The sequence below is a fragment of the Phragmites australis genome, chromosome 11, assembly GCF_958298935.1.
Source record: "Phragmites australis chromosome 11, lpPhrAust1.1, whole genome shotgun sequence".
NCBI classification, from domain to species: Eukaryota; Viridiplantae; Streptophyta; class Magnoliopsida; order Poales; family Poaceae; genus Phragmites; species Phragmites australis.
The window spans coordinates 32,934,524-33,059,788 of record NC_084931.1 but is presented as its reverse complement, the minus strand read 5'-3'; the positions used below and the strand labels follow the sequence as shown (position 1 = coordinate 33,059,788).

General features: G+C 43.9%; 14 protein-coding genes and 1 pseudogene across 24 annotated transcripts; 9 read left to right on the top strand and 6 right to left on the bottom strand.

Moving 5' to 3' along the window:
* Nucleotides 1-25,352: 25,352 nt before the first annotated feature.
* On the top strand, nt 25,353-31,776 carry LOC133884890 (uncharacterized). 2 transcript variants are annotated; one of them, XM_062324480.1, is made up of 20 exons: nt 25,353-25,750; nt 27,134-27,213; nt 27,507-27,593; nt 28,129-28,179; nt 28,287-28,404; nt 28,501-28,608; nt 28,743-28,807; nt 28,905-28,988; nt 29,098-29,148; nt 29,238-29,300; nt 29,384-29,430; nt 29,521-29,599; nt 29,708-29,770; nt 29,948-30,037; nt 30,123-30,161; nt 30,236-30,463; nt 30,559-30,647; nt 30,757-30,886; nt 30,961-31,054; nt 31,167-31,776. In XM_062324480.1, the coding sequence occupies exons 1-20, from the start codon at nt 25,633-25,635 to the stop codon at nt 31,367-31,369; spliced, it is 1,887 nt and encodes a 628-aa protein (XP_062180464.1). In that variant the 5' UTR covers nt 25,353-25,632; the 3' UTR covers nt 31,370-31,776. The 2 variants fall into 2 exon arrangements, with proteins under 2 accessions (XP_062180464.1, XP_062180465.1); XM_062324481.1 differs by having other exon boundaries at nt 25,354-25,750; nt 28,552-28,608.
* Nucleotides 31,777-32,711: 935 nt separating this feature from the next.
* Nucleotides 32,712-36,514, bottom strand: LOC133884889 (isocitrate dehydrogenase [NADP]). Its single transcript, XM_062324479.1, has 15 exons — nt 36,353-36,514; nt 36,034-36,077; nt 35,804-35,913; nt 35,240-35,277; nt 35,073-35,150; nt 34,942-34,995; nt 34,761-34,862; nt 34,509-34,594; nt 34,306-34,409; nt 34,132-34,200; nt 33,927-34,042; nt 33,772-33,806; nt 33,428-33,570; nt 33,115-33,240; nt 32,712-33,024 (listed from the first exon to the last, which is right to left on the bottom strand). Exons 1-15 carry the CDS (start codon nt 36,399-36,401, stop codon nt 32,931-32,933), a joined length of 1,248 nt encoding a protein of 415 aa, XP_062180463.1. The 5' UTR covers nt 36,402-36,514; the 3' UTR covers nt 32,712-32,930.
* Nucleotides 36,515-39,691: 3,177 nt separating this feature from the next.
* LOC133884888 (uncharacterized) lies at nt 39,692-43,154 on the top strand. The gene is made up of 4 exons (XM_062324478.1): nt 39,692-39,970; nt 41,262-41,619; nt 42,178-42,305; nt 42,526-43,154. The coding sequence occupies exons 1-4, from the start codon at nt 39,905-39,907 to the stop codon at nt 42,958-42,960; spliced, it is 987 nt and encodes a 328-aa protein (XP_062180462.1). The 5' UTR covers nt 39,692-39,904; the 3' UTR covers nt 42,961-43,154.
* A 267-nt stretch (nt 43,155-43,421) lies between these two features.
* Nucleotides 43,422-52,175, top strand: LOC133884182 (pentatricopeptide repeat-containing protein At5g39680-like; annotated as a pseudogene).
* LOC133885244 (protein phosphatase 2C 51-like) lies at nt 52,059-55,686 on the top strand. 2 transcript variants are annotated; one of them, XM_062324925.1, is made up of 3 exons: nt 52,059-52,979; nt 54,961-55,090; nt 55,240-55,686. In XM_062324925.1, exons 1-3 carry the CDS (start codon nt 52,239-52,241, stop codon nt 55,545-55,547), a joined length of 1,179 nt encoding a protein of 392 aa, XP_062180909.1. In that variant the 5' UTR covers nt 52,059-52,238; the 3' UTR covers nt 55,548-55,686. The 2 variants fall into 2 exon arrangements, with proteins under 2 accessions (XP_062180909.1, XP_062180910.1); XM_062324926.1 differs by having other exon boundaries at nt 52,068-52,979; nt 54,985-55,090.
* A 7,501-nt stretch (nt 55,687-63,187) lies between these two features.
* LOC133885894 (ethylene-responsive transcription factor ERF061-like) lies at nt 63,188-64,602 on the top strand. The gene has a single exon (XM_062325661.1). It carries the CDS (start codon nt 63,267-63,269, stop codon nt 64,086-64,088), a length of 822 nt encoding a protein of 273 aa, XP_062181645.1. The 5' UTR covers nt 63,188-63,266; the 3' UTR covers nt 64,089-64,602.
* Nucleotides 64,603-73,307: 8,705 nt separating this feature from the next.
* On the top strand, nt 73,308-75,785 carry LOC133885094 (uncharacterized). 2 transcript variants are annotated; one of them, XM_062324731.1, is made up of 3 exons: nt 73,308-73,693; nt 75,241-75,258; nt 75,348-75,785. In XM_062324731.1, exons 1-3 carry the CDS (start codon nt 73,366-73,368, stop codon nt 75,536-75,538), a joined length of 537 nt encoding a protein of 178 aa, XP_062180715.1. In that variant the 5' UTR covers nt 73,308-73,365; the 3' UTR covers nt 75,539-75,785. The 2 variants fall into 2 exon arrangements, with proteins under 2 accessions (XP_062180715.1, XP_062180716.1); XM_062324732.1 differs by lacking the exon at nt 75,241-75,258.
* A 184-nt stretch (nt 75,786-75,969) lies between these two features.
* LOC133885093 (transcription factor WRKY19-like) lies at nt 75,970-78,241 on the bottom strand. Of its 2 annotated transcripts, none has more exons than XM_062324729.1 (4): nt 77,284-78,241; nt 76,803-77,198; nt 76,563-76,688; nt 75,970-76,443 (listed from the first exon to the last, which is right to left on the bottom strand). In XM_062324729.1, the coding sequence occupies exons 1-4, from the start codon at nt 77,331-77,333 to the stop codon at nt 76,029-76,031; spliced, it is 987 nt and encodes a 328-aa protein (XP_062180713.1). In that variant the 5' UTR covers nt 77,334-78,241; the 3' UTR covers nt 75,970-76,028. The 2 variants fall into 2 exon arrangements, with proteins under 2 accessions (XP_062180713.1, XP_062180714.1); XM_062324730.1 differs by having other exon boundaries at nt 76,803-77,195.
* A 2,563-nt stretch (nt 78,242-80,804) lies between these two features.
* LOC133885172 (protein WHAT'S THIS FACTOR 1, chloroplastic) lies at nt 80,805-82,488 on the bottom strand. The gene has a single exon (XM_062324837.1). The coding sequence runs from the start codon at nt 82,397-82,399 to the stop codon at nt 80,882-80,884; it is 1,518 nt and encodes a 505-aa protein (XP_062180821.1). The 5' UTR covers nt 82,400-82,488; the 3' UTR covers nt 80,805-80,881.
* A 3,696-nt stretch (nt 82,489-86,184) lies between these two features.
* On the top strand, nt 86,185-94,333 carry LOC133884884 (protein SUPPRESSOR OF PHYA-105 1-like). 3 transcript variants are annotated; one of them, XM_062324464.1, is made up of 8 exons: nt 86,185-86,639; nt 86,720-88,593; nt 89,241-89,398; nt 89,969-90,818; nt 91,799-91,945; nt 92,320-92,637; nt 92,735-92,794; nt 93,359-94,333. In XM_062324464.1, the coding sequence occupies exons 2-8, from the start codon at nt 86,935-86,937 to the stop codon at nt 93,548-93,550; spliced, it is 3,384 nt and encodes a 1,127-aa protein (XP_062180448.1). In that variant the 5' UTR covers nt 86,185-86,639; nt 86,720-86,934; the 3' UTR covers nt 93,551-94,333. The 3 variants fall into 3 exon arrangements, with proteins under 3 accessions (XP_062180448.1, XP_062180450.1, XP_062180449.1); XM_062324466.1 differs by having other exon boundaries at nt 92,722-92,794; nt 93,359-93,576; XM_062324465.1 differs by lacking the exon at nt 91,799-91,945.
* Nucleotides 94,334-96,280: 1,947 nt separating this feature from the next.
* Nucleotides 96,281-99,069, top strand: LOC133885327 (vacuolar protein sorting-associated protein 25-like). Of its 2 annotated transcripts, none has more exons than XM_062325027.1 (7): nt 96,281-96,713; nt 97,012-97,123; nt 97,266-97,405; nt 97,668-97,721; nt 97,855-97,943; nt 98,060-98,132; nt 98,775-99,069. In XM_062325027.1, exons 2-7 carry the CDS (start codon nt 97,041-97,043, stop codon nt 98,801-98,803), a joined length of 468 nt encoding a protein of 155 aa, XP_062181011.1. In that variant the 5' UTR covers nt 96,281-96,713; nt 97,012-97,040; the 3' UTR covers nt 98,804-99,069. The 2 variants fall into 2 exon arrangements, with proteins under 2 accessions (XP_062181011.1, XP_062181010.1); XM_062325026.1 differs by having other exon boundaries at nt 96,282-96,713; nt 98,716-99,067.
* A 1,252-nt stretch (nt 99,070-100,321) lies between these two features.
* Nucleotides 100,322-101,530, bottom strand: LOC133884181 (uncharacterized). Its single transcript, XM_062323529.1, has one exon. It carries the CDS (start codon nt 101,528-101,530, stop codon nt 100,322-100,324), a length of 1,209 nt encoding a protein of 402 aa, XP_062179513.1.
* Nucleotides 101,531-103,736: 2,206 nt separating this feature from the next.
* Nucleotides 103,737-104,900, top strand: LOC133884180 (uncharacterized). The gene has a single exon (XM_062323528.1). The coding sequence runs from the start codon at nt 103,737-103,739 to the stop codon at nt 104,898-104,900; it is 1,164 nt and encodes a 387-aa protein (XP_062179512.1).
* Nucleotides 104,901-108,048: 3,148 nt separating this feature from the next.
* On the bottom strand, nt 108,049-111,600 carry LOC133885846 (putative glucose-6-phosphate 1-epimerase). 2 transcript variants are annotated; one of them, XM_062325609.1, is made up of 8 exons: nt 111,017-111,599; nt 110,822-110,896; nt 110,262-110,318; nt 109,930-110,093; nt 109,136-109,270; nt 108,921-109,023; nt 108,549-108,648; nt 108,049-108,459 (listed from the first exon to the last, which is right to left on the bottom strand). In XM_062325609.1, exons 1-8 carry the CDS (start codon nt 111,131-111,133, stop codon nt 108,254-108,256), a joined length of 957 nt encoding a protein of 318 aa, XP_062181593.1. In that variant the 5' UTR covers nt 111,134-111,599; the 3' UTR covers nt 108,049-108,253. The 2 variants fall into 2 exon arrangements, with proteins under 2 accessions (XP_062181593.1, XP_062181594.1); XM_062325610.1 differs by lacking the exon at nt 109,136-109,270 and having other exon boundaries at nt 111,017-111,600.
* A 2,447-nt stretch (nt 111,601-114,047) lies between these two features.
* On the bottom strand, nt 114,048-118,836 carry LOC133885111 (common plant regulatory factor 1-like). 3 transcript variants are annotated; one of them, XM_062324761.1, is made up of 12 exons: nt 118,622-118,836; nt 117,668-117,755; nt 117,244-117,288; nt 117,074-117,163; nt 116,911-116,994; nt 116,137-116,273; nt 115,993-116,038; nt 115,823-115,865; nt 115,307-115,521; nt 115,036-115,113; nt 114,726-114,851; nt 114,048-114,612 (listed from the first exon to the last, which is right to left on the bottom strand). In XM_062324761.1, exons 2-12 carry the CDS (start codon nt 117,740-117,742, stop codon nt 114,397-114,399), a joined length of 1,155 nt encoding a protein of 384 aa, XP_062180745.1. In that variant the 5' UTR covers nt 117,743-117,755; nt 118,622-118,836; the 3' UTR covers nt 114,048-114,396. The 3 variants fall into 3 exon arrangements, with proteins under 3 accessions (XP_062180745.1, XP_062180743.1, XP_062180744.1); XM_062324759.1 differs by having other exon boundaries at nt 115,307-115,527; nt 118,622-118,835; XM_062324760.1 differs by having other exon boundaries at nt 115,307-115,527; nt 117,668-117,750; nt 118,622-118,835.
* Between the last annotated feature and the right edge of the window lie 6,429 nt (nt 118,837-125,265).

The window sequence follows — 125,265 nt, the reverse complement described above, 5'->3', positions numbered from 1 at the left end:
CAATAATAATACTTTCCACCATCTAGTATCATCGTGTACTGTAAATGTTCTCTTTTTTTATCAAAGACGTTAGAGCTGTATGTCACCTCCATCGTGTTTTTTGTTTTTTTCAATCTGAAACTTGACACAAAGGGCCTGTTTTGCCCTGTAACGATGTAAAACGGCAGAGGATGTTGCTCCATCAGAGGGCATATAAGTTGTATGCCAGCCAGTGTTTAACTACGTGGTACTCAACTAAATGCTCTCCCATAAAGTCACGGATTAAGCAAAAAAGGAGCAGTAAACAGGAGATTGCAAGTTGTCTCCGTTTTCACCCATGCCATATGCAGGACAGTATCAAACGGCCAATGTGGTTACACTGATCCATACAGCACACCAGGATTGAACTAGGACCTAATATGCTTCTATTTGTACATCCCGACAAACAAAAGCCTAATAATTTTAAGAGAGGATACAACGTCCGTAAATAACAGGTGTTTTGGAAGCGCCATCCTTGCAGAGGACAGGATGAAGGGGTCCTTTCACAATATCAGAAGTTCTCCATCGGTCCATCCTAGATGCCATCTAACAGCTATTGCATAATATCTTCAACCAAATGTAACTTCCGTGCCAATCACTATCACCCTCCTCCATCCTAAATACCGTCAAACTGTCAATAAATAAAAATTGTTAGTCGAAGCAAATTTTGCACTATTTTCAGTAAGGCCAACAAGAAAGGCATAAAAACGGCAGTGAAGAAACAGACTAAAATAAAGCTATCAGACAAAGGATATTAGACCACAGGTGAAAGATGAACAAAAGATAAATGATCAAGTAATGCATTGCTCAGAATCAGCCATCCTTAATCTACCAACTGATATGCCTCCGGAAATGACAAAATGTGCTACAAACTAACCCAGGTTTCAGAAATTTTTAAAGAAAAAGCAGGGCTTGTGTCTGGTTTTATCAGTGTTTTGGATGCAGATAAAGTCAAAAGATAATCTATCTACAGATTTCCAAATATGGCAACACCCATAAGAATCAGTTAAGAAATTCAAGCTCTTATTGGATTGCTTTGCTAAAGTAAATATTGGTTATCCGTCATCGTACAATTTGTAAGTCCTAATTAGTAGTATTACTTTAGGGTCAGTGCAGTAGCTCACCAGATTATTCTAGTAAGTAAGTTGTTAGAGATTGGAAGTCGGAACTGCATTCAGATTCCAAACAATGAACATTTTCACACTGCTGCTAATGTGACTCAAGAAAGTTTTTCCATGCAAATTACATGGATGCCTCATGCCAAGTAAATATTACCAATGATCCAGGTTCACCATTAGTAAAATCTCTTTCTTTCCTGTCTGATCAGAAGATTTCGAACCTTTTGTGTCACCCTAAAAGATGTTGGAAAAAGAATAGATAATTGAGTAGGCCGTCATAAAAGACAATGATTTACCAACACTAAAAAAGATAAGCAAGTGCAAAGATTACCTCCGGCTTTAATGCCATAAGGATAACAGCGAATGTTTGGTGTCCATGGCGAAAAGCAAAAAACAACTCATCAGCGTGGGAAAAAAATGATTCAATAAGGAAACAAATTAATTCTAAAGGAAATAAAAAAGTTCGGAGGGCAATACAAGAAAACAAACAAATGGACTAACATGCACACATGCACGCACATGCACACAATAACAACTCCACTGACATTGAGAAGATTGATAGCTTGCCAAGGTGAAACTGAGAAGTCCATTTGTTCAGGAGTCCAATTGCTAACCTGGCGATTTCACAGCCAACAGGCATCCTGATGCTTTCAGTTGGAAAACAAGGACTGTTTTAGTTGAGTAAGTTCATATTTTGTCGCATCATTGTCAATAGAGACGGTAAACTCAAAAGCAGTACGCTTTGGACCCGGAAAACCAGGGATGTTTATTCCAGTAGCGTACCATCCTACAGTTGACAACTCTGTCTAGCCATCCATCAACACAAAGTATTTAAATCATCCTATGTGTGAAATACCTCGCCTCATTAGTATTTCTATTTTCAAACCGTGTGACTTAAGTGTTTCGGTATGATAAGTTTAGCACCATCTTATTAATTTACATAGGTTAGAGCTAGCTTATAAGTCTTCGCACTCTAGATATAGCACCTCCAGATTAAAACTTTTATATAAAACGAGGACGGAAGTGTAAGAGATATGCTATATGTATATAGATCCACCCTATATGTGAGCTAGACTATAAGCAAATTATGGATACGGGGTGTTATGTATCATAGTCAACTCTTGCTGCATGAGTTTATGTGTATCGGCCCATGAAGGGGATATGACATGGCCGTGGCACTGAGCGGAGATCCTGTATTAGTCTGTCATGTACACGGTAAGCTATCAAGGGAGTCACCCCTAAAGGGAGGAGAGTGTAATACCTCGATCCATTAGTGTTTCTAGTTTCGACCTGTATGATCGAAATGTTCTGATGCAATAGATTTAGTACCACATTGGTAGTTTAGATAGGGTTTGGGAGAACTTATAAACCTTTGCACTGTAAATATAGCACATCCAAATTAACCTTTTTACATAAAGTGAGGATAAAAATATAAAAAGATGATATACATATGCAGGTCTGGCTCACAAATATGTTAGACTAGGCTATAAACAAATTTTAGAAACGGAGTGTGATACGCATATACCAAACACTAGAGTCCAAGACCTTGATGAGTACACACATCAACAGGCTTTTTTTTTTGCATGAATCAAACGCAGCACAACCAATCCACATGTCCCATCAACATCAGTACGCCAAGTTACATCGGTCTTGCTTGCCTACCAGAAGCACAAGTATGCGTATGTGCTGATGAATGGAAACAAACAAAGGAAAAATAGGCAGTGGCGGAGGATCATGGTGGTCAAGGTGGGCTATGGCCTCCTTGCTTAAGAAAAATTGTTAAAAAATTACTTAATTTTGCTATTTAATTTCTGGCTAATACTAGTTTGGTCCTTCTTAAACAAGTTATCTAAGCATGTGGTATTTAAGTTCCTCCAAGCTCCATCACTGAACACAGGGCTCCTAGTCCTAATTAGACCTGCTAAAGACCCACATTGTGTGTGCCGTACCAGATGCATATGCCTGAGCACTGACAAATACGATATTAAACAAGCCAGTGAAAAAATAGGGAGATTTGGGAGAGAGATACCTCCCGGTAGAGCTTGAGGTAGAGCTTAAGGGGCTTGACGTAGTCCTCGACATCGAAGACGAAGCACACGCCACTTGGAACTGGATCAGATCAAAACGTCAAAGGCGAGGTGACACTCCACTCACTCGCTGGTGATGAAGCTGATGAACTCGAATGGACTCCTTGGCGTCCTTGGCGATCTTGACGTTCTCCGGCACCGCGCGGCGCATGATTCACACGATGTTGACGATCGGCAGGAACCTGTCCTGCTCCTTCCCTCCGCCGCTGCCGCCGCCGATCGCCGGCGTGAACTCTCCTTCCGACGTGGCAAACCTTGGCAGACATGGGTTGGCGGTGAGACAAAATCACCACGCGAGAGGGAAGGCGAGAGTTTCGAGGGAGAAGAGAAGCAGCAGTGCGTTAACCTTTTTGAGAAGGTGACGGACGACGGAGATGGCGGAGAGGATCAGCGCCGTTGGTTGCGGTGGGTGGGCGCCACCGGCCACCGGATCTGAAGCGATGTTTCGGGAGGGGGGGGGGGGTGGTGTGGGAGTGGAGAGTATGGTGGCGCCTGTCCTCTCCTCACGTTTCCCTTCTAGTTTTTCTTTTCTTTTTGGGCTCAAAAAGAGTTCGTGGGCCGGGTTGATTTTTATGAGGTTCCAGGCCCGTTCACTGTCGCAGACGCTCCGTTACGTTTATATTGACTGTATAAATTTGTATACTTTCTCTGGTGGTAAATATAGATCGTTTTAGCTTTCTTAACTATTCTCTAAATATAAGTTATTCTCGAACTTCTATGCATTTTTTTTTTCTCGTCTTGTTTTTATTTAATAAATACTACTACTCTCATAAATGAATGAGTTATATATTCCAATGTAGAATAAATAAAGGATAATAAGATCATTTGATCTAATTTTTTTAATCTTTATGCACAACTCTAAAATGATCTATATTTGTAATAGGAGAGAGTATATTATTATATCAATTGTATAAATTTGTATATATTGTTATATGAGCCATATAAATTTGTATCGAGTTTCGCCCCTGACTCAAACGATCGCCATCGTCCGGGATTATGTTGTCGAGGCGGTGCACTTGCCAGTACGGCACCGCCCCCATCCCTGCTTCCTTGTTTCGGACAGCTCGTCATCGTGGTTGTGCATGGAAGAAGATTTTGCCGCTGCTTCAGACTTTCAGAGCAAGGCAAGATATATGTTAAAAAAGATGCCCTGTGCAATGGAGATGGGCTGAAAACAACGTTGTGCACGATGAACTGAAAACAACGTCGTACGCGACCGTCTCATGCTAGTACTATCAAGTGTGGATGGAGGGTTCGCCCAGCTACTTCTACGGGTGAGACAGGACGCCGGCCATGCATGTCCTGCAGTTCAGGCAGACAAAAATACACCCATGTTATGCATGTCAGCATGGGGCCAAGGAGCCAAGCCGTGTAGCGATCGAGTCGAGCAGAAGAGGGACCTTGTGCGGCGCAGGCTGGTAGCTAGCATCACATGCATGCCCCATGAATCGATGCCTGCCTGCCTGCCAGAAGCGGCCGGCCTGCAGGCCGGGGCACCGTCGCATTCACCTCTCACATCAACGACGGCGAGACAAGGCAAAGGCAGGAAGGGCCAGGGCGTGGGGGCAAGGGGACACTGGTGAGGCGGATCCATGTGGGAGGATAGGGGGCACTTGAACGGCGTGTCGTCCTCGCCGAGCGCCGGCGCGCGTCAGCGGGTCCGGGGCCGCAGCGCCGCGGTCTGGGCCAGAAACAGCATCGTAACTGCCGCCTCAGACGACTTGTACGATGAGCAGCGGTGGGAGGAGGACAGATTGGCCGGGCCACGTCGATCGGGTGGTTGCTTGGGGCCCTGCTACATCATCCGTCGTCCATCCCCAGGCCGAGGTCGGTATCCGGCAGTTGTAGTTACCCCCGTCGTCCTGGATAATTGGGTAGCAGCTCCTCCACCGTCCACAAAGTTGCTGGTTGCATTAATCTCACTGCTCTAAAAAAAAACTTCCGTCAATCTCACAGTCTGTTAGCACTTGATCCAACGTACGGGGACGACTTATTTCTGAATCGATCTATTGCAAAAGCAACGCCACACGTTTGGACCTGGACGTGCATGGGATGCAGATCAGAGTCCTCGAAAGTTTATTACCCTGTACCTTATGACATCTCTACAGTTCTATCCAGGTTTTTTTCTTAACAATATATCTGAAAATCTATTATTTTCATGTATCAAAGATCAAATACGAAGCAAGGCACATACGATGTATACAGGTTCGAATTTTCAGTTGGAGTAATACCCTACGTTATGTGTGGATGATTATGTGTATGTATTCATTCGAGTATAGATAATATGGCTAACTCATTACAAAGAGTAGATCAAGTCTAGTCTAAGCTAGAGCTAAAGTCGTCGAGTTTCTACTACGCTAAAGTCTTGATTCCTGCCTCCAATATCTAAGAGAAAAGAAGTACCCCTATGGGTCTAGGTCCTCTCCTTATATAAAGATGATGTAACGGCTCCTATCTAACCATAATCTATAGAGAGTCATTTTTCTTATCGTACAAGTAGATATATATATCCTGGATACTAGTTTTTTCAAGTTGGGTAAGCAATCGAGACCTTCCTAATATATATCTTCTGGATTTTGGGCGTATCAGGTGCTGCGAATTCGGTTCCATAATATTCAGAGTTGTTAAGTATGCTCACGGCATACCCCGTCATTATATGGTATACTTCTTATGTGTATATACCTTATAGTTAGATATTCGACAGTAGCCCCTAGCTTTACTTAATAGGGAGGATTTTTGCAAGCATCCACTTGAGTACAGTCAAGTACAAGCCTAGTACTCTCTACTTCGTACTTGTGCGTGATACATATCCAACGTCGAACTCATTGAGCTCGACTACCCATTGTGCGATTCGTTCAGTAGTCTCTCTAATGCATATGACATCCTTCGGCAGATACGTTGTCCCGAAGGTGATCTTGTGTACTTGAAAATAATGTCGTCACTTCCAAGAAGACACCAAGACTGCATATATCAACTTCTGCACTTGTAGGTATCGTAGCTTAGCGTCATGTAGGATTTCCCTTACATAGTAAACAGATTTCTACACCTTGGTCTTTCTCTCGAGGATTTCCTGTTCGATCATCAGGATCGTGCTTACAACTTGTGAGGTAGCTGTAATGTACAAAAAGAGCTTTGATTTTTGAACTTCTTTTAGTTTTTGAGGCGACCACATCTGGTCAAGAGTGTCGATTTTTCCTGAATTGACGTCAATGCCTTGACTTGACACAAAAAAAACTCGAGAAGCTTGCTGGACGAGATGCAGAATATGCATTTTTCAGGATTAAGCATCATACAATACTTCTTGAAGCTATCGAATGTTTCCTTGAGATCAACGATCAATGCATATTTGGTTCTGGACTTGACTACAATATCATCGACATATGCTTCTACATTACGCCTAATTTAGGGTTGTAAACAGTTTTGGATACATCGTTGATAAGTATCATCAGCGTTTTTTTAAACCAAAAGGCATATTTACATAGCAAAATACACCGAAAGAAGTGGCAAATGCAGTTTTCTTCTCATCCTCTATTCTCATGCTAATTTGGTGATACCCCCAAATAGGCATCTATAAAACACAGTAATGCACAACCTATCGTGGAGTCGATGATCTGGTCGATGCGAGGAAGAGGAAAAGGATCCTTATAACAGGCTTTGTTGAGGTTGGTGAAGTCAACACACATTCTCTATCTGCCATTGGCTTTCTTAACGAGGACAAGATTCGCCAGCCATGTAGGATAATAAACCTCTCGAATAAAGCCGCACTTAGGAATTTGTCGACCTCCTCCTGAATGGTTTACTTTCTATCATCAGCAAATCTTTGTTGCTTCTGCACCACGGGTTCAGAGTCATGCTTAAGAGCTAGTCGATGCTCAATCACCTCCCTAGGGACTCCAAGCATATCGGATGGTTGCCATGTAAACATATCTTAGTTTACCTGAAGAAAAGTGATGAGCTCGAGTTCCTATTTAGGGTCGAGGTTAGCCCCAATCTTAAACTTCTTGGTTGGTTCAAACAGATCGAGGGGTATTGACTTGATGCCACCATCAATCTTCTTCTCCTTGACACCATCGTGGGAATCTCCCTTGACTTACGAGCTTGGAGTACTTAACCTCAACGACAGCTTGATGCTTCTGACGCTTGGAATCCACGTCCTTAGAAGTGGTTGCCACTTAACTGAGGTGTTTGATCATGTCCAGGTTCTGCTTGTTGCATTTGACTGTTGCATGATGATCTCCCCTGTCAGTTATGATCCATTTAGGACCTAGAATCCTGAGCGTCTTGTATGCATAGTACACCACGACCATGAACTTTCTGAGCATTAGGTGGCCTACGATCACATTGTACGTCGTCTCGAAGTCTGTGACATGGAAGGTAAGCTTCTCTATACAGAAGTTGTCAGGCATGCTAAATGTAACCAGCAACTCGATCTAGCTCAGGGACATGGTCAATGAGTTGGGGGTTATGTCATGTGTTAGACTCGACCAAATTACACCCAACTTAATTGACAATTAAGTCGATTAAAACGGAAATAATTTCGGTAGTCTTGATATATGCTCAACAAAGCCTAAGATCATAGTATAAACCGTTTACAACACACAAGATATGAACAGAGTACAAAAAATTTAACTTTTATTACAAACCTTGTTCCAAGTTTCAATTTTTACTTAGATCAGAGTTTTAAAACGCAGCAAAAATATATTAATAAAATAAAAGACCAGTGGTACTATTGCCCATAAGGCATTACAGGACTAGTTAAGACATTCGATCTCTACTCCTAACCATCTCCTATATTAGTGGGATAAAAGTACCCATAAACCAGTTCGTCGTTACCTGCATCAACTTAAGGGTAACATCCTGAGTACGAAGGTAAAATCGAACAGATCACGGATAATCAGTGAGTTAGGTCTGTTTGGCGGAGCTTCTAGAGTAGAATCAGTAGGAGTCCTGCCAAATGATAGTTTACAACTGGAGTGATTTCGTGGGAGTGATTATCTGAAATGAACTGGAAGCTGAAAAAACTAGTTTCCCTTTATTCACATCTCCTACCGAATCACTTCCTCTACAGAGCTTATCCTTGAGAATCACTCTTAGCCATAATATCATTTCACCCCAGAGAATCGCTTCACGTAAATAATTTATATCAAGAGGAGCTCTACCAAATAGGCCATTAACACCGCATAATACGTACCATATGGTTAGCATCCGGCTCCACCCAGCACCACCACTTAAATTTGGTATCTATAGGATTGAGATAGGCGATTAGAGGGGGGGTGAACATGCGCCTTATAAATTTCTTGCGAAATAGATAGCTTACTCCTTGTTCACCTAGCGCTCCTAAAAAATGCGCAACAAAAGCATTAACTTTAGAAAGACAAATCGAGAAAGAAAGTTTTAAATGAACATGACTTCACGGATAGAATATGAACTATAGGCTTTATTTAAGATTATTTTATGTGTCTTTATGCACAAAAGTTTGAAACTTGAATGAATAACAAAGTAAAAGACAGTCACCGAAAGAAGCAACTCTCCAAGTTGATGGTCTAGAGGTAAGGAGATTCAAGATCCTCTCAAATACATGAGTATATGAACGTTTATGCATCTAACAACAAGATGAACAACTTCCTAAAATTAAAAAATCGCAGCTCAAAGGTAAAAATAAAAATCAACAAGAAAATAAAAAAAAACTTACAAACTTGCAACGAAACTAATAGAGAAACTAGAAGGATGAGAATTTAAGCATATGCAAAAATATAAACTTTATTACTTAAAGAAATCAACCCTATTTTAAACGGATTATAAGAATTTTTCTCTCAAAAACTCTCACTTGTTACATAGGCTAAGCACTCATATTTCTCTCTTTTAAAATCCTAGCACTAGACTCTTAAATGACTGGCACAAGTGATTAGTTCAAACTTTCTCATACCCTACCTCTCTATTTATAGACTAGAAAACTTGATCCTAAATTTCTTAGCTTGTTAAAAAAATATACATTTCTTGTAGTACACTCCTATATACCACAGAGGATATTTCAGTCAATTTCTTACTACGTCTATCGAACAGTTGCAATGACTTCACAACTTAGCTTCGTCTCAACGCAAGTTTCGTGATAATATCACATACTCTAATCCTCCCACGGTTTTGAGGCATAACCGTGAAACCCTCTGCATGCTTCTCAAAGTGTGACTTGCTTCTTGCTTATACCTTAAGCAAGCGCTCTGATATCGACACGTATACCCTGTTTTGCGATCCTGATCGTCAGCAAATCTCTCTCACTCTCGATTCCTCGGGTCACCTTATCACTTGCACCGGCATCCCTTTCACTTAATTTATCAACACGTCATCTTCCTACTCCGTTTCATGCTTTGCTTGATCTCCACATGTACAACTATGACCTCTTTAACTTCGCTCGACCTCCTTAATCGTCCGGTACTAAGCATCCGTCATCGACTGTCAAGTTGTACTCATCAACTGCACATCATAAAATAAACACATATATTTTTTTAACTTCAATTAATCTATAATCAAAATACTCGAACCAAGCTTTAGCAATTCAAAACTAAATAACCGTATCAGTCACTCGTTATATATAATCAAACTTAATTTGATCACGTATACATCGACCCGTTTTAATTCGTGGATGACTCCCAACACCTTGGTGACGTATACATCGTTCCCCAGGCCGTCCAAAACGTGTGCTACGGACATTGGAATCACCTAAACAGCTCTCGCTTAAGAAAGACAGGAATATCATCTAGTCGTACGTCGTCGTTGTCGCCACGGATCCTTGTAAGAACCTCGCTCGTGGTTGCAGGTGGCACGACCGGATCCACGGTGACAGATGGACCAAGCAGAGGAGCCCACGCGTGCACGGGGAGGGGACGCGTTATCCAACAGCAGATTGGCATGGGCGTGGCGTGGCGCGGTGCTGCAACTGGTTGCTAGCCTAGCCACATCAGCCAACCGGCCGGCCGGTCGGGTCATGGCAAGACCTTGGAACCCAGCCTCGTCGTCCCAGTGCGCGCGGCCGGATCGACCGACTACCGAATTCATTATGCGGCTGGGCCGTTCCATGTTGTGTGCATGTTTGTCGTTAGATATTGGAAGCGAATTTTTATACGGTTATATTTTTTATTATGATAATAAAAATTAATAATTTTTTTCTAAAAAACAATTCATGAGCAAGCAGTAAGCGCCGACCAGCCAGGACCTTTGAGTACGCTTTCTGTTTGGTCCATCATTAGGCAGAGGTGTGGTGCACCCTGACACCGAGTCATGATGATGGTAAAAATATAAAAATAGATAATATATTGAGGTATTTACAAATTAGTATGTATATTTGACATCTCGTTTATGAAAACCCGATTTGAGTACACGAGATATTTAAAAGGGTGGGCACAACAGTTTTCAACATCTGAGATGTTGAATATAACATTGTGCACCATATTCAGCACTCAGGTACTGAATATGCACAGGCAACAGCGGGACTTACAGAAGAAGCCATAAGCAAACTAGTACGTGTGTTTATGTTTTTTATTTAATTCTTGATTTTATTTGAGAGTAAAAAATAGTAGAAATTCTAAACGTTTGTATAAGTAAATTAGAGTTCACTAGCAACCAGTTTTAATTGATTTAATGCAAAAAGTCTGAGCTAAAATTTAATTAAAATTCTCTAAATAAGCCTACTTTTATAAATGCTAGTACTTTTTAATGCCTCAAATAAATCCCAAAAATCTAAAAAATTCACTAATATTCTTCTCATATGATATCCTAATTTATAAAAATATTTACAACCCTAGATTATTTGGTAAAAAAGTAAATTCATTTGTAATGTTCTATTTATATGTATTTTTATCATCTCATGTGATATTCTCTTTTTAATTCAATTTAACTAAAAATAAATTCAAACATGCACAAAACCTGCAATCAAGAGGTAAGTTTACTAAAAAATCATCATAAGCAACACAACACTTTTATCCAACTAAACAAAAAACTAATCCGTCACATCTCAAAAAATAGGGATGCATCTATCTCATCCAACCTATCCTCCAAATAAACGCACCCTTATGTATTTTTGTTTGAAGAGTTAAGAATTATGCTGGCCTAAAATTTGTAAATATAATGTACGTTTTTCTCCTTGATCACTATAGATTATTGATGTTTTGTAGGAAAATTCTTAAATATTATGCTCAAACTAAACCATGTATGTATGACAGGTTCACAACTACTAATAAGATGATAAAGTCAAACACATAAGAAGCATAGAACCCAAGAATTGGGAATATATATTTACATTTATTTTTTCAAAGCATATAGTGATATGATCAGTTTTAATAATTATCAATTAAATATGACAAATAATATATCTGAAATTTAAACAATCATATAAAGAGTATGCAGATGGGGATGCCATCTCTCAAAGCAGGAAGAGAGAATCAAAGAAGAAATAAAATACAAAGAACAACAAGAAGAGGATTAATATTAATCTAAGAGGCTTAAGAACTATGTTATCATTAGCAGGCAACGACAAAGAAACACAACTAATTAATTAAACAGCACAATAACTCAGCTTCCTGCCATGCATCTATTAAACCTCACATTATGTATTATGCACTTATTTTGTGTATGTAATAATGATGTTAAGTTGGTTATGATAATTTTTTTGGTGAACTTACCACTTGATTGTAGGTTTTGTGCATGTTTGAATTTATTTTTATTCAAATTGAATTAAAAAGAGAATATCACATGAAATGATAAAAATATATATAAACAGAGCATTACCAAGAAACTTACTTTTTCACCAAATAACCTAGGATCGGAAATATTTTATAAATTAGTAAATCACATGATAAGAATATTAGCGAATTTTTGTAGATTTTTGGAATTTATTTGAGGTACTAAAAAGTGCTAGAATTTATAAAAGTATGCTTATTTAGAGAATTTTAATTAAATATTGGCTCAGTCTTTTTTAATGAAACCAATTCAAACGGGTTGCTAGTGAACTCTAGTCTGCTTATAAAAACATTTTGAATTTTTAGACTATTTTTGTACTCCAAATAAAATTGAGAATTAAATAAAAAATATAAACACATGCGTACTAGCTTTCTTCCAGCTTTCTTCCATATGTCTCACTGCTTCCAGTGCGTATTCAGTATATGAGGTATCGAATATAGTACTGTGCAGCGTATTCGGCACCTGAGGTGTCTAATACAATCCATTTTCGATATCTGAGGTGCCGAATACGGTGCACAGTGTCATATTTGGCACTTAGGTACCGAAAACAACTCGATCCATCATTTTTCAGTGTCTCACATATCAAGACCGGGTTTTTGATAAACGAGGTACCGAATATATATACTAAATTTGCAAATACCCCAACATATTATCTATTTTAGCAAATATGATGTCGTATATTGTTTATTTTGGATTTTGGTTGTGCGACAACACATATGCGAGCTCCATGTGGCGTCTAGCGGAGATCTTCCACCGGCGGCCATGGCTCACGGTTGATCGGGATGTCGAATCGGACGTCGATGGACGGTTTACGTGGTAAGGGTTGGTGAGGATGGACGCACTCTAGCGAACTTTTTCATGCTTAGCTAGAAGCAATGACAGAGGGGAGCTAGAGAAGGCCGGTGATGGCAACGAGAGGAACATGGACGAACCCACCCTATAGGCGTGGTGGGGCGACCGCCCCAGCTACTGGCAGCCACCAGCAGCCCTTCCCCCTCCTCTGGAAAGACCGCGAGAGCTTATGTGAATCCTGCCGTCGGAAGCAATGCAACGACGAACATCTGTTCTATTCGTGTGAACGACGAGGAAGACAGGTCACAAGAGGATATCGATTCATTGTGGGCTTGTCAGCTTGGAGATAGTCCAATCAACAACAAAATTGTCGATCCCCTCTGGCCTTCCTGTCTCCGAATGTTGTGCGGTGTGGGCAAAATAAAACCTAGCACTAGCGAGCAGCGGCGATCACCAGACGACGAGCGGGCATAGGCACGCAACGAGCCTCAAATCGGCGCGGTGGTAGGCCATGGTCCCCTAGCAAGGAGCAGCATGAGCTTGATGGAGGGAGAGGAAGAGGAGCCTAGGGGTGAGGACTGTGTGGTAGGTGCTTTGTCCGTTGTAGCTGGTCCGATGAGTGATTTGGTGGGCAAATAGAGTGCTTGATTATCACTAACTAATAGATCATTGTTAAATTGACATATTGATCTTTTATCTTTTGGCGCATTTTATGTTATTCTTCATTTTGGAGGTATCATTGTCATCTTAAATCATCTTTTATGTCATCTATTTATCTTTTACACTCTAATTTGTGTGGTTGCAATACGCGGATACGATGTATGTACTATGTATTTGTACTTTTGTTTTAGTTTGTCATTTGAGTTTATCTCGATTAAAAAATTTAACTGAGTCCATCGTTAAAGAGAGAGCTCCCGTAAAATTTTTGCCCCTTGCTATACAGTCAAGAGTGCTTCCTTCGATGCCTTGGAACCAATCTAACCTGTGATTGTGTTATTTTGGCTCACCTGCAACGTCTCTGCTACAGTGGTACTGCTTATAGTGTAGACACACGGGAGTGATAGGACCCTTGTAACTACCAACGGTCGTGGGCGGGACCCGCGGCGCCAGGGTAGGGACACGTGGTCCTTGGTCCACCCGGGGGCTGTCAAAAACGTGGTGGGCCCGGCGCACACCCACCTGCCATGCCGGGTGGCCCACTCCCACCATTCACCGCCACTCCTCATACGTGGCACCTGGTAGGGCCCCACCGAGGATCCGCAGCAGGGCCCGCGCACGTCCGGAGACATGCCAGATTTGGCTCCGTTCCTTCACTGTTCCACCCACGTCGCTGCACATGTTGGATGGAGGCCATAATCTCATGATAATCAAACGCAGCACAGTTTCCAAACTACAAATTCGATCAACTGTACCAGGGTACATGAAAGATTTCTAGTGCTATGTAGACGGTAAAAATTCAAAATTAGATAATATATATGAGTATATTTGTTGAAATAAACATGTTATCGTATATACAATTTTAGTATTCGTATTCGACGCACTATATGTCGAATATCAACCGTATTTGACACACCGTGTGTTGAATACGGGCTACAATATCATATTCGGCACATGGTATATCGAATATGGCTTTTACCTGCCGTGCGGTCACTAACTCTGTACACGGTTATTTTTGACACACCGTATAGTGAATACGCCATTGTAGTCCATATTCGGCATATCGTGTGCCAAATACGCGGGCTATAGTGACGTATTCGCCATACGATGTGTCGAATATGAATTTTTTGATATACAGTGTACTGAAAATTTATTTTCGGTAAATGATGCGTCGGATACGGATGCTGAATTTATAAATACGATAATATATTGTCTATTTCGATAAATACGTTTATATATATTATCTAATCTTAAATTTTTACGCTATATAGACGCATAATTTCCTGTAATTCTATTGCTTTCCCCCCCTTAAAACAACTTGGCTACTACTTGCCGCTTGGAGTTTCGGACGCAGCAATATTACTTTTCAAGAGTGGAGTAGGATTGTACCGTGCCTTTTCGCTCAGTCGTAGAGCTGGTTTTCTTCTCCGGAGCCAAATAATCCACAACTCGATCACGTTCATCCGGTTTTAAGTTCTAGACTTATGTAAGAATATGCTTGTCTTTTCTTTTAAGATTAAATTATAGGTAGCATTAGTAAATTAATGCGCATATGATATGTTCAACGAGAGATTAAACTTCCAATGTAGTTAGAGGCTGTGTTCTTCGACTTAAATTTTTTTTAGAACAACGCCAAGACACTGCTGCCCATGTCACACGGGCATAAAAAAGTGCACCTATCGGATAAGCCGATAGCACAAATGCTTTTTTGACTGTAGTGGCCTTTAATCACCATTAATCGGAGTACTACTAGCTTTGCGTGAATGTTAGAACGCATGCAGAAGTCAACAAGGTAGACTCAGAACAGAACTTGGCAGAGCTTTCTATGATTCTTTTGCCACTCAGAGCTAGACTCAACAAGCTAGACTCAGCGTCATCGGGGCTACCCTTTTGCCCGTGCCAATGGAGTAGGACTTGTTTGTTTGTTTTTTCTAACAGTGGGTTCTCAGTTTTTAAAATCAGAATCTAAAATAAATAGCACAATTCTATCATACATAATTCATAATCTAGAAACAATTTATGTCATAATCTATAATCTAAGAAAGGCTGCTTCTAATAAATTATAACATATATTTTTCTATCATGTCATTACAAAATAACTGTTCGCTTGTTTCTATCTTCGTTTCTTTCTTCATCGAAGGTATCACCACTCTAGTTGTCCTTCCAAACCTGAAGCACCACCGCTCCCGCGCCTTTCTTCCCCAACTCCGACGTGATGCCACGCACAATCTCCGCCCATAGTGAACCCCGTGTCGTGATTTCGTGGCTGAAGCACCGCACCACCACTAGGAACATGCCCACGACCTTGCCTTCAGCCCCCACCCACCACAGCAGTACCACGATGAGCATCTTCATCGACGGTCGCATCTCGTCGTCGTCTTGCCTCTCCGCGTCATCTTTGCCGAAGTCGAGTTTGGCTATGGCTTCCTCAAGTTCGTGTGGTGTTGCATCACCCCTTCATCATCACGCCTGCCAACGGAATGGCCACCACTGCCGACAACTGAGCCCACCACCGTAGCACCCAATCTTTGCCTCCGAGCGCCACCGCATTTACCTCCCTCCTCGATGAGCTCCTTCTACTTCCTGCTTGTCTACAACACCATCGCGACGCCCAAAATCCGTTTTGGGGCTGGCTTAGCCTCTCCCTCACCGGAGCGCTACCGCAACGAGGGAGACGAGCTCCCTCGTTGTCCGCCATCTCCCTCTCTCACCCCACCTCCTCGCTCCTCCTCCTTCAGCTGAACCAGCGACGCCACGGAAGATGGTGTGCCGCTTGATGTCGTGCGTGCAGATACATGACATTGAGGCCGTGCAGATGCTTGAGGACAAACACCATCTTTCGTGAGAGAGAGTGAGTCTGTAGAGGAGAAGAGAGATACGCGAGATTTAATAAGGTGATATTGTTTATACATTCTAGATTGTGAGAATTAAATATGAATTATTAGACAATTTGAACAATTCGTGGCCCGTACTGGCTGTCCGTGGTCTGCTGGTCGTCCATGCGAAAGCGCGGCGAGAGGAAAGCGGCTTTACGAACGTCCGGTCCACATTCTTACGTGCTTGAACGCGTACTGGCTGCACTAATTTGATGCTTCCCTCCACCTTACAAGAAATCGATTTCTTATAGAATCTTTGAAGTTGTGAAAGATGTCGATGTCCAAATTTCCCCAGACAGATTAAGTTTTGGGTGAGTTAGTCGATACATCCTTGCACCAAAACTTCGATGGTTATGCTCCTCGTTGGGATTTGGATCATCCGATGAGAAGTTCCAAAGATCACCGCTCCATTGCTCCATCTCGGAAAAGAAATCAAAGAAGAACTGCCGTTCTATATCGCCGAGCTAAACATCTGGCCGGTTGATGAATTTTGTGGAGAGAGACGTGTGGTCACTCTTGTCAGACAAGGAGAAATGAAGAGTATCGTTTGGTCGGTGGAGTCCAGGAACTCAACATGTGCTGCGTTCAGTACTCCTAAATTATTGGACCAGCACAGCACTCATAAACTACCAAAAAACAATAGATCGTTACTATTCCTATCCCAGTAGTCCCTCTCTCTCTCCCTTGCACTTTCCCTTCTCACGCAGTGCAGGCGATAAGGAGCAGAGAACATGGAGCTCTGCGACGTGCAACTCTGTCTGGGCAAACGCAGCTCCACATACCATCAGAGCCAACGTGATGAGATGAGAGTAACCAACTGGTGATGATCAACTGCCATGAACAGAAGGTAGGCAACCTACTGCCGATCGATTAGGTGGTGAAGCTAAGGATAACGTGAATACGTGATGAAAACGACAAGGATTGCTTCCCGGTCCGATGATTTCGACGTGCGAAGGGATAATGTTGTTTAGGTAACAATGCGAGCTGCAATTGCATGCGCGGTGACTTCGTCAATCTTCAAACTTCAAATATTCAGTTTTTAGCGGACGTTGTATGAGATATGTGAATACGATAGTACGAGTATGAACATGCCTCTTCGAGTTGTACTGTTATTAAAAAAAGGATAACATTGCAGCTTGGTTAGGGCTCCATGTCTGCAGGATAACGATGACCTAAGCGTCATTAGTTTAGCTGTCCATGCTTATGTTAATTAATGCGCAATTGGAAAGGTGCACTTTGGTTTTGAATGCTTAATTAAACTGTGACCGACGGAAGATATTTCAGCGGCATTCTTAATCATGCCGCTGATGCCTTCGATCTTACGGCATGGCTTCCCTGCTTCCCAGTGCAGCTGTTGTCGGACGAGAAGCACTGAGCCACTGACAACACTAGTAGGAGTATTTTTTTTTTTTTTGGTTGAGGATCTAAAATATCTTTCATTTTATTTAACATAAGGTAGGATCTGAATTTGCGAAAAGAAATTAAGTAAACACCAATTTGGACATCAAATACTTCACAGAAAATGGTATAATACTCATGGTTTCCTGTGGAACTCTCGATTTTCAAGCAGACCCATCAACACAATTCAGATCCCATGATCAACAAATTCCATCATCATGGCCATGTACTTTTCATGCTGATCATACATTCTCAACAAACTAAATCCATTTGGTAGGTCGTTGGTTGCGAAGCTAAAGCTGTAATCCGGGTTAGATCGATTGATGTAGTTAGCTAAGGTTGGTAAGAACCTTTGGCGCCAAGTTTCTGCTTTCAAACGCTGAACCTTCCTGCATTTTTTTTTAAAAGAGGAAGTTCTATTTCATCAAGCAAATGAAAGTATTCCGGTCTCTACACCTTACGATGTATGCGACCTACAATTAAAACCAAAACACACCCTCTTACAAAAGAAGTTTAAAAAAAACGACAAGCATTCATCATCAATGACATATTCTATTATTAAATCTCCATCCATGTGTGGCGAAGATCTCCATTATAGATGTCTCCAACACACGACAAGCCATACGCATTGTTGTCCTGTCTTCCTCATGCTGCAACAGAGTCCAGAATCTTGTCCAATATGTTGCCCTGAAGATAACCTGCATAGAGGAGTGAATTTGTTTTTTTTTATCAAAAATCACATCATTCCGGCTCAGCCAAATAGCCCAACAAATGGCACTAGCCCCCACCAGAATTTGTCTTTTCAATTTTGCTCCTATTCCCCTAAGCCACGTTCCAAACATATTTGGAATGCTACGAGGAGGATGTAAACCAAAAGCGACCACTAAAGTTCTCCATAAAAACTTGGCTAGATTGCAATCAAAGAATAAATGTTGAATCGTTTCATTCTTGTTGCAAAAGCTGCATTTTTCATTACCATGCTAGTTTCTTTTAATTAGGTTATCTTTGGTAAGGACAACTCCTTTCTGTAGAAACCACAAAAAAATCTTTACTTTTAGAGGAATTTTCAATTTCCACATATATCGGTTGTCATCTAAGATATTTTCATTTATAACAGCTATATACATCGAATGAACTGAGAATTACCCATTCTCCTTTAATGACCACTTGAAAATGTCAGAGTTTTCAACCTTCCTGCATGCTGATCGTGAACAGAACCATAGCCACTTATCCCAAAATCCACCTACTTCGATGTCACTTCCAGATTGACCTGGCAGTATCTCACAGCTAGCATCGAAAAAGATGTGAGAACACGTAGTGATTCGCTGGATCTCATATCATGGGTTTCAGAACGAAGATTGAAGAGTAGCATCGAAGCAAATTCGAGGTGTTGAACAGAGCACGTACTACTGCACAGATTTGATCAAAACATTTAAGGAAAGAGATGGCCCCAACCCCACCGGATTACGAGGTTCTCTCGATCGACAGCGAAGCCTAATGACACTATTAGTCGGCAATCCGTAGGATCGTTCGCAGCCGGGGCAGCGCTGCGCGACAGCTGAGCGTATGAACAGCACACGGTTCTCTGAATTCAGAAAAGATTATTAGTACACGGTTCACGGAGGTCAGAAATGGCTATGCCTTCTCTTTTAGAATCAGATTCCGGACTTAGCGCAAGCCTAAAGAGTGCGCCCTGATGATCTGATTCGAAGGCAATTACTACTAGGTCAGCAGGGGAATAACCACCAGCTTTTGCGCTTAATTGTTAACATTCGATCGATCAAAGTGAGATCATCGTGTGACGGTAACTAGAGGGGAATCTAGTATTTCTTGTTAATGCTCGTCAACCAGAATAAGACTCTTGACATTGGGCTTTAAGTAGGGCTGACGGAACAGATTCTGCGCAAAAATTAGGTCTCCCAAAGTCAGAAACGGAAGCTTCATATGCTAAATCTGAACGGTTGCCAAGTGATGCTAAACCAACAAGTATGCACCGTACTTTGCTTTTTAAGACCACGGTTCAAGTTTCACTAATGATACAATAGATGACTTTTTCTATTTCCAAGCATTTCCTCGGCCATCCAATCCCAAATAGCACTAGAGAATATCCGGAAATATTCCTGGTGTATTACAGTTATTGTACACCTAAGGTGTTTCATCCTCTCTAATCTTGACGTGTGTCCTAAAGGGCCCCGCATCAAGCCTTCCTTCGGAGCTATCGGCGAACTCCCTCCGATCATCTTCAGGTCGAGTTCTTGTTAATCTGTAGGCTCCTCAGGCTAACTTTCGCTCTCTTGTCAAAGGCTCTTGCGATGCCTTCCTTCTTTCTTAGGTCTTTGTTGTAGTCTTTGTTCTTCGGCTTATGAGGAACGATGATGTCCTAAGAGGTGAGAGTGAATTAGGACACTTAAAGATCTAAACCAAAATGACTCTAAAAACTTCACAAGATAAATCTATCTTAATTTTTATCTAAATATGCTCTAAGTTTATCTATTGTATCTACTCTACCGCTCAAGAGGATTACAACCTACTCTAGCAAGATAAATTGCAAGAATGTAAGTACGGAAACATAAATAAGGTAGAGAGACAAACTCAGCACAATAGATTTTTATCTCGTGGTATCGATTGCATGAATGTCACCTCAGTCTACGTTAGAGCTCCACTAAAGATATGCTCCCGGTCAGCACCCAATCATGACTCTTGAACCACCAAGGCAAAGTCTCAAATTGGATGAGTCAACAAGCCACTAAGACAAGGTCTCACCACTAACTCTCTTTTGGTCATTTGCCATCGTGATCAATTCGGAGCTTGAGCCACCAAGACAAGAGTCTCTGCGTCCCTGTACATGTGTCTTGCCACCGCTCTACATCAAATCGGAGGGTCAACAAGCTTGAGCCACCAAGGCACCGATGTACATCTCGGTATAAGCTTAGATCACTCATTGAACCACTCTCTAGGTAACAATCACATATCAACACTCTTGCTAGGCCTATAAACACTAATCACCCACTAATCTTATGCTTAATTATCTTGAATGATCACTTTAAGAACTTTGGTGGCTTGGGTATCTTCTCAAGTGTATATGAGTTTCTCTAGACTCCAACATCATACCACGTCTTCAAATGATTGAGTGGAGTGGTATTTATAGCCTCAAACCCATTAACTAGTCATTTTTCCAACAGCTCAGAAAAATTGTTAACACCAGATGATCCGGTGAGAACAGTACTACTAACACTGGATCATCCGATAAATACAACCTCAAAAATGAGCCGTTGGAACTCAACTCAATGCCTCTGTGAACACCGGACACTCCGATGTACCTTCAAATCTATCACCTATCACCGGACCTTCCAGTGAGTTATCTTGAACCATCCGAGTCTTTGCAACCTCTCTATGTAAAATGCTCTGATGCATTCATTCTCAGAGCACCGGACCTTCTAGTGGGTTGTTATTCATTCTTCAATACTTGCAGTCGCCTCTGCAAGAAATGCTCCTGTGCTATAATTTGGTGTGCACAAACCAAGCACTAGACCATCAGGTGGGTTGATCTTCAATCTTCTGTACTTGCATTATTCTCTGCATAAAATAATCTGGTGTTACCTAGTGTAGATCACCGGACTATCCGGTGAGGTCCTCAGCCTTCACCCTATTTGTCAAAAATACTCCGGTGAGTTCAACACACAGAGCATTGGACCATCCGGTGAGAACAATTCTCCTATGACTTCTCCAATTCAGTCAATCTTTTTTTCACTTGTGGTGACATCTTTATGTATTGCATCCACGAGACCTACTAACATATATTCTTGACAAAAATATTAGTCTCAATGATTATGTTGTTATTAATCACTAAAATCACAATCATGACCTAATATGGCCATTTTTGCTACGCGGTCCTTGCCTCTAGGCTTCGTCCTTTAGACTCCGCTGCCACTTGCGCCCTTCGATCCCCGTGCCTGGGCTTCCACCTTTTGACTTCACTTCCGTTGTTCGTCCTTAGGTCTAACCCCTTGTAGAACTTAAAGGGAAAATATTTTTCTTAACATTAACCTTGCTACTTTGCATTAAAATTGGCTGTTATGGTCAAAGTCAACGAACAAGGACCAACGTAATACTATTCCCCCAACACCCTTAAAAAGAGAGAAATATCCATATTAAAGTGAGTTCAAAACAATACACAAAAGGAGTGACACATCATATTCTTTCCGAGTCGCCGGATTCCAATTTAATGAAAATAAGTCATGGTGAAAAGTGCAAGTAATAACTAAGCTTCCTCGATGTTTGTTATCTACCTCAAAATTTGAGTACGCTGTTAGCATCTCTCAAAATTTTATGTTTTTTTATGAACTAGTAGCTACCTAAAACTTGGATGCTAAAACACAGGCGTTCGATTTTGAATTTTTTTAGGCGATGATGATAAACCATTGGATGAGCATCTAACGGCTCACAATCATCAAACCTCTCGATGCCCCTACCCCCGCCTCCCGCCCGCCTCCAACCGTCTTTGACGGTGTCCGCCTTCTCCGCCAGGTCAGCCTGCTCCTGTTGATCTTTCTCTAAACCTGTCGCCCGCCGAGAAGTGTCACGTCCCATTTCCTTAATCATGTCATGAAGCATAATCATGTCATTTATGCATCATTAGAATTATGTTTAATTATTAAGCTTTGTTGATTGTTTGTTATTTTAATCAGTGTCTGATATTTGCTATGCATTTTTGAAAATACCTGATGTTAGAATTTCTCTTTTAGGATATTAGAAAGGAGAGAGAAAAAATATAATTTCTGTAGAATTAAATACTTCTCTCTCTTGCGAGTGGGACCCACCTTGGCTGGCCCCACACCTCACCCTCTCTCTCACTCGGCTGCAAGGCAGCAGCCCCACCCCTCTCTCCCCACTCACTCTCTCTCACTCCCTCACTCCAACTGGACAACAAGGGGTAGCAAGAGCTGTTGCTCTCCCTCTCTCTCAAACTCTCATTCTCCCTCATATCTCCCATTCAAACACAAGGAATTAAGGTATGCATGTTATACCACCATAGTCCTGACCTCCTTAGCTCTCTATCTGCCCAACAATCTCTTGCATGCATGAGATTTTGGGTGATTCCCAAATCATTTTCGTCACTGTTATCGTTGTTCTGACATTTTCAGCAGTGTGGTCTTCTCTTCTACGAGCTTTCCTTTCGATTTCTTCCACACTCGAAGGTCTCTGGCTACAACAAAAATCTTGGGTGAGTTCTCCTAGGTTTCTTTGGTGGGAATGCATGATTTTAGGATGGATAGATTCGAGTTAGGAGTTGTGATATCGAAATAGTGAAGCGCATGTTCGTTTTTGGAGGTTTTTGAGCTTTTAGGAGTGGTTTGAGGTGGAGTTAGTGAATCGGGCTGCTAGAGTGAGTGTAGTAGGTCTAGAACTAAGGTATTAGTACCAGTGCATGCTTAGGTGTGTTAGTTTTTAACATGCGAATCAAATCAACCCAAAACTTTGCTTCGCGAAGTGTTCTTTGGAACAACCCAGATGTTCTGAGAAGTTCCAGTTGAACATTTTCAGATCTACTCGAGTTTTAGTGTTGATTAGTGAATATGTTGGGTTTAGAATCCTTACTTTGGTCCTAATACATGTTTAGGTGGGATGGGTTGTCACATGCACGCGAAATCGACCAAGGAAAATCGTCGTGTAGCTCTAGTCTGTCAGAACTCGGACTGTCTGGATACATCTGGAGGTTCCAGGTAATTCATTTTAAAATTAATAGAGCACCTCGCTCGGAGTAAAACTCAGACAATCCGACCAAACCCAAAGGGTCTGGCCTAGCCCGGATGTTTTGAATTATTTTGAGTTAAGAATTAACCGAGAACCCAAACCGAAGGTCGGCCCGGAGGTTTCGTCCCAACCCGGAGGGTCCGAACTCGGAGATTCTGGATGGAACCCGGATACTCCGGATGACTATCAGTTTTCCAGTGAAGTTTAGTTTGCAAATTGCCTTGTTCCTTTGTATGTCTTGTACTCTTGGCTTGATGTTATGATACATCCACTGTTGTTATGCATCATGTAGCACATCTCATTGCATCTCTTTCATGTTCATCATTGCACGTATTTTTCTTTAGTGAACGAAGGATCGGAGGGTAATGCGGGTGTGATCGAGGGTGATCCGAATTTCATTGCTGTGAATTGTGATCAAGCTGAGCAAGGTAAGCATGTTGCACCTATTACTTTGGATTATATGTTCTAAGCTAGTAAGGATGAGACGAGGTTTGAGCGAGCAATAGAGATGGCTCGAGAAGGGAGTCTCGAATGCTTTAGGCTCGCTTGAATGGTTTAAGGAACAGCCATTATGGTAGTTGGTTTGGGCACTTTCCGTACTTACGATATGTCGATGTAATGGTAAGATAAGTCAAATATCTTTCGTGGTTGTGACATTTTAGCTTGGTTTCCTATGATGTCGTGAGCATACTAGGCTTGTAGAGGTAACATCGTAAATGTGTTGTGGACGTAACAGGTTTATAGGGGTATCTAGTTTGCTCGAGGAGTAATTCTAGCTACCTCCACACCTTTAGGCGTAACTAGGGTACTCCAAGAGTAGCCCTAGTGGATCTCTGCACATATAGGTGTATGTTCAAACGGTCGAGGTTTAATTAGAAAAGGTTGACACGGTACCCCTTGTGTACACTTTAGAGGGTGACATAAGCCGAATGGTCTTCATGTCGTGTAGGTAAAGACCTATATACATTTATTTTGAAGTCGGACTATTTACAAGTGTCCATTATGGATTAAGTCTTGCGAGTATCTTCGTACTCACGTGCTTTATTTGCTTTTCAAGTAAGAAAGATTTAGTTTTTGGTTATTTTATGCCTACTGATGTTGGCGACGGGCAGGAGTAGTGTCATTCTACTCGTGTGTTGTTATTTTGGAGTGGCACATTAGAGCAAACGGCGCTACTTATCTTTTGTCGTCATGTAACTTATCCCGCTGCGTAACTACTTTAATAAATATTCGGGTTATGTATTTTGTTATAAAATTTAATTTAGTTAAAGACGTGTAACTTAATTTAATTACTCGCTCTTTATATGTCTTATTATGATGTGTTTGTTGTAAAGTCGTGTGATCCGATTTTAGAAGTAAACATATGCCGAGACAACCATAATAGTATTCTAGTTAATCATTATTAGTGTGATTATGAAAAATAATCGTTATAATGATTAACTCAAGTACTATTTAAACAATTCATCTTAAGAAATCTTCACTGTCAATCCTAAAACACTAACCCACTGGATCACGCCTCTAAATTTTATACATTGAAATTTAGAAGACCTGAACTTATAATAGTCAAAATTTCATTCACCGACTTAATTTGATATTCCACCTCACCTAGCCCACCAAGATTCGAGAATCACATTGTATTTAGCGAAACACCGGGGGCGTCTTCCCCTCCATGCTCCCATTTTTTTATTTGATATCCACGGCCATTTGTTGTACTACTTTTGAAAAGTTTTCAGCTGGTGCGTACCAACAAAATTAGGATCACCATATGCACAAAGGAAGACTACCTAACTTCAACATCAACCTGAGGGTTTTTGTAAGATAAAAAAACCTGCAAAATGAAATGTGGTCCTTCTTCTTCCTCCATAGTCCTTACATTTGACTGAATAAACTATGCCATTTGTACGTGCAACATCTAAATTCATGCCATTTGTAAATTGTAAGATGAGAGAGAGAGAGGGACAAGGTGGGTTTTGCCTTCCTTTGCAAGGGCCAACGCCTATTTAACCGCTCCCCCTTCTCACTCCCAAATCCCAACCTCCCTTCGACCAACCAAAAAAAACTCCCACCTCTTCTCCCACCTTCGTTTCGGCACCAGCAATCTGCTCGATCTCCCTCCCTCTCCACCCAAGGCAAGAGGCGCAACCGAGAAAGCAGCAACCGCACGAGCCACTCCGGTGACTCCAGTTGGCCAGCTTCACCATGAAGTACGTGCTGGTGACCGGCGGCGTGGTGAGCGGGCTGGGCAAGGGCGTGACGGCCAGCAGCATCGGCGTCGTGCTCAAGGCGTGCGGCCTCCGCGTCACCTCCATCAAGATCGGTAAGCCCGCCGCCGCCGCCCGTTTCTCCCCGCGCTCCGTTCTGTTCGTTTCTCCTGGTCAAATTGAAAGCAAAAAAAAAAGTAACGTCTGTTTCTCCTCGTAATGGCGGCCACGTGATCGCACAGGACACGAACACCAGGCTTTAACCGTACAAAAGCCATTCCATCTTTTTTTCAGTCTCAATGCGTACGTGTGTCATTTTCCGTTTGGTTGAATTTAAACAATAGCTACCTCTCATTTTTCTTCTCTCGACAAATTGGTGTCACGTTTCAAAGAGGAAAATTTGATGATACCTTAGTTGAACAGTCAGAAACTAGTATGTAACAAAATTTAATATTAGGTAAAAGAGATAAAGGATAAACTTTGTTATAAATTAGTAATGGGGCCTGATTTGGATTTGTGATGGTCTCTTGGGTTGATAAGGCTCTAATCTTTCTGCTTGACGGCCCCAAAATTAAAATCTGTATCCTATTTCAACTGTGTCATGTCGCTTGTTTCTGTGTTCGTATTCCATGGTGTACTACAAAGCTATCCTTTTTTTCTCTCTCGATGGCCGGCAATTAGCTAGCAAAGTCGCCGTTCCCTCTAGCAAGCTTTAGTTTAAAAATTAACATATTCTTTTGAATCGCAATTACTCGTCGCTGCTTTGGTGAAGTGGGCATCCGATACTGTGTCAGTGTCACTGTCTTGGTTCCTTTGGTTCCTTGAAGCACATGAACTTCTCAGGTGTACGTGCTATTTTATATTGGGGCAGTAATACTGGTCAAATTTGTCTTCTCGTGCTCTGAATTTTTTTGTCTTGACTGGGAGGCCAAGTTCTGTGCACCTTTCTTGCCTCTAGATTTTTAGCGGACTATTTTTTACCTAGTCTTGTCACGTACTTATTTAACAATTTTCTCTGTTACACGTATCCTGCATTAGGCCGACTCTAGCAGATAATTTAAAATTTTATCTTTTATAATATTAATATATCACTTTTAATACTATTATAGTATATCTTATTTTTTCATCTATAATAGATACTTTATTTTATATCTTTTATTATTTCATTTCTTTCTTCGAATTCATAATCATCGTCTAAGAACAATGATAGATATAAGAGAGAATAGACAAATATGGGGTAGCTGCATCACCGTATCAGTGCTGCTGTATCATTATAGCAGTGGATATGGTGGCTGCTGAAGACGTTTGAGGACGACACAATGGTAGAGATTGGTATTTGCGGTAGCCGCCGGAGTCGACCTCAGGGAAGGAGTAACTTGTTTTTTTTTTTTTGGTTTTTTGCTACATGTATGTTGAGTTAGTGAAAACTTCTGATTTCTTTTTTCTGTTGGGTGATGATAGCAGAACTCTTCTGATCTTCTTTTTTTGTCACTGCTCAGATCCATACCTCAACACCGATGCAGGAACCATGTCTCCATTCGAGCACGGCGAAGTGTTTGTCTTGGACGATGGTGGCGAGGTACCACACTGCATACAGTAGATTTCTACATACTTTCTCGTACACTGTACACCAGGTCACCACCCAATCGTACATGCTATCAATTTTTAGTACAAAATGCACGCCAGCACCTTCTCGACACTGTATCGTGTTCTCCTCTTTGTTTTACCTGGACTATCACGGAATGATACTATGCTACTAGCACTTCATACACTTGTCCATCCATCTCGTCTTATACATTTTCTTTAGCAGATAAAACTGCAAGTTTTCCTTCCTCTGCTAATTGGACTTTATCCTTTTTCTTTTTGTCAAAGGTGGACTTGGACCTTGGAAACTATGAACGGTTTCTCGACATCAAGTTGACTCGTGACAACAACATTACCACGGGAAAGATCTACCAGGTGATGGGAATAAACAGTCTCTGTCAAAGTGCACACAAGACTTTCAACAAACTTGCTGCTAGTATCTAGTTAAAAGTTGTGGTCTAAACTTTATACTGACATTTACAAATTGGGAATATTCTGTGATTTTTCTTTTACAACACGGTTGGTTTGGGTGCTTCTTTACCAGAATTTTCCATGGAACCCACAAATCTTTTGCCGTGTCGCTCTATTCATCCTAAGATATGCTACAGTTCAATTACACACTTGAACTATCATCTGGGCCTTAGTAGGGCACTCCTGTCTGAAGCAATTGGTTGAGAGAGCATATATCTCGTTGAGACTGATAATGAAAACCTGAGACTAGAAATGCCAAGTGTAGCTGTTTGTTATTACTTTATGGTCGACAGGATTTAGGACCCCTGGAGAATATGCTTCTATACCTTGTATGAGATATCCTGCGTTCATGCTAATTGGAAAAGGTTTTTTATAGAATACTGATTAGTTTTACTAGTAGTATAGCCATTAATAACTTCTCTACTAATGCTCACTGCAGGCTGTTATTAACAAGGAACGTAGAGGAGATTACCTGGGGAAAACTGTTCAGGTGAGGATTGGTAATCAGAATAGAGGTTTCCACGTTTTCATGTTGTCATGGGAAAGTTACCGTTGTTTATGATGAGTTTACAAATCAGAATTAATTCTCTTTATCAGGTTGTGCCACACATAACAGATGAAATACAAGAATGGATTGAACGTGTGGCGATGAATCCAGTTGATGGCACTGAAGAGCCAGCTGATGTTTGTGTGATAGAACTTGGTGGCACTATAGGTAAAATCAACATAATGAAATATTGCAGTAAATTGCATAGTAAAATATATTATTTTGTTCAATTGTTCCTATAGTTGCGTACGTATGCCGGTGCAGGAGACAAAATCTTTTCGCCGCATAACACAATAGTGGCATTAATTGATGCAGGGGACATTGAATCAATGCCTTTCATTGAAGCATTAGGTCAATTTTCATACCGCGTAGGTGAGAAAACTGTGAATCCCCTAAAAAAATTACAGTTTTTACTTATGTTTTCAATTAAGGATGCAGCTTCTATCTTTATTTTGCTAGTAACTTCGACCTCCTACTGATGCAATCTTGTGAAATTCGTATGTCAGGGCCAGGAAACTTTTGCTTGGTTCATGTTAGCCTTGTACCAGTTTTAAATGTAGTTGGTGAACAGGTAAATCCTACTGATTTGGAGGCATTGTGATATTTCTAGTTTTAAAGATATTATTACTGTCAAGAAATATACTGACATTATTTTCTGTCGTATCTAGAAAACAAAGCCTACCCAACATAGTGTCCGTGGACTAAGAGGACTCGGACTAATACCTGACATTTTGGCATGTCGCAGTACTCAGGTATCATGCAGCACTTGTCTCTGCATTTTCGTTCCTTCGGAGTTCCCTGGTCTGAATTCTTAAATGCTGATGGTGGAGGTTTACATAGTTTGCTCTGTACTTTTTACAGCCACTTGAACAACATGTGAAAGAGAAACTCGCACAATTTTGCCATGTCCCGGTAACAGTATTGCTTGCTAGTGGAAGACTACTCAAAATTTGACTTTTGCATCGTGCAACAACAATACTGATGTTGATTTTATTTGGCAGATTCCGAACATTATTAATCTCCATGATGTTACAAACATTTGGCACATCCCATTGTTGCTCAGGGTATGTCGCACAAAGTTTGTCGTATGCATGATTGCCAAATTGTCATTGTGCTTACTTAACCATAACGCCGGTACTTTTTATAGGATCAGAGGGCCCATGAAGCTATTCTGAAAGTTTTAAACCTTCAGTGGTATGTCTTTTTTTGAGAAAGTATGATAAGCTCATCCAGTTTGTTTAATTTATAGGAATACTTACATGTATTCTTGCTTCTTAAATGTAGTGTGGGAAAAGTTCCTCAAGAACCCAAGTTGGCTGAATGGACTGAAAGAGCCAGCAAGTTTGAGAAATTGAAAACTCCGGTTGGGTTCTTGATCATTTGGCCTGTTACTTTTAATAATGCATGTTCTCCCTTAGCCATAGTAGTTAACAGATCAGCGCTTAATGTTATTGTGCCAAAATGTTTTCAGGTTAGGATTGCCATGGTTGGAAAATACACCGGTTTATCAGATTCCTACCTCTCTGTTTTAAAGGTGATCTTTATGATCTACTTGACTTGTAGTTGTGCATCACTTGACTTCTTTTCATGTGCGACTTGATATTCTTCCCAGCTTGTTGATTTTAGTGAAATAATGGAGCCTATCTTAGAGAAGGCAGCTATGCTTCTGAACAATATCTGTGGGGCTTATCTAGTTGAGTACTTCTTTCAGGCTCTTTTGCATGCGTCGGTTTTTTTAGACAGAAAACTTGTGGTCGACTGGGTTCCTTCATGCGATCTTGAGGATTCTGCAGCCGAAGAGGTCAGTATTATTGATGGCTGCCTTTTCAGTTCCGCTTTCCATGTTAGAGAATTTACTGGTAATTTGGGTATTGTTGCATTTGCAGACTCCTGACGCCTATGAAAAAGCGTGGGATTCACTTAAGGTAAGCACAGAGTACATTCTCAATTCATGCTGCATTACCACCGTACAGTAATCTGAAAGAGTTTTCGACCTCAGAGTGCAGATGGTGTGCTAGTTCCTGGAGGTTTCGGAGATAGAGGGGTCCAAGGGAAAATTCTGGCTGCAAAATATGCGCGGGAGAACAATGTTCCATATCTCGGCATTTGTCTGGGCATGCAAATTGCAGTGATTGAGTATGCCCGTTCTGTCATGAAATTGCATGGTGCTAATAGCACTGAGTTTGATCCAGACACAAAAACACCATGCGTTATCTTCATGCCAGAGGTTATTATTTTATTATAGCTGCTAGTGTATTTATGTATTTCTCTATGAAAATTAGCTTGTACTATAGTTTCAACCATGCTACTGCTGTTCTGCAGGGATCCAAAACCCATATGGGTGCAACAATGCGCCTTGGATCAAGGAGGACCTTTTTCCAGGTCAATAATAGCTGCAAATCTGCTAAGTTGTAAGAAGCACTTCCGACATCTTCCACCATTGTTTCTACAACAATTTTAAATCTGATCCCTCTTTTGCACCATTTTATGGAATACTTAATCCTTCTGAAATCTGGACAGGTATGGCAATGCTAGCTATGTTGACGAAAGGCACCGCCACCGATACGAGGTGAATCCTAATATGATCCCAGAGTTTGAGAAGGCAGGGCTCTCTTTCGTTGGCAGGGACGAAAGCGGGAGACGCATGGAGGTGCGGTCACAAATATTTTCATGAAGAACTCACTGCTCAATGTTATCCATGGTCCAACGTATTACTATTTGCAGATTATTGAGCTACCAACTCATAGGTTTTTCGTCGGCGCACAATTTCACCCTGAATTTAACTCAAGGCCTGGCAAGCCATCTCCACTTTTCTTAGGCAAGACATCCTAAAAACTCCACTTGATTTTGCTTGACATGCTGTTTCTTTCCTCTTGTAAAGATATACAAGCACTTGAATAATTAAAAAATAAATCATGTATGTTCGACAGGATTAATAGCAGCGTCATCAGGCCAGCTAGATCACCTGCTCCAATGCCCTTGCGGCATTGTCAATCAAACAGACAGATGGGCCTCCAGCAACGGAGCCACGAAGCTAAAACCGTACCCGAACGGGCACGTCAAGAAGCCTCTGAACGGCCTGGTAAACGGGCGCTATGCGAACGGCAACGGGTATTCGCACCTCGCAGCATAATGCTGCAAGATGCAGTGTGCTGTTTGAGATTTGCAAATCTATCCTTTTTCTCTTTCTTTTTTCTTTTTCTTTTTCTTTTTGCGTGCATTCGTCAACCTGCCCGACTAAGAGGAAGAAGAGAAGGGCTGTTTGCCGCCGTTTCCGATGTTTTAACGAGGAAGCATTTGGCATAAGCTGTCGCATTAAGAAGCAAATCAGTAGCTTAGCTAGGGTTTGATTAGTAATTCGATGAGCTGTTTCTTTTTGTTTGCCTGTATGAATTAATCATGAGAGTAAAGGGACTGGGGGTGTGCAGCTAGCTGTAGTGGAGCCTGCCATCTCGCCTGATTGTACATTGTAAACGAACTCATGCTCTCCATGGACTCAATGAATGAATGGATGAGCATACAAGTTCATATTTGGACCAACGAGCTGATTGTTCAGACCTGAATTTGCTGCTGGGAATGCCCAGTTCATATTGCTTGTCTTCGCGGCGCGAGTCGTTGCTCTTCCCGAGAGTTTTAACCAGCTCAGGCCTCAGAGTCGACCAACTGACCCCACTGATCAGGATCAGCCCGGCCGCCGCCGTGCGTTGTGATGGCGGCCTCCCCTAGACGGCGCCCGGGCTCAACGCTCGGAGGGGTACACTCTCAGGGCGTTTTTGGATTGCTGCATCAGCTGGTGCATGCATCCGCCGATCCTTGCATCCACGTATACTATGAAGCAGATGGACGTTTGGATCGCTGCGTGCCCGGGTAACGTTTGCATCTGCCGGTGCAGTTGCACGAGCGGAAGCAGGATCGAAGCAACGCGGGAATCGGCCGTATGTCTCATCCTGGCTCGCCTGATGCAGTACTGTGGAGCTAGACCCACTCGTCAGCGACAACGAGTTTCCTTATGCGACCTCAGATTCAGTCTATCAAACACAAACTCAAATTCAACTTGCATCCACTTATCCAACCAAACAATCACTCTTCTTTTCTTAATTACAGCTCCCTTCCTGCTTCCCCTATCCAGAATATACGATGCAGCTATACAAGACGCCACGCAAGCAACCAAACACACCCTCAGACCGCCGCCGCCGGCCGACAGACCGGTGTTGTGCCTTACCAGCGACCGCCGCCGCCGCCGCCGAGGCGTGGGATCTGCCCGAGCGCAGGCATAGTTGGCTGTCGCGCGAGCATCAGCGCACGGAGCGTTGTTCCATCACGGCTGACGGGCTCTCTGCCGTGATGGAACGGCATTCTGCCGGACAGCTGCTGGTACGGTCGTGTTTTTGGCGTGTCTGGCCGCGTGATTAGTGATGCAATACTCAGCACGAAATTGGGTACTGATGAAGCAACAATAAGAAACCATTCCCAACTGGCACAAGTTCTTTATCCTTTATTGAGATATCAGGTATTCAGGTATACCAGTTGCAGAAAAGCGGAATCTAGTACAACCTCTCAGTGGCAATGATCTGCCACGGTGCTGCAGATACAGCGTTCTGTTCGGCATGGTGGCAGCAGGAAAGAAAATGGTGGCATAATCAAAATGACACAATCATCGGGCAGGGAAGCATATCAGAACTTCAGCAAGGATTTCATAAGTTTGAGCTGGCTGCCAGTCTTGATCTGAGCTCATCAGCAACAGCATCGATGAACTCTTCGGTGTTCAGGTAATGACTTCTCGTGATGCTGCAAGAGACGTCAGTCAGTACAAAAATTCTAAATTGTAGACAAGATGCATTTGAGTGAGGCGGCAAGACAGCCAATGCAATAACGTACTTTGAAGATCCGTGGACAAGAAGGGCAAGGTCCTTGGTCATCTTCCCAGATTCAACAGCTCCAATGCAGGCAGCCTCAAGCTTCTGAGTGAAATCAAGTAGTCTAGCATTGTCATCTAGCTTTGCCCTACATCACACACCAAAGGGGAAGGCTACAGCGACAGTTGAAAGGTGGGAAATATGAAGACCTGAATAATGAATATTTAACAGCAGAAGTATTTCGCAGCATCACTAGAAGGAAATGCTGCCACTTGCCAACCAAGCAAACAAAACATCCACATAACGTAGAGAACTGAAGAAATTAACAGTTGTACCTGTGTGCAAGTCCTCTTGTCCACGCAAAGATTGAGGCAATGCTGTTGGTGCTGGTTTCACCTCCTTTCTGGTGAACACGGTAATGACGGGTAACGGTACCATGGGCAGCTTCAGCTTCGATAGTCTTTCCATCAGGGCATACCTGGGACATGGTTACATGAACCAATTAGCATCACTGTGATTTACAAAAGTTGCAATGTTCTTCTCAAACCACAAATGCGTGCTTAATCAAGCAGCATCCAGGTAAAATGGACTCATTTTGTTCATATTTGACCAAATCAGAAACAGCATTGCTGATGAGACATTTATCATGATTAAGTAGTGAAACAAATTTAGCAAGTACCAGTACTGAAGTCATCAAACCCAATGATCCAAAACCTGCAATTCAAAAAAATCCTAGAGTTAATACAGCACCTGTTAACCAAGAGCAAGCAAGTAGCAAACATTACTCATAACTTGAGTACAGATTGTAAAAGCTGGCATCAGGCAGATTATAACCTTGAGCCAAGAAATCACTTTGCACATCTCCATCGTAATTCTTGCAAGCCCATACATACCCTCCTTCACTCTTAAGCGCGTACGCTACCATGTCATCAATGAGGCGGTGCTCATACCTAACAGGGACCAAGACCAAAATATACACTGATGAGAAAAAAGGCCACTCAAGACCATGTTAATCGAAGAAAGGAAGTTGGAAATGTACCATATCCCAGCAGCCTCATACTTGGATCTCCACTCAGCTTCATAGACCTCCTGGAAAATATCCTTGAACCTGTAAATAAAACAGAGTACACCAAATAAAACATGTTGCACCAAGGAAAAGGTACCATCAGAAAGAACTGAAAATAATCTGAAAACAGGTTAGCAACACCCATACCTTCCATCATATTTCTTCAGAATTGTGTTCTTGGTGCTAAGGTACAATGGCCATTTCTTCTCATAAGCAGTGGCCATAGAAGCCTCAGCAAAGGCATGGATCGACTACATATTTGAATGAATACTAAGATGATAAATCATAAAAGGTAGACATTATATATGCCAGGTAATGAAAATATGGAATCGTAAGTAAAAAAGATATACCTCATCAGTGTTGTACATGGATATGGCAACACCTCCGGCACCAGTGAAGTTGAACACCTCCAGCTCAACTTGCTCTTCTTTTCCCTCTATCAGTACCCAAAGACAATGAACAAAGGAGAAGAGGTCAACTTCTTCACATGAAATGCTCAACAGAATACAAAAAAAAGTGACATAGGAGTTGCAATTGCAATTAGAAACTTTAACTGGGAAAGCATTTCACTGGTTTTTTAACATTAGGTAATGTAGACATACCAAAAACTAATTTAAGCTTGCCAGGTCCCTTGATAACTGCATCAGTTGCCCGGTACTGATCACCGAATGCGTGCCTTCCAATGCAAATGGGCTTCGTCCAACCTGAATTTGGCAACAGTTTGGTTAAGCAGGACAAAATTACATAAAAGATCTGCAATTTTTTTCCGTCTTCCTTCAATACCTGGAACAAGCCGTGGGATATTTTTGCAGATTATTGGCTCTCTAAACACAGTGCCTAAAGGTAGTCAGCCAGGAACAGAAGTGTCAGTGTCGAGAAGTCTGGAGCAGATTACACCTACAGTAGCAGCTTACCATTAAGAATGTTCCTTATTGTGCCATTTGGGCTCTTCCACATGGCCTTCAAGTTGAACTCCTTAACCCTTGCTTCATCTGCCATGGTTGTGGTGGAATGGTAAGTAAATCAGAAAGGTCCGAAAACCATTTTCAGCAAATGTTAGCTGCACAAAAAGCAAATGTACCAGGTGTGATTGTTGCACACTTGATAGCCACATTGTACCTACACAGAATTGGAGGAGCATAATCAATAGTAGAGCAAGGTGTGCAATGCAGTGAACTGTCGAACACCCGCAACAGCACGCCTAAGCAAACAACTGGAGTAACAACCAACAAATAACTGACTGAGTAACAGTAAAACACAACATTTTCTCAATTAAATTCCTACTGCTTAAATGAATAATGGAAAAGGTTTAACCGAAATACATATTCCACCATACACAACTGACTACTTAGACAATACAACCGAACTTAAGCATCTGGGGCGGATATTACTTTCCACTGCTAAATAAGTAATGGAAAAGCTTTAATCAAATATATATATTCCACCATACTCCATACACAACTAACTATTTAGATCCATGCGACAAAAAAAAGAGCATTGGGAGTGAATATTGTGAATTTGTATCAAACAGTAACACCAAGTTCCCATTCTTCACCCAAGTAATAGTTTTTTTTAGATAAAGGGATTTTTTCATAAAGCAAATGAAAATACCCAAGTAATAGTAATAGTAACATGGAGTTCTTACTTGAGTGTGGCCTCCGCAGCCTCCACCGTGACTTTGTCGTCAGTGGTATCACGGTGTGGGAGTCCAAGGTCAAAGTACTTGATGTCCAAGTCGACGAACGGAAGCACAAGCTGCAAGCAAGTAGCATCCATAACAACCAGTGTAAGCAAAATGTATTGTCTAAGGACAACAGGACGGAGAGGTCAGATCAAATGACAAAACAAAGACAGAGTCAAACATGTAGCGATTACCTTGTCCTTGATCGATTTCCAGAACACCCGGGTCATCTCATCACCTGCGCACGGAAAAATTCGGCACCAGACGTGAGTGCCATGTCGCGAAAGCACACAACTTCAACGATTGCGCGAATCAAATCCTGAGCACTAAGTAAGCGCAGCATATCTGATCAAAGGTGGATAGGATCCACATCCACTGGATCTAAGAGATCTCTGTGACGCTTCGACTGAAGACAGCTCAAAACAAGACGCGGACCGATCTGAAGAGAGGACGCGACAGAACGCAACGGAGAACAGCAGATCTGTGGTGGGAGAGGAGAGGGGTCCGACTGACCGTCCATCTCGACGACGGGGTTGGCGACCTTGATCTTGTTGAACGCCATGGCCGGCCTGGCTCACCTCGGAGATCGGAAGAGAGCGGGCGGCTGGATTGGATTGGTGTCCTGGAGAGGAAGATGACGGAGGGGGATCAATGGGGCAGTGGAGGGTTTTAAATGGAACCTTACGGTCGGGCCCACATTTCATACGCGTAGATATTTTTTCCAGTAGGTGGAGGCGCCGCTGCGTCACCAACTTTGGCATCTGATCATTGACCCTGTCGGTTTCTGCTTGTCAGCAGTTTATATTTTTCAGAAAAACTGATAAACTGAAATAAATATCAAACTTATGTCACCAACTATGAGAATATGATAATTGTTGAATTAAGGATTAAATTCGGATACCGTGGGCACATAGGATGCGCCAATTTTGACAAGACATGTTGGGACGCTGAACCAAATGTGCCCATATATTAAAATACACAGCACACTCACACAATAATAAGTGTGCAACTATCACACATCTATAAATAAAATTGCTAAAAACACTTATGAGTGCGTAAATTATGGTCACTGGGATTTGAATCTAGTATGCCGAACGGTATACTCACACCTCTATCACGCACTCAGAGGTGGTTCCAGGCGATCATGAACTTGCAGAAGGAGAATATACATTCATGAATACTAGGACTCTGCTTATGTTTGTCACGCTTTACTTTGTAACCCGGTAACCCCAGCTTAGAGGATGTGCACAGTTATGATAAAAAGGCAGCGTCACGGTTGAACTCGGGTTTAAAAAAGTTGTATGATCCGATATCTAGTCGCCAACCACAGCCACAGGTTAGTTGCAACCACTTATAGCTAGCAAGTAGCATGATCTTAACTCATCTACTGCTTGCAATATCAAGCTGCGTGTATGATATAGATCTTCGCCTAATACTATATTTTAGACATTTGCTTTTTAGAAAAGTGAATAAAAGAGGGCAGCAGCCGGCAGGCACCATGTCACCTCACCTACCGTTGGCTCAACTACTCCGGTGCGCGATAGCCGGCAGACGGCCGGCCGGCGGGCGGCGGCCTCGCATGGAAAAGAATGCCGTCACGGTGTGAAGCCCATACTGAAACGAGCCTGATGGCCTCGCACCGGGCCTAGAAAATCCCTCCGGTTTCGTGTCGCGCAGTGGTCCCGGGCCGCTGCAACGCAACGCAGCGCCTCCCGGGTTGCTTCCGGCGGCTCAATGCAAGCCCGTACAACGCTCTGCCGTCTCGGCTCTTTTGGGCCCTGGTGATGGACCAGAATCCCGATCGCTTCATTGGATCATGGATTAACACAGCGGAAACCGATTTTCGTGACAGTTAGGGTCTATTTGTTTTTATATGATTCTAATTATCTAGATTTTAATTTTTATAATTTAGAATATAGGTCGCTAGAGTCTGAATTATATAATCTAAAATAAATAATACTAGATTATTAGAATCTCAACCACCGTACTCGGAGCCGATCTAGATCTTCAGCGAGCTAGTTGAACGAGGTGATGGAGCCACAACGGTTGAGCCGCACACTTAGCTCCGGCTGCAACAGCGTCACTGAAGATGCGTTGCACCTCATGTTCGGCTACGTCGACGACCCACGTGACCGAGAGGCAACTTCGCTGGTGTGTCATCATGGGCATCGCATGACCATCAAGGCAGTCCGCCTGCGCCACATGACCATCGTCCGCGTGCGCGGTTGCATGCTGCAAGAGCTCAAGCTCGACAATTGCTGTGACTTCTCCACCGATGCAGGAGGCGACCGTCGCGTGGTCGATCTCGCCTAGAGCGCGTCATGGAGGGACTAGAGGCACCAGAAGTAAACCTACACGTGCGGGGAGGAGGTGAGACTGGAGAGGTAGAGGCGAAAGAGCGACAACGATAGGGACTTGTCGCGGGCGCAAGCGCAGAAGGAGAGCGCCTCCGTGCAAACTGACGGGGAGGTGGCAGCGGTCGTCAAGGAGTCGAATGCGAGCAAGATGACCTACTCGAGACTGTCCATGGCAGTGCAAGAATCTTGGGAGGCGGATGGGCGGAGATGGGAAAGAGAGAGGAAACAAGCTCGGGGGAGAGGAGAAACAAGTGAAATGTTATGTTTTAATGGTAATGGTGAATAAATGTGTATCATAATCTATAAAACAGAAACAACATTTCTCTGAATTATAGATTATGGCATAATCATGCCTTAGATTATAGATTCTGGGTCGTAGAATCAGATCGTTTATTTTCGATTCTAATTTTAAAAGTTAGAATCCATAATTATAATAAAAACAAACAAACCCTTAAATAACCATTAGAATTAATTTTCGGGATAGTTGAGTCAGAGAGTTAAATGGATATCGGTGGTAATATTTAGGGGCAGAATCTTGCACGTCCTGAGCGCGTTGTCGCCACCACTTGCCCAACCACCAGTGCGTGATTTAGAAATTGTTATAACATACATGCACTTTACTAGTGAGTAATGAAGTCTCAGTATTCCTATAAAGAAAAACTAGCTGTGGCATAGTCATCTCCAAAACCTCATCTAAAAAAGCATCTACAAATAAAGAAAAATCAGTTGTCGCATCATAGAGCAGAGTTAAGCAAAGTTTCGCAGAGTTAATATTAGCTGCCTCTTTAAGTTCCTTAAAATTAAAAAAAAATAGTTCTGTATCGTTAAGTTTAGTAGTTTACCAATCAATTCAAGAGCAGGGTTTTTTTTTAACAAAAGATCAAGAGCAGAAAATGCAATGAATCTTCCTTTGGTATGTGAAGCGTAGGCTCAGTACTCGACGTGACACGTCGATGGCCAAAAAGTCAATGAACATCTGCTGCAATGGTTCTCTGCCCACACGGTGATCCACATCTTGATCCGAGCGCCAGCAGCGACAAATGAGCATGTTTGGACCTCTTGCTCAGCGTGCTTGGTTTTACTGGGCAAAGATACATGTTTGATATAAGTAGCATTAAAAGCTTGTTTTGTTATGTAACTTTATTTCATCACTATTCATATAGTAACACCTTAAGAATCACTATAAAACGTGTTTGGTTTAGTGCTAAGCTCAATCAAACTAAAATTTAGCTCAATGTCAAGTTAGTGCAGTGCCAAATTTTAAACAATAAAATAGCGTTTGGTTTAAAATCAAATGAAAATTTGGCTGACTAAATTTTTTTGATCATCTATTTTCCTAATCTGAGTTGTGCTTAGAAACATAATAAAAATATTTGGCCGGCCCAATTTTAGCCTCCGCCGCCGGCCAAATTTTACTTGACTTAAAATTTTTTGGCCGGCCCAATTTTAGCCTCCGGCCGCCCCCGTTTCCCCGTTTCCTTTTACCCGCATGCGCCGGTTTTTTTTCCCTTTCCCCTGGCTCGAGCCTTCCCTCCCACGACCACGAGGCGCCGTCCTCAGGTCTCCCTCCGTTCCTCCCTTCTTGCTCGTCAAACCCACCACCAAACAGGGGCACGCTCCCCTCCAGATCTCCGGCCGCCGGCGCGCGCGACCCGGTTCGGTTGGACTTGGCCGGCGCCGCGCGCGCCCGTAGCTGTCTTTCGCGGTGATGCGGTGGTGGGGCGGTGCGCTGCTCCTCCTGGTTGTCTCCTTCTTCGTGGTTGCAACAGCTAAGGTGAGCCGAAATTTACTGCTGTTCGAGGGATGGTATACGAGTACGTAAGCTAGCTTCGTTGTGTGTTAGTCGTTGGAGCTTCCTTTCTGTTAATTCCATTGCTCTCTGCATGGTTTGGGTGGGAGGTTCTTCCTTGGAAGAGGGGGAGTGTTCGCCAGATCATGAGCTGTGCTACTGCTGCTGCGATCTGGCAACGACCTTCGCTGGAGTTGGCTTAATTGTTAGTGCTAATTTTTTGGCAGACCCGCTGCTTGTTCGGGTTTGGATGGCTTTGATGCCGTATATTCAGGGCGAGTATGATTTGGTATTAAGGCGCCCGATTAGCTGATAAAAATATAACACCTTTGACTTTGCGTTTGCTTCAGCGCGCGGTAGATAAGATTGGCGTGCAAAATTTTGGTGTCCAGATCAATTGGTTGCTGCTTGTGCTTTGAATCATCTGGAATGAAGTTGATTATTCTGGTCGTAATTTTGCAAGTTCGAACATCTAGTGTGGTTATGCTCAAACAGACATTGCTAGTCGTGGGAGTTCTGATATATCTGGAAAAGCATACGTATGCCACAAGTATGTAAAATGCACAAGCTGCCACCTATTTTTATATTTCGGGCGATCTATTTTGTGGGTGATTACGCTCTGGTGGAGAACCACTATTCTTTTTTTCTGTTGTGGTGAGGGGAGAACCGTTGCTGTTAATTACTCCCTTCGATTGCAAATGTATGTCGTTTTAGACTTGTGCACAAGGATTAAGAAAATAGATCAAATGATCTTGTTGCTCTTTATTTATTCTGCATTGAAAAAGATAACTCATTCATTTGTGAGGCTGTGAGAGTGGTAGCATTTATTAAACAAGGGAAAGACGGGAAAAAAAAAGAAAAAAGTGCATAGAAGTTCGAGAATGACTTATATTCAAAGAATAGTTGAGGAGGCTAAAACGACCTACATTTGCAACCAGAGTAAGTATGACACTTCGAGATAGCTTAGCTAAGGACCCGTAACACTTAAGCTCTTCCTGTGTACGCACTCATGCACACGTCATCTTAACATCTCAACTAAGAGATGCATTTTATTTTTAAAAATCAAGTTGATCTAGGTTCTTACCCCTTATGCTTGGGCCAGAGTGGTAATTTTTCCATTGTTAACTTTGGGGATTGTCAGTCCAATGCTGAAACACCTGTTATGCAAATTCAGTTTCAGAAAAGTAAAGTACAACGCATCAAAAGTCCATGCGACTAGCTGATTCTGCAATGTTTTTTGGTTTTCTTTGTGATAAATCTTTCCTTTTAAATTCAGGATAGTGCTGATACCCTACCAGCTGAAAAAAATGGTGATAGCTCTAACGCACATTTAGGTGCCGGGGAATTAGGACATCCTGACGTGACAAATCCTAATAAAAATCATGTGGTACGTGTGGAAGGAGCATTCGGGAATGATACAAATGAGAACAACAAGAAGGATAACTCAACTGAAGGAAGCAGCATCAGAAGAGATGAGCCAATAAACCAGTCAACGGACGAAGATGATAACGCAAAAAAATCTTCACAAGTAAGAGACTTCTTGCAAGATCCACTTATCATGGAGTGCGATCCATCTCATAGATGTATCATTGAAAAGAAGAAATTCATCGCCTGCTTAAAAGTTCCTGGAGAAGGTGATTTTTTCAGCTGTTCAGTCTTTTGGTACTGTATACTTGTCTCTATCAGCCTTCTAATCGTATAGTCAAAGCTTCTTATTCTTTTAAGGTCTGTTTGCTATTGTGCTATCGCAGCTAAACTAATGGCATTTTCTTCCGGCATTAAAATGGCGTTCATGGAATATATTTGAATGTCAACACCATTTTTGGCATCCCCTAATTTTTGTACTTGCATCTATCCAAGAACTCATATGGAAGATCCTGGGATAAATGTTTCAAAGGGACATCAAATTTAAAGGCCAAATACATATATTTCAACAGATTTGGCTTTGTTCAGTTTGTAGCTAAAATTAGCATCGAAGCGATGATTTAGCCAACTATAGTTTGCTGACAACATGTAGCCAAAGTTATGTCTGCCTAAAGAATTTAAGCAATTGATCCTCAGTGACACCTGTTACCTTTATTCACTATATGTGTTCCGAAGCTTCTCAGTTTTGCATTTTGGTATAGTTGTGTTGTTTCTTTCGAATTCGGTGCATACTTTGCACACAAGTAACTTGTTAGTGTTGGAACCAGATTCGTTAGCTCTATCACTTCTGATGGACAACAAAGGCACGAATCCAATTGATGTTAGCATCGCTGCTCCAGATTATGTCACTTTAGCTGAAGATGCTGTCCATGTTGAAGCAAACGATCACAATGAGGTATGAATGAGTAATTTATCTTTAAAGATAATTATTGATGGGATATGCACTAGTTTATGCATTTTTTCAAAAGCTTGTTATCATTGTTTCTCTGGGTTGGGAGAATGTTTAGTAAACTATTGTTGCGGTTATCAACTCTTACGTGAAACTGAATCTTTGACATTTGGTTGCAGTGTACTGAGTGTTTACCTTTATTCATTTGTTATCATTATTATTTTAGACACAGGTGAGCTTTTCTATCAGTGAGGCAGCAAACAACACGGAGATAGTTCTCAAGGTTGCAGGAGAAACCTGTACTATTAACATTCACAGTGCAATCACAAGGGAGACAGGTCAAGTTATGCGAATGCGGCTTACCTCAACGTACACGCTGGTGCCTGTCTTTGTTCTCTTTGCAGTGGTGGGAGTGTGCATCAAACTTTGGAGGACGCGTAAGCAAGATGGCAACCCTACATATCAGAAGCTCGACACGGCAGAGCTACCGGTTTCGATCGGAGGCAAGAAAGAACCCGATCAATCTGATAAATGGGACGACAACTGGGGAGATGACTGGGACGATGTGGAGGCACCGTTGACACCATCCAAACCTATGCCCAACCCATCGTCCAAAGGTCTGGCTCCAAGGAGATCGACCAAAGATGGCTGGAAAGATTAGTTGGCAAAATGAACCCCACTAAAGTAGCATTGAGCAAATATTTCCAATGCCTATACCTAGAGGAAATTTTTGTGAGTTGTATTCTGGTTAGATTACTTGAGAAGACTATCAGAGGGTGTAATACACTGATACCTCGCAGAGAATTTTTGAAGCCCTTTGTGCTATTTAAAGTTACAGGTGATGCAATTTTTTCAGGTGTACTTGTCTTCCTGTCTGAGGCCCTTTTGTATTTGCAGAAATTTCATGGGATTTATTCTGTTATCTGTGAACGCTTTGTAAATCCTTGTGAAATTTCTGTGTTTACATTATCTAAAAAACAGAGGGTGGATTCGGCAATCTGGGCCATACCGTATGGGCTGGGCCTCCAAGCATAGATGGGCTCTGGGCGGCCTTGTCGACTTCGAGAATATCTCAAAAGTCCAGACCCTTCGTTGTAACTTGTCGTTTGCTTTCCTCGAAACCCCTTTAGAGCCCTGCGCCTCAATCCATGGCCAGCCCCCGCGGCGCTGCTCTCCAGCGGCACGCAGCCGTGGCCGTCCTTCCCGCGGCCACCTCCGCCGGCGACCTATCCAAAGGGAAGGCGCTCCACGCTCAGCTCGTTAGAGCCACTCACTTCGACGTCGTCTTGCGCAACCGCCTCATCATCTTCTACGTCAAGTGCGGCCGCCTGGGGCTCGCCCGCTAGGTGTTCGACGCAATACCCTGCCGGAACTCTGTGTTCGGGAATCTCCTCATGTCCAGGTACGCTTCCTCCGGGCGCCCCGGGGACGCGCTCGCGCTTCTCAGGGTGTTCGACTTTGGCCTGAACGAGTACGTTCTGTCGGCGGCGGTGGCCGCGACTGCACATGTCCGGTGCTATGACATGGATAGGCAATGCCATGGGTAGGCGGGGCTGGCGGAGCAACCGTACGTTTGCAACGCGGTGCTGCATATGTTGGAGGACGTGGCAAAGGCATTTGCGAATGTGTCCGATTTCGATGCATTCGCGTTCAACTTGATGATAAACGGGTTTCTTGATGGGGGACAATTGGATGGTTTGGTCAGAATTGTGAGAAGCATGGTCCGAGAAATTGGGCAATGGGATCATGTGTCATATGTCGCATTTCTTGGGCATTGTGCTAGCGTGAAGGACTTATTGCTTGGGGACCAGGTGCATGCCCAAGCTTTGAAGAGGAGGTTTGAATTGAATGTGTATGTCGGGAGTGCACTTGTTGATATGTACGGGAAATGTGACCGTGCCCCATGATGCTCATTGTGCGTTCGAGGTTTTGCCAGAAAAAAAAATGTTGTCTTGGACAGCTGTTATGACTGCTTACACTCAAAATGAGTTGTTTGAAGATGCATTGCAATTGTTCTTGGACATGGAAATTGAAGGAGTTCAGCCAAATGAGTTCACTTATGATGTGGCTCTCAACAGCTGTGCTGGTCTTGCAGCCTTGAGAAATGGTAACGCCCTTGGTGCTTGTGCTATGAAAACTGGCGGGCATTGGGCCTATTTGCCAGTTGGTACCCTCATGAACATGTACTCAAAGAGTGGCAACATCGAGGATGCATGGAGAATCTTCATTTCAATGCTATTTTGTGATATTGTCTCTTGGAATCTGATCATCACAGGCTATGCTCATCATGGTCTTGCAACGGAGGCAATGGAAGCATTTCATGATATGCTATCTACGGCAGAAATCCCATATTATGTTTTTCGTTGGAGTGTTGTCAGCACGTGCTCAGTTGGGTCTTGTTGATGAAGGATTCTACTACTTGAATACTATGATGAAGGAAGTGAGAGTAACACCTGGAAGGGAACATTACACTTGTGTTGTTGGTTTGTTATGCAGAGCTGGACGACTAGATGAGGCTGCACGCTTGAGCCACGAGGAGTTGACAACCGGCAAGGTGAGCACCCGTCACCCGGGAAGAAAATTCTGTGAGACCGGGTCTTTTGGAGAGATCCTGCTGCGCTGCGACACGTGCCCACGCGCACGCAGGTCTGCACGCGCGTGCCGTGCGATCGAGCGTGCACGGCGCGGATGGGGGTCTCTCCGGGTCCTTCGCGCGCGGGTCTCACAGAAGTTTCTTCCCGTCACCCGAGCCCCGTGGCCTGCCAGGCGGCGTTGTGGCGTAGTGCACGGTGCGGATGGGGGTCTCTCCGGGTCCTTCGCGCGCGGGTCTCACAGAAGTTTCTTCCCGTCACCCGAGCCCCGTGGCCTGCCAGGCGGCGTTGTGGCGTACCGAGCCGCGAGGCAGGCGGTGGTCAGGGGCTGCGCTCTGCACGCGCGCGCATTTGGCAGCACGTTGGCTCCGAGATTGATTTGAAATTTATAATATAAAATAAAATAGTTTTTTATATATATTCAGTTTAAAATAAAATAAGATATTTAAATTGAACATCCTTAATTTACTCCTAGCTTATTTTTAAAAAAATTAAATTTGATCCACTTAAAACAAATAAAGCTAGATCCCTATCAAATAGATTATTAATTATTACTACTCTATGGTCCGGAGCACGGAACCTGCCCTGTATCCTGGCTGTACGAGACGGCGTCTGTGCGAATTGCGAGTCTGGTGAACGGTACCGTAAATAGCAATTTGTGAGAGTGAACAGTAATTTGACTATAGCATGAGTCATGTTCTCGAGGATGAACCGGTTCCGCGTGCACCAATGTTTTCGATGACTTTCCAGCGAAGAAAGTGGATTAGTACTACAAGCTACAGGAGCAAAATGGCGCCCTTTCAAGTCTACAAGTAGGGCTCGTCGGATCGAGAGGAGACGGGAGGGGCAGCGTGACACGACGTACGGGCCGACCGGAGCCGGAAGAGTCCCTTGGCTCGCCCGGGAAAGCCGGGCGCCTCTCGGGTCTCGAGCTCGCTTCTCTGTTCCTACGTGCCACGTCTCGTGTTGCCCTCGAGCTTTTCCGCGCCCGATCGTTTATATCTCCGCGCCGCGGCGTCGACACGCCTGCACAGCTCTGGCTCGCTCCGTCGCTGTCGGTATGGAAAAGATCAGGAAAGGCATGTGAGATTCACAAGCAATTTTTTTAGATTCAGAAGCAATGAATTAAAAGCGACCAATATCTCCCGACGTTGATCTGCTTAGGTTGTTATTGACAGTGATTTCGTAATATGTTACTGTAGATAATAGGTGTGTGAATAGTATTTTAAGAATTGATGTACGTGTATAACAGACTTATGGATATAAGCCTGTTTGTTTCGGCTCATTTTCTGAGTTAAAATAAACCGCTAGCTTATTTATTAGATTATTATAAGCTGAAGTTCAGATTATAATAATCATAAACTGTGAAAAAAAGATTATTTCAATTTATTTTGATATTTTATTGTATTACCCGTAAAATTTAGAGAAAATTATCCATCAATACCACTCCTTCCATTCTACATCTGAATCCTCCGCCCCTACTGAGAGCATTATAGATTTTTGCCAATAATCTAGGTTATCAAACAGCTCACAGCTTATTTCCCTCTAACTTATCATAATCCAACTTATTATAATCCACCATTGTCGGTGTATCAGGAACCAGGGGTCCCCGAATCCTGAGACCAGGCAACCCATCCGCCACATGGCGCCATCTCGCGAGGTCTCTCCTGTAGGATGAGAAAAGGCCAAGTCCCGGGAGAAGGTGCTTGGGGCCACGGTCAGTGACCCCCGAGTACCCCAGTTCCCCGATGATCCACGGAATCCAAGTACCGAGAAGAAAGTGCTCGGGGAGGTGTACGGTCACCCCCGAGCACCCTAGTCCCCCGACGATCAGAAGAGCTAAGTTCCGAGAGAGAGTGATCGGGGCTGCGTGCGGCGGCCCCCGAGCACTCAGTTCCCCGAGGATCCGTACAAGAATGCTCGGGAGAGAGTGCTCGGGGCTGCATGCGGCAGCCTCCGAGCACTCGGTTCCCCGAGGGTCCGTGCAAGAGTGCTCGGGGAGGTGAACAGTACCCCCGAGCACTCGGCACCCCGAGGATGAGGAGAGGCATTCTCGGGAGAGAGTGCTCGTGGATGTGAACAGTACCCTCGAGCATTCGGTACCCCGACGACCCAGAAAGACCTCCGAGGGGCCTACCGATGAGGTGTCAACCGGTCGAAGGCCCGAGGCCGCTTTTAATGAGCGTGCGTGGCCTGACGCCTCCAACTGCTCCCGCCGCGCTCAGCGTCAGTCCCTGACATATTTGGGCAGAGAGGCGTGGGGTTATTAATTGCACGGGTCCCGTCCCGTGCCATCTGGCTTGTCTCGGGATAACGACGTAAGGATCAAGGCGTTCCGTCTGCCGCGCTGCTGTGGCAGGGGAACAAGACAGGGCGAGCACGCCAGGTTGCTCTGCGGCTGCCCGGTGGGCCCTCTCCACGGCGCCCGTTGCCAGGGCATTTATGGTGACGGGTGACCGGGCGTGCGATGCATTTTCCACCCCCAGTCACTTCGCCCAGAGGAAATGATGACGCCCTTTCCATTTATGGCGTCTCTAAACTCGAGCCCCCTCCTTCCGTTCGGGGCATGTCGCGGCCGGCGATTACTTAAAGCAGCCGGCGGCATAGAAGCAAGGGAGGCGGAGAGAAAAAGAGAGAGGCAGAAAAAAAGACAATAGACGAAGAATAGCAAAACAGAGACCAAGAGCCGACACGAAGAACATAGCGCAAGAGAAACACTGTGAGGAAGGTTGAGCCCAGTCCCAGCCGAAGAACAAGGAGCCTCAAGCTCTTAGATAGACCAATATTCTTGTAACTAGCAACATCCTTGAGGGACTTCCTCAGGACAGTTATAGCATCCATACAGGAGTAGGGTATTACGCCCCCGTGCGGCCCGAACCTGTCTAAATTCCGGTGCATTTACTTCTTCTTGCACTAGGTCAACACCCCCACCACCGGCCGTTGCGTTCATTCTCATTTATTTCTCCGACGAACTTATTCAGGATCATCCCCCCGGTCGAATCTCTAAAAAGGGGTCTATCGGGATCCCTGCGACTGAAGTTAATCCTCCGACAACCATCTATAAGCCGCTTATTATAATTCTGAGCTGAAATAAATAGGACCATAGTAAGTTATACAGTTTCAGGTTTTTAAAGTATAATAGCACTACATCATGTGTGTTGTGTTATGAAAAATCTCAATTGGTTATAGAGGTAGTTCTAGCTGGTTACCATATTTAATCTTCCTTTGTTTATAAACCAGGCCCTCATCCATTTATACAGTAGAGAGGAGAAGAACTTACATGTATATTTAAACAAAAGATATTACTCATCCTAATATCTAACCTAAGCCATCATTATGGACGACCGTCTCCAACCACTTACTTGATCGGCCTGTTGACAATGTTTCATCCGTCGTGCGATGCCACATCAACCTGCAAAAGTCTCACTCCGTAGCATTTAATGCTACAAGACATGACAAAGACCCCTCTACGCCGTCCATTACTTCCCCCCACTGGAGTTAACGTTTGGAAAGAAAAATACTTGAATGGATATCAATAACTACGATTAAATATGTTATGTCAAATCTGGTCCTACAGCCAGTGAGACAGGTCACGGGTTTATGTGGTAGTGCAAGAGACTGGTCGGTTATGCCTCATATTGGTCGTGGAAACCATATCTTGGTTATGCGACCGACCAGTTTTAAGAAATATACGTCTCTGGCGCACGACCAGTTTTAGAAAATATACGTCTCTGACCGTTATATACCTCGCATGACTTGTTTGTTAGGACACCTCTTTACTCAATACACATGTACTCGTCATGAAATTGATGTCACAAATGTTCTAGTTTCTGCTTCATTACTTTTTCAAGTGTGCTTTTTTTCTTCATTTTATTTCACCTTCTGCTAGGTTCAGGCTCCGTTTGGATAGGTTATAGTTTTAGAGTTTCTGGTTGGATGGGAAAGCGGATGTAGTTGTTGAAATTTGGTTATTAGTTTTTACAATAAATTTTTAATTTCTCATAAAAAAGATTATTCCAATCTATTTCTCATATTCTAGTTTATTTCAACAATAACTACTATCTCAATCAGTCGAAATCCACTAGAAGCCCAGAGAAAAAAACTATTTGTTTTTTAGAAAAAAAAAAAGCCTATCAAAAGAGCCTCAGTGAACAATGGGACGGCCTCCCCGATGCGGCGACATTCGGCAGCACAATGCGCAGCGGCTGAACTTGCCTCTTTGTCACAAGTCGGCTGGCTATCCATTCGGCCGCCATATGCCCGTATATGCATGGACCCTAAACAGGGGGTGATCCTTGTGGAAGCTGTAAGAACCGCGTGCATCGAAAGTGATCGACCAGCTGAGAGATATAAAGCACAGCAAGAGAATTGCTACTAGTTCATGATGAATCACGCACGCACGCCACTAGTATCATCATGTAGTAACAAGTACTACGTATATATCATGCATCGCTATACAACGAACGATAACCACTTTCTTCTGTCTGGTTAACGTCAAATGTTACCATCACCAGCTAGATATAGCAAATGGCAATTTTGTAACCATGTCGTCGGAGAGCTTGCCATAGCTGTCTAGCCCATTACCATGCGTGCGGTACACAGCAAACCTTACATATACCACTGGCACGCAGTATATGACTATATATTCCGAGCATTATTTTTCTACTTTATGGTGATGATCACTTTAATTAAAACAAGATAAGCACCGGCACTGTAGCATACAATTAGCACCTTGTATATAAGTACTAGTAGTACTTCTGAAGCATACACGTAAGTGAGTTCAGGGGTAAAGATAAAGTAGATGCTGGTTATTTCTTTAATTTTATTTAGACATATGCTAAATATGTACCTATATGGATGTGTCGGTGTGTATATATATATTTGACTTATACTTTAAAAAACTTAAGTATGTTGCCAACTTGCACAGCTCGCGTTCGATCGTGTAGTCGAGGTACTTGCTGAATATATATATATATATATATATATATATATATATATATATATATATATATATAGCTGAAATTTATGAGTTTTTGTTAAAAGCTGCTTATGATTTTTACGAGAAATTTTTAAGTTCTTAGCACATAAAAATCAGAAAAACCATTTTTAACCGATTTATCAGATTTTAGGTTATTTTATTAGAAATCAGCTCTTCAGTTTTGTACAAGATAATAGGAAATAAGTATATTTATTTCAACTTTTAACTCACAAAGTTATAATACGACGAGTCTAACTTGTTTTTTTTTTAAAAAACAAGTATGAATTTAAACGAGCGCAGCGAGTAGCCTTCACTCCGTAGTCTTATAGGAGGGGATAATTACTCAGTTGTCACTCTAAAAAAGTGTCAATTGTTATTGAGAATGACATACAAAACACACTGAATCTATGCATGTGGAATAATATAATAAATAAGTAATTATTACTTTTTTTAAGTGGAAAAAAAAGAATAACTCTTATAGGAGTGAAGGACCCTGCAGTGACAAGAAAGCTTTCCTTGTGGCCCCATGCATGATGCATGTGCAGGGATGCTGTGGCCATAGCGACATTTCAAAAACCTGCAACGACATGCGCGCGCCTCGGCACAGCACAGCACAGCACAGCTCGCGAAAGTAGTACATGTACCGGTCGTGGGCTCGTGGCAGCGGCGGGTAGCCTCGAAACGCGCGCGAGCACTGAGTGTCTGCGAACGACCGGACGCGTGCGGAGGAACGGACGACACATTTTCCACTGCCTCTGTATACGGACGCTCCTGTCGCGTTTCTAACGAGTCGTTTTGACAGTCTCGAATGGAAGCAAATTATATAATATTTTTTTATAAAAGATTTTCGTAAGATTCTAATTTAATTATATATTTTTTAATCTAATATATGGATTGAAAAGAAAAGAAAAGAAAGAGAACATATATCATAAAAAAGAAAGACTTTATATTATGGAATTTGCTTCTGTTCTAAACTCCCAACCGTAACCCGTGGGCCTCGTAACGTGTTGTTGGTTGGACGTGTGCCACGCGTAATAGTAACGTGTCGTTAGTATATTTGTGAATATTAAAAAAATAAAAATAGATAAATAAAAAAGTTCGCGCCAGCGCCTGGTCCCCGGCATGCGGCCACCACGCGTCCCCCGCGGCCCCGCCTCGACCCAAATATCCCGCCCACTCCTTCTGAATTCTCGTCGTCCGTCGCCACGCACGCAGGCTTCCACCACACTAGCTTGTTAAGATCGATCGTTACCTGCAAACTTGACTACCTGACCAAATGCTTTAAAACCTGAAATGCTGGTGGCACAGGCTAGCTGCGTAACAGTCTGCTGTTCTGTTCCTGTCACGAACAACGTAAGTAGGAACGTTTGCTTGGGTAGTTTAGTAGAATATTGCTTTCGTGCACGTAAAAGCTGTGAACATAAAAATTTCACTAAGTTATACGAAGGTATGGTTTATCAGTACAATTTATTTATGATAAAATTTATATTAAATTATAGATAAAAAATTATAAAATAGATGAAAGAATAAATAGATGGGCAATAAAATCGTAAGGCCATAGACAATGACTTCCCTTCAGGAACAAAAATCCCGTCGTGAAGTGGTTTTGTTTTTTTCAGCACTTCAATAATTTTCTTTTACGGTTTTAGTTACGAAGGTTTCTTAAAATCATTCTCTTTAAGATGTAATTATCTCTTTTTTCTTCATGATTCACTTTGAAAAAGAAGCTGTTGAAGATAAGAGAAAATAAAAAGAATAAGTTAGTAGAAGTGAATTAGAAAGTGAATGAAATAAAAATATATATATTTGGAGATGGTCTAACGCAGCCGAGATAGAGTTGCATTTGTCAAAAAAAAGAAACGCGGCCCTGACATTTGTCCTCGGCACAGTCAAGTCGCGTGCGACGTGCCTCACCCTTGCTCGTCCCTCCCTCCCTCCACGTAACCCCTCGCCGCTCCCACCAAGGTCCCACGCGTGACCTAGTGGTCCAACCGTTGAAACCCCTCCCTGAACCGTCTGCACCAACTCCCAGGTTTCTGCACCACCGACCCCACCCGCTTCACTTGGAAGAGCCGTGCACCCAAAAGCTGTGGTCCATGGACCGCGCGCAGGATATTTGTCTCCCCGCCGCGGGGCCCCAAGCAGCGGCGCATCGGGCGCACCCACGCCACGCGCCACCTCCGATCTCGCCCGTCCACGTCCTCACAGGGTGCCCACGGCGCCGTCGCGCATCCCGCCGCCCGTGCGAGATCAGACGGCGTGCGCCGCTTCTCCGACCTTTCTACTGTATCGGCTTGGCCGTATTAAAGCCGCTTCTCGCCATCTGTGCCCGCCTTCCATTGCGCTCCGAGGGAGGAGTGGACGATCGACATGAGGGACACGGGTACGGAGACAGATGAGGGCCCCGCGTGCAAGGTTGTGGCTGGCGGGGACGGGAAGGTCGCCGGTCTAGCGGCCATCGCGCGGCGCCGCCGCCGCCGCCTCGAGCTGCGGCGGCTCGGGCGGAAGGCGTCGGCTGCGGCAGAGGATGAGGCGGCGAAGAGGGTTCGGTCCGGTAGGGACAGATCGTCGTCGGACTCGTCGGCGGAGACGGATCACGGGATGGGCTGGCCGGCGTCCCTGTCGCACGGCGCGGTGTCGGTGATCGGCCGGCGGAGGGCGATGGAGGACGCCGTGGCCGTCGCGCGCACGTTCCTGGCCTCGGCGGACGTGAGCAAGGGTGGTGGTGCGGACGGGTGCGGCGGGGAGGACGACTTCTTCGCTGTGTACGACGGCCACGGCGGGCCGCGGGTGGCGCAGGTGTGCAGGGAGCGTATGCACGTGGTGCTCGCGGAGGAGGTGGGACTGCGTCGGCGGTTCGGGAGCGACGTGCGCTGGAAGGAGGCGATGGCTGCCAGCTTCGCCAGGGTGGACAGCGAGGCCACCTGCGGCTTCGCCCCGGCCAAGGCCGCGGCCGCGGACGCGGACGCCTACGCGCCCTTCCGGACCGTGGGCTCCACCGCCGTGGTGGCCGTCGTTGGGCACCGCCGGATCGTCGTCGCCAACTGCGGCGACTCACGCGCCGTGCTCTCCCGCGGCGGCGTGGCAGTGCCACTCTCCACTGACCACAAGGTACGTACCACATAATCAATCTTGATCTCGACGTGTAGTCTACTACCTCGGATGCAATCACGCAAGCCAGTTCATTGTTTATTACTAATCCTAGATTGCTAGTGCCATCACATGATTAGTACAAAGAACATCTTCTGCGCGTGAGAAGGATCAGATCTAATTTTCTAAGGATGCAGTACAGGTTTAGTGCACTAATCGAGTCTCTCGAATATAATGTTCCTGCGGTCAGTGTTATCCGGACAACTGTATCCACGTGTCGGATTCAAGTGGTATTTGACGTGTCCAATTTTTTTTTTTAAATCGGACGTCCAACACGAGTCGAACTCCGACACCCGTATCCATGTTTATGTAACACAGTCTGCGGCACATGAGCAGACGATCTCGTTCTCGTCTGCTCCTGGTTGAGTAGTGCCAAAGCTGGCTGGTGTCGGTCAGTGTCCCTCTTGTTCACAAATGGAATGGGCCGTGGCAAATTTCCTTCCTAGCTCCCTGCCGGCCCGGGGTGCTTGCGGTTGGTACAAAAGATGCAGCATTTCGTTGAGGGGTAGCATTCCTTGCTACTGAAATGGGCAGGCCACGTAGATCTCTGTTCGAGGGGGGAAAAGCAAGCTGAGTAGAGTAGTGCTGCTGTGCTGTTCCTCAGTGAGTTGTGTTAGGTTCATTCCCTTTGCCCCCACAAAAACGTTTAGTCTCCCGCGCACATGCTGCAGTTTACATCTCCTTGTTCTCCGAGAGCTATACAAGTTAATTTGCAGTTCAGAGATGTTTCCAAATGTATCTTGTCGTAATGTGCCCATGATATGGAGAGCTGACATTAGGGACGAAAACTGAAAAGATATTTATCGGTTTTTGGGGGCTCAGTTTTGAAAGAGCTCCGACCGTAGCAGCCGGAAATCATATACCGAAGAAATGGAAATAGAAATGGTATTACGTCCTTTAGATGGAAGTGGAAATGATTTTAGGCTCTTCCGATCATTTCCGGATTTTTCCGTATTTGGCCGGTAATTACCGTTTTACACCCCCATATCTGAAGGCACACATCCACAAGCAGCCCCGTCCATACAAATCTATGTCAAGTCTGAACTATTATGCGTCTATGTCAAGTCTGAACTAAAAACTATATGTAATATGTCTATCTCGTTGGATGTTGGCATGTTGCCATGTTCTGGTGCCTAGTTGTGTACTTAACTAATTGTGTGCTTGTTTGGCCTGCGATAAGTCGAATATGTATGGTATTATTACTTAAGTTAAACACTTAATATTATCCTCATATTGTGTTTGTGTGTAATCATCGATCAGTTGACTTATCCTATATATGGTGCATGGACGTGGTTGCGACTAGCGCTATGTCGGTGTTTCTCGTTCTAGAATTTCGATTCCCGATCGATACTAGCTTGTTTATGTTCCGACGATATTGTTATCGATGTTCCAGCAATGTTGACGCCGTATTCGTTTTCGCCATTATCGTTTTCGATTTCACTTCTGAGAAAAAAAAATGTGAAAGTGGAAATGGTGAAGGCTTCTTTCGATGTTTCTGACCGTTTTCATCCCTAGCTGATATGACTCTGTGGACATGGTTTAGATGAGATCAACGAAGAAATTGCTTCATGTGCTACTGAAAGATTTATATTTGAGTTAAGTTTTGGTGGTGGAACAAATGAGATTCTCACGGAAGATGTTGCTTTTGAGTGCCAGAACGACTAGGTCCGATTTGGGTGTTTAGATTGATCATTCGGGGGTTCGTTTGTTCCGTTTAAGGATTAATCTCTGATAATATCTGTAGCAAACAGTGTTTATGCATGAACTTTGTTTAGTATGATAGTATCTTTTTCCTTTTTTTTTAAGTGAGGGGTCTATTATGGTATGTTGTTGTCCTAGCTAGTGTAATACTATGTAAGAGCTTGCCGAACCTCGTTAATTCAGTCCCAACCATCACATTTTTTGTGGCAATTGACATGCAATGCTTAAAAAGAGATTCTAGTGGATGTTTGTTCTGACCACGCAGCCAGATCGTCCAGATGAGTTGGAAAGGGTGGAAGCAGCCGGCGGCAGAGTCATCAACTGGAACGGCTATCGTGTCCTGGGAGTGCTAGCAACTTCAAGGTCCATAGGTGAGAACATCCTTCTTTCCTTTTCCTGCTGTTTTCAACCACTGGTAGCATAATTCTTTAGTTCATTCTTAGAGAGATAGCAATGCATATGCAGATGCTGAACGTAATCAGCAATCCTCTGAACAATTTGTGCTTCACAAAAATTCCAGGAGACTACTACCTGAAGCCTTACGTCAGTGCCGAACCGGAGGTGACGGTGGTAGACCGCACAGACCAAGACGAGTTCCTCATACTGGCAAGCGACGGGCTGTGGGACGTGGTCTCCAACGAGGTGGCGTGCAAGATCGCCAGGAAATGCCTCAACGGTCGGGCGGCCAGCATGTTCCCGGAGTCTGTCTCCGGCCGCACGGCCGCGGACGCGGCGGCGCTCCTGACGGAGTTGGCCATGTCGCGCGGCAGCAACGATAACATCAGCGTCGTCGTGGTCGAGCTGCGGAGACTGAAGGGGAGCAGCTAGCGCTGGTTGATGTGCTGAGACCGTGAGCGTGTAGCTGTAGTGTACACATGATGTCGATGATGTTTGTACAGATTGAAGTTTGTCGAATGCTGTGACTTCTCGTGTGCTAATCATTAGCTAATATATGCAATTTATTTTCTCTTTGTTCCTTTTGATGCCGGTCACCTGAATCGTGTGGAACGAATGAAATGCAAGTATCTTCGGGCATTCAAATTATGGATATAGTTGGATCAAAGAGGAGTTCGAACTATGGATGCTAGGTAGTGCGACGCTCCGTTGTAATCTAAGTTCTTTGTACCTAGGCCGATTCGGGCTTTTTCATCTTATTTAGCATATGTACTTGATGGCAGCCATGGCGAAGTTTTGAGTCCTTGGGTGAGCTGGATGCCGCGCATGACGGGGAGCGGGACGGAACAATAGTCCTTAGGCATGGGCACGCCGTAGATGAGGCCAGTGACCCACCAGGCACTTCGGAGATTACGGCGGCTGCGTGCCAGGTGCAGCCCAACCAGGGTCCATGGCGATGAGAAGCAATGGTGTCGCTGCTGACTATGGCAGCGGTGGCGACGTGTGCAAGGAGCTGAGTTTTTTATATATATATTTTCTAACATTAATATTTAGATAAATAGACTGTTGATAGAAAAGATTACAAAACGCTCTTACCGTCCTCAGCGCGGTAAGCAGTCCGACGCACTAGAAAATCACAGTTCACAATAAAAAAAAAATTCTGCCATCTTCTTTACATAAAATTGTGATATTCTGTTGCTCCAAAAAATCTAAATTTTTTTTACATGTTTCATAATTTATGTGTAACCTATTTTAATTGAATTCACTAAAAACATGTGTATAATTTAAACTAAAATTCTCAAAAAAAGACCACTTGTATAACTTTTAATAATTGTTAGGACCTCAAATAAATTTCCAAAAATATGGAAAAATTCACTAATATTCATATTATGTGATGAAATAATTTTTAAAATTATTTCTATCCTAAGTTATATGATGAAAAAGCGAGTTCCTTTGTAGTACTCTATTTATATGTATTTTTTATTATTTCATGTGAATAGAGCATTATAGAGGAACTCACTTTTTCACCATATAGATTAAGTAGATATATTTTTAGAAATTATTTTATCATGTAATATAAATATTAGTGAATTTTTCTAGATTTTTAAAATTTTATTTGAGGCCCTAACAATTGTTAAAAGTTATAAAGTAGTTTTTTGAGAATTATAGAACAAGTACTAAAAATTTTAGGATTTTAAGAGCAACACAAGACCACAATTTTATATAAAGAAGATGGTAGGGAAAAATATTAATGTAAACAGTGATTCGGATTCTTATCGCCCTCTACTCGGACGGTTAGGGAGGCATTTATTTTGTAATTTTTTTATCAAGAGTCTATTTATTTAAATATTAATATTAGAAAATATAAAAAAAAAAAACTCCAAGGAGCTGACCCATTGGTTTCACAGGTTCTATCCAACTCGGCCCAACCCGCATATCAATCATTCTAACGGGTTGGTTTGGGCTAAGATGGTGGGTTGCCTAATCCATGCACACTTTTACTTGTTTGCATGTTGACTCTCACGCGGATGGTGCATTCCCCCGCTAGCAGGTAAGCTTGCGGCTTGCCACCAAGTCAATTAACACTATCCAAGCATGGGGGGATCTATCGGGGGTTTGGGCGCTTGAGCCCTGTATTCTCAGGCACCCTTGAGAGTCTCCAAACCTCTTTATAATTTTTGAACATGAAAGATAAGAAGAGAAGAATAGGAGAAGTAAGAAGAAGAGGAGGAAAAAAGAGGAAGAGGAGGAGGGAAAAAAGAGGTTGAGCCTCCCCTGAAATTTTGATATGTTTCCATTTCTCTGTCCTAGTACGTGTGTTCAAGTGAAACCCCTCGGATAACACGGGCGCTCAATCATCGAGCCTGCCTGTGGCTCCGCTGGGACGCCACGCTACGGCTCTACTTACACACATCGATCGATCACGGGCATGATCAATCAGTCGTTCGCCTCTCAACGAACTGCTAGTGATCGAGCAACCATCGATGGAGCAAACAGAGCGAAGGGTAGAGCACACAGCAAGCAGCGGCCAAAATTTTCTCCCGGTTTTGACCAACTCGCCCGGCTGAGATCGACACCACTCGGTTGTCCCATCGACCGCTTCTGTATATTCGACCGGAGGCCTGACACCTGTGCTCGTCGGGTCGTGCCGTCGGCATCGGCATCGCGGCGGCCTTGACGACGGAGTCGCGGTGTTCAATGCGGTCCGAGAGCGAGCCGCTGCCGCCGGTGCTACGCGTCCGGACGGACGGGAGAGGTGTCGGTCTCGGCGAGCCTCGGGAAAGCGTTCTTTTGGCTGCATCCGGCGCGACGCGACGGCGACCGGCATGTGCGACCGCTTCCTTGTTGCCGGCGCCGGAGTGGCCCCCGCGGTTCCTGACGGCCGTGGGCGGTCGCGCGGCTCCAATAGCGCGCCAGCACGTCCGCGCGCCGGGACCGCGACGTGAGGCTCGCGTCCCTCTCGCCGGCCTCGAGTCTGACCGTCTTGAAAGCTCTGTTGCGATCCAGTGTCAGGGTGTCTATGTGGATGGAGTGACAAATCAAAGTTGACGCCGATCTGAACCAGGGCCATGACAGTTCTATCCGTAAGTTTCAAAGAAAACAAAATGGTTTTGAAGGCTCGCATGACCACAAGTCGAGAAAACAAAATGGTTTTTTCGATAAGCTTCAAAGAAAATTTTGTGAACGGATTGGTCATTGGAAGTCAGACATGACAAAATACTGGCTGCGCCGCTGTTAGGGGTGGCATCCAGCCTAGGACACAGGGCGAACGCAGAGCCGGCCCGTAACCCACATGTGGCCTGTAATATATGCTTGAAGCTCACAAGGAAGAACAAGATGCTTACGTAAATCCATAGCAAACACAAGATCGTTGTTCCAATTCATACATAACATAAGTTTCAGTACTGAGGCTACAGCTGCACAACAGATCAATCTTTTGTTACGACCAGATGAATTAAGTCGAGTCGATCGCAGACCACATTAGAAAGAAAGTCGAAGAATTCTAGACAGGGGTCGCTGTAGCTACAGCGACAGCTGAGCGGCGAGCCAAACAAAAAGATGAGCCAAACAAAAAGATTTGGCCGCTGCATCCGCTGCATCACATGAAGGAAAGAGCAAGCAATTCGTGGCCGCGGCTCATTGATTTCTGCGCCTCCGCTTCTTCTTTCACGCGCGCGGTTGCTGTAGCGGCTCGCCTTTTGCGTTTCAATGCTGCCAAGTTTACATCTGAAGTCGATGCCAGTGGGTTGGATAGTCACAGGGCAGCCTCGCACTCGCTGCTCTCCTCGGCTCGGCGCCAACAAGAAACTGTGTTCTGTAAAAGGGCAACTGGTGGCTTTCGCTGCGTACTCGCTTTTCGTCCCTGCTTCTGGCTTGAAACGACGAGCTCTGCCTTTCAACGAGGGTACCAATCTAAATCTTCATCTGTGAGGGACGATTCAGGATTAACCATACTTTTGTTGCCTCTGTACTGGTGCTGTACCTGTACCGGCTTGAATCACGCTGGACAGTATTAGCATTCCGTTCTTCAGAGCTAGGACTAGCCTGCTCGTACGTGGAATTGGAATTTACAGTGTAACCAAAAACTGATGAGGATGTATAGTTCAGTGCAGTGCAAGCACTGCATTTTCAGGATAAAAAACCATTCTAAAAAACTCTCAGAATCAAAATATATCATGGAATGATTTAAAATTGATGAACCAGTACTTCAGAAAGCAAGGGCAAAGGCCAAACAAAGATCGTGTGAACAATTGGAAATGGCCTGATGATCAATCAAGTGATCATGAACCATGCATGTTCTCTAGATGATCAGCCATCCGTGGACCTCGGAGACTGAACAAAACGAGCAGGCTCCCGGTCTCTGCGACGTTCTTGTTCAGATGATGACATGGGAGGTAGGTTGAGGCCGGTCGTACGTGGAATCGCTGTAACATACCGAGCATGTCATCAAGTCATGGCTTCTGTGAGGCACACAAACACGAACGGTTGTGATAAGCTAAAATTTCCCTTCTAGACACACAAATACACTTGGTCCCTGCCATGCCTCTCTTTGACTTGGCACGTATCCATTCATTCCTGGCGATCCATCTGAGTTGGCTGGCAGCCTGGCAAGCACTGCCATTCGTTGCCACAGTGACCTTGTATACCGTATGAATGATTGCCAATCATGTCCCTTATTCATTTATTCAGACTTACTGTAAGGATGTTTTTTTCCATTATCATCCACTGGCAAGTAGTAGGATATAGTTCACAACTTAAAATAACAGCACATATTATACCCTTTTTAAAATGAGCAAATATTATACCGTCACAAAATAGGTTTCTAGAACGTTAATACGTGTCCTGCTATCATGCTGCTCGGAACTGGCTTCTTTTGTTTGTTTGTCCTGAAACATAAAAATGGTCTTTGGCCACGAAAGCTACGTGTGAACTATCACGTTTCAAGTCCCCTGCATGACAAAAGAGCACTTTCGAGTTGCCTTGGCCTTGCTTCATCATCGACCTTCAACTGCTGTTTCTGCAGCTACACTCCACACCTGGACTCGTCTCGTTGCAGGCTTGCAGCTGCAAGTTCAGCTTCAGATTTTTCTTGGAGGCATCAGCCAGCTCGTCAGTTCCCAAACCGGTGGTCATTCTGCGGCCGCGGGACGCACGCGGCTGCCGACGACGTGTCCGGCGGATCACGGAGGACGGGGTCCGATGAAGCGACGGGACGATGGGTGCCGCACCGCCTCCACGAGGACTGGAAACGTGGCACGGGAAGTGCCGCTGTCATGTGACCGCAACCAATCCTCACAAATGCCAAAAGTTAGCTTTTCGGCCTTCACGGTTCATCTTCTGTTCCGACCTTTTGACGCGCTGGCCCGTACGTCCGCGTCCGCTGACCCGTTGCCACGTGTCCCCTGCTCCACCCACCCGGCAGGCGACATCCAAAACCACCCATAATTATATTTTTTCACGTTCGGATGGCAATGAGTTAGATTAGATCAAAACATATTTGATTCGAAACCCCTAAATGGGTGAAAAATGGTATCCAGGTCTACACCTGTCTGATGCTCGTCAAATTTTGAGGGCCGGGTTACTCGATGCAGATACGCAGTACGGGTTTCTCGATGGATGGATCAGCTGACACAAACGCACAACACAGGTGGAGGTCATCGGTGGAGGTCATCGGTGGAGGTGTGGGCACGTGCAGGTCTAGATCTAGAGGGGCGAGGAGGGGGCGAACGATAGAGCCGAATAGGTCTAGGGTTATTTAGGTTGGGTTTCTCAATTCTTAAGCGTGGGTGTGGGCTGTTTGGGCCTCTCAGAAGTGGGCTTAGCAAGCCTACAATCTACTATTTCAAGTGACCCGATGTATATCTGTGGGAAAAATTGAAATCTAAGCTCGACTTGACCTAATTCAGTACCTCACTTAACAGACCTATGAGCAAAAAATAGAACCTGAATCTGAACCCATTGAATACGTACCCACTGATAGAATTGGTATCCTTATTCCCAGTGGACACTCTATCGTCTCTGTCACCAAGAAGAAATTTGCTTGCATTGTTGTTCGATCATCAAAGAGAAAGAAAACATTGATGTTTTTAAAAGACTACAGCCAAGGTAAATGTGTTTTTAAAAAACATACTATATCCTTTTACTTATCATTTAGGATATTGACATGATCTTCATTACATATATTTTAACATTTTTATAATTATATTTTTTGTGAAATTTGTTAAACATATAGTCTTTTGAAAGTATTTTTCATAGTGAATCCAATGACATCATTTGTATGTGTTGAATATTAGCAATTTTGTGTGTATCAATTGTTAAAGTTTTTAAAATTTGATTGCACATATTCTCAAACATCATCTCTTTTTTTAATGGAGATTACCTCGACTTATATTGAAAGCCAATTAACAGGATCACAACATCAAGGAGAGGACACAAAAGAGAACGAGTTAGCTACTGCGGGAACCAGCAAACCAGAAGCTCAGCGCAACTGCGAGACAACCGATTGGAAACAGGCAAACTATTACACATTATGAAGGGAAGACATATAGTCAAATCTCGCAAACATCATAGATGGGGCCTTTAGTAGGAACGAAACTTTGCAACCACTCCCAAACCTGAGATGAAACCTTGTCCACCTTAAGCTTGTCATATTCTCTGATGAGGATGCTCTATTTCTGCACGAACGATACAACTAAGGTCAGAACTTCAGCAGGCTTATTGGGGAACTTTCTCTCGATCGCCATGGAGTTTCTTGTCCTCCACAAAGCCTAAGCAAAACCTGCAAACAGAAAATGCCCTAGAGTTTGAGATTTTAAATCTTTCGGAAGCAGTTTGCCCATAAGTAAGCTACCGAAGTAGAGAACCTATTCCAACCAAAAATATCTCTCAAAGCACTATAAAAGAATTGAGCTAACATGTATCAAAGAAGATATGATTGACATCCTCAGCCCTATCACACAGACAACAATTCCTACTTTCTTTCCAACTCATCTTCTTTAGGAATGTGGCTACTAGGAGTTTGTTAAGAACGGAGGTAGTAGTTGTGAAGACTTGGAAGCTCTTGGCGTACCGGCACAAGTTTTGCGTTGCGGTAAGGTTGGACACTAGGATTTTAGTCAGATTGTAGAGTTGTACACCATCAACTTCTCCACCCAAATTAAGGTGGTTTCTAGTATATTGTGGTTTCTTGAATGCCCAAAGTCTCGAAGTTCGATAAAATCATTTGCTCATCTTAGAGCATCTCCATCAAACTAGCTAAATTTCACTCTGCATATCTCTATTTAGCTATACACTCTAAAAGATTCCATCTCCATATTTCTACACACTCTAACCGATTAGCTAAATCTCACCATCCATATCCCACTTATCTATATTTTATTTGTAACATTTTTTTTCAAACAGCTATAAATTAGTAAATTAGTTTAGATGAATTTTCATTTAAAATTTGTAAGATATTTTTATTTAGAACCAATTAAAATGGGTTTATTATTATTTATTCTATGAGCATAAAAATCGGTGTGATTTTAGGAGCTTCAAAAATTCATCTTTTGAATTTATAAAAGAGGAGAAAAGGAACAAATTTTTGAAGCATTTTGCAACTTGCTGTCTTCTCTCGTCTCTCGTCTCTCCTCTCTCCAACGAGCATACTTGCATTGATGGCCATGTTATTGGCGTGGCTACATGAGGCATGCTTTCACGGGATGGTGAGCCTAGCGGGCCGCTGGAGCTGCTCTTACAAACACTTGTATAATTTAGTTGAGTACTCTCAATATTTTAGAGCATCTTTAATGTTACTAATGCCCATGGAATGGACATGACCGGGTCAATTTTGTAGTACTCCACTTAGAAGCCTCATGTAAACATGTAGACTACTCCTGTTGACTAAATGGCGCTCATGTCATGTTAACCTCGATTTTAGTTTCTAAAGCCAACCATCCGTTTTTAGCAATGCTACTCTTGCAATTTAAGTCTTTGAGTTCACACATCTTAAGCCAGGGGTTTAACTGTAAAAGCATACTTGCATCCCTCGCTTATAAAGGCCATATGGCACGCACCCCCATCTTCAACGGCAACTCGTGCACCCCAGAATGCCCTTCCCGCCTCGTCCGTAACCCTCCACCCCTCCAAAAAAACTACCACGCACCGGACTCCATGGACGCCAGCCTCCGCACGCTATCTCCGGCAAGCTTCCCCGACGAGGTCCGCTCCGCCGTCTCCTCCCTGCTCCTCTCCCCCGGCGCCAGCGCCATCGACACCGTCTTCTCCCACCTCCCGCCGCCGGTCACCATCCCGCCGCTCGGCTCCAGCGTCTACTACCGCCAGTGCGAGCTCCTCCGCCACTTCGCCGCGTCGCAGCCGCAGAGCGCCGCTTCCTCATCCTCGTCCGCCGCGAGTTTCCAGGCGCCAGACGACGCGGCGGCGGCGGCCGTGCTGCGGCAGAAGCCGTACCGCGGCGTGCGGCAGCGGCAGTGGGGGAAGTGGGTGGCCGAAATCCGGCTGCCGCAGAACAGGGTGCGCGTCTGGCTCGGCACCTACGACTCCCCCGGGACCGCCGCCCACGCGTACGACCGCGCCGCGTACAAGCTCCGCGGCGAGTACGCGCGCCTCAACTTCCCAGGCGTCATGGACGGACCCGACTGCCCCGAGAACCTGCGGCAGCTCCGCGCCACCGTGGATGCCAAGATCCAGGCCATCCGCGCCCGCCTGGCGCGCAAGCGCGTGCGCGCCCGCAAGCAGCGCGAGGAGAGCAAGCAGAGCCCTCGCTCCGAGGGCGCGACGGCGCCCAAAACTGCCACACGCCCGGCCGTCTCGGAGGGCGCAACGACGTCCGAGACAACTGCGACGTCGACGACGTCGTACGGGTCACCGGACGGGGTGCTGTCCGTGAGCGCGGGCTCAGCCGACGACGAGTGGCCGCTGGATGGGATGCCGTCGTTTGATCCCGAGTTGATCTGGGAGATGCTTAACTTCTAGAGGGCTAGATGGTGAACGGAAGGAACCATGGACACCAAGACCAACCAACATGAAGGTCCTCGTGCGGACATGGTTGCAGTGTGTGAGCTCTTACACTTTGCAGTTAGGTGCTGGATTTTTAATTTGCAAGCATATAACTTATCACTAGAAGGATTATACGAACAATAAAATGCCCAAGAAAAAAATTGGGCGTCCTAGCCACTACCACTACTGATTAGTAACTGGATGCTCGGCCTGTCGTGGGTTTTCGGATCGACCGACAAGCTGTAAAACTAATTGCTGAATTCCTAGCTCCACAAAAGTGTTCCGGTGTTCTTCAACTAGTAGCGTTCACCTCCTCTGTTTCTTGTTCTGTTTGTGTGAGAATTACAATCGCCACATGGTTCAGAGTTCAGAAGCGTGTGTGCAGTGTACTGTACAGTTGTCGAGCTGAAGCGTGTGCGGGTTTAACTACGAGTATTTGATTTGATTTTCTGAAAGAAACCTCGCAGCAGTGGTCTATCCATGGAGATAACTGGTTCTGTCATGTGCACCGTTTTTCCGTGGTAGGCATGTGCCCAGATCAGTAGTTGGTTAGAACTGGGCTCCACAGCTGAATCAAACCCTCCCAAAATCTGGCCGGTACAAGTATGATTGGAATGTTTGGACAGTAGTAGCAGCAGCAATAACGTAATCTCAATTGAAAGCTTCATTTCTTGCTCTCACTCTGCCCCCACAAAACAATAGCTCTGTTGCGTTTGGTTGCTCGTATGCTTGAGCATGTTTTATATCTGAGTCAGACTCATCTCAATCAGACTAAGTGTATGCAGTAGTAATTTATTTGGTTGTTGTTATCTATTTAGTTTGGCTGGTAAGAGACGGTGTTTAGTTGCTCGTACGAAGGCATATTGCATGAGATAAAAATTATACAAACAAGTATTATCAGGATATTTATTTTATATCACTGTACTATTATAGTTATTAGTTTATTTTATTAAGCAATAATATTCTTTGAATTAATTAAAATTACTTAATGCACTAAATAACATCATTAAATTTTGCAGATTCTCGTGCTACAGTACTTGCGGTCTGCTGTAGCATCTTCAATAGAATTTGTCGGGTACTGTAGCATCCGTAGTACTGCAGCAGACTGTAGTAGTACTGTTTATAAGGCCAACCGTGGGTTCCGAGGGAGTAAAACACTGTTGGGGTTACTGTAGCAGTATTGCAGACAAAGACTAACCCGGAGGGAGAAAAATAGTAGTAGAATGTAATAAATAGGATAGTTGTTGGAGATGAAAAAATAAGAAATACGATAGATGATGCTGTAATAGTATTTTTGAGAATAAAAATTTAAGATAACTGTTATAGATGACCTAATGATTGTAGGTTTAGCCTCACGACGTCAAGCATTCAGAAGCGCAGTGCTCTGGCTGGCTTCTGGTAGGATTTAGGAACACTGCGATAGCTCTGAAAGCCGTTTCAGATGCAGCGGGTTCGTTGCAATTGACAGGAGAGCATAAAGTGTCAGTTGCTTAGGGGGTGGTCGGTATTTCAACTACCGTCCACCCCGGGATTTGCTGGGGACAGAGATGCACGAAAATTCAGAGAAAACTCGTGGAGATGGGGAATGGAAATTCGCAGCACCGTGCAAAATTTCGTGCTCAAAGATGAACGGCGGTGAGAGAAATCAAAAGATGAAATCAACTGGGGTGGATAGTATCTATTATCTTAATATTTAACAGAAAAAATGAGTCACTATATTCTCTCTTAATCTCATAAAATTACCATGTTAATCTAAAAAAAAATTAGACCACTTATTATTATGAATATCTAATGATCTAGATTAAACCAAATAATCTATATCAAATACAATTAATAAATAGCTAAATTTAAAATTGAAAATTATGTAAAATTATTAGTTCAATCTTCATAAGGCTTAAGAAGCAAAATATTAAAAAAGAGTTCAAATAAAATAAAATAAATAATAAAAATAGACTAATTTTTAATCAAAAAACATCATGAAAAAATATTGCAAGGAGTTTAGTCATGCTAAACTGGGGTGGACGGTATTTGATATACCGTCAGGGGTTCCGTATAGCAAACTCCGACGATGCAGAAATCAAACGTTTGCGGTTAATCTGAATGCAAAAAAAAAAACGGTAAAAAATAGTGAATATGGAGAGTAGAGCGTACTAACATATTGCATAACTTCAAGCTCAGTTGTAATCGGCAGAGGGAGAAACAAAAAAGCGAAATCGGGTTCCAAAAATCCAGAAAAAATCACAGAGAGGGAGAGTAGAGCGTCGCAGCATATTAGGAAATTCAGGCTCAAAAAATATGATCGATAGAGGGATGGATCAAAAAGTGAAATCGAGGCCCGGTGTTTTTACGTCGACTGCTTGCTGGCCAGTCAATTGGAGGAGATTCGAGTACATGGAACGGTGCCGTTTCTACGCAGAAGTGCACAGCCGTCCATCCGTCAGATAATCCATCTATACGCACACTTGTTTGATTTGGCGAGACAGATATACTGACAGTTGAGCGATACAATATTTGATAGTGTGATACCAATAGCTCGTCCTCTGAACTCTGAACCGTTTGCGAATTTATGAAAGTCTGAACTACTACTGACTGAGCGGATGGATGAAACTAACAACGAAATTGAACCGAGTGAAGTGGATGAGACTACCATGGCATGACCTGTCTGGTTTACCAAACCTTAGTGACCACCACACAATCAAAGGTTGGTGGCAGGACGCGAGTGAGAAATTGGATAAGCATATGAGGAATGAATCCAATGGTATTGCAATTTACTTCCGGTGGAATATTTGGAAAGAACGTAATAAAAGAACCTTCCAAAGTGAAGCCCTTCCATCAACACAAGTCGCATACAAGATCAAGAAGGATATAGACCAAAAGAGGGCAAGAACTGCAAAACAAGTAGCACGTTGATGGGTTTTCTTAGCTAGTGGTTGTTAACCACATGCTGTTGCTTGGTTGTGGAGTTTTTTTTCTTCTTTTTTCTGGGTAGGCGGGGTGAGATGATTCCCCCGTACTTTGTATTGCAAACTATAAACTTTTTGCTTTTGTTTCCTCCTCTAATATAAAATCGACAAAGCTACTGTTGTCCTTTTAAAAAAATGAGTGAAGCAGCGGAGGCATGGATTGAGATCAGCGTCGATTCCCTGAAACTGAAATGTGCCTGACATGCATGTGTGCATAGTGAACAATCAACCCATAAATCCTTCTTGCTGGAGCTCTTGTAGAACGCAGAGGAGTTCTTGCAGTACAATGGTTACAAAAAATTCTGGTTTGCAGTGCCAGTTTGAAGAGCAGTGAGCCTGAAGTCTGAACACTCTTCCAGTAGGACATAGCAGACCTACTCATTTGTCGTTTCGTACCTGCATTGTTCGGTGTTTACTTTCTGTGTAACGGACATGTACCTGCAAAGGTTTTTCCACCAATTTTATAGAACCATCCACAGAGAGAACAGAAAATGAAAGGGTTCGTGAAAGAGAAACGAAGGGGAACCGACGGCAATAGAAATCTGACTTTGTTGAGAGATCTTCTCTCTGCACAATGAAGTGGAAACCCAAATCAATCAATTTTACAACGTCGGCTCAACCATCTCAATCCATTTCCTGCAGTTAACCCATCCAATCGCCCGACTCCACTCCACATGCTTCTTCAAAGAACACGATCGGCGGCAGAGAAGCTAGAAAATTCCCACAAAAATCATGGGGATGCGTAACGGAACTTTAGCACCATGCAAAATTTCGTTCTGAAAAATGAACAGCAGTGACAGAAATCAAAAGGCGAAATCAACGAGAGGGTGAACCCTGGACGGTATTTAAAATACCGACCCTCCCCGTCGTTACAGCAAACTCCGACCATGCGCAAATATCTCATTTGCGGTTGATATGAATGTGCAGCATCATGAGGTGGAGTATATCATGTCAGAGTTGATATGAATGTGCAAAAAATCCATAACAATTCTCGGATATATGGAGTATATCATGTCAGAGTCTTACAAAATTTCAAGCCCAATTATTATCGGCAGAGGGAGAACCAAAAAAGTGAAATCGGTCTCATGTGTCCATGGGGATCTTCCATTTGTCGGTCATGCAAAGGTGTGAAAAATCCAGAAAAGGATAATGGAGACGGGTATATTCTCAGATATGATCATTGAAACATGTTACAAAAATTCAGGCTCAGATATGATCGGTAGAGGGAGGAATTGAAAGAATGAAATTGATGCCAAGTTTGTTTATGCAGAGGAAGAACGTAATGGTGTACGTCAACTACTTGGTGGCCAGTGATTGGAGACTCGAGCGCATGAGGAACGATGTTGCATCTATCGTCGAAGTGCACATCCATCCACCCATCTGATAATTCATCATCCGTACGCGCACTTAGTTCGGTGAGACTGACAGACAGTTAGGCATCACAGTCATGACCAATAGCTCATTTTCTGAACTCTGAACTACTACTGAACTTTTCTGGAAGTCCGAAGCACTACTCAATGGATGGCTAGAATGGACAAAGGAATGGATCACCGGATGGAAGGATGTTAGCTTGGTCAATCGAGATCGGTGTCGACGCTGCTTCCATTCCCTAAAACTGAAAATGCACCTGGGATGCTTTTATGTATATGTGCATACTGAAGCAACCAATTACTCTGCACTCTGCAGCACTTACGAGCTAGAGCTCTTGCAGTACGTACTAGATCGTTTGCGCAAGAGACAGGACTTGATTCACAGAAATTTGGTTTCAACTGTCAGTTTGAAGAGCAGTGAACCTCAAGTATCGTATGATTCTAGCGTGTCATAGAGATTTGCCTGCATTTCTCAACTGTGTTTATTACACTTTGTGCGAAACGGACCTGCACGGTTGCACCTGCAAAGGAGGTCTTTTCGCCAGTAATGTCCAAGAGGGAAAAAACAAATGAAGGGTTCCGAAAAGACAGTGAGAAAAGGAACCGATGGTAATGGGAATCTAACTTGATAGAAATCGCTTATATCATCAGCACGGCGAGACATAAAATCTGAATCTGCACTGCTTACTAAATCAATCAATCATTATTATGTCTTGGTTTAATCAACCATCTCGATCTAAATTGAGAAATCAAATTAAAATATGCCTTGTTTTATATGGAATGAGTGATTGATATTGATATTTATTTAGTTTGATGATCTTCGTTTTTGCATAAGTTTTGATATTCTGATTCTGGTGAATCCGGAACTTCTGTTTGAATATAGTTGTTCAGATATTTTGTCTCATCAGAGTTTTCGATGTTCAGTTTCGGTAGCTAATCCGGAACTTACGGTCTAAAACCAGAACTTTCGATGTCATGGAAAAACCGAAATAGAGAGCCCGTCCCGATTAAACCTGAAACTTCTGATTTTGACTCGGAACTTCCGAGTACCCAAGTTGAAGTTCAGATGTTCGATATTCACGATTATTTTGTAGGATATGATTTCAACTAAGAATTTTGATTTTGGACTAACTGGAGATAGAATTGGAGAAATATGTTTGTTTATCTCATGATATATATAGGTAATGGAAGAAACTTGGCGATCGACAGCGGGATGATTGAGACTAAGCGGGGTGCTTGGTGCTAGATAATCAAGGAGAGCAGGCAGAGTCAAGGGTGATCCTAGCTCTACATGTGGAGGTCAAGCGAAAGGGATATCGGTGAGTGATAAGACGGTCCGATGGATCAGGAGCAGGATAGACTTTTCGACGGTCAAGATCGCAAGACGGAGTACACGTGTCGACATTGGGATGCTTGCTTGAGGTGAAAGTGAGTGGCAGTAAGTCACGCTTTGAGAAGCGTGCGAGACGGTTTCAGTTTGGCCTCAAAATCATGAAAGGATGGAGTGCACATGGCATCATCATAAAGCTTGCGTCGAGATGAAGCTAAATCATGAATGCGTCACGGTCGTCCGATGGATGAAGGAGAAAATATACTAAAATATCATTAGTGATAAATAGAAATCTACTACAAGAGATGAGTATTTTGGGAATAAGAAAACTTGACATATAAGAAAACTTCCAATACCTATAAATAAAAGGGTAGAGCTACATGAGAATGGTGAGCTAGCCATTTGAGTTTGTATACTAGGATTTTATAGGAGATGCGAGATGCGAGTTTGGACTTTGTAATAGGTGAGAGCTTTTTTAAGGAAAAACTTTGTAATTCGTCTAAAATAAGGTTCATCTCTGCAATAAATATAATTTATGTTTCCTTTTGTGATTGTATTCACATTATTCTAGTTTTCTTCTCTCGGCTCCCTTGCTTCGTTGTAAGTTTTTGGTGTTTCGTTGCGATTTTTGTTTTTGTGTTGAAAGTTGAAATTCTTTCACCTTGTGAAGTCTTTCTTCTGTTTGCTAGAGGTATAAAATTTACATACAAATGTATACAAGTATGTCTTGAATTTACTTGCCTCTAAACTATCAACTTGAAGGATTTTTTTCACCTGGTGTTCTTGATTCCCTTTTATGTTCTTAGCTAAATCCATAAAATCAATGGTGAAATCTCGATCTTCTTGAAAAGATCTTTTGGGCAAAGATTCACCATGGACGTGCTAACCTACGGCTAAAATGTTGTTATATTTGAACCATGTTTGATTGGATTTCGAGTTTAGATTTTAGGTTCTCGTGATGCAGTTTTTCTTCTGAAACTACTCAACCTGGAACTTTCGGTTCCTTACCGAAACTTCCGAATTATCTCAAATTTTTCTATCCCAGGGCTCTTCTTCCGGTCTTAATCCGGAACTTCTTGATCTAACTCAAAACTTCCAGATTCTTCTATTTCCGTTATATTTTTATATTTTAAATTATATTTTGTTAGGATAAAAACATCAGTTGTAAAAGAAATTATTAAAACGTCTAACCACCTCTCTGGTCACCGTTCTATATCATACACAAATCAATCCATTTCATATGGTTAACTCATCCGGTCAGCCGGTCACCCGACTCCATCTGCTCCCAAGAACACAACACGAATACATGTTTCCAGAGTTCAACACGAATGCAATGTAGCTGTAGCAGCACACACGAACACGACGCATAAGCGTAGATAGACACGTACGGAGTCGCGCAGGATTGGTTTATCTATGGCAGCTTCCTGCTACAGGTGACGGACCTGTAGATGGAGTGGAGCACCGCCTTGCACGTCCTCCTCGCGGCCTTCGCCGCCGTCCTCCTACGCCGGCCAATCCCATTCGCCCTCGCCACGGCGGCCGTCCTCCTAGCCGTTGCCGTAGCACGCCCCATCGAGCCCATGTCCCGCGCGAACGGCAGCGCCATGAGGTGGCTGTCGAGGACCCGGTACACCGACGCGAGCTCGCAGGCGTCGTACAGCGGGCTCCCGCAGTCCCACGGCGAGAACGCCGCCGGCGTCTTGTCCTCCTGCCCCCGTTCCATCTCCATTGCCACGGGATCCTGATAATTACAAGCTGCTTGTTATGTATATCGAGCCAAATCACGCCAGCAGATTAAGCAGCAAATCTCCAATATGTGGGTGCATGCACGCAGGCTGTGATGAGCTAATCAATTTCCACCCTGGTAGTCCTGTGAACGTTGAACGCTGTTTTGCTAAACCGAATGTTAGCTACCTTTCGATGATATGACATTTGACGAGTTGAAATGAAATGGCTAGATATGGTGCATCCTAGGGGGTCAAGATCATGCATTGTCATTCATTCATCGCATCAACATGAGAATCATCTCTTACGCGCTGGCGATTTGGTTAGAGAGATGATGGGCGAGAGTAACGTGTTTCTACTCCCATTATTGAAAGTAGTTAACCGCAGTTGGACGATATCTGGACGCGGTTCCATATCTCCTTCCTGCGAGGATTTCCCATCTGGCAGTAGCGTTTATTATGATGATGCATTAATGCTGCAATCTTTTTTAGGAACAGTAATAGTTGATTAGCATATGCACCGCGGATGAACATTCCAATCTGGCAGTTCAGTCTTAAACCAAAATCAATGCCCGAATTGCACAGCATCATCAGATGCATGCGTCCATGCGACAAGTAGGGATGGTAGTCGGATCCAAAAGCAAATTCTATAAGACTTTTTTACGAAAGATCTCCGTAAGATCCTGATTCAACTATATATCTTTTTATTCAACGGCTGGGCTAAATAAAAGAAATTGGAAGGGGACACGTGTCATCACAGGGAAATATATATTTTGTAGGACCCGATCTTATAGAATTTGCTTTCGTCGGACCCTTCAGGGTGGGTTCTACGCCCCGTGGGTTCGGGTCCAAATTTATGCCGAATGCGTCCGTGGGTGCCCATTGAGCACCCAAAATTATGTAAAAGCCTTCAAATGCTCGTCGGTTGTAGTCCAACCCAACTAAAGAAACTACCGTCCACCACCATACCATCACCCCACTCCATTTGGCGTCACCACCTGTGGATTTGCCCAGGCCAACCTTCCCATTCGCGCGAATTGATGCACGCCTCGCTCTTCTAGCCTCCTGCCCTCCTCCGCAACTCAGCTACTCTCCTCCTACCCTCCTCGACAACTCGCCTCCTCACCCCTATCGCGGCCAGCCTCACCACCTTCAGCCCTCTTTGCCTTATCGCCCCTGATGCTGGACGACTAATGGTAGACGATGGACATGGCATGGCATCACGCACGATAGGTGGTGTCCATGTACATGGCTAGGCATCAGGGCCCTTTGTTGCACTAGCAACAACACATCGACGTGGCAACAATGGGCGGGGCTTGGATGGCCACGGGCATCAGCCAGCGGTGTGGGTGACACCCTGGTGCGCCAAGCTCGACAGGCGGCAGAAGGGGTGAGAGCTGGGGAGGTTGGGGTTCAACTAGATGGTGGCAAGACAACTCTGATGTGGCCACACAGGACAATCGAGCTGCCGAAGAGGAGACCACGACGCTAATACACGACGCGACCATGTCAAACCTAATGAGCGTCTGACGGGCACGGGTGTGGGTACATATTTCCACCCGTTAGTCATTTTGGGTACGGGATTCTGTTTGTGTTCTGGGTTTCTGCTCCATCCGTTCCACCCATTACGGATGGATTTTTGCTCCATCCGTTCTGAACCCAACCCAGTGCCATCCCTAGCGGCGCTTGTTGTTTCCTTACACGTTATGACCCATCTTGTGGGCCGAAAAGGCTCAATAGGACGTAACTTTGTATTGGGCCAAAGGACTCGTCTTGACGACCCGGCCCATTTAGACGCGTCATCCCCTGGTGAGCAACGGGAGCCACTCGCACCGAGCGACCCACCCATCCTCCCCCCACGCCCAAATGCTGGCGACCACCTGCCGCGCGCCGCCGTGCCCGTGCGCTCGGCCGCGGCCGCTCCCCGCGGCGAGCTGTTCCAGCGGCTATGGCATTGGGCGCGTTCGTAACCCGAGGCGAAGGGCGCCGAGGAGAGCGGCGGTGGTGCGATGCGGGCTGCTGCCCGTCGACCCGTGGGCGCCGACGATGGACTCCCAGAGCGTGGCGTCGCAGCTCTTCGCCGTGTCGCTGTTCCCCTACCTGGGCTTCCTTTACTTCATGACCAGGTCCAAGACGGCGCCGGGGCTCACGCTCTTCGGCTTCTACTTCCTCCTCGCCTTCGTCGGCGCCACCAGTACGCGCTATCTTTTTCCCCTGTCCCTTCTCTCGTTTTTCGCATGGCACTCCGGAATCCGGATCATTCATTCTGTTCACAACATCGGGGCAAATATTGTTTCAAAAAACAATATTGCGGCAAATGCAGTTAGGGTTGTGTAGACGTGGTAAGCAAAATTTTATAGGTGCTTAAATACAATATTCTGTGCAATGGATAGAATTAATAATGAGTGAATATTGAGTGGCTTGATCACATTCTGGTAACAAAGGCTATTGCTTCGGTGCATCTCTTTTATAAAAACTTTACGAATCTTAAAGCAAAGTATTAATATTACATGGTCATATTCTTTGCCCTAGTTTATATGATGAAAAAGTGAGTTTCTTTGTAACGCTTCATTTACAATACATGTAAATGAAGCGTTACAAAGAAACTCACTTTTTCATCATATAAACTAGGGCTGAAAATAATTTTAGAAATTAGTCCATCATATAAGAAGAATATTAGTAAATTTTTCTAAATTTTTGGGAATTTATTTGAGACACTAACAATTATTACAAGTTATAAAAGTAGTCTTTTTTGGAGAATTTTAGCTTTAAATATACAAAGGATTTTTTGGTGAATACAATTAAAATGGGTTGCACATGTATTATAGAACTCGTAAAAAAAGTTTTAAATTTTTTGGAGTAACAAATGACCACCGTTTTGAAAAAGAGGGAAAGCAAAATTAAAACTCACCACTGTACTGTTCATGTGCGGTTGGAGTAACAAATGACCACCGTTTTGAAAAAGAGGGAAAGCAAAATTCAAACTCACCACATGTGTGCCGAAAATGTCACTGTAGCCCATTCGTTACACTGTGTGCCGAATACGGTGCTATAGTGCTATTTTCGGCACACCGTGTGCCAAATATAGTATTTTCAGTGTACGGTTACTGAAAGTCAATTTTCGGTAAACGAGATGCCGAATACAAATGTTAAAATTGTAAATACGACGATATGTTATCTATTTCGGTAAATACGGTCACGTATGTTGTCTAATTTTGTATTTTTACCCTTTAAAATCCATAAACTTCTCTGAAAGGCTTGTATTGATGCAAGCCACAGTAACAAAAATAAAAAAAATACTACTAGTCTTACATATGGACAAGTATTAAGACAATTAGCACAACAATCTTTAACTTTGATATTTTTAGAAATAATTGTCTCTTTCTGAACCATCAGTCAAATGTCTCGAAGAGTTTGTTGCTTATTTGTTTTCTGTAATGAAGTGGTCAAGTGGGAAACAGTGAGAAGTGAAATTAGTTTTGTATGTTCTATAAGGGTGAAGTAACCTGAACTAATTGAATAATTAGCCAGACAGAACCAATTTATTTCGAGGCTGCAATGAACCTTGCAATTTGGCTGACGCTTAACAATTTGTATAATGTATCTGTAATTCCTATTTATAGCCCTCTTGAGTTTAGTAATGTTTTGTTTCTGACTATTTAGCTGTCTAGCAGAAAATTATGTCAGTACCATTAATTGTTTTCGTGTTGTTTCATGCATCGGTTTTTATCCCTGGAGCAGTACCTGCTGGGATTTATGGTAATTGCGTCGTGAATTTTCATCATCCTTACATTCCTTGCTTATATTCATACCATGAGTACTTGCTGATACGATGATATCCTCTGCAGCGAAAGTTCATTATGGAACCTCACTGTCTAATGTTGACTTTCTGCACGGGAGTGCAGAATCACTACTTACTCTTACCAACTTATTTATCGTTTTGGGGCTGAGAGGAGCCTTGAGGAAGCGTGAAGATGATGACGCAAAGGAGAGCATTTCTGAAGCTTCTCAAGGCAGTAAAGAAAAAAGTTCTGCCTAGATAGTTCTGTCAGTGCCCTCATGGTGCATATAGTGATGTAGGAGTATATATATTTCTTCTGCTGAACTAGTTAATAAGGTTTTGGTATAAGAACTCTCGCAGATTTGCGTGATACAGAATAATGGAGGAGCTACTGCAATTCCATGTAGTTGTAGTCTCAACTGTCAAGTACTCGATTATATAAGGAGCAATTGTACTGCATTCCATTGGATAACTATTCACATTATAAGTGCACCGACGTGATTACCAGGTCTGAATCTTTCCTCTATATAGATTCAGATGCCCTTGGTATAACGGTCATGGCTATGTCAGGTTGCATACTTCCGAGCTGTGAAGTAATGGCTTGCCATGGACAAGGCGAATAGCACCCAGCTGTAGGTAGTAACAGAAAAGTCCACTAGAGTCTGAAGCTAATACTGCTGACACCATAGTTCAGTACAACTACCGTGCTATATATTGGGCTTGCCCAGCTACTTGGCAGGTGCTTAATCTACCATTGGAAAGACTCGGTAGGATTCCAGAAAAACTCCTCGAACTGAGGCTCCAACTCCATGTCAACCCCGAGGTCGCCTGCCGCGTAGCTGCTTCTGAACGGGCACTCCAAGCTTGTCGGCGAGAGGAGCGGGAGGAAGCCGCCACCGATGGCGCCGTTGTCGTTGCCGGAGAACGGCGTCATAGACTCTAACCCGGCCTGAAGGCCTTCAGTTTCCCGCGCACTCATCAAGCTCTGCTCCTGACCGGCGTTACCAGGCTGCAGCTGCTCTGCGCTGGGGTGCGCGGCCTGGGCGCAGGTGTGCGCGCCGTGGTACACGACGTCGTAGAGCAGCGGGTCGCCGTCGACGCACTGCACCTGCTTGGTCGCGTAGCAGTCCTGCGTGTGCCGGTGCCTGCACCTGAAGTAGGCTCTGCAAGCACGTAGTAGCCAATCCCGCACGTGTCAGAAGGACATACTGCGCCGTTGATTAGTACTGCGTAGTTTTCGCAAATGATTGGTGACGTGTGGGTTAGCACGTGTGCTGCTGACCTGGGATACTTGGCGCCAAGGATGTCCTTCTGCCCGTACTTCCTCCAGCTGAGCCCGTCGTTCAGGGCGGTCATGTCCTGCACCGACGTCGCCCGCACCTGCCTCCTCACACTGGGCACCCCCTTCCTGCGTCAACAAAACGAAGGGCACACACATGTTAGGATCGTCAACTCTGGATCTGTCATGGCATGCTGTGTTGTAAGATGCGTGAAACCGTGCGCATGGGACAGGTCGACTTACCTCCTCTTGAACTGGGCGTCCTTGCGGGCATTGCCGCCGCCGGCCCGGTTCTGGGCGCTCCAGTCACCCGACTCCGGCGACTCCGGCTCCGGCCAGCATGACCTGGCGATGCGGATGGACCTGTCGATGGACGACGCCAGCGCCCCGCAGAGCTCCCTCGCGGCCACCGGCAGGTCCTGGTCCATGCGCGCCTCCAGCTCCCGCACCATGGCGAGCACCTGCGCTAGCTCCGAGGTCAGCGCGCGCTTCTTGCCGCCGCCGCACGCGTCCATGCTCTCCATATCCTTACCTGCTAGGCTCAGCTCCTCCTCCAAACAGTTGCCAGTGTGAGCTTGGCGAGTGTGGTAGCGACACGGGAGGAGGGTATTTATAAGTTGGAAAAGAGCAACGCTACTGCTGCAGGCTGGGAAGATCAAGTGAGAGATTGAAGTTGGACTGGACTGGACTGAAGAAAACTTTAAGACTAAGGAGAGAATATTACCTCCATTGTTCAAACCTTTGGACCGGTTTTTTGTTCCCGGGCAACGACATGTCCCAGACAAGGCCAGTGCTCTCTGAGTATTCTGTTCGGTCGTTCTTTTTTAGAGAGAATCACTTGCTTTCGGTTCTCAAATTCACATTCTAGTGTGATGTATACGTGGTGATCAAAATGGGTTGTTACTTGGTTTGTCATCCGGCGATCATTGGTTAGGAGTTTGAAAGACTGCACTGGTAGAGCGCTTCCCTGAAGATTCGTCAGTGTGGCCGTGGGGAAAGGGAAAACTCGGCATCGAGTTCCCAGTACGTGGCGCAGCACGGCGACGAGCTGTCGCTGCTTTGGCGCAGGGAGGGCGGTGCTGGGAAGTCAGCGTGAGGTTGCGCGGCGCCTTCCTGCCAAGCCCAGGGATGATTACAGAGACGCCTCCTTTTTGTCAGTGGCGCACGGCAAACCCTGATCGCGACATTGTTGGTATTGGTCCTGTGGTTGTGTCGTATCATTCACAGCAATATAGGTTTCTTCCGTTATTTCCGTATAAGCCATGAGCATTGACGCAGAACTGCTCCAGTGATCGAAGCACTGGAAGCCAAAGCATTCAGCAATCGAAGCACTGGAAGCCAAATAATTCAGCAAGGGGCTGGCCGGTTCGGCTGGAAGTAATGGCACCAATGATTCCTGTAATTAACCTTGTAGAAGGAGCCATCCAAAGCTTATCCTTGAATAAAAAAAACCCCGGTTTCAAATGATTCGTAGAGTGCTGACCGGTGAAAGCTGCCTGGATTGCGATCTCCCAGCTGGCATGCTCAACGTCATCAGTGCGCTAGCTGAACTGGATATCGTTGCGTCATCGATCTACGACCGCCTTCTTGAACGAGGAAAAGCAAGGCAACTGTAGCGTCGATCATTTGCTTGGGTAGGGCCGACCCGGACAGGACAGGACGTAGCTTACCTGCGAAGTTTTTCCATCGGCTCCACCTCCGCGGCTGGACGTGGGTTTTAACAGATAATTGGAGGGCGCTTGTGGACGAGCAGGAGCTCGGTGGTAACGCTGGTAGATGGAGCCGAGCTGATAGGGGTTGGAGCCCCGTCTCGTACCCTAGGTCTCTAACAAAGATCGTGCGGTGAGGAAACGCCGTAAAAATCACCTCGCGCGGCTACTGGGTAGCTCGCCGCCCGCCTCGGTCCGGTGGAATCTGGACGGTGGTGCGACGCCGCGGATCTGAAGGCTCGCGCACGCTCGCCTCACTCGTCCTGGTACGCCCGGGCCTCAAGCCCGCGAACCGAGCGGAGACGGGCTGCGCGCTGCGGCTGCGGCTGCTGCCTGATCAACGCAGGGGCAAGGGCATAGCGTTACTGCGCGGAGCATGCTGCACTGCGGCAGCGCACCGTGCCCGCCCAGCACAGGTGTGCAACGGTCAGTACGGCGTGCGTGTTGAGTGGTCGCATTCTCCTTTCAGAGGTTAGGTCCACCAGAGATGAGTCGAGAACCAGCATGATTCATCCATCAATCATCCCTTCAAGCCTGGACCACATACTCTTTGACGTCTGCCTGGGTGCAGGATTTTAGTGATTTTTAGTGCGCACGCGCAGTGCAGTAAACTAACTCTAGCAACAAAGTGAAGTGCCAAACATAAAAAAGCTAGAGACCTCAAGCCAAAATCTGTAAATATGCAACCTGTCAGATTTTTCTAGTGTCCAAGACAGGCCGGCCAGCACACCATTGGGACGTGAAATCAAGGCAAAGATCTCAGTAGCCGTTGATTACAGTACGACGCCAAAGATCTCAAGGCACAATGTGTAAATGAATCAATAAGATGAAATGCGCAAGATGTGAGGCGTTCTGTACTTCATGTACAAGTAACCTTGTTTCGAGAAAGAAAATGTACAGGTAAAACATGATGCACATATTGAAGAACCGTGATTTCTTTAAACGAAATGCACAGGACTTATCAAGGGTTACATAAACAGAATAAAAAATATTCCATGATAAAATCTTATTATAACTGATGTGAAACGTGAAAAGAAGAAACACATTGTAGAGCTCAACTTCTGAATAAATTAGGACCAAAACTGACCTCTGGTTTTACACACAGAGGATACAGATTGTTTCGGTTCAACAAATTAAACCCCAAATAACACTTCTGAACGGATATCCAGGGTCACAGCAAAATAGGGTGCCAAAATATATCTTCGGCAATCAGATTGCAATCCATTTATAATGAGAACCTATTAAGCTACAAGATATATTCATGTATTGGGTTATATGAAGTCAGCTCCTTTTGTTTTGGCTGTAAACATTCACTACTCCAATGCTTTGCGATTCTTGTTCCCTACCTTCTTTTCCATCAAGTTTAAAAGGCACCAGCTAATAGAGAAGTTAAGAAGTCTAGTGCCCATGCTACCACCGGCACTTACAAAGATTGATAGGAGATAACTGATTTCCAAACGACAAGTGCGTCTTGGAAACAACTGAAACTACACCCATTGTTGCAAAGAGTTAAACGCAAGCTATAATGTACCATACATTCTAAGTTCACTCAAAATAGCACTGTATTTAACTGAATAAACAACAGAGCCCCATTTTTCAAGAAAAAGCTAACATAACTAACAATACGTTAAATTAATATATATTTTTATACCTAACCCATTCATACATGTCAGCACACAATTTATATCACAAGGTAAGATCAATCATACACCCCACATTTTTTTAAAATGACAATTTTTAGACCAGTAACGGAAAATATGTTTCAGCATTACAATTGAGAAAGGCCCTGAATTCGGCTGTGGTCATGAACTGTCATAGATATAGAACGACAACAGTAAACTGCAAGAGATGAATGCTTTATTGAGTTTTAATAATGTCACTTCTTTTCCTTTAAGTTGCAGTGTGGACATCCCACTATTCCAGCTGTTTGGATTTGTCACCTCGATCTTGTTGTCGTGGCATCAACTTGAACAAGCACTGACAGATGGAGTAAAAAAAAGCTAATGTCCTTGGTTCCAGTGGCACTAAGATCGCTACAAGGTAGTATTTTCAAATTACAGACCACGAGAATGTCTTAGGTACAAAATAAACTACTGGCATGGTTGCGCCAAAGTTTAAACACCACTGTTATCTGCCACCCAGTTCACTAAAAATTTGAATCAATACTGTACATAACTTCCTAACAACTGAAACCCTATTCTTTCATGAAAAGGTTACGATAGCTAGCAAAATTGCTAGATATTCATGCATTGTCTGTTGATACAGAATCTTTATATATAGCTCGGCGCATAGTTTATATCACAAGATATGATCGATCGTGAAACCAATTTTCAGAACAGTGGCCAAAACCCCAGCCGCAATGACTATTCGCACATCTCTGTGAAATACAACTTTACACATCTGTGTGTTTTTAACATCCGCCAGAGGATTATGTTTGTAGAATTTTTAGCATTTTCATGTAGGTTCCTCGAAAAGCGATGGGCTACTGATGTGCTTGGTAACAAAAATCAGCAGGGCACCTCAAAAGACAAAGGGCTTTGCAACTAGATGTGATGAAAGAACTAACATTAGAGATTAATAATTCTATCAACCAAAAGCTCAAAATAGCTCAATTTACCACCGTTCCCTTGGTCTGCCATCAGGAAATACAGGAACAGGTGCCCTGCCGTTGGCAGAACCATCAGTATTTTTCATAGTAACCCTGACTTCTTGCGGACTGGAGTCATCGTCTCCAAAGTCTGGTGGCGAGTCATCATTCTCACCAAACCAACCATCTCCCCATTGGTAGTCAGTATCAGATTTGCCTCCAGAAAGTTCACTAATCAAATTTTCCATATCAGACAGCCCTTCGTCTTCGTCATCTTCTATGTCGCTTCCTTCATTCAACAATTGTGTCTCTCCATTGGCTCCCACAGCCTCCTCGCTAGTCCAAGCCACACCTCTTCTAGGGAAGCGTGGGACAGCAACAAGAGCCCTCATTTTCTCCTTAAGCAGCACCAGCTTGTTCTTCTCAACCAGCTGCGAGTCCTTGTATGCCTCACGGAGGAAGACCGAGTCCCTGTCCCCTTTGAACGATACATAAAACATGTCTGGGTGACGGATGATCATGCCCCGCAGGGATTGCGAGAACCGGAACTCCTCCCGGAAGTGTGTCAGGTGGTCCACCAATGTGCGCTTCTCAAGTGTCAAGCTAAGAATCTCATGAACCACTCCGCAGGCATGCTTCTCCTTCTCAGCTGAACCGGACCGCAGGTGTGAGGAGTCCGAGTATGGTGAAATGTATGGCATTTCCTTGAACTGCGCAATCCTCCGTGCCTCTCCCCGCGTCAATTTCAGTCCCTTGGGCAGCTTCACCCGGTTGAACTTGAGTGGCCGGTCGATGATCAAATTCCTCTCCTCGGCCTCCCTCGCCCGATTCTCCTCCTCTGCGAGCTCCGCCGCCGACACGGCCAGGTCGGGGTCCCAATGCGTGAGCTCCAGCCCCGGCCCTCGGTCCATCCGGACGACACGGAAGTACTGCGGGTACCTGAGGCAGACGGTGTCGCGGAACTCCGGCGGGAGACCGAGGTCGTGCTTGAGGTGCGCGATCTTCTCGATGAGGATGCGCTTTTCCTGCGACATCATGAGGAGCTTGCGGAGCTTGGCGACGGCAAGGCCCTCGGACTCGTTCTTGAGGTAGACCTCGTCGAGGTAGAGTCGCTCGGCGGCCGGTGTGAGGCGGAGCTTGAGGGAGTAGACGCCTTCCTCGACGACCTCGAAGACGCCCGGGAAGCGTTTGAGGAGCGCGATGAGGCGGCGCTTGCGGGTGAGCCCCAGGTCGCGGCGGAAGCGGCCGAGGTCGCGGAGGCTCATCACGCGGTCGGGCTGCGCGACGAGGATGTTGCGGAGCTTGAGCACCAGCTTGAGCTTCTTATCCCGCTGGATCACGTTGTCGAAGGGCACCTCCTTGCGGCGCTTCACGGCGGCCTGCGCCACCACCACCGCGGGGCGGGGGCGGGGGCGCAGAGGGAACGGTGGCGGCGCGCGCGGGTGGAGCGGGAGGGAGGTGCCGAGGAAAAGGGACTTGGGCGGCGCCCCCGGATGGAGAGCGGCGGGAGCGGAGGGGAAGGGGAGCAGCAGCTTTGCGTCCATTTCCGCCGTGGGGTTTGCTCACCCTCGCCGCATCGGGAGTGGAAGGGATAAACCTCTGTTCCCCTTGACGGGTTGGATATTTTTGGGTTCCGGGCCAGCGATATTTTGAGGCTTCCTATAGGCCGGCTGGCCGAACCGGACCACAAGGCCGGTCGGCCCATGAGACTACTTTTTCTGTTTTATCATTTTCTTTTTTCTTTTTTTTATTCCAAGCACAGTTCAATTCCTCTGATTTATGTTCGTTTATGGCTTTTGGTATTTCACAAGCACTCAACAGTTCAAAAGACTAAATTAAATATTTTGTGGAACCTAATTCAACAATTGTGAAAAATTAATTCGACAATTTAAAATTCACGATCAACAATCTTGAAGACATAATTCAATATTATTAAAAGTCATGCTCAATAATTTGTGAGAGGACATGTTTCAACACTTTTCTTGATTTTTTAGATACACGACGTAGACAGATTCAGGTCTTTTCAGAGGATAAACTATATGTCATGTGTGTTGCCTTGATTCTTATATTAACTCGAGAAGAGAATTACGATGTACGATGTCTAGATCTAAACACTGAGCTATTCAGTGTGACCTTTTGAGCTTGGGTTTGAATAAACTTGTCTTCTCCTGAGTTAAGTTAGTTTATGTTCAATTGAGATCTCTTGGTCGTGCCCCTACATTGATTTTTATAGTCTAAGGAAATGAGGGGTCGTCTCCTACTCAAAGTCATAAATACAACTGAATATGACTTGTCCTTCTCGAGATATTTAAGGTAAATCTTTTTTATTCAGGGATACCTTCTGTACATAAAGATATTATTTCTAAAAGGTAAACTAATTCATGACAGTTTGGTTAACCTATCGAAATATCATATAACACGTGTCAAATATACGTATCATATTTGGATTTCTATCATATTTATAGTAGTATCTATACCTATGTACTTGTACAATACTTGTCATGTGGGTATTGTAGAAGAACACGGGTGAGAGGGGGTATCACTAACCGGGGGCATTTGCCGTTTGATAGGCCTCGCATCTAGAAGTTAGAATAACACACGAGTTTTAAGTTTTGTTTGTTATAGCTTGTGCTTTTTCATAATTCGATTTCTAAGAATCATGTGAAAAGAATATTTTGTTTATCTGGATTGTGCAGTTTATTCTTCAACCATATTCCCTTCATTTCGTTTATTTTCCTGTTCTCATTCCTTTTATTTTCTCTTATCTCCAACAGATTTACTTCGAGAGGAATCACGAAGTGAAAGAAGAGATAATCTTGTTTTGAAAGGAATGATCTTAAAATCCCTTCGTGACGAGAACCGTAAAGAAAAACCGTTATAACGCTAAAGAAAACGAAAATCTCTCGTAACATAATTTTTGTCCCCGGAAAAAAAACCGTTACAGTAGTCTTATCACTGGTATATGCTAGTATCTTCTTGAAACGAGAAACAAGCGAGTGACCGAAGTGCAAAGCTACCTGTCCTCGCCCATACGGCCATACCCAATTGCTGTTAGCTGTCATAAGGACAAGAGGAAGATGCATGGCGTGTGCTAGCGACAAGACACCTGTGACATGCGTCCTTTTTCCTCCTCGAATCGGTTTCTGTTACGCTACTCGCTGTGTTTCACTGTAACCGAAGAGCAGCCGCCCGGGAAGAAAACGATGCAGACGATAAGCATACGCGATGGGCCGGTGCCGCTCCTGGCCTCACAGTATCGAGTATCATATGAACCGAGGCGGTGGCGGGCAGCGCCCCACGTCGCGGGAGCGGCGACCCCGCGCCAGCTGCCGGCGGCACGGCGCACGCGGTTTTGCCATCCGTCGGCGCGCGGCCTGCCGGTGCAAAATCGACCTTAGGTTATCCAAACGGTTTTCCTTCGGGGATAAAAATTTCGTAGGCTATCCAAACGGTTTTTCTTCGAGGATAAAAATTTTATCGTGAAGAGATTTTTATTCCTTTTAGCGTTTCAATAATTTTTCTTTATAGTTCTTTTTATGATAGAATTCTTAGGTTATTCTCTTCAGGACGGGATTCAATCTCTTTTCTCTTTGTGATTTCGCTTGAAGTGAAGTCGTTGGAGATGAGAGAAAATAAAGAGAATGAGAACGAGAGAGGGAACAAAATGAAAGGAATATGGTTGAAGATAATCTCCGACAGCTACCACATTAGCCATACACGTCACTATTAAAACACTATAGCACTCGATGCGGAACTTCATTGTGGCCCGGGAAGGCTATGGCCCCTCTATTCTTTAAAATTTGTCAAATAAATACTTAATGTTACCAATTAAATTTAAGTAAATACTGATGCATCTTATTTTATTTAAACATGTGCTGTTAGATTGACCCTCTTGAATCTCATCCAAACTCTGTCACTGCACTTGGTACTGACAGGTTTGAGGGACGACTGCTGCTTAGCAAAGCTCGTATCAAGTGCTACAGCGATGTCAAGAGAGGGTTGGACACTCCAAATTTGTGATACCTACAATACCGTTCATAGAAGATAACTGTGGGTTTAAATGGAGGAGAAAAATAATTTAATATAGGAAATATAGTAGCTATCAGAGACAGAAAAAAGTACTCTAATAGTGTTAGTAGATGTTATAATAATGTTATAAAGAATGAATTTTTAAGTATTGTTAGGATGACAAAATACCCTGTTTAGGACATCTTCTAAACTGTCGAAAGATGCCAAACGGAGCGATTCGCCTCCCCTGCTTTTATTGAGAAACACTATTTTAGAAGACACATTCAATATACTTACAACACGGAAGCAGCTCGTGACCTGCTTGTAATCGCTATGGCAGCGGCCAGCTCGGCTCTAGTCATCTCTGCCGGCCAAGAAACCCTATGTGGGACTCACCGTCGTGCACTGAAGCTCTTGGTGTAGGTCTCGACCACAGGAGCATCGTCGTTCACCGCCGACAGGTCGGTCAATGGCATGGTCTCCTCCCCTCTATTGATTTTGACCGGGTAAAAATGCTGACTAGGGTCAACATTGGAATATGAATGGTGAAATATAGATGGTCTATTGGAGTGCGAAGAAATATGAAGGAAGAATCTTTTTTTAGACAGGCCTCCATATGAAAGTATAGATGGTGCAATTTGACTAGTTTTTGGGAGTTGCTCTAAAACCTCTACTTTGGCCTGCATCCTAAATTTGCAGGAAAATCACGAATTCGAAGATAACCATTACAAGCTTGGTACTCGATCTTTACATCAGCCCATACAACCCCTGCCGCTCTACAGGAGTAACTAGCAGGCCAATTCGAGAGCTAATAAGACCATCTCCAACAGCTATCTCAAATTTTCATTCTCAAAATACTATTACAGCATCCCCTATCCCTAACACTGTAGCAATACTGTATCACTGGACACAGACTCTGCTGGAGACGAATTTTTAGTGCTACAGTACACCGCAAAATACTGTAGCACTGGAATTTTCAGATTTGCAGATCCTGTTGGAGATGGCCTAAATTCGAACCGAAATTTCCAATAAATTTGAACCGAATTTTCCAATCCAGTCACAAGGGTTTGGAAGTTGAAAAATCAAATTTGAATGCTCTTAGTTCAAAAGTAGCGGATGTTTACTGCACAATTGTCTCCACGCAAATCTGACGAGTACCCATAAGTTAGAAAAACACGAATTAGAAAGAGAGATCCTTTTATATAACTACACAAGGTGATATGTGCTCAAAAATTGACTCACGTGTCGGCTGTAAATGTAATTACAGAGGAACAACCGCGTCCCACGAGGTAACCACAAAAGGAGCACACCTGCGAAAAGTGGAGAGGATTTCTCCCCAAAACAAGAGGCCAGCGTTGCAAGTTGCGACCTGCGAACCCACCCATGCCGCCGACCGCCGATTCCCGAAAGCGTGAGTACTCCGGGCGGTGAACGGAAGCAGACCGGAGCAGAGGCAACGCGACGCGACAAAGCTCGCTTCGCATCAGGATTGCTCCCAGAAAATTCGTCTTCCCCGTACGCGATTGCCGATTAGTTTAATCCCCCCGCACTTCTTCCACCTCGTCCTTCGGCTGCTTCTCTTCCACCCGCACCCACTAACTCGCAAGGGGGGAAAAGGAAAGTGAGGAGGGTCGGCGAGAAAAAAAGGAAACCTAGGCGGCTTTCCATTTCGGGAAATTCTCGGTCTCCTCCTGCGCGCTGCCGCCCTCGTCTTCCCGCCGCGGATTCGCCGTCTCCGACGCCGGCCGCCGCGTGAGGCTTCTGCGGCTCGTTCCGGTAACGTGTGGCCCTCCTTTGGTAATGTGAATGTCGCTGTTTGGACTGACAAATCCTAATCCCTCTGGTCTAACCTGCAGCCAATCGCTGGGCGGGGTCCTCGCTCGCGGGCGAGCTTGTGGCGCAGCGGCGACCGACGCGGGCTCGCGGGTTTCGTTGCCTCCGCCGCGAGGTTTGGCTCCCAACAGCAATTGAATCGGGACAAGGATGGCTCAGGTTCGTTGCCCCGTGATCTTGTTGGGAGGGGGTGCGTTGGGCCGTGCGGTTGTGGTGCAAGGGTAGGTTTTGTGGTGCTATGGAAGGGACCGCGGCGGCTGAGGTGGCCGGTGCCAGCGATGGCGCGGCCGGGGATGTGCAGATTAAGGGTAGCAAGGAGAATGAGCAGCCTGCGCAGCAGCCGTCCGGGAGCGTGGCGCTGGAGATGCCCGCCACGCCTATCCCGCTTACACGGGACATAGAGTGGTCAGAGCATTTCTCGTTCTTCACTTCATTGGGCGGGTTTGGGGGCAGCACGGATGGTGCCAGGGGCTTGACCAGCGTTGGCCTGTCAAATTCTGAGTCGAGGCCGGACAGCGTGACACAGTGCTGTTTGAATGATCCGGATGAGAGGGTGGAAGAGCTCACATTGAAGAATTGCATCAACGCTGATGTTCAGCCCGAGGTTTCTGCTGGCGGAAGCTCAAGCAGTGGGGATAGGCCTACCATCATTAAGGGCCTGTGGGGTAACTTTACACGGATGGCATGGAGAACTAGCGAAGTGGCCAGCAGGGAAAATGTAGCAGTGAGTTGTGGTGACATTGCGAACTTGAGGGCCGGTGATGTGTCTAGTAGGGAAAATTTGGCTGGGACCCTTGACAACAATATGAGCTCTCAGAATAATGATGCATCTGGCAAGGAAACACCTATGAGTCATGGTGGCAATGTGAATAACGAGTTCATGATGCCATTTGGTAGCCAGCAGCATCTCTTAGCTGCACGTCCTAATCAAACTGAGCAGGGAGCTGAAAGGGAGAATATTCTCACAATGAGTAGCTTTTCGAATAGAATTTTTGATCAGATGAGAAGTAAGACTGTAACACCTTCATCTGGGGTCCCTGGATCCCCATTTAAAAACAAATCGAAAGGTAAAGGGGTCGCTTGCCAAGGTGCACGGGAGGAGGTCAAAGTGCAAGCTAATGCAAGGCCCAGAGGCCCTTTGGACAGGCTTCCCAAAATTCCTGCCTCAGTGCATGATTCTATGGACAGAGTGGATGCATTGCTTTCCAGTGGTGGTCGGAATTTTTTAAAATCTCAGTGTGAGGGAAATAGCCTGAGGGAACTGATTAAACCTGGGCAACAAACTACAAGCAAATTTGAGAAAATGCATTTATTTAAGCAGATTGTTGATCTTGTGGATAAGTGCCATACACAGGGCTTGACTTTACAACATTTGCGACCATCATATTTTACAATCCCGTCTTCAAACCAAGTTAAGTATATTGGTTCTTGTACCACACAAGATTTATCAGCCTCCGTCAAACAAGATGTCACTACAGATGACGTTGTGAATAGAAAAAGATGTTTCGACCATAGAATTGAGCTCCAAGAGTCTAATGGCTATGGAAATTCAATGTTAAAGTATCAAAAGGTTGGTGAGCGTAGCATGATTGCTGCCAGGCGACCAATACATACCTTCTGGGCTGGCCACAGAAGGGACAATCAAAATGAAGACGTTGATCCAGGTGCTTCAAGGCAGGAAAATTCTATTGGCACTGTCAGAGATCGTTTTAAGTTCGCAGAACCACACGACAGTAATACATCTTGTGCTAAACGCCTATCTAGTTCTGGCGACCAGCAATCGACATTTGAATTGAGGATTCTGGAGGAAAGCTGGTATAAAAGTCCAGAAGAGTTAAGTCAATTGAACGGCACATTCCCATCAAACATCTACAGCCTTGGGGTTCTTCTATTTGAGGTATGTTTATTAGTTTTGACACATTATGCTGTAGTATCCATTTTGGATCTCCGATGGAAGTGAAGCGACATTGTGCAAATACTATTTGTTCGCACCTCTAGAGATAATGCTGTGGGTGTTAATCATTTTAAAACAAGTTCACATGTACCATGGTGTTTCCTACTTAATAAAGAGTGCAGTGGATAAGCTGCTTTTAGTTGTACTGCCCTTGGATTGCTGAAAGTATCTTGCTATGTGGTATACGTTCACCATACTAGCAGTATATCGTTGATAATATGTAGGCATTTGGGTAATTAAAAAAATAGTTGGAGAGTCATTTAGAAACTCTCTAATTTCTCCTTTGTGTGTTCAAGGAGAGATGCCAGAGGGTTGGGGGGCAGGTTGAGATGTCCAATTGTTATCGTGACCTAAGTTACATGAGAAGGCATACCATATCCTTTTATTACCATATGCAATTAACTCTTACATGGTCTCTCATTATTCTAGGATACCCTACTTGTACCTCTAGCACATGCATGCACAAACACTTGTTTATGCTTTTTAACTGAAACTGTATTTGAGTTACTTTCTAGTTTCCATGCAATTCTGTATATTATATCTTCAGCCTGACAGGTAAAATACTTAATGAGCTTGACTTTTTTTGCCAGCTCTTTTGCTGTTGTGACACATGGGAGGTGCATTGTTCTGCAATGTCAGATCTTCGTCATCGCATCCTGCCTCCAAATTTTCTTTCAGAAAGTCCTAAGGAGGCTGGCTTCTGCCTTTGGTTACTGCATCCAGATCCTTGTTCTAGACCAAAAGCAAGGTGAGCCTCCCCACTCCTGAGCACAGAACAAGGCATCCCCTTACTGATTGGTTGGATAGAATCAAATGTTAATTGCTTCCATTTTGTTGAATTTGGTAAGTTACACTTGAAGTCTAGAATGGCTATTTCTCCAATGAAATGAAAGGAACAGCTCAAGCTCTGATGATATATTTATCTCATTTTAAAATAAGCACTTAACATCTTCAGCACGTGTATTGCTATTACCTTCGCTTTGCTTCTATTCTTCACAACTGTACTTATAGGGCAGGTTTTTATCGTATTCTTTAGCTTTGCCCATAAAATTATAGTGCGAATTATTATTATTTTTTGGCTTGTTTCTGCCATGAATTAAGACCTAAGTTCATGTATAAGTGTTTGACAAATGAGACTACTGTTCCCAAGTCTAAGGATTCTTTTGTCGTTCACAGCATGCAGATATTATATAAGATCTGCTCAGTTGTATTCCTTTTGGTCCTTCACTTTTTAAGATAATGTTCCTTTGCCATCTGAAGACTGTAAATAATAATTATATGCTGATTACACCTAATAGCCAGTTTGCTGTTTTCTTAGAGACATTCTTGGATGTGACTTGATAAATGAAGGCCGAGATTTGTCCTTGTTAGATCAGGCACCAGCTGCCACCAGTGAAGATGACACCGAGTCTAGTTTGCTACATAATTTCCTTTCTCAATTGAAAGAGGAAAAGGAGATGCAAGCTGCCAAGTTATCAGCAGATCTTGCAAGCTTACAAACAGATATGACGGAGGTTGAGAGAAGACACTCAACGAGGATTGGATTTAATTTAGAGGACTTGGATGTATTGGCAAGTTCCAGCGCTTTGTCAGGAGCTTCTGCAAATGCCCTGCAAGGTGCACTGCTATCTGGTTTGCTTCCATCATTGTGCAAGTCAAGCATATATGAGGAAAGGGTGATGAGGAATTTGGAGCAGCTTGAAAATGCATATTACTCCATGAGGTCCACCATTGATTCATGTGAAACTAATGTAATTAAACGTTCAGATAACGAGGCATTGAGGGTTCGTGAGAACTTTTATCAACTTCACAGTGATTCTGATGCTACAAATGAGCAAACAGACCGCCTTGGATGTTTCTTTGATGGTTTATGCAAATATGCCCGGCACAGTAGGTTTGAGGTACGAGGAATTTTGAAGAATGCAGATATACTTAGCTCTCCGAATGTCATTTGTTCATTGAGTTTCGACCGGGATGAAGAATATTTTGCTGCTGCTGGAGTTTCGAAGAAAATAAAAATATTTGAGTTTGATGCTCTTCTAAATGACCGTGTTGACATTCATTATCCATTGATAGAGATGCCTAGCAGGTCCAAGCTTAGCTGTGTCTGTTGGAACAATTATATAAAGAACTACCTGGCATCAACTGATTATGATGGCACTGTTCAGGTATGTTATAGTTTGTCTGGTCAACTATGGTCAAGTCAGCATATTTTTATTCCTTTGTTAATTTTTCCTATATTTATTGCAATGTCACCATTTATTTTGTCTGGTAGAATTGGATCTTGGATGATTTGGTGATGTTCTTATCGTAAGTACTGCACCAACATGCCAACTCCGAATTTCAGATAGTGTAAATCTACTGAGATTGGTTTATGTTGTGGGCGTAGATCTGTATTCCACAAACTGTCTACTGATTTTGGGCACCGCATCCTCATGGTTTTAGCTTTGGGAAGGACTACCTGGTGTCTGCTGTGCCAATTTCTTCTGTTTGGGTGCCCTTTATGTTACCAGTACTATTATGATCTGAGAGGGAGCACAAGTAGGCTGTTTGTTAAAATAACTGCTCAGCTTTAGGCTATACCGCTTGCTGGTTGAGAATTGCATTTCCTTGTGTTGAGTTTGATGCTTAAGCTGTTGAGAAAAATGCTTAAGCTGTTGAGAGAAAAATGGTACTAGCTAATCATACTTGCAACACTTTGACTGCATTTACATTGTGCCAGGATGTCTTTATGGAAAGAAAAAGATAAGGGGTAATGCGGATTATTGAAAAGAACCATGTACAAAGACTGTTTTCATGAGCGGGTTAGCCTGAAAATAGAAACATCATGGTAGCTACCTATAACACCATTTAATTTCTAGACTGCTTGATAGTGTAGGTTCTTAATGAAAAAAACAACAGTCCTTATCTTTCAACCTTTTAGCATTGCTCATTTGCTACCCCAAAAAACACATGTTTCATTTAAATTTGTACCCTATCCCTCATTATCATTTATTTATGGTTCGGATTAGCCATTGCTATTTCTTTAATTCTTTTACAGGGAGCAAAAGTAGCTTCTCTGTAATAAGCATCAGACCTGGAGACACACTATGTTTTTCTTACCCCTTTCTTTTTCGCCAGTTGGTTAAATTATTATTGTGAAATGCAGTTATGGGATGCAAGCTCTGGTCAAGGATTCATGCAGTTTACAGAGCACCGGAAAAGAGCTTGGTCTGTGAGTTTCTCAGGAGTGGACCCTACTATGTTGGCAAGCGGGAGTGATGATTGTTGCGTGAAAGTATGGAGTATTAACCAGGCATGTTACTGACATGCATAATGCGTTCCACTCTTTTTTTGTTCTACTCTCGTCTAACACGATAATTTTCTTAATATGATTCTTTGTATCAATCATGGGTGTTATATCACTCGTATTTTCTTTATCCTGAATTAAAGCATGCCAGATAATAGATAGTCAAGGTGAGACAAAGAATTATAGATTGAGAAATAGCAAACTCATCACGCCTTCCTATTTTTGCTGTCACTTGGAAGAAAAACATTTTATGGCTGAGAATTAAATAGCTAGATGTGCAACAATCTGCCTTGTATGTGTGTCTGGGGGCAAGTGTATTTCTTTTATCTTCCATTCTTTCATGGTACCATTTCTAATGCGATTTAATATCTTGTTATCAGAAAAATTGCATTGATACAATCAGAAATGTGGCCAACGTATGCTGTGTTCAGTTCTCCCCATACTCCTCTCGCATGGTAGCTTTTGGTTCAGCTGATTACAAGGTATACTGTTATGATCTGAGGAACACAAGAATCCCTTGGTGTACTATTTCGGGACATGGGAAAGCGGTCAGCTACGTACGATTCTTGGATCCAGAAACACTCATCTCCGCATCAACAGACAACACCTTGAAGATATGGGATCTTAACCGGACTAATTCCAGTGGATTATCTACTGATTCTTGCAGTTTGACACTGAGTGGTCATACTAACGAGAAGGTAGGAGAAGATTTTATGTACTGCTTGTTTCTTTTCTCGTGGTAACTTGTTTTTGGAATTAATCTATAATCTAACTTACTAAAGATTGCTTGTGCAGAATTTTGTAGGGTTGTCTGTTCATGATGGATACATAACATGTGGCTCAGAAACCAATGAAGTGAGTATTTTTAATGCGCACATTTACTTGGCATGCTTCGCTTGTTTTTATCGAGATACTCAATCTAATTAAGTTCTGTTGAGTGGATAACTTGTATCAGCATGTCTTCAGCACATTGTTGTGCCCAGCAAAATGTAATCACCCCCTCCCCAACATAGCACAGGCAACCCCCATGGTCCCCACCAATGACTTTTTACAAAAAAATTCCTCTGCTCCCCTTGGGGAAAATCATCTTTAGCTGTGCGATACAATTTGTGGGCCACCTCTCCCGGGCGAATATTCTCATGTTGCCGCCATAGTTCTTGCTGTATAAAACCTTGAGAATTACATTTAACATCTAGGCGATACTTTGCGACATAGACTGGCAAAAGCGTTTTTAGCTTGGGATTGTGAGTTGAAAATACCTTCTATTGAAGGTTTAATGTGGAACATCTCATGGGAAATCTTCAACATCTGCGATCCAGCACAGTAGCTCACAGCTTTATTTATGTAGCAGGTCAATTGAAACGTGCTGATGCATCTATTAGTGCAAGAATTGCTTATGTATTTTTTGGTGGTGTGCAGCTATTTTCTTATTACAAAACCTTTCCCATGCCAATAACATCTCATAAGTTTGGTTCGATTGACCCGATAACTGGACAAGTGACAAATGAAGATAATCAGCATTTCGTGTCAAGTGTTTGCTGGAGAGGGAAGTCAAACATGGTTGTGGCTGCCAACTGTAGTGGCAGCATCAAAGTGCTTGAGCTTGTGTGAAAAATCCTATGAGAGTTATACTGAATGAGAAGATCTGGATGCTAAGGTTGACATGCCGTCCCAGCGATGCTTAGGTGCCCTTGGTGATGCTGCTGCTCTAATAGCCATGCTTACCTCGAGTATTCTGCCTTTTCAATGCAATGCACTAAGCATCAACTATCCCTTGGAGGTCTGGGTTTCATTGAACAACCAGAGCAGTTATATGATGCAATCTCAGTATTCAAACAACCCCAATGCTGATTGTTGATGAATGTTTTGCATGTGACTCCCAAGCTACCTGAGCAAAATTTGTGAAGCATGAGCGGCCTCTTCTATCCTGGAAGGCATCTGTTTATTATGTTTGTAACTTTGTATGGTATTTTGACACAGTATACTATCCATCATCTTAAGGGGGTCCTTGGGGTCTGTACAGATTTAAGGGATGCATATATCGTGAAGCTGGATTTGCTTTGGGGCTGAAGAGGCTGACGTGATACATCTACTCCATCACTATCTCATGTGAATTAACTCAGTTTTGAAGTGCATTGGACTTGGTATGATAGCTAGAGCAAACAATTAGAACAGAACCGGTGATTTTGTAGCTCAAAGAAGTTGATCGTGCAGTGTGTGAATGTTGCAAGGAGAACTTGTCTACTGTTCCCTTCCCTTTTATTATTGTACATATGATTAGGATCGGCTACTGAAAGGCCTTGTAACTAGAGGAGAATGCTCAAAAGAATCACTCATCAGTTCGGCATAACTAATGGTCTTCTCAAAAAGATTAATGGCAGATTGATACATGTACATCGTTATTTTGTTGATGCTTTGGCAGGAACCAATGGAGACCTAGAGATTTCTTGCTAGCTTATGCTTGTGCACGCACCGTGACTCACCGCACGCCCCCATGATGTTTCGTTCACTTGTAATCTTTACCGATCTCGCTATTATTCTGTTACATCAGCGGCTCATCTTGTTTTGATACAAGCCGTGCTGCTGCCTTTGTTTGGCTGTGGCTTGGTAGCATGTATTGTGCATGTTGCGAGTTGAGCATGTATCTGAGTGGCATATGCTTGTTCCTCTTTCTTTTTTAAACCTTTTTGTTAACATAGGTGTCATTTGGCCGTATTGCAGTAATCATCTCGCACATAATCAGTGCACGACCTGTTACGGACACTCGAACTGGTAAGTGGTAACAAGAACACCAACAATATCGTAGTTCCGAACAAACAACAATAACTGTACAGCACACTAGCTGATCGTCGTATCATACGTCCAGGCGAAATTGGGATTGGATAAGGGGAAATTGCAAACCGCAACGGTAAGCATGCCATCAACCGCAGTGCCTCAATAGAATCAAGCAGACATGGCAGCTGACTTGCCGCCTTCTCGTTGAATTTCTTCACCAGCCAAACATGTGAAAAGGTACAGGTTTATATTCCTTTATCGGTTACCCGTTTGTGACCCCCAATGATTTGCCAATTTTGGAGCAGAGAGATGCAACAGCACACATCAAAAATTGGCAAACGCCCCCCTTGGATTCAGCTACCTTGTTTCCCTTAAGTTTTCGTCGCTGCTAGGGGCGGATCTTCACGGGGCTCTATCTTGCCGGCGCACCCGAAAGCCGAAAGCCCCCCTTCAATTTTTTGCCATGCTCTATGGAGTCGAAGATGAGTCCGCGGCAGCTAATCGGCAGGGGCCGTTTGGCGGTTCATGCCTGGGCCAACTGCCCAGTGCCCAAGCGGGCAAGCCCAATGCATGACATGATCTGTTGTTTGCTTTGAGCTTCTGAAGGAACCAGCCCAGACCCAGCCTCGATCGCCCGTGAATCCCGAATCGAATCCCTAATTGGCTAATTCCCCAATCCCCAGCGGCCGTCAACCCAGATGCTTTGTGTCGCACCTTGCCTTCCTATGTGTTATTTTTTCTCCAACACGCAGAAGAACTACTATCATTACATTAAGAAGTAAATATGTTCGATTACAGCATTGTACCAACGGTTGGGTTAGTTTGACATTACAAGCACGCCACAAACTAAACGAACGACCGCTAATACCGTCTAAAACTAGAAGCGAACGCAACCCCTCCGCACACGTCGCTCCCCACAGGCGAGCCTCCTCAAGAATGTCTCGCAGGATCATTGTCACCGGAGGTTGAATGCCATCGAACACATAACGGTTTCGAAGCTTTCAAATGTAACAAGCCACTAGAGGCACCAAAGAGTTGAGACCTTTACGAACACTCCTGGGCGCCTGGCTCTGTGCGGACCGCCACCACTCCTGTAAAGTCTGCTTAGTTGCTACCTTGAACTCCATGCCAAAAAAATGATGTCCGAATGAAGCCTGACAAGATGATGATTTTTGCCTAATCAGGCACGAATAAAGATTTGTTGTTTGGCTGGACACCATGATCTTATGGAAACATAAAATCAAAAGTGCCTTTCATATATTTCATGCCCGTGGGAAAAACGTAAAATGACAAGAAGCGCTTTCAGCCTCCTTCGGCGCAATGCACCGAACGGAGAGAGAGGAAGAGGCAAAGAGAGAAATCGAGAATCCCATCAACTCTCAAAGTGAAAATTAATTATATATTCCAAAATTAATTAATATTTGATAATATGTTTAAATTTAATCATCTTTTTATCATATGTTTTACATGATTAGTTTATAATAAAAAAATTATTAGGTAAAAGAGATAAAGAATAAACTTCGTTAGAATAATCTAGTCCATATAAAATATATGATAAAAAATGATCAATTCAAAATATATTATTAAAGATCACTCAACTTTGAATTATATAATAAAATTTCCTCGGATCCTTCTGCTCCTTCAAAACATACTTAGGTAACCGAACTGCTTATAAAGGTTAACCAATTTTGAGATATATAATAAAATTTCTCCGATCCTTCTTCTGCTCCTCCAAAACATATATACGTAACCGAACTGCTTGCTTCGCACCAGGATCAAGCGGAAGGCGGGCGCACAGACGCAGGGGTGAGGGCACGGCCGGCAGCGCCTGCACGGACGCCGTGGATCTCGTCGACGACATTGGTCGGGGAAGCTCTCTGCCTGGACGGACGCCGTGGATCTCGGCGACGACGTTGTGGGGTGAAGCTTCGCGGGTGGCGACCCGCTGCGGGCTTGCTTGAAGGGCGTGCGCAACGAGCTCAGGGAGGACTCCGGTCAGGTAAATTCGGCTCAGGGTGGCAACCAAACAGGCCCTAATGCTTTATGTTCATGCCGCTTAGGGTTTGAGCCTATCTCTTAGCCTAGAGCCCTAGAGGTCGCTTATGTCCTATTCCTATAAGATCGATCGGATTACCACTGCTGTGATCAGTAAGAGCACCAATGATGTTTTTGAAGGGAAAAATCCATGATTTTTGTGCTGCTTTCTGTCGCTCGGGTTTAGTAATCCCAACGCTGTTGTGAATTGGCAGTCGTTTAATTTGAGACCTGATGTGTTGTAAATGGGCTCAATTTTTCAGGTAGAGTGCGGGTTCGGTTGCTCGAGGAGATGGAGAACAATGAGACCAAAAAGATGAAGCGGCTGGGGAATTTTGAGCTTCCAGACTTCTTCAACTACGCTCCTTACTTCACGTAATTCACCCTTTGATTGATACCTGCACAGTTGAAATTCTTTTGCTATGTTGTTATTGTTGTTGCTAGCTTTTCCTTTGTCATGCAGCTGAGATTTCTGCCAAAGACGGCTGACAGCATAACATTATTTTTTGCCCCACAGTTTGCAGCCAACGAGGGCAACAGGTGAAATGCAAGTGCGTCTATGGAAAGAACTGATACTTCAATATTGTAAAAGCCAACGGATATACATCGTCTCACTTGAACAAGATTTTCCATTGTTCTCCAATCCAGCGATTGAAAGTAATCTGCTCTTTTGTTTCGTTTTCCCTTAACTTACCATTTTATGTGTTACCCACTAAATGTTTCAAAATTGTTTGCTTGTGAGTTGTGAGTACTGATAGTACCTCAGTGGGCTATGGTATATTACTTTGTTTGCCATGATGTGCATGAGTGGATCCTGACTATCGAAAGAAAAAAGCATGCACGTTATTGTGCTGGGTGGTTGCTAAGTTGACTTGCACGTTTTTGGCATCACAACTTATCAGCCTTTATCTTGATGCAGGATCTCTATCCCGTGAGGCAAAGGAAGTTTTCCTTTCAGCTCTTGTTACTGAAGGTGAATGGGAATATCTAAACTGATAAGGCTCTTAAAACATATTTGCAGTTCTTGGTGAAAATAGGCCAACTGGATTCAGCATTGTTTAGGATGATGACCAGCACCATTTCACAACTGCATGGTTAATTTGCAGGGCATGCGGAGTGGATGGACAGGAATCACAACACGTGTCTGATTCTCTGGCTAAGGATACAAGATTGGGCCAGCTACATATTAAGCTTTGTGAGGACTTAAGATTTTAAAAATTTACAAAACAAGAAACTGCTATACAAATACACACCCCCTGTGCCTTCAGAGTCTCATAAACTCGTAACTTCTTTGTTGCCTTCTGTCTGTAGGTAAAGGAGAATGGATTGGGGAGCACAATGCCTATTGAAGATATACGCTCCGGATTTGACACACGTGGAACTGGTAAGCGAACATAGTCTCTAGACATGAGATTTCACTGATCATATTCTTGAAGTGTTTTTCAGCTAGACCCAGCATTTGTTATTATTGTCAAACATGATTGAGCATGCTAGGATTCAAGATAGAGTTAGTAGCCAACTGACCTTTCCATGTGCACGTTAATTGGCAACTATTGTTTGCCCGCTGGAGTTCTAGTCTGTTATGCAAAGAAATTTGTCATGTTAACAGGAGAAAGAAAATACCAGTGGCTGTATTTCTTTCATATTTTGAGGACAAAAAATTATTATGTTGTTTAGTAGTGGATCAGGAGCTTTTAATATTGTAAGTATATTTTCTCACTTGGGAGTTGCTGAAACATTTCAAATCACCATAGTCACATGTAGCCTGTCTTTGGGCTACAATTCAGAGAAAAAGTTGGTCACCAACATTTTGGGCAAATGTAACTGTTTTTTTAGGATATGTTCATTATTACTTAATCGCACCCTTAGAAAAAGTTGCGTCCTCCCCAGTTACAAGAACGTACTTATTGCAAGTCTGGAAGGGTCCATTTGTATGCTTACCCGATATTATTTTGTCCGTTATGCAGAACTCGCTGGAATTGATAGCATTGTTCTAATGCGTGCTCTGCGATTGTTGGAACAACAGGGCAAAGCTGCTATCTTCAAGGTCAATGATTGTGAAGGCGTAAAGTTCTGTGTCTGAACTATGTACAATAGGTGGCCAGTATCTCTTGGTCGATGTCTTTGGCTATGCCCCTGCATGCCATTATGGTGACAAAACCTGTATGAACGTCTATATTGCACATGTTCAAGATGCATTACGTCGTTTATCCATCGGCTGCTCTAATGCCCATACTGTAAGGGGTTGTGTGTCGCAAGCTTTAAGGAGAGTACAAATCAATTCCCAATCTCCTACTTTTCAGAGGATGCATCGATATGTCAGCTCTGCACTCTTTAACGGAAAAAAACGATTAATATTCTTCAACTGCACAAGCTCTGGGATTAAACTGTAGTACACATACGAATTAAATTCACTAGTGCAAATCGTATGGAGATCGAAGAAAGTTTGGATAGTGCTAGCTTGAGAATTTTTTGAATAATGCTAGCTTGAATACAGAGAATACCAAGGACAATATGCATTCTACTACGCTGAGGAGCATGACATGCAAACTTATTAAAACATGACACAACGGTAAAGTCGCGCTAAAATTAAATAGCAGCAATCTGGTCATTTTTCAGCCATTGTAGATTATGCACTTTTTTCTTTTAACCTCAAAGCTGTCACTTAAGGAATCAGCACGCTCTCAAAGAGCTCATAGCAGAATAACAATTTGGTTTCACAAGTCACAACTGCAAGAGGGAGAGAGAATCAAGCTCCAGATTCCATGCAAACCAGCTTTATGAAACACAACATAATTTACAAATGTAACATCATGTGTACTGTATACTAAGCTGCCAATTTAATCAGAAAGAATCACATCAATGTGTAGGCACCGAAGATACAGTATTCCACATTGTACACAGTTGAGATGTTGCAAGTCCAGTAAAATGCAAAGAAGCTCGGCATGCCATCAGCTAGTCAGTGTTGTTTCTGCATTTTTACTAAAAACTTGAAGGCTCTCACTTACTTCCATAATCAGTACCTAGCTAGCTATATAGAGTGCTCAGGGTGTGTATAGGCAACTGCAAGAGCTGCAAAATAACAGAATCACTCTCCAAAGTTCACACTCCAAGCAAATCCACTTAATGCAAGGGAATGCCTTGTTCCATCTACCAGGAAAATTCAACCACAAACATGCACACTGTCACACTAAATTATCCATTGCAACGAAAAGATGGAATGCATTTGATTTCATGAAGGCCAATCCAACCATGCATTTATGCATTCATGTTCATGAAACCTGATAAAAGCACCCAAAGATAGTAATGCTAAGGTACATATTGGCCTTAGTTGCAAATGATTTCTGCTACTAAATGAGAATTTCCTAACTCACCGAAGGCCTTCAGCTAACACCACCAAGTCAGAGAACTGTACTAGACCAATCATGTCTCACTCTCTGAAGAACCAGTCAACCAACTACTGTGCAGCAAGAGGAAACAACACAAATGTAAACGAAGTACAGATTAGCCGGGCAAACATAGCACGCCATTGCACGACGGAATTGAGCATCGTGCATTGCCAAAACCTGCCAACTAAGGGAGAAACCAAACAGGAGAAGTGTGCTCGCCCTGTTCCTGCTCCAGCTGGAAGAAGCAGCGTTCGACGTGGCCGCCGGGGGATGGTCCCGGCCACTTCCCGTTGTCGCTGCAGGGGTACTCCCGGCCATCCGGGCCCATTGGCATCACCTTGTCGTACGAGCTATCATCCTCTCCCGGCAATACGTTGTTGTAGAATCTCCTATCATCCATGAAGTAAATGCCATCCTGGAACCCGGGAAAGTCGCCCATCTCGTAGCATCTGGAGCATCCTTGCCCAATGAACAGCATCCGGCCACCCAGCGTGTGCAGCTCGTCCCAGGTGTAATCGACCTTGTCGCTGTTGAGAATATGTGATTCGATCAACCGAAACACCCTGAAGGACGACGTTGGCATCTGACGATCAGCAGCAGGAGTGAACCTGACGGCCATGAGCAGTTCCCCTCGGGACTCCACGAGGTAGCGGCCATGGACGTGCTGGTCGTAACCACGGACGGGCAGTAGGCGCAGTTGCATACCTTCATAATCCACGACCCCATCCTCATTGAACACCGGCGAGCACAGGAGGATGCGTTCCTCGCGGGTGAGGCAATGAAATGCTCCGTTGCGAGATATGATGTCGACCACCCTCAAAGACCAGGAGGTTCCGAATGCTCCCGAGGCTACAGCATCACCCATGCGCCAGAACGTAATGTTCGGACGGGTGGGGCGGAGTGCATGGGTGACGATGGCGGCGCCGATGCAGCCTTCGTCAAGCGGCGGGGAGGAGAGGGTTGCGGCGTGGATGACCATGGTGTACTCCTCAAGTCCTCGGCCAATGCGCGTAGCGTTGGGGAGGCCGATGCGCCGGTTCGTGTGGAGGTTGAGGAGCGCGTGTCCTTCAGTTTGGCCGAAGGCGAGGAAAACCCACCCGCCGTCGGACGAGCCGAAGCAGCGCGCCACGCGTGCGTCGTCCGGGACGTGGAGGTAGTGGAGGGCGCTGCCGCTGAGGAGGCAGGAGAAGGTTGGTCCCTCAGCGTGCGGGAGGAGAAGCCATGGGAGCTGGGCCGGCAAGGGCGCGTCGGGGAGTCGGGGCGCGAGGTTCGTGACGGCGGCGCGCCATAGGCGGCAGACGCTGGCCATGGCGCAGCGGTCGACGAGGCACGCGAGGCGGGCGTAGATGCAGCGGAGGGCGTCGGCGGGGAGGGCGTGCAACTGCGCGTCCATGGCGTCGGACGGAGAGGAGGGCCGAGGGCTTGGTTGGTGGTGGAGGGCTGCCCAGCCCAAGGGAGAAGACGTCGCGGCGGTGGCCGGTGGGGTGGATTCTGTTTTGCTTTTGCTTCTGGGACCGCCGGGGGGGCCGTGTGGGGGGGGGGGGGGGCATTTATTTTTTTCACTTGGTCTAAAATTTGCAACTCTTATTAGGGGCAAAATAGCAAATTGTTAATTTCTCCGTCCACGTATGATATTATCTATCTCATCAATCTCTTCATTTGATACTCATTAATTCATTGATTTTTTCATCTAACTTATAATTTTTTTTCATCTAACCCTTCGACACAAATTTCAACATAAACAAATTATCCTGATAACGATTGCATCCGCATGCCCTTTCAAAATTTACCTTCCTCCTTTCACTAATGCAAAACCGCATGTATTTATACACACAACTTGTTTTAACTGTTTATCTCTCACATATAATACTTTCTATTTTTTTATTCTACTCACGTACTCTATATTTTTTACTACTTTTTTAAAATAAATCTCAATACAAATAAATGATCTTGATAAGTTTTGTAAGCGTAATGCATCTGAAAATTTCTCTTTGGTAGTACTTTAGGGTGTGATTAGTTACTCGTATGTTCCATTGCCTGCATATATCGTATACGCAAGTTGAGTAGAAGCAAGCTGAGTAAATACAAGAGCGTTGAAGAGAAGAGTATTTTGTTGGTCATATCTGTCTAGAAACGTTGAGTTTCTGTTTGGTTGATTGAATTTGAGGTCGTATGAGTGAATGCAAAAATTGAGATTATGATTGGTTGTTTGTATGAACATGATTTTTAACACTGAAAAGTATGCCTGTTTATATGAGTGGATACAACAGGCTGCATCCGTCCAGCTAGGCTGCAGAGTGAAACTCGAATTGAGCTTCTCTCAAGAGTCAGACTATAGACGTACATTTACATCTATCGGATCAGACTAAAACAGTATATACAGATAACTAAATATATTTCTCTTTAAACTTATACGCATTCACAAAGTCAAGATCTCTACTCGTGCTATGGTCAAAATGGGAGAGAAATCCCAAGCTTCATTACCCTATCGTCCTCGTTTTTTCCCGCCTCCCGTGGTTGGGGACGAGCTTTAGCTATTTTTGACATGCCAGAGAGGAAGTATAGTGGGTACTGCACGTCAAGATAGCCAAAATGATTGATCACATGTAATTAGGGTTACAACGAGGCAAGCTCTGTCTACGTACCTAGAGTTTGTACAGAGCCGAGCTTAACCACAACGCAAAGCCTAAGTTGATGTAGCTCAGAGCTCGACTCAGAGCTCGGCTCGGCCAAAACTCAAGCTTGGCTCCAGGAAGCAAAATAGCTACGCTTCACTGCAAAACCCCTTTTTTTCTGGCATAATGCTCCACCAAAGCTCTATCACGCTCGATAAAAAAAAAATCTGCGAGGGAAACATGTTGGGAATATTAAAAAGGAGTAATTTAGGCCTTACGGCACTTTCGGAGCTTCAGATTTTCAGGCTGTGAAAACATGCAGCTAGAATTATTGTTAAAAAAAAAAACAGGGCAGAAATCGACCTAAATCTCAGTATTTGTTTGAAATTACAACGAACATGGAAATTTCACTAGTGTAGGCGGACGTATAGTTTATCAAGACCGTTCATTTATATTGATATTTATACTGAAAGAGTAGGTGAAAAAAATCATAAAATATATAAGATAATTAATAGATATATGAGTATCAGATATAAGAGATAAACAATCGAGATAGATATACGTGTGTAAGAATATGCAGGATTGAGTTTCGCAGGAAGAGAGGATAGTCACATTTTTTTATTTCTGCTATCTTGCATTTAGAAGGTTGTCACAGCCTCACAAACCCAAAGCTAAGTGCGTGTAGCATGATCATTATTGGTCTTTGGGCTGCAGCTTTGACCCAACCAAATTTGGCCCAAACGAAAGCGGCTCGACCAGCCCTGCCTGCACGGGCCCACTGCAATTTCCAACCGAGGCTTCCTCCTCTGCTTCTTGCGGCACAAGTCTCGACCAACACGCTTCTCTGCCCAATCCCGGCTCCCAGAACAAAAGGGACTCCAATCCCGCACCACCCCCAACGTCTTCCTCGTCGTCCACCGGCGAGTCCCAAAAACGCCTCTCATGGCTGCGCATTCTACCTGGGCGGACCTCCCCGCGGGTACAATGTCCGAGATCGTCCGCCGAGTCCCTTGCGAAGAGGACCGCGTCCACATGGCCGTCGTCTGCCGCTCATGGCACGCAGCGCTCGCGAAGCTCGACCCCCCGCCGCCCCCGCTCCCGTGCCTCCTCCTCCCGTCCGACGACTTGACTCGCACCTACTGCATCCTCAGCGGCTGCAGAAGCCACCACCAGTACCACGATCAGGTCGGCGTGCGTTACTTCGGCTCGTACGACGGCGGCTACATCTTCGTCGCCTTGGACCAGACTCGCCGTCACCGGCTCGTCGACCTCAGTACAGGAGGGATCCACATCCTCCCCGACGTGGTCTGTCCCAGATACCACCCGAGCGTCCAACACGTCCACAACATGGTCATCCTCGCCGCCACCCTCTCGTCCCCGCCGGATGACCCCGACTCCGTCGCCGCCGGCATTGTCACCTATCAGCGCGACGGCGACGGCCCGCGCCATCGCCGCTACGCGTTCTGGCGCATGGGTGCTGGGGTGGCCTTCGATACTATGCCTCCTCATAATCCTGACCCAACAGACCCGAATTCGGCTGTGGAGGACGTCGTATACCGCAACGAAGCATTCCATTTCCTCACCCACGGCGAAGACATCGACGTGTGCGCACCGGCCTTCGCTGAGAATGTGAACATGGGAGCAGTAGTAGCGACGACGACACGCCGCTTCCTGCCCAGGGACGGCGGTAACGACGTGTTCGTTCGTGCTCGCTACCTCGTGCAGTCCCGCGGGGAACTGCTGATGGTCGTCAGGTTCACTCCTCATCCTCAGTTTCCAACGTCGGAGTTCAAGGTGTTCCGCATGATTGGACCGCAGATGCCCGACGACGACGGCGGCGGCGGCGTGTTTGGGTACCCCTGGTCCTGGAGCCAGCTGGACACGCTGGGTGGCCGGATGCTGTTCGTGGGCCGAGGCTGCTCCAGATCCTACGAAGTGGCTAGCTACCCGGGGTTCGATAACGGCGTCTACTTCTCGGATGATCGGAGCTTCTACGACGAGGAGATCATGTTCCGCGGTGTCAATGAGAGGCAGTACCCCTGCAGCGACAACGGGAAGTGGTCGGAAGGGCCGCCTCCCGATGCCGAGCACTTCTTCCCGGAGCAGGGCCCTTCGAACCACTCTTCTCCGGCTTGGCTTCTCATTTGAGAGACTGCAGATTTTTGGCTACCCTCGAGTTGATTATTTTGTGGTGTTTGCTGGCGATGGATCATATTAACTGCCGTTCTGAGGTACGTGCTGATAGATTCCATTCAGAGTGAGATAGTTGTTGAAACCACATCATCTAAGATTCGTATCTGTGCTTCATTTGCCGTTCCTAGCATTACTACTTTCTTCTACCGTCTGGTACCTGTTAGTTTTCGCTAAGTCAATGCATAAATGGTTGCGGTTTATGATATCATTGTATGAAGTCATTACTATGAACTACTGGACAATTCAGTTTGAAAATTTGTGTGTTAGTGCTCAGTTTTTTCCTTATAAATACACTCTACCATGGAATTGGATTGATATGCATGGATGCTGAACTTGTGTGATCCGGTATCCTAACTCATTTAGCACAGGCACTCTAAAATACTGAACCAATGTAACTAGTGTCAGTTCTCATGTTTTCAGTTTTATGAAGTGAGTACCTCAGTTCTGATGCTCTCAAGCAGAAATCCAGAGCCAGGTTGGCTAACTGATAATTCATTTACTAGTCTTCCCAAGTGTCGATCTTTTTTTTATTTGAACGTAAAGGCAAGAGCTCTGCCATTCATTAAAGGAGAAGAAAAAAACTAAAAGATAAGTTTACAGGAGCGGCTGCATCATGCCGCCGACAAGGATGAGCAAAGGAGACAGAAGCCTGAACACCTTCAAAAACATACAAGCCAAGACTCAAATGACCTAATGAAACATGAGGGCTCAACTTCTTTGATCAATATCCTCTTTTGTGTGTAATGCAACTTGAAGGGCCATCATGCAATTGTTTTGGAAAATCCATCGATTCCTTTCCTTCCAGATGTTTCACATAATGTAGATGAACACCCCATTGTAAGTCCGTCGTTGTTCCTTTGGTATTGCGCTCGCAGTGGATTCCCACTAATCCGCGATGGATTGGAAGCTTGACGCTGATCCCATGTGGCTGAGATCAATGTGCTCTCAGGCCAGCACCTGGTTCCAGACCGTCTGGGCGAAAGCACAATGCAGGGAGAGGTGAATCCCGATTTCTAGTGGCCCGTTGCACAAGGCACATGAGGTCTGGTGTGGCCAACCCCTTAACGCAAGATTATCAGTAGTTAGGATTTTACCTTGGACGAGAGTCCATGCAAAGAATTTGCATTTGTTCTCTGCATGTGCTTTCCATATAAGGTTGTTGTTGAACTGATTAAAGGAACCAAAGAATTGTGCACGATACTCAGAACTTGTTGAATATTGGCCATTAGTGGTCCAGCGCCAGGTGAAGGTGTCTGGGGTGTCTGGTTGGAGAGAAACCGGTTGCAATCTTAGTCAAAGGGAAACGGGTGACTCCTTCCAACACAGGAGATACTATCCTATGAGGTTGCTAAGCCGAAAAGGATTGTGATCCATTCGCGCCAACGTTGGCCGAAGCCAAGAGCTTGGAGCACTTCGAGAATGTATCCCCAATTTATAGAGTCGAATGCCTTTTCGATGTCCAATTTCAAGAAGAGGGTGGGTATCTTTGATTTGTGAAGCCTTTGTACCGTGTGCTGTGTGCAAAGGAAATTATCTTGAATGCAACGCTTCTTGATGAAAGCACTTTGACAAGGGGGATACCATGCTATCCAGATGAGGTGCAAGTCTGTTCGCTAAAAGCTTGGAGAAAATCTTGGCGATGCTATGAATTAAGCTTACAGGCCTGCAATCATCCACTCTCTTGGCATCTGCTCTTTTGGGAAGAAGAAGGATGTTGGCTGAATTTAGAAGCTTGAAATTATTGGCATTCAGGTTGTAAAGGTGATTGAAGGCTGCAGTTAGGTCATCTTTGACGATATCCCAACATGCTTTGAAGAAAAGACCCGTGAAACCATCTGGGCCAGGTGCCTTATCTAACGGCATTGATAAAATAGTGTCTCCAATCTCTTCTCGTGTGAAGGGGATTTCTAAATCAGCTAGGTCACAAGGCTGATACCCTAGGGCGTGCTAATCTAGGGTGGATGACCGCAATGTCGTGGAGCCCAAATGTTACTGGAAGTGCATGTGAATCTCTATTTCCTTGTCTTGGTGGGAGTACACCATGCCCTCGACGTTTGGAGGCATTGGATATAGTTTTTCATTTGTCTGGAGTTGGCTCTTAGTTGGAAGGATTTGGTGTTTGCGTCACCTAAGCGGATGTAGGTGAGGCGAGATCACGGAATTGTTCCTCGCTACCTCGCCCGCCGATACGCCTCCACGCGCCAGGGACTCGTCTCCACCCGTGCGACACGGCTAAGAGCGCAGCGCCCTAGGGGCGCCTTCACGCGCTGCCGCCCGGCTACCCCGTCTGCACACCCTCGTCACCGGTTCATCGTCGTCGCCACTCGGGATGCCTACGCCTCGGCCGCCTCACAGACCCTCAATCTGATCAGCCGATCACGTGTGGTTCGTCCTGGCCATCCAGCAATGGCTCTCGTCCTGTTCATTCACGAGTACGCGTGTCCCCTTTCCGAGCACCAGGGCTACCGTTGCGTCACCTTCGAGCCGCAGTGTTGCCGGCCTCTGCCAACAGAGGATGTCGCCATCCTCACCAACGAAGGATCTCGCTGTCGCCCTACATCGCCATCTTCACGCGCCACGACACTCCATCTAATCGACGCCACCTCTCTCGGCGCATCATCGCCTTTGTTGTCAGCGCACTTTATTCTAACATTTCCCTGCAAAAATCTTTTCGGAAACACTGCATTGCCATCATTATTGAGATTCTATTTGTACATGAGTAAATTTCATAAAATTGTAACTATTTATACCATTGTAACACAGAACTATAACTTTTAAAGTCTATTTCATAAAATTACAACTAATTTGACATTTGATAACAAGAAACTACAACTTTTTGACACGTGTGGTTAATAGATGTGACTAGATTATATGGCACATGCGTGGCTAACAGATGAAATCAAACCAAAAAGTTATAGTTTCTTATTACCAATGGTTGAAGTAGTTGTAGTTTTATAAAATATATTTTAAAAGTTGTAGTTCTGTATTACAGTAGTACAAATAATTATAGTTTTGTCAAATTTACTTTTTATAAATTTATCTTGTATAAATTCTCTAATGAAATTTTTCGGAAACAAGGTAGAAACCTGCAAAAATCTTGCTATTTGTGTGAAATATGCATGAAACACCGCACTGCCATCATTATTGAGAATCCAGGAACTAGGTCACAACAGCATTGCATTCTGGAACTAAGTCGAGCTGCTGACTGGCCATAGAGGAACCTACTGTTCTCATGTACAAAAGGGGTTCATACTTTTCTTATGAGGCGACTATATAGCATTGCAATATGTGAACTTCCACACTACATGCTAGATGCTAACGGGGTGATCAAGATGATCGCAGCAGTTGGTCGATGAAACCGCAGAAAGCTCCAGCTTCCCTGTCCACTCCTCCCTTGGTTTTAGTGTGATTGTTCTCTCCACGGCGGCCGCATCGACACAAAGCATCTGCTTGTATTCCTCATCACCGAAGTCCACCATAGTCTTTGATTTCTTTTCCCATGGATTCCACACAACTAACAGGAATTAAAATTGTAACAATGAGAAATCCATAGAACTGTCAACAGTGTTTTTTCTAGAAGGTAGCAAAGGGGACATATCTTACCAACATCAGGTAGTCCTTCCTTTCTTATGACAAATGAGTGTTTCTTCTCATGGTCAAGAACTGCTATTACATTTGGGGAGCTAACATAGACCCGGTCAACCTGTGAAGCAAGTGAACAAAGAAACGACGTCAGCACTAACCACTAGAAATCTTAAGCATTTAGGACAGTACAGTTCCAGTACAAACGACAACTGCATCGCGAAATCTTCTGTAATAATGCTTTAAGTATCCACAAACGCAAGCACAAAGTCAGCTATACCAAAGGAAAGTGCAGCAATTGACTTGCCAAAAGTCAGGTTTCAGCTAGCTTGAATAAATTTAAATAATGTATATATATTGAATTTAACATTTAAAGTAAGCGAAACTATTCACCTCTGACTCAAATGTTATGGCATCTCCTTGTTCTGTAAATCGTTCTCTGTGGCTAAGATTGTCGAGATAATCAAGGGTCTCCAGACCTTCTATCCTCACCTCACTGGATTAACAAGACATAGTGTGTCACCTTACGAAAATAATATAACATCACTCAAAGGAGTAGTTAGATAGTGAGGTATACGGAATATTTTGCTGTGTAAATAATGCCTGACCTGATGTCAGAAACAGAAAGGTATGTGTGATAAGCAAATGAAAAATTGAATGGCTTGCCATTGACATTTCTTATGCGTGATACTAATGACAGATCCCCATCCTTTGAAAGAGAGACCCTCTGACGGAATTCAAAACTGCAACCAAATTATAATCATACATGAGGAGATTCATGTGGAGGAATACAAATATACAAATAAAATTATTAGTAGTACTTTACTCATGCAGATGCTCGGTTTTGCATTCTGTGACTTAAGCATGAGAAGGCATATGGAGCCATATAAAACCACGCCTTCCATTCTTATAGCCTCGGCATCTCTACTTTTAAATTATTACATTTCTCGGATCAAAGAATCTCTACTTTTAGATGATTACATGTCTCGAATCAAAGAACTTGCTTAGTGTCAATCATGTTCATAACAGAAATACTCTCTTACTGTGGCATTGATCAACAGTACCAGGATCATTCATCTAAGCAACTGTAGCCTTGTTCAGATTTTTTTTCTTAATAAAAAAGCTTAAATGATGAAGGGGTCATCGATTGCACATATCCAAGACCCTACGTCCTGGTTAATTTTCCACATTTAATCATTTGAAAAAAATGTCAGTAAAATATTGTCAAAATTTTGCTTCGAGGAAATATCATCTGAAATACCCAGCTTCAGTTATTTGACCACGCACCTCAATGAAGCAATACTTACCGGAAATTTGACATCTAGCCCTCATTTAGTTGTGTAACATAAAGTGTGTATAGTCACAGGAAAGTAAACACAGATAAGCCAAAACAAATACATACCAATGTGGCCAGTACTTGAGGTCGTCTTCAGATGGCTTTAGTAGAAGGTCAACAGAAGCTTTGCTGCCGTTATCATTATGATTAATTGGTGGGTGGTCATCATCTAGGATCCATATCCTGTTCCTTGCAAATCCATGTCGCTCCAATGTCCCAGAGATTCCAAACTGCATGGATTTTTACAGTTATCAGAAGAACCAGGAAAAAGACAAGTAGCTCCCTGCACAATCAGTCAGCTTATATATAAATTTGTACATCACAGATAAACTCGAAATTACAGCAGAGGCGTGCAATCCAACGGAAGCTGTTAGTAGAATGGGGGCATACTGCAGTACCTGTGGGAAGCACATCTGAATTCCACCACGCATTGCATTTGGCGGCTTCAAGATTGCCTGCACGTCAAAAACAACAGTCATGAAAGTGCTTAGACCATTGGAGCAAATAGAAGACTAAAGGCCCACTAGCAATCAAGATGAGAAAAAGGAGCTCGGTACAGGAGACTGAGGATAATCATTATGTGACTTTAGGACCATAAACTAATCCCAGCGCAAGGAGACCATAGGAAAAATCATTTTGCCATTTGCCTTCTTCAGCCATCAGGATGGACTACAGAAGCAATGGCAAGTGGAATCCAATTTAATTTCGTGTTTTCCAGCCCATTTGAACACTTGTCTTTTGACCAGTGTAAATTTCAGAAAATACATAGAGCACTCACATGAATGATCTACTAAGAACATCCACACCTCAGCATAACCATAAGCAATCAATGGCATGAACTAATCCTTCACCAATCTCGGGACGGAGGATCCAGTTGCCGGACAAGCTCCCACAAATTCCCATGAAAAACTTCCAAGCATTACAGATTACTGAACAGTAAGTGAAAAAAAGAAGTCACCTTGCTGCTGGTGAAGAGGAGCTCCTCGCCGCGGTCGTTCCTCCAGGAGACGACCTGCCCGCCGTGCAGGCTCACCTGCAATGCAATGGAAGCCAACCAAGCGTCGGCAAAACCCCATCAAAACCACACCCGAGCCAAGCCAAGCAATGCCGAGCCGATCGCTCCATGAAACAAATCCGCAGCTGGTGATCCTACCCGCGCGGAGGCTCCCTTGGGCGAGCGGAGCACGACCTGGGCAACCCCGTTCCAGTCCTTGACCACCCCCAGACCCGACCTCGGATCCATCGAGTTGGCGAAGTGCCCCATGCTCATGGACAACCACCACCGCAACCACGGCACGAGCTCTCGCCCGCGAGGTGGTCAGGTGGGAGACGAGTGGAGCTGCGACTGCTGCTGCTAGTGCGGAGGGTGAGGAGGAGGAGGAGAAGCAAGGGGTGTCGCCATTGGGGCAGCACTTTCCTTGTGAGTAAAAAAGCCGAGGTCGCGGGCTAGAACCCGTGAGCTAGCCACCTAGCGCTAGCGGCAGCGGAAGCCTTCCTCCTCTCCTTTACCAACCACCCGCAGAGCCTCCCTCGCCGGAGAGGGATCGGCAAATCCGCACGGCACGGCACGGGGAGAAACCGGGACGCACGCGCGGAGGCAGAGGTTGTCAGAAGCGCAGCTGCCTGGGGAGCGTGCGTGCGCGGCCACCTGGCACGGTCACAATGCCATGGGAAGAGGAGGCGAGGGAGCGGGGTGGTGGGGTGAACGGAATGGAACTGCTCGTGCGCAAAGATCCAAGGCGAGGGAGGGAGATGGTCGTGGTCTCGTGGACTCGAGGGCGGGAGCTGCACGAACCCGAGAGCCCGCGCCCGGCACCCGGTAGAGGAACACGAAAATTCTCAACCGTTCATTTTCGTCCAGACTTTTGCTAGAGAAAAGTGGAAAAAAATCACAGGTTAAACAAGAAAATTAACTGATAGATTAAAAATGGACGACCGACCGTGCATTTCCCCGGTAGAGTCCGAGCGCAGCCACCACAGACAGACACGTGCTCGCCGCTTTACGGGAGCAACAAGAGTTCGAGGCTTGCCCTTTTAGGTGTGGAAAAGTCAAGGAAGGGGGAAAAACAAGAATCGCATGAAGAAAAAAATTTGGTTGCTGACGAGGAGGGCTAGAAAGAAAAAAATCCCGTCTAAAACTTGAACTGTACTAGTACTACTTAGAGAGCATTTTGATCTAATTTTATCTAAATAATAGCTTCTTAATTTAGGTCTCGTTCGACAGGAATTTAGTTTTTATTCTCACTTCATATCTAAAGTTTATATATTAAAATAAAATATTTTAAGTAGATATTTTTAATTTTAAATAAAAATAAGATGAATCGTTCAAACCCCTCTACAAACCCTCGAAGTAGCGGATCCGCATCCGCTGACTTTGCTCAGGTCAGAGTTGCTACAGTAATTCATGAGTGCTTAAGCAGTAAAAGTTATTACTGCAAAACACTGTAGCACCTCGGGCAAAGTTAGAGGATACAAATTCCGGAGGAGCGCATAACTGTCGAGTTTCGAAGGCTTTTGGCATTTTTTTTAAGGCTTCCGCTTCATCCTCCAGCTCTTCCTGATCTCTCTGTTTTTCTGCTCGTTTTTTGTTTCGAAGATACCAGATTTCTTTCTTTTTCTTCTTATGCGAACTGTCTGCTTATCTTCATGACGGTAATCTATTTTGTTCGGATGCACACACAAGCTCTTGGTCACAGTTCACAAACAGTCCAGCGAAAGAGACTAATGTTGCTTCGGCTCATACAGCGCCCAGAATTGTCTTTGTCCATGAGAGCGCCAAACAGGGGAACAAAAACTATGCGTTTACGTGGTACACCCTGGTTCTTCTGGCCTTTAGCTAGGGTCCCATTTTCTTTGTTCAAAACATATGAGTTCCCTTTCAAGACCGTTACATATATGTCAAATAATTATATAAAATTAGTTATATATAAAATTTAAAGTTGTATTAACAGTACATAACGAAATTAGAATATAACTCTAATAATTAGACCTCCTCGTAAATATGAAAGGAGAGGCGATTGGTGGCGGTTCTATCGGAATACCGAAAATGGCCGATATTACTAGATGAGGAAGAGCGTCTATAATCATGTATCGGGATATAGGTTTCAATTAAACTTTATTAATAAATATTGTGCATTTAGTATTGTTTGTAATTAATATGTCTCGATAGATTAATATGTTGTTTTTACTGGATTAATTTCCTAAGAAAAAGAGTCTCATCGATGAGTCAGGAGCTTGGAAGATTTCGGGGAACAGTTTGTCCCTGAAAGTCGTCGTCTCTGGTTGTTGAGCCCCAGGACCAGCCTCGTCCTTGGTGTAAAGAGGTGCCGGCTTAGCGTGCTGGAGTAACATGCATCACTTATAGCTTGGATTAGGCCATTTTCAGCTGATAGATTTTTTATCACACGATGAATCGCTACCTAAGACTGAAAGTTAGTTCATGTTCTCAGTACGGCATTGCCTTTTTTAGTCACCTTTTTCTCCTTTGTTTTCCCTTTTGTTTCGACCAAAGCAGGAGGCTGAAAGTCCCAAGGTGAAAAAGCCTGGAAGACGGTTCTCGTAGTGTCCGTCTCATGGATCTTCTTTTGACCTAATCTCCCACTTAAAATGCGTCATCACATGGATAATGTACACGTCACGCGTGACGTAAAAATTACGCTTGATGCTGAACTTTCTGCGATATAAAAAATAGTGAAGCCCGTTGGTGCTCTGCAACTTGCAGTGTAACACCTTGTTTTTTTTTTTCGAAACGAACGGACGGAAAAGCTACCAATTATATTAATAAGAAAAAGAGTGTTGATATATTCGGTCAATTAAGAAAAAACAATGTAAAAATCACAGAAACACATGAGCTACGAACCTAGCCTAGATCACCTTAGATACAACATGACAAACATTGCTTGTGACTCGTGAGAAATCCATGCATCGAGGCACGGCGGGGCTAGCGAGCCTTCTGGCTGTCTGATGAGATGCTTGTTTTAGTTTCAGTCATGTAACTTCTATGCTGTAACTTGTTTTCCTTGTTCTCTCTTGCCCTATGGGCTAAACAGATATGAACTGGATTGTCACTGCCGGCGTTTGATTCGTTTAACTGTTCAGATCACAGAGAGACTCATCCCTGCGGATACTGTATCACTTACGAAAAATGGCATGGATCAAACCAAGACTGCAGACTTCTAGCATCCTTTCTTGTACAAACTTCAATTTGCATTAGTTATTGCACCGAACATGGTTCAAAGATCTCGAAGTTTTAAGGTTGGCATGCAGCACAACTCCCTATGTTACAACACTGCTAAGTCTCAAAAGAAAATTTAAATATGGTACATCAGGCATCCCTGCCAGAGATTGGGAGAAGAGAGGTTGGAATCCGGCACTAGAGTAGATAAATTACAGGTGTTCTTAAAATATACTGGAATCAATGGCTACACTGTAACGCAGGTGTTATGTGAGCAGCATGAGCTTGCAAAATCCCCCAGGCGGGCCACATGCTGGTATCAGCTCCTGTGTGCCAGGGGAAAGAAAGGCAGATCAGCATCAGGTTACAGCAACAACATCAGTCACCGGACTAGAGTCCAGCAGCTGCCGGAGCTGGGGCTCGCTGTGCTCCGTGTGCCGACTGACACCCGTCGTGTTTGTGCTGTCAATCATCGACAAGAAATTCTCCACGGCACGGGGAGAGGAGGCGGCTGTAGCTGCTTTGTCCAGAGACGGTTCTGCAGGGGTCAGTGCTGCCGTGTCCTTCAGTTTCACCTGAGGAATGATGCGCAGTTCCATTAGAGAAAGGTGGATTGAAATGCTGAGCCTGGAACGTAGTATAGAACGTTAAGGTGTGTGACTACGGTATCACCAAGGAGGTCCAGTACCATTAGAGCGGAGTTCTCTAATCTGAGCTTCTCAGAGCTATCTGTTAGCCTGCTGATTTCCGATCTAAGGGATGTGTTCTCTGCTGTAAGTGATTCCACTTGTGTCGACAGCTCCTCTGTTTCAGCCTACACCAGGAGATCACAAATTGGATTTCACGTCCCCAAATTCAGCATATTGCTTCCTTTTTTATTAAAAAAGTGGATATTGGCATATTGCTCATATTGCATCTGTGTTGATCAAAGGGTATATCTGAAGACGCAAGAATCTATTCAGTAAATAAAAATGCAGAAAATGGTCAGTACAACACACCTGCTTTCTCAGCCTTGACCGTCTAGCAGACTCTCTATTTGATTGCTTCCTCTTGTCACGCTTTAGTTCCCTCTCATCCTGTCACGGAGGAATTACCAAAGAGTTAATGCGTGAACACCAAAAGTTCTAATATAGATCGTTGAGGGATTAAGGAAAAAAATTCTTCTCAAATAGTAATAACCTCTCGAAATTCAATTGTTTCACGCAATTTTTTTTTTTTTTATGACCATCAATTTGCTAGCAGTTCTATACAATTCCAGATGGGATATACCTTGATTGATGAGTCAGTTGGTACTCCGGCATGAGCTGGAACCATCACGCCAGGTGATGGAGATATCGTTGCGCCCATTGCCCTCGAATTAGCAACATTTGTAGCAGTGGGCTTAATTACTGGAGCTGGAAAGAAGTGATGTGGCAAAATGGCTGTATTTCCTAGCGTATGGTTAGGAGCTATAACACCTTCCATCTTTGCAGCTGCGGTTGTTTCTGCACCTGCCAATATATTTTAGTTAGCCATTTTCTTGCTAACTCTGATGCTTAGAACAGGACTTGATCACAGTTAATATACTACGCAGCAACTGAAAGATTTTGTGCAACTATTTGTCAAAAAGAAAAAACATCCAAGCAAGACCACCAAAGAAGGCGTAATAGAAGAGTATGAGATGACCAATGTGGCAAGATGACAAATCAAATTAGCTACCACCTCTGGCTCTAATAAGTCTTACACAGCGGGACTGTGGAGAAGTAGCAATAGCATGACCTCTATGAGCACCGAAAGAGTTCTTACCGGGCCCATCATCAGCGCTCCGTTTCCTGGGAGTTTTGCACACCTGAATAGTGCAAAAGTTCAGTGTAATGATGAAGAACATCATGAATGCATCACTTAAAAATATTTCAGGCATATTCAATAAAAAACATAAAACAAAACCTAATGCGCACGGGCACAGAAGACCATACCTTCTGGTCATTTACATCGCTGGAGCCCTCTGCACTGTAATCTTCACTGAATATACCACCAGAAGCACATAACTTCAGTTTACCAAAAGAGTAACGATAAGGGGGGTACTAAAATCCACAAATAGAAGAAAAACACATCAGTACCTGGATGACACTGTTCTTTTACTGTTACCACTGCCGGCAGATACTGCATTCCCATCAATTTCCTTAAGTTTCTTGTTGAAACTTTTATCCTTGCTGTTTGCAGACTTGGCTGGCTCCACACTCGATTGATTTGACATCTTGAAAGCATCATGAGCAGACAAAATTGATCAAATTGACAAATTCAACAGAATGAAAAACTTTAAGAAAAAAATAAAATTAACTTTTGATTCGTGATCAAGCAAAATAAATTGACATGAGAACTTTAGACGTAGTGCGTAAACTAAAAGTTAAAGAACTGAGTAAATTGTCCAAGGGCATTATCGAGTGTGAATCTGAATAAGTTCTAGATGCATAGTATAGATTCTTTGTTTTGATGAGCTGCACCATTCTTTGCTACGGAAAACATTATGCATGTTATGCAGTCAATGATGAACTACAGTAAACCTAAAAGAACATAACAGTAGTCTAATTAACGTCAAGTTTTATTTTCCCTTTAAAACTACATTGGGTGGCTTGGCCACTTGGCCAGCCATGTTTGGCTTTTCCACAAGCACTGTCCGCTCCAACATTTTTTTTACTTGAGACTCAACATGATGGGACTCAATTTTCGCTGTTTTGCTTATTAACAATATCTTATTCCTAAGATTAGTGCAATACCACAGATGGCAATAACAAACATCTTCCTCTCTTTCTTTTCAAATGTTGATGAATAGCATATCATGTGTTTAATTAAAGAAAAAAGTACATGGAAGCACACAATGGTTTAATCTTTACCATGGGCACAAGGGAATGCGGGTATGCTCCACTATGTGGGTAGATTGCAGCATACGGTGTCCCGAAAGGGGGTGGCATTATAGGCTGCAGAGACACACAGGTCCGTTACATTTCAATACAGTATGCGAAACATACTATGCACATGGAGATCAAATTCAAATACCTGAGGACCCCACATGTATTGCGGTGCATGACCTGGAGCTATTGCTGGAGCAAAATATGTTGGCGGCAACACACCAGGGCCATAGTATGCCTGTAAAAATTCGAGCTTACTGCTTAAACTACTGTGTTCCAATGAAGTGGGAGAATGGCAAAGGAACACTGAAACTCAACCTGCATGGTCGACCAATCAGGATATGGATAAGGAGCTGGTTGATCCTGCAAATAAATGTAATCGATGAGACATCAACAGTAACTGGTCCTACACTTGTAATCGATAAAGCCCAGTCAGGAAACACATTATGTTATCATTCCATGTAGGATCTCAAACCAGCAGTAACCATGAGGATGAGCAGGCAAGTATTTACTGTACATGTTATGTTGACATATCAAGGACGCTACATGTAGCTCCGTATAAGGAAAGTAATTTCAGTGATATCATTGCTTCATATTTTAAGACAAGTTCTAATTATACATACGATGGCTTCGGTTTCCGCAGAAATCATGCTAAATGAATCAGGTAATATCTCAGTATTCGGTACTACTGAATCATATTTCGCCAAAAAAAAAAAAGTACTACTAAATCAGATATTGTTACCTTAGGAGGTGAGGCTGTTTTTCTAGTCTTCTGGGTAGCCACAGCTTCATCATGTGCCATGCCTCTTACAAACATCTGCTTGTCTGTCCTGTAAAAGTTCAGATTATTACAACATACAATTTAGCCAACTAAAATAATACTAGATGAGTGTAAAAAGTGAATATCTACTCTCTTTTTCCACCAGAAGCTTATTGGTCCTGTCAACTTATCTGAAATAAGATCTGAACTGAAGCCTTTTTCTACGACCCACTTCTTTTCATACAAAAGGTAAATAGCAACACTGAAAATTTTGGTTTCAGAACTTCACCGGAACTATTGAAAACAATATCTTAATCTTTCTCTTACACCCTCGAGGAACAATAAGCCCCCCCCCCCCCACACACACACCCTCTTTCTTTCTTCTTACTTTATATATGCAGGAATGAAGACTAGCACTTATTCACCCTGGAAATATGCTTGGAATGCATACGAAGCACAAGATGAGCCCGCCTAACCAATTTCAGCCACGCGCAGTCGATTGATTCAACGACTGCACTGTCGCTCAGCTGGTATACACCTACTTTTCCAAGCAGTTTTGGACGCCTCTACTGACTCTCTATGTGGCTAGCGCCTATGGTCATCTTTGATATCCAACGAACAGAGCAAAGCAAACGCAGGGTTGGACTCGGACGCAAGGAGATACAGACGGACTCCGACGAACAAGCAAGTCTCCTTTCGCCGTGACGCGTCAATGCATCATGCACCGAACTCTCAGGGTCTCCCTAACGGACATGTTTAGAACTCGAATTGCCGCTGGATAATCCCCGTGCATGAACTGCTCCATATTAACGAGGACATTAAAGAAATTACTGGATATAATTCGTTGCCTGATGAGATAACGCGAGCATGAATCTGAGCAGGGAAACAGAAGAAATCAACGGGCATTGCGCACGATTGGGACGGGAAGCATCTCACCCGATCAGGTGACGATTCCACCGGGCGGCGAGATTTCACAGAACAGCTGGGGACGCAAGGCCCAGCTGATCCGATTAGGAGAGGTGCGTGGCGAGAACACGAGGGAGACAGAGACGGAGAGGAGGGCGAGGTGGCGCGGACGAGAGGAAAGAGACAGGGGAGCGGGGGAGAGTGGGAAGGTGGAGGAAGGAAGGGGAGGGGCGCCAAAGGCTGGAGCCACGTCACGAGACACGTATCTGTGATAAGGATTGGACCACTGGGGCGTGCCCAGCGGGGCTAACTGCTACAAGCACCTTGGATTGCATCCCACAGATTTGTGTATGGCCTCTTAGATAGCAACTGCTAAGGTTGCATGGCATATGGCTAATGTGTATGTAAAGTAAATACATGTCTAATTTGGATAGATACCGTAAGAAATACATCCATGTTGATATAACTGTAAAACTTTGTTGACAGAGCTTCAGCTTCGATATCTATGTAAGATTTGAGAATTATAGAATAAAATAAAGTGTTTTAAATATCTACTTTTAATTTAAAATAAAAATAAGATGATTAAACCAAAGACCATCAATATATTCACAACTCTATCTCTAATAATTTTTGAAGATAGAGATGATCAGCTTCAAGAAAAAAGTATCAAAGAAATGCATGTGTGAGTGAAAAAAAAACATCATTTTACTATATATATAGTTGTGATAATGAAGTAAAATATCGTTCTAATAGAGATATTCGTAATTAATTTCGAATTGTAATGACTACTTTCCTTGCATAAGACATATTAAATATTTACCTTATTTTTCGAAATAATATACGAAACTAGAAAAATATTATTTTGTTCTACGAGTATCATAAATACAAATGAATGCTTAAGTGTTACTCAAAAAAACAACGGCAGTGTACGTTTCAGGGTGCAATTTGAAATATCGTTGGAAGATGGGAGAATGCTGCAAGTGGAGGGTGAGTGGACGGGGCCCATTTGTTTATTCCTCGTCACCCCACCATCGGTGTACCGCTCGCCCACGTGTCGACCATCCCATCCCACCGGCCTACGAGTCGCCCCCTCGGGGGCCAGCTTGCCATCCCAGTCATGGGCAGGAGCGGATCTTAGGGGGGGCCACTCCTCGGGCGCACCTGGAAGCCCCCAAACCTTCTTCCATTTTTTTTTAGCTCGGAGTCTTGGAGATGACCTGCTGCTGCGAGTAGTTGCTGAGTTTTTTTTATTTTTATATATTCTAACATAAATAATTAAATAAATGTACTCCGGATGAAAAAATTAAAAAATAGACCCCTACCGCTCTCTCATAGAGGACGGTTTGTCCCTTACTGTCCTCTCAGAGTCCGCCCTTACCGTCCTCTCAGAGTGCGATAAGTAATCCGTCAGATGCTACGTGGCTTACTGGCTCCTCACCTTGCGGTTACTGAACAGTACACCACCAAAAATACTGTTCACAGTGCCTATTTTACTCTTTATCTTTTTTAAAAAAAAACAGTGTTCTTTTGGTACTCTAAAAATTCTAATTTTTTTTACATATTTTATAATCCCTATGCAACCCATTTTAATTAGATTCACTCAAAAATAATTTGTAAAATTTAAACTAAAATTCTAAAAAAAATACTACTTTTATAAGTTCTAATAATTGTTAGGATCTTAAATAAATTTCAAAAACCTAGAAAAATTCACTAATATTCTTATTATGTGATCGACTAATTTTCAAAATTATTTACAGACGTGGGTTATATGGTGAAAAAAATGAGTTCCTTTGTAATGTTCTATTTATATGCATTTTATCAATTTATATGACATTCTTATTTTAATTCAATTTGATTCGGACTCAGATCAGGTTACCATGAAAGTGATTGTGTTGAAATGTGTTGGACATACATGTGTTGAGGTAACTCTCGAGAGAAAGAGACAGTTGGTACTCTAAAAGTGAAGGAGATAAAGGAGAGGTTGAAGACATCTCGCCGGAAGAATGGTTCAATAAGTGCAGACCATTGAGTTTATTATTGTCAATGTATTTCACGTAAGGTATTCATGTGTCGTATGCTACGTGTATCGTACCATCGTGGTTACAGTTTATAAGGGTGTTGTCAATTCAGTATGACTAAAAATAATGTAACCCGATGTATTATATTAGTCTTATATAATATTTATTTGTACCATACAGTCAATAGGTGTATATGTTTGAATTCAAATTGAATTAAAAGAAGAATGTTACATTAAATAATAAAAATACATATAATTATAGCATTACAAATGAACTCATTTTTTCACCATATAACATATAGCTATAAATTATTTTAAAAATTAGTCCATTATATAAGAAGAATATTAGTGAATTTTTTCAGATTTTTGAAAAATTATTTGAGGCACTAACAATTGTTAGAAGTTATAAAAGTAGCATTTTTAGATAATTTTAGTTTAAATTCTACACATGTTTTTTGGGTGAATCAAATTAAAATGGATTACACATGTATTATGAAACACGTAAAAAAATTCTAGAATTTTTAGAGCAACAGAAGACTATTTTTTTATACAGAGAAGATGGAAGTGAAAAATATTCATAGGAACAATAATTTTGGCGCTACACTGTTCACTTACGGTAAGCACGGGAATGATAAGGGTCTAACCGTCCTTTTTAAGGGCGGTAGGGATCTATTTTTTTAAAATACATTTATCTAATTATTTATGTTAAAAAATATTTTAAAAATTCAAAATTGCTAATCCTGCCATCAACAATTCGGCCTAGCATCCTAGGCCCAGAACGGGCGGCAACCCATTTGCATTCACCCTCACTCAACTCCGTTCTCTCCTGGCTGCTTTACACATCCTGCCTGCAGAATGTTCTCTGTGATGGCTGTTAAAAATCTAATGGCCTGCAATGGTTCTTTTGTCGGTTCGGACTTCAGCTTCTGATCTCTCGACCATGTTGGTGGCGGTGGATTGGAGAAGAAGCTCAGAATGTTAGAAGCAAGACTTGTATTTTTCTTTGTGTTATCATTCTTAGAGTTCTGTTTTTATATGTATGTATTATTTTTATCTAATGACCCCTTCTAAAAAAAACTCAGTTCTCTCCTGACCGGCAGCTGCCCCATTCTCATAATCGCATTTCGCAAAACACACGCTGTCGATGCCCAATCCCTATTCCCTAACGGCCAACTCCGAAATCCACCGACGGCCGCGGGCGGCAAGTCGACAGCCAGGCAGGCGCGCCGGGGGCAGGTCACGGTCGACAGCCTTGCGGGTGGACGGTGCCGCGGCGGGCCGGCGTCCGGCGTGGTCGCGCCGGTGGGCAGGGCGCACGTCGCAGGCAGGCAACTGCACTGCACTGCCGCAGTCCACAGAGGCCAGAGGCTGATTGAGTGATTTGCTTTTCTATTTGCCTATTTGATTTGGCTGAACTGCTGAGGCTGATTGAGTGAACTCAGAGCTCAGTGAAGGTAATAAGGCATAAAAAAAATAAGATGTAAAAAATGTTTGTCTGCTTAATTTGCTGATTACTTGAGCAGTGTGTTTGATTAGTTTATTACTTTTATTAGTTGAGCCTGAGCAGTGTGCTAGTGCTAGAATCCAGATATGAAAGATAGTTCATAGTTGCTTAGTTATTAAAGTGAAGCTAAGATTTACAGATTTGTCAAGGTGACTTCTCCTGCTGCAGCTGGTATTTTTCAAACATGAGAGAAATTATTTGAAACTAAAAAGAAATTCTTATATCGCCAATTTACCGTGTTTTGTGTATAGATCTTTCTTCATGAAAATTGATGGATATTTAGCTAAATTAGTGGTATGTTCTTTTCTTTATGTATTTTACATTTTTTACTATTATGTTTGTGTAAGATATTACTTTTAGACGAAAGTCGTGATCGGTATTTTTTATAGAAAGCAACAGAAAGTATATTGTAACACATTGATTTTGTTATGAACAAACATTTCAGAGAAATAAACATGTGATCAATTAGCATCACTAGCTGTCATCCGCAGTTACCAATCAAATGAGCACTTGTTCGGGTGGCAGTTGCACCCGAACAGACATGTTCATGTCCCTTATATATGTATATATATGTAAACATTGTTCATAAATACAATACGAAGTTTCACTCTCTGATTCTCCACCATCTCAACTACTCTAATTTTAATACGTTATCAGACACTAGTTCACCACTGAGCAACAAGGATAGACCTCAATAAGCACCAACAGAGAAACATGAAGGCATCTCCCTGATCACGGTAAGGATGGATTCATCACCTTCGACTATTGGAGATGTTCTTCGCTGCTTGATGGCCTTGGAGGTGGCAATCCTCCGTCATATCTCGCCTGAAAGTGCCTAGAGGGGGGGGGGATGAATAGGCTTTGTTGAAAATTAAAACTAAACAGCGGATTAAAAGCTACCGGATACTCCGGTGAAAGTCGGATACTTCGGTCTGTTCGGAGTATCCGATCTAGTCCGGAGTCTTCGGTCTATACAGGATATCAAGAATAACTATAAATTAAAGCGAGCAGCTATAATCTAAAGGTGATACTAAGTTTACTAGATGTCACAGAGCTTAGACAACAATAAATACTAGCAAGATGATCACTAAGATAATTTATATGTAAATTCTCAAATCTACACGATTGAGTAAATTGCACAAATAAGAACACAAGGGATTATCCTGGAGTTCGGCCACCTCACAAAGAAGTGTTTACGTCTCCGTTGAGGAGCTCACAAAGAGCCGGGTCTTTTCCAACCCTATCCTCTTCTAGCGACCACAAATATCAAGCTAGAATTTCCTTACTCAATTTGAAGTTGATTACAAACTTCCTGTGGCACTCCACAAAAGTTGGGTGCTCTACGGGCGACGCCTTGCAGTCTAGAAGCACAAAGTTTCAAGAGAAAAGATCACAGTGAATGCTCGATGAAGAACTCAATGCTCAAGTGCTCTAATCTCACTCCAAACCCAAACTCACTAAATTTGTACAAAACTTAGCACCAGAGGTAGTTGAAGGGATTTTGAATGCTCTTGGAATGCTCAAGGAGTCTAGAGTTCAGCAGCAACAGCAAGCCTTTAATGTCATGGGGTGTGGAAGTATATATAGACCTCTCTAAAAAATAGCTGTTATTGTTTTGTTAGACCTAACCCGGAGTATCCGGTGAACACCGGAATATCCCAATTCCAAAAACGGCGTCAGAACGGTCACAGAACGTGTCAGAACTAGCCGTTGCAATTCTGTTAAGTTACCGGAGTCTCCGGTGAACACCGGAGTCTCTGATCCTGACAGGGCTACCACTCAGACTAAGTCCGGAGACTTACCGGACCCTCCAGCTTCTCCAAATACCGGAGTATCCGGTGAACACCGGAGACTCCGGTCTTTTTATCAAAAGAATAAATATTAATCTAGACACCCCTGCCGGAGTCTCCCTCGGAGACTCCGGTAAAAACATTTTCTCTTATCGGAGTATCCGGTGAACACCGGAGACTCCGGTCTTTTTTAATAAAATAAATGCCTAACCGATTGACCTCTAGCGGAGTCTCCCTCGGAGACTTTGACCTTAAAACTCATCAACTACCGGAGTATTCGGTGAACACCGGAGACTCCGGTCTTTTTCAACAAAAATAAAGCAGAACCGAGCACCCTCTGTTGGAGTCTATCTCGGAGACTCCGGACTAAATACTGAGTACCGGAGTATCCGGTGAACACCGGAGACTCCAAACTCAGTGAACTTTTGTTAAACAACCCGGTGTCCGTGGGTGAGTGTGTGTCTCAACTAATTGGTTCTAAAGGATATTTTGAGCATTGAGACACTAAACAAGCAATCAAATGCAACCCTCTTAATAGAGCGGCTATCCTAGACTAAATTTCAAAAATAAAAGAATTTAAAACCTATTGAGTACTCCTAGTTGCTTCTCCTTTCTTTTCGAAGGGCATCAAACGTCATATGTCTTCTCAATTTGGATTTAGACCTGTTCATGACTTAGATAAACATATTAGATCCTTAATCATTTTGTCATCAATAAGCCAAAACCCACTTAGGGGGGCTAGATGCACTTTCATCGCCGCACCTAAAGTAGTGGTCGTACACGTGCTCATCAACGCGCCCGTGCACGTGGTTGTTGCCATTTTGGCCGCCACCGCGGACCTTCAAGGGCTCCACCCGCTCCCGTAGACGCTCCTGCATCCATCCTTGCCGTCAAACCACTGCCCAAAATGGCAACGCGGAGAGGCGTTGTACCATACTTCCATGGTCCAACGACGGTGGTGACCTCCTCCTCGGATGAGGATCCGGAGGAGCGCATATGGATGTACTCCCCTTAGTACACCCTGCTTACCCCTCCATAGGACGACGCCGCACGCTTCACTCTAGTGCACACCATCAAGCCTTCACCGAGACCCACTGGAGCCTTCACCGATACAGCAACACTAGCTTCGGAACCCTCCAATGTGATGATTACATGCCGCAACTGGATCTTCAAGGTCCGCCGCAGCAGGAGCCTTCCTGGAGCAATGGTGAACTTCGGTCCCGCCTCTTCTTCCCAATGCATTGACCTCAACGCGTCGGCCGAGTCATCCTCTGTCGCATAGGCCTTCATCGACTCTAGCTTTGAGGTCGAGGAGGCACTCTCTGATGAGTCTTCAACCTCAGCATCCATGGACGTCGCGCCG

What these genes read in the sequence shown, in the direction of transcription:
- LOC133884890 (XM_062324480.1), top strand. Translation starts at nt 25,633, where the DNA reads ATGAAGTACGTGCTGGTGACCGGCGGCGTGGTGAGCGGGCTGGGCAAG. An exon ending in TCAATTTTCATACCGCGTAG is followed by an intron (nt 28,609 to 28,742) that starts GTGAGAAAACTG and finishes TTCGTATGTCAG; the next exon opens with GGCCAGGAAACTTTTGCTTG. An exon ending in AAGCGTGGGATTCACTTAAG is followed by an intron (nt 30,162 to 30,235) that starts GTAAGCACAGAG and finishes TTTCGACCTCAG; the next exon opens with AGTGCAGATGGTGTGCTAGT.
- LOC133884889 (XM_062324479.1), bottom strand. Translation starts at nt 36,401, where the DNA reads ATGGCGTTCAACAAGATCAAGGTCGCCAACCCCGTCGTCGAGATGGAC. An exon ending in CCCCGTCGTCGAGATGGACG is followed by an intron (nt 36,078 to 36,352) that starts GTCAGTCGGACC and finishes TTCCGTGCGCAG; the next exon opens with GTGATGAGATGACCCGGGTG. An exon ending in CTTGTCCACGGATCTTCAAA is followed by an intron (nt 33,025 to 33,114) that starts GTACGTTATTGC and finishes CGTCTCTTGCAG; the next exon opens with CATCACGAGAAGTCATTACC.
- LOC133884888 (XM_062324478.1), top strand. Translation starts at nt 39,905, where the DNA reads ATGCGGTGGTGGGGCGGTGCGCTGCTCCTCCTGGTTGTCTCCTTCTTC. An exon ending in TCGTGGTTGCAACAGCTAAG is followed by an intron (nt 39,971 to 41,261) that starts GTGAGCCGAAAT and finishes TTTTAAATTCAG; the next exon opens with GATAGTGCTGATACCCTACC. An exon ending in AAGCAAACGATCACAATGAG is followed by an intron (nt 42,306 to 42,525) that starts GTATGAATGAGT and finishes TTATTATTTTAG; the next exon opens with ACACAGGTGAGCTTTTCTAT.
- LOC133885244 (XM_062324925.1), top strand. Translation starts at nt 52,239, where the DNA reads ATGAGGGACACGGGTACGGAGACAGATGAGGGCCCCGCGTGCAAGGTT. An exon ending in CACTCTCCACTGACCACAAG is followed by an intron (nt 52,980 to 54,960) that starts GTACGTACCACA and finishes AAGAGATTCTAG; the next exon opens with TGGATGTTTGTTCTGACCAC. An exon ending in AGCAACTTCAAGGTCCATAG is followed by an intron (nt 55,091 to 55,239) that starts GTGAGAACATCC and finishes CAAAAATTCCAG; the next exon opens with GAGACTACTACCTGAAGCCT.
- LOC133885894 (XM_062325661.1), top strand. Translation starts at nt 63,267, where the DNA reads ATGGACGCCAGCCTCCGCACGCTATCTCCGGCAAGCTTCCCCGACGAG.
- LOC133885094 (XM_062324731.1), top strand. Translation starts at nt 73,366, where the DNA reads ATGCTGGCGACCACCTGCCGCGCGCCGCCGTGCCCGTGCGCTCGGCCG.
- LOC133885093 (XM_062324729.1), bottom strand. Translation starts at nt 77,333, where the DNA reads ATGTCGTTGCCCGGGAACAAAAAACCGGTCCAAAGGTTTGAACAATGG. An exon ending in GACGCCCAGTTCAAGAGGAG is followed by an intron (nt 76,689 to 76,802) that starts GTAAGTCGACCT and finishes TTGTTGACGCAG; the next exon opens with GAAGGGGGTGCCCAGTGTGA. An exon ending in CTTGGCGCCAAGTATCCCAG is followed by an intron (nt 76,444 to 76,562) that starts GTCAGCAGCACA and finishes ACGTGCTTGCAG; the next exon opens with AGCCTACTTCAGGTGCAGGC.
- LOC133885172 (XM_062324837.1), bottom strand. Translation starts at nt 82,399, where the DNA reads ATGGACGCAAAGCTGCTGCTCCCCTTCCCCTCCGCTCCCGCCGCTCTC.
- LOC133884884 (XM_062324464.1), top strand. Translation starts at nt 86,935, where the DNA reads ATGGAAGGGACCGCGGCGGCTGAGGTGGCCGGTGCCAGCGATGGCGCG. An exon ending in ATTATGATGGCACTGTTCAG is followed by an intron (nt 90,819 to 91,798) that starts GTATGTTATAGT and finishes TGTGAAATGCAG; the next exon opens with TTATGGGATGCAAGCTCTGG. An exon ending in GTGGTCATACTAACGAGAAG is followed by an intron (nt 92,638 to 92,734) that starts GTAGGAGAAGAT and finishes TTGCTTGTGCAG; the next exon opens with AATTTTGTAGGGTTGTCTGT.
- LOC133885327 (XM_062325026.1), top strand. Translation starts at nt 97,041, where the DNA reads ATGGAGAACAATGAGACCAAAAAGATGAAGCGGCTGGGGAATTTTGAG. An exon ending in AACTACGCTCCTTACTTCAC is followed by an intron (nt 97,124 to 97,265) that starts GTAATTCACCCT and finishes TTTGCCCCACAG; the next exon opens with TTTGCAGCCAACGAGGGCAA. An exon ending in TTCAGCTCTTGTTACTGAAG is followed by an intron (nt 97,722 to 97,854) that starts GTGAATGGGAAT and finishes GTTAATTTGCAG; the next exon opens with GGCATGCGGAGTGGATGGAC.
- LOC133884181 (XM_062323529.1), bottom strand. Translation starts at nt 101,530, where the DNA reads ATGGACGCGCAGTTGCACGCCCTCCCCGCCGACGCCCTCCGCTGCATC.
- LOC133884180 (XM_062323528.1), top strand. Translation starts at nt 103,737, where the DNA reads ATGTCCGAGATCGTCCGCCGAGTCCCTTGCGAAGAGGACCGCGTCCAC.
- LOC133885846 (XM_062325609.1), bottom strand. Translation starts at nt 111,133, where the DNA reads ATGAGCATGGGGCACTTCGCCAACTCGATGGATCCGAGGTCGGGTCTG. An exon ending in CCATAACATTTGAGTCAGAG is followed by an intron (nt 108,649 to 108,920) that starts GTGAATAGTTTC and finishes CTTGCTTCACAG; the next exon opens with GTTGACCGGGTCTATGTTAG. An exon ending in GGAAGGACTACCTGATGTTG is followed by an intron (nt 108,460 to 108,548) that starts GTAAGATATGTC and finishes AATTCCTGTTAG; the next exon opens with TTGTGTGGAATCCATGGGAA.
- LOC133885111 (XM_062324759.1), bottom strand. Translation starts at nt 117,742, where the DNA reads ATGTTTGTAAGAGGCATGGCACATGATGAAGCTGTGGCTACCCAGAAG. An exon ending in CTGATTGGTCGACCATGCAG is followed by an intron (nt 117,164 to 117,243) that starts GTTGAGTTTCAG and finishes GAATTTTTACAG; the next exon opens with GCATACTATGGCCCTGGTGT. An exon ending in CAACTGACTCATCAATCAAG is followed by an intron (nt 115,114 to 115,306) that starts GTATATCCCATC and finishes CCTCCGTGACAG; the next exon opens with GATGAGAGGGAACTAAAGCG.